General features: G+C 42.6%; 1 protein-coding gene across 3 annotated transcripts; it reads left to right on the forward strand.

Moving 5' to 3' along the window:
- Positions 1-13,090: 13,090 nt before the first annotated feature.
- Positions 13,091-101,996, forward strand: P2RX1 (purinergic receptor P2X 1). Of its 3 annotated transcripts, none has more exons than XM_063457431.1 (14): positions 13,091-13,512; positions 42,067-42,214; positions 47,765-47,836; positions 49,774-49,840; positions 64,284-64,316; positions 73,028-73,124; positions 74,303-74,383; positions 76,704-76,845; positions 79,635-79,762; positions 81,660-81,750; positions 86,404-86,469; positions 94,413-94,508; positions 96,009-96,132; positions 100,215-101,996. In XM_063457431.1, the coding sequence occupies exons 1-14, from the start codon at positions 13,376-13,378 to the stop codon at positions 100,223-100,225; spliced, it is 1,293 nt and encodes a 430-aa protein (XP_063313501.1). In that variant the 5' UTR covers positions 13,091-13,375; the 3' UTR covers positions 100,226-101,996. The 3 variants fall into 3 exon arrangements, with proteins under 3 accessions (XP_063313501.1, XP_063313502.1, XP_063313503.1); XM_063457432.1 differs by having other exon boundaries at positions 96,012-96,132; XM_063457433.1 differs by lacking the exon at positions 64,284-64,316.
- Positions 101,997-144,179: the final 42,183 nt, after the last annotated feature.

The following is a 144,179-nucleotide window of genomic DNA, read 5'->3' on the forward strand; positions in this document are numbered from 1 at the left end:
ATCCACATGACCACCAACATAGCCGACTATGCCGACAACGTCTCCGACATATCAGAAGACTTTACAAGCGGGGCGGACAGGCACGACTCACTCATCCTAATGACACCGCTCCGGGCTCAACCTCCGGCAGACACAGCACCGGTAACCACAGCAGTCATGAAAGAACTGCTGGTGGGCCTACAGATCACCATCCAAACTGACATGCAGGGCCGGACTGGGAAGAAAATTCGGCCCAGGCATTTTTTTATTACAGCGGCCCACTAAAAGGGGGCGGGGCCAGATAGGGTGTGTTTTGTCATCACCAATGACAAGCACGCCCCATCACAAAGTGAGTATGTTGGTTCAATGCTCTTCCAGGGTAGACCATGCGCAGAGCTCTGCTGAAAAAAAGACCCTGTATTTATACTGCACAGCGCAAGCAAATTCAATAACATGCTTGCACTGTGTTTGCTTGAAATTTGTCTCTGGTGTCTCCATAGTTGGGATACCAGGAGACAAAAATGCTAGGAAAGCATATTGTGCAGTGTGTGTGTGGGTGCTGTGTGAGGGTGCAGTGTGTGTGTGTGTGTGGGGTGTAGTGTGAGTGATGGGTGCTGTGTTTGCGTGAGGGTGCTGTGTGTGTGTGTGTGTGAGGAGTGTAGTGTGTGTGTGTGTGTGTGTGAGTGGGTGCTGTGTTTGCGTGAGGGTGCTATTTGCATGTGAGGAAGCTGTGTGTCGGGGTGCAGTGTGTGTGTGAGGGTGCTGTGAGTGTCAGGGTGCAGTGTGTGTGAGTGAGGGTGCTGTGAATGTCATGGGTGCAGTGTATGTGTGTGCTAGTGAGGGTGCTGTGAGTGTCAGGGGTGCAGTGTGTGTGTGTGCTGTGAGTGTCAGGGGTGCAGTGTGTGTGTGCTGTGAGTGTCAGGGGTGCAGTGTGTGTGGGGGTGCTGTAAGTGTTAGGGGTGCAGTGTGTGTGAGTGTGTGTGCTATGAGTGTCAGGGGTGCAGTGTGTGTGTGTGCTGTGAGTGTCAGGGGTGCAGTGTGTGTGTGCTGTGAGTGTCAGGGGTGCAGTGTGGTCTTAGTGGTGAGTAAACTCTAGCCTGTGAGGCTAGAGTTCACTCCCGCGAGACCTGGAGCGTTGCCATGGCAACGCTCCGAATCTCGCGAGAGGAACCCGGCGGAGCTGTAAGTAGGAGCTCCGCCCGTTCCTCTCCTGGCTCTCTCCCTCTTTCCCCAGCCGGCAGCCGGAATATACTCTATGTGGGCCGGTGAGGGAGATCTTTGATCTCCCCACCGGCCCGCCATGGAATGCAGCAGGGCCGGCGCTCAGATAGTGCCGGCCCTGCAAAGACCAGCAGGGGAGATCCTATGATCTCCCTGTCGGCCTCGGCCCATGGCCACCGCGGCCCACCGGGCATTTGCCCGGTGTGCTCGATGGCCATTCCGGGCCTGCTGACATGGCCCAGATACGCGGAGACCTGCAAGGCCTGACAGGCCGTCTGAGCGTGCTGGAAACCAATTCCCGCCGAAACACACAGGACTCGACGCAATTGCAAAAAGCAGTATGCGACACCTGCAACAACAGAACCACACGATGGATTTAAAACTTGAAGAACTGGAAAACCAGAGACGGAGCATGAATATCAAAATCAGGGGCATCGGCGAGGAGATCCCGGAGACGGAGATACCGCACTATGTCCGGCGAATGCTGTCCGCTCTCCTGCCCCCTAAACAGGCCAAACATGCGGCATTGGGTGAGATGTTCCATCTTCCAAGACCAACTAAGGGCCTAGGCGACACACCAAGGGATCTACTGGTACGTTTCTTAAACCACGGAGACAGAACAGCGGTCCTCCAAGCTATCAGAAAACAATCACCATATCAGTTTGAAGACAAGCATCTCTCAATATATGCAGATCTATCAGGACCGACTCTGGCATGTCGCCGCACGATGAAACCATTCACAGCACTACACCATCTGCACGAGATAACATACCAGTGGAGAAGACCCCGAGCAATATAGATCCAGCACAACGGCGCAAACTACAAGGTCCAAGACATGCAGAGTGCCACAGATCTCCTACCAACTCTGGGGCTACAAAGAGACTCCCTACCCAGCACGGAACAGCCAGCTTCGAAAGGCCCAGCGAGACAACCACAGAGAGCCTCCACGTAGACCGATACCTGAGGACCTAAAGACGGGTCCTGTACTTTCAAAAAGTCTTCAGACCAAATGAACATGCCACACTGGGCAACCGGGACACTTAACCCTATATAGTTTTAGCGTACACACGTTAAGGCCCTCTCCATAGCCACGGTACTCCCCTCCTCCTCCCCCCAGGAAAAAGGGGCATATCTACCCGCTAAACAGGAGCGCAACACCTACATGCCCGCTCGGCAGTGAACGTGCTCCCCGCATAACCTCCCAAGACCTTCCTACTACACTCATCTGCACACACAGCCTAGATGCCCTTACCAGCGCTAGACCCCATGATTAAATAACCGCACTTCCAAGCATCATAGGCTACGCTACCAGCGATGATCCCTACTACCCAAAATAATTCCCCTCAGTTCAGGGCCTAGTTCCACCTCACGCTAGACATTATCTGATAAGCACAGTTATATGAGAACTTTGTCAAGCACTGTTATACGTGAATGTTATATGTGAATTTTGTCATGCAACCAATACCGTTCTTTAATGTGTTGTTATCTATTGGGCTCCTGACCTGAGCCAAAAATAAAGAATTGTAAAAAAAAGAAATCCTGCAGGGAGAGGCAGTAGACACCAGAAACATTAGGCTGTAGTTGTTCTGGTAACTATAGTGTCCCTTTACTGTCACTGATTAGCAAAACCAGAGAGAATATAACCCTATATATCAATTGTTTTCCTAGTGAGTCCGATCCAGCAGAAGTATTGTTTATACAAAGCAAAAAGAGTCTACCCAAAAAAAGAAATTCATGTATGCAATAATTCCAAAAAGAGTCTATTTTACTGGCAGCCCTCAAACTGTATACAAGTATCCACAATCAAATCCAGCCTTTGAACTGGAATAGATCGTCTGGAGGGGTCCATGAAGCTTTTCATATCACGGGCTGAGTGAGAAATCTCCAAGTTTTTTTTTCTTTTTCCAACTTTTTAGCTGCAAAGATGTGCCTTTGGTCTCAAAGAGATCGGTTATTTGTAGCATATTAACTATTTTATTTCATTCCTTCTTTTATTTTTTCTTCACAATGCACATCTTTTGTGAATATTTCGAATCTAGTACAATAGACTCTTTTTGGTATCATTGATCATATTCTCAAGATTTGCACTTCAACCCGGTGGCACATCCACTTTATTCTCCTTCCTCTGCAAATACTCATACAGAAGAGGAGAAAACACCATGTTCCAAACACATTTAATAACAATACAGAAATATAAAAAAAAATACAATATCCAATTCACATTGGCATTGTAGTAAGCGCCTTGTGTATCCTTGGGTGATATGCTTCCCCTTTAACTTCCTTGTATACAGGCAGGAGAGTCGAGATAAAGACAGCCAGGCTGGAACTGCGGTCTACCACAGTATTTACTCCTGCCAATAAAACATACAAACAAATATATATTAAAACATAAAAAACTAGAAACAGTAAAGCCGGCAAATCTCAAACACAGCAGAAACTCCAAGACTATTTTTTGTCAATTTAACTTAAGGGATTTAGAGGGCAGTGGCTGAATGCCCTATTGCAAGAATAAATTTGGGCTCCCCCTATCGCAAGGCCAAAATGTAGATCCCCATCTGTAGTACAATTCCCCAGCTAAACTTTAAAGAACCCCAATAAACACTCCTTTACTTTATGTGGATAAATGATTTATTTCTTAGCCAACCTCTCTGGCATCTAATTATACCAATAAAATAATCCATGTGATAAAAGTGATAAATTATGTATGTAATGTATATATTATAGATATATAGTATCTCATCTCATCTCTGTTCCAGCACCATGATGGCTTTTGCTTTGTGCTTTCTGTAAGACCTACACAGCAATAGCCACGCTATAGCTATTGAATGTTTCTCCTAGAGAAGCATTAAATCCAATGGCTCTGTGTGAGAAATACTGCTGTCCACTTTGAGTAAGCACTCAAAAGGAATAACAGCTTCTTAGCTGTCTGATCACATTGTTAATTTTGTCTGACTGATAAAACTAAAGGTGCAATGTAGGCATTTTTAGGTCATTTACAAAATAAGGGAAAGGGGTAACTCAACCCCTAAAGCAAGATGCAGTACTTTAGGGGTTTGGATTTTCATTTAAAGAAACATACCAAGCACCATTATCAGTACAGCTCTTTGTAGTGGTTATAATGCCAGGAATGCCCTGTCGCACACTGCCCCCCCCCCCCCTACACACATTGCCCCACACACACATACACTGCCCCCACACACCATACACATTCACACACTGCCCCGCCATACACACATTGCCACACACACACTGCCCCCATACACACACATTGCCACACACACCACACACATACATTGCCCACCCATACACACACTGCCCCACATACACACACTGCCCCCCCACACCCATACCATGGTAGGTATTAAAACAATTTTAGTACAGTTGAGTTACGTCATGCTAGGCCACAAATTCTGTAGTTCCTGTTGTTGGTCTGCTCTTTTTGCACAATCTGGGCTATTCAGGACCACACTCATTGGCTAACAGTGTCAGAGGAGTGCTGTCAGCAAACAAGAGTTCTAGATCAGCCATACTGGATCTCCCAAGCTTTATTCTATAGTGACACTGGATGTGGTGTGCACACCAGTTGGACCCAGGTAAGATGTCAAACTGTACTAAAATGGTTTGACTAGTACAGTGGGACAGCAACAGTGAACACCTTAGATCAGTGATGGCGAACCCCCACACAGCACAACTACCCCCCCCCCCACAGCACCGCTACCCCCTCTCAAACACAGCACCCCTCACACACAAACACATACACTGCACCCCTCAAAGTGTATTCAGCTGACTGTGTGTATGTATTCAGCTGACTGTGTGTATTCAGCGGACTGTGTGTATTGTGTGTGTGTTTGTATTTAACGGACTGTGTGTGTATTTAGCAGTCTGTGTGTCTGTATGTATTAAGCAGTAGGTGTGTGAATGTGTTCAGCTGTGTGTATGCATTGCATTTGTTGGAGATACTAATAAATATATGCTTAATTTTATCTATTAATATCATTATTTAACATTTGTATAATTGAACTCTCTGTTGTGTCTTTTAAAACAAAAGATGTTAACTAGTTCGGACAACTGTACAAATTGTTTTTTCTGAACTTAAATCTCAGTATTCAGGTTTAATTGCCGTGTTGGCACTTTGAGGAAAAAAAAGTTGACATGTATTGCAGTTTGGGCACTCGGGCTCAAAAAGGTTTGCCATCACTGCCTTAGATCATAGCCACTACACAGTGCTGTAGTTGTTATGGTGCTTGGAATGCTTTTTTTAATGTCGAATTTTCCATTAAGTATAGTTGACTACTTAAATATCATTCTATCAGGTTTGTTCTGTGCTTTGTTGGTTTACTCATATTTTTAGGATTGTAATAATGTTACTAAGATAGTGTATATATAAGTATATGAGTTAATAATTGAAGATTATATTAGCTTTAGTGTACTAATAATCTTAATTTTAGTAATGACTGGAGGCGAATATTTGCATATCTTTCTTTACTGAAAACTCCAGCACCATAGAAACAGTAACAACCAATCAGAGAAAAGATATGCTGCCCATAAAAGGGCCTGTCTATGACATCATTTCCTCTTTCTTTGAGGCGAAAAAAGGTAACAGTCAATACATAAAATATCAATACAGATTAACAATTCAACAATATATAACGATAAAGAACTTAGGTAAATCCATGATATGACTCAGTGGAAAACGATTCTTCGTCCCATGAAATGGATATTCACGCTGAAAGAAAAAGAAAAAAGGTGAAAGGTTTCTGGCGTGGAAACGTGTCCGCATATCACAACCATTGTATAACTGAACAATAATATATATTAAGAGTAGAAATTTAAACCTAGGGCATCAAAGTATTATACTTAAACTAGGTTATCAAAAACGGAACGTGAGCAACATGACCACAAAATCAAATGAAAAAATGATGATATAAATAATCCATACATAACAAGAACAATGCAAAAAAACATATGCTAACATATACAGTAATAACCTGCATGCTTACCTGAGCACTAGGACTTAAACCTGAAGAAAAACAAAGTATCTGGGGGGGAAGAAAAAACCCTAGGGCGGGAAATATTCGCCTCCTGTCATTACTAAAATTAAGATTATTAGTACACTAAAGCTAATATAATCTTCAATTTTACCACATGACAGGAGGCTTCATATTTGCATTTTTAAAGCTTAGGCCTAACCAGTGTGAAGGAAGCATGCGAAACCTGGCGGAAATAGAATGTCCGAAAAGTACTTTCCCTAGACCAGTCCGCGCAACGCATAATGTCGGTTAGGGAGGCGCCTGCCAAGAACGCTTGGGATGCCGCCGCCCCCCTAACTGAGTGTGCCCCAAAGCTAGATTCGATTCCCACCAGTTGTAGTAACCAGCGAACCCATCTGGCCAGGGTGGTCGTAGACACTGGTCCGTGAGGCTTCACGTAGGAAATCAACAGTTGACCCGTCGGAAAATGCCGGAGAGAGGCTGTGCATTCTACGTATCTCCTGAGTGTCTTGACAACACACAGTTTGGGGTCCGATTCAAAGTATGGATAGGATACAGAGGGCGTATCTGATTTAGTCCGTCTCGCAATGGAAAAGGTGACTCCCTCTGGAGTGAGAGAGAAACCGTCCACGTCAAAGGCCCTAATGTCAGACACCCGTCGGAAAGAGACCAGGCACAACAAAAGGGCCAATTTTGCTGAGAGTTGTTTCAGAGATAGAAACGGGTTGTCCGGCCAACCTCTCAGAAAGTCCAGTACTCTACTTACCTGCCAAAGGTTGGAATATTTGGGCGCTGGGGGTCTCGTCATTCTAACGCCTCGCAGTAGGCGACACACCAGCGGGTCTTGACCCACCGGTCTGCCTTGTACTGGGATGTGTGCCGCTGAAATGGCCGATCTGATCACGTTAAGGGATCTGAATGATCGAGAAGAGATGGGCAAGATAGTTAAGTATCAGCGGGATAGGGGCAGTAAAGGGATCGGAATCCCTTTCCACGCACCAATCACTCCAGGCTGACCAAGCGGAAATGTAACATCTCCTGGTGCCCGGGGCCCACGAATCCCAAAGGAGGTCTTTAGTAGACTGCGATAGGCCGTGGACTGACCAGGATCCCCTGAAATCGCCCAAGCCACCAGTTCCAACTGGTCTTCCAGGACGAGGGGGTGAGGTTCCCCTCGAGGTCCCGACAGAAGGAGTGGGAAGGTCGGGAGTCGCACGGGAGTGTCGTGGGACATCTCCAGGAGGTCCGGAAACCACGGCTGACTCTGCCAGAGGGGCGTTATGAGTAGAGCCGAAGTCCTGTGGGTGCGTAAGTACCGTAGCACTCGTGGGATCATCGAGAATGGAGGGAAAGCGTAGGCTCCGTGTGAGGGCCAGTCCTGCAGGAAAGCGTCCGCCGCTTCGCTCATCGGATCCGGAAGCCAGCTGTAGTATCTCCGCAGTTGGTGGTTGGTCCTCGATGCGAACAGATCTATTGATAGCGGACCCATCCGTTGTCGCAGTGACTGAAATATCTCTCTGTTGAGCGTCCAGTCGCTGGTGTCTCTCCAGTGCCGGGAGAACCAGTCCGCCGTCAGGTTGGCGACCCCTGGGAGGTATTCCGCCTGTAACGTGATGTTCCTCTGCATGCAGAAGCTGTAGATGTCCTTCGTAGCTTCGGTCAGATCTTTGGACCTTGCTCCGCCCAGGCGGTTGATGTATTGCACCGCCGAAATGTTGTCCATGCGGAGCAGTATACAGCAGTTCGATTTGTCCTTGGCCAGGCTGCGTAAGGCGAAGGAGCCCGCGATCAACTCCAGGCAGTTGATATGCAGACCGGTCTCCTGCCCTTGCCAAGGTCCCCCTGTGGAGGCCTCTGAGCAGTTGGCGCCCCATCCCCATAAACTGGCGTCCGATTCCACAACGAAGTCCGGGGAGGGGCCGAAGATCGCCTTGCCGTTCCAGGCTTGTATGTGTAGCAACCACCATCGCAGTTCTGATCTCACCTCCCGAGTGAGTGGGATCCAGTGGTCGTAGGAATGTCCGGTGCGTAAGTATCCCGCTTTCAGCCGTTGCATGGCCCTGTAGTGTAGGGGGCCCGGGAATATCGCTTGAATGGATGAGGACAGGAGTCCTACAATCCGGGCGAGCATCCTGAGCGGCATTGAGTCCATCTTCAAGACTCGCCTGATTTCCTTCCTTATTGAGGCAATCTTTTTCGAGGGGAGGCGTAATACGCATTCCCTCGAATCGATGTCGAACCCCAGGAACTGCACTGACTGGGATGGAGTGAGAGACGATTTTTGCATGTTCACCACGAATCCCAGGGACTCTAGTAAGTGAACTGCAAAGTTCGTCTGCGATCGTAGCCTGGACGCGGACTCGCAAAAAATCAGTAAATCGTCCAAGTATACGAGACAGCGTATGCCCCTTGTCCGGATGTGAGCCATCACCGGTCTCAACAGCTTCGTGAAACACCACGGAGCCGAGCTGAGGCCGAATGGCAGGCAAGTAAATTGGCATACCCGTCCCCTCCATCTGAAGCGGAGAAACTGACGGTAATCTTGTCTACGGGGACCGTGAGATACGCGTCTTTGAGGTCCAGGCGCGTAAACCAATCGTTCTCGGCGAGAAGGTCTTGCAGAAGATGGATGCCTTCCATCTTGAAGTGTCTGTAGGCCACGAAGGCGTTTAGTTGTCGGAGGTTGATAACCGGCCGATACTCGCCTGTTTTCTTCTTCACCAAGAAGATATTGCTTATAAAGCCTCCCCTGTCTGGCGCGTACTGAACCGCGCCCTTCTCGAAGAGCGAGTGGATCTCCTCGTCCACCAGTCGGTTTTGTTCTGCCGACATGTGTATCGGGAGGGGGAGAGCGGTTTGGACAGGTTGTGCAGTGAAGTCTATCACGAAACCGCGTACCGTCTGGAGGACCCAGGCGTCTCTGGTGACCCGTGTCCAGTTCTGGAAAAAAGAAGACAGGTTGCCTGCAATAAACTTTGGGGCAAATGTACGTATGGAGGGACTCACCATTATTGAAGCGGCCGCGTCCGCGGCTCCTGAAACCTCTGGACCTTCCTGCGCCTCGAAATGTAGAGGGCTTTTGTGAGGAGGACGGGAAGAAGGTTGGCGTCTGTGGGAACGCCCTGGAACCTGAGGTCCAAAATCGGCTGGCGGCACGGTTCCGCTGTCGGCCAGCCCTTCCAAAAACACCTCTAGCTGGAGGAGTGTGGAACACTTGTCTGAGTGAGGTCTGGGCCTTGTTCAAAGTCGTGAATAAGTTCACATGTCGTTTTAGCTCAGAAATGAAGGCATCGCCAAATAACAGACCTTTGGCCTTAGGCCCGAATTCCTTGGCTCCCAGTTCCAGGAGCTTGCTGTCTATTCTGATCAGAGCCGATCTGCGTCTCTCGACACAAAGCGCTGCGTTGGCGTTGCCCAGCAGACAGATTGCGCGTTGGGCCCATTCGCGCATGATATGGGGGTCCAGTAGCGATCCTTGGTTGAGGGCCATGTCAGCGTGATACAACATCTTGGCTATGGGTCCCAGCAGGTCCAGCACTTTGTCCTGTGCTGCCTTGATGCCCTTTTCAACCCCTTTGCGCGGGTCTCTGCCCGAGCGTGACATAAAGGCTACCATAGTATCATCAAATTCTGGTGTTAGCGCCACCTTGTCGGGGATCAGGGGCCTGGGGCATTCGGCCCGGAGGCGTGTCCGCACCTCCTTCTCCAATGGCTTGCGCAGCCAGTAATGAATAAATTTTGCCAGATGTTCTGGCAGTGTCCACTCGGAGGAGCGAGGGTGTCGGATGGTGCGTGGGTCAAACAGCGGCAAGCCCTGCTCGTCCATAAAGACGCCATCCCCGGACGGACCGGCGGTGTGGCTGTCATCGGCCTCTCTGTCCAAGAAGGTCTCCTTGACATAAGTCGAAGAAGTGGGTGGCAGGTCCTGCCAGTCCTCGTCGTCCGAGGGTGAACCCTCCCGTTGCCATTCATCCACCACATTTAGGTCACGTGGGTCGTAGGCGTCGTCCTCGTCCGAGGACAGGGGTGCGCAGGGTGCGGGTTGTTGGTCCGCGCCCTTGACCCGTTTGGCGGGCACCTTGCCCTTCGCCTTGGCGGAGGAGGGGCTCAAAGGTTTCTTGAGTCGCCTGGTCTTGGACGTCTCAGAGCCCGACGCTTCCATGCGTCCCGGAGGGCTAGTATCACCATGGCTGTGGGGGAGGGCTCGCAAGAGGGCCTTTTCCACGGAAGCCGCCACGGCGGCATTGATCATGGCTTGAAAGTCTGAGCTTTGCGTATCTTCCATGACCAAAAGTAGCGTCAAACCTGTGGGGCGAGAACAAGGTTCAGTGGGGAGAACTGTGGTGGTTTTTCGTATGCAAACATAGACAATATAGTCGTGTATAGAAGGCTTTTATGCACGTATTTTATCCAAAGGGCTAAGTGTCAGACTTAGGTACGCCCTAGTGCATATTCTCGGGGTTCACCCCGGGTGGCGTGCCGTGGTAACCAGAGGACACCCACATCAACCAAAAAAAGGGGGGGGCTGTATCGCCCTGCATGCGTGACTGGGGGGTCACCCCAGGTGGTGTGCCATGAAAAAATACCCAGAGGACACCCACATAAATTTCACCCTTGGGTGCAGTAATATAACAGGACCCTATGAGGGGTACCCAATGATATACCCTGGAGGGTTGATAGTGCCAGTAAATTCCCCTGAGGGGTGATAACATATATATGTGTATATGTATGTATGTCCCTTTAATAGTAGTCACATTGAGGGGACGGTAGCCTTATGAGCCTTCAAATTTTTTGCATGCCAACCCCTGCCTTACAGTGAGGCAGATGTACCTATAGGAAAACAAAAAGTGTTGTGGAGAATTTTGCACCCTCAGTGAGAAAGAGTGCATTAACATATAAAAAGCAAAAGGAACTATCCCTGCATGTGGTGCAGGAGTTGGGAGCGAAAAGAGACCGGGGAGACACACTGATGGTGGTCCCCGGTGTCGATACGGCGGTCGGTGAGTACCGAACCGCAGAGAGAGGCCGCCGCGGATCTCGCGATAACCGCGAGATCCAAGATGGCCGCCGGCCGCGTGGGGAAGGGGTTCCCGCTCGCGGCCGCGATCTGTAAGGAAAAAACGCGGCGAAAAAAACTCAGATAAGCCCTGGCTACCCTCCACCCGTCACCCCACAATAACCCCGCGCTAGATAGAGGCAGGTCCGTGCGGCGAACGTGGCACAGACAGCCGCGCCCCCCGCGGATCGCCGGAAAATAAAAGTGAGAAAACGAATAAAACGAGCACAGAGCAGAGAGAGGGGAGCAGGTACAGGCAGTCAGGGCAAATATAAACACATGTATACAAAATATACAGTACACAAATAAAAACAGGTATACAGTAAAAATCTTTGCACAAGGCAAAATACTCTGACCTGTTAATGGCTGGAGCAGCAAAGAAAGAGGAAATGATGTCATAGACAGGCCCTTTTATGGGCAGCATATCTTTTCTCTGATTGGTTGTTACTGTTTCTATGCTGCTGGAGTTTTCAGTAAAGAAAGATATGCAAATATGAAGCCTCCTGTCATGTGGTAAAATTTAGTGTAGTTGGGAGAGGCCTGTTTATGTATTGGTGGAAAAAAATGTAAATATCTAGGATGCTGTATGTAGATTTTTTTAGGGTTAATTTGCTGGATTTTTTTTATCTGCAGCAAGTAACCCTTCCATACCTACAAATCTCCTGTCTTTCACAGTGTGGCAGGTAGTAGTGATGGTAACAGTATGTATTGTTGTAGAATAGCAATCTGTGCAGAAATTTATGGATGGTTTTAAAAAAAATTTATTTAGCAGATACCTACGCCTCCTATGCTTAAAGGACCACTCTAGGCACCCAGACCACTTCAGCTTAATGAAGTGGTCTGGGTGCCAGGTCCAGCTAGGGTTAACTAATTGTTTTATAAACATAGCAGTTTCAGAGAAACTGCTATGTTTATCAATTAGTTAAGCCTTCCCCTATTTCCTCTAGTGGCTGTCTCACTGACAGCCGCTAGAGGCGCTTGCGTGATTCTCACTGTGAAAATCACAGTGAGAGCACGCAAGCGTCCATAGGAAAGCATTATGAATGCTTTCCTATGTGACCGGCTGAATGCGCGCGCAGCTCTTGCCGCGCGTGCGCATTCAGCCGACGGGGAGGAACGGAGGCGGAGAGGAGGAGGAGAGCTCCCCGCCCAGCGCTGGAAAAAGGTAAGTTTTTACCCCTTTCCCCTTTCCAGAGCCGGGCGGGAGTGGGTCCCTGAGGGTGGGGGCACCCTCAGGGCACTCTAGTGCCAGGAAAACGAGTATGCTTTCCTGGCACTAGAGTGGTCCTTTAATGTAATTTACATTATGATTTCAAATAGCAACAGAAAGTTCAGACTTTTTCGTGTGTCTTTTTTTAATGTTTGAATGGGTTAAGGCTAGAAAACAAACAGTAAAGATAGCATTTTGCTTTGAATAACAATGACATTCAGATTTTACTTAATGGTAGTATTAATTATTCACAGTTCACTCTTAGGGACATATTAAGTATATGCATCTCAAATACCAAATGCAGATTCTCCATACTGGGCTGATTCTAATGCACAGACAGATAACTCTAGCTGTTAAACTGCTTGACACTTTGTTTTCCACACAACTTTCAGTATTCTTATTTTGGGTTAACATAAAACAACCTTCATCAGTGCATCTGTTAATGATGGCAATTACTTGAAAAGTTTTCTACCTTCAGGCTATAAAAAGCAATGCAAAAACGGAATGCCATGCCCACCAGCCCCTTCTAATGCCTTCATCATCTTCATCCTACATTCCACTGAATTTCCTGCTAAATGTTCCCTATACTGTGACCCTGGGTGGGTGCAGGTCTACACACGCCCTGATCTGGAACCACCCCCAAAGCAAGCAGGACATGGGGACTCTGGAAAGGAGAGCTGGTCCTTGCACAGTGCCTTCATTTGGGACCTGGAACCCCCTTCTAAAACATTATTTTACAGAGAGCACCAGCTCAGTTCATGAACTGAACTCAGACACCCAGATTCAGAGTAAGATCATGTTTATAGTACTGTGCCTCTAGAGCAAACAAGGATTTAGCCATAAATCAAAGAGCTCCACCCTGCACAAGCATACAACTACTATCTGCTCTCAGTGACCTGGTCTGGACAAGGGGAGAAGATGGGGCACAAGATCAGGAAAAATGTATCCAACTTCTTCTTCGAGTATGACACCCCAAGGATGGTGCTGGTCCGGGACAAGAAAGTTGGGTTAACGTTTCGGCTCATCCAGTTTGGAGTGCTGTGCTACATTGTAGGGTAAGCGTTCGCTGCATTGTTAAATCGTACTAATAATTATGAGTCTGGGCAGGATGTAAGTTGTCGGAGTTTATTTTACAGGCAGTGTCTGCTAAGTGCTTGAACTGAATGTACAATACTGATAACTGCACAGCAAGGCTTCCTAAACTCACTCATTCTTAGACAGTTCAGCAAACAAAATATAAAGGTTGGATTTTTCTTTATAGAGATTAATAATGTCATAGCACTCTCACACATGCATGTTTGTCTCTTGTTAAAAATAAAATATAGGTATTTATATATATATGATAAGATATGCATGAGACATATTGAAATATATAACAATTATGCTTCATATTGAATGCACTGAGCAATCTCCAGAATTCTGGATTTAGTTTTGGTGATTCCATATTTTTAGATATCACTTTTGCTGTGTCTCTTATTGACATTTTAAGGAAAAGGCTGATGTAAAACACAAAGGGGCTATTCACTAAACATGATCTCCTGGCATCTTGCAAACCAGCTTGAAAACTTAGACCAAAAGGCTAAACATGTAAAATAATCTTCTTTTTTATGTACTTAATGTGGAAGTCAGATTTGATTTCACTATAACTGGCTGTTCTGTGAATAGTGTGCACCATTTAACCACTCTATTACAAGCTCTTATTGTTATAAAAAATATTATTATACAATCCATTTGCTTCATGACATTCTTAGCGAACAGATGAGCTAGGATAAGATTGAGTAGAATTTGCTGTTTAGAGGTGCATTCAAAAATTCACATCGTTCTAATATTTCAATTATTCGTTCATTGTTTACATGGATATCAAGATCACAATTGACAGGGTATAATATATATGCACTGAAACAGAAATACAATACAATGTCACAAATAGTAGATGTGAAAAAAAAGTTAAAACATTCCATACTCATATACCTTATAGGTATTAGTAAGGAATATGATGTTTTATTTATTTATCAATGCAGCTTCATCAAATGTCAACGGAATGCAAAAGTAATGTATGTACATACATGGGACTTATTCCCACATACCTATGGTACATTAATATCATTTATGTGTACCATACAAGTGTATAACACCATCTAAATAATCCCTGTAATTCACGAATTGCTTTCAGAGGTACCCCTACCTGACTGTTAGACAACGGTAAAAAAGTTTGCAATTTAATCTTGCTTACTGTGTGACAGGATGGAAGATAGGCCTGTCATCTTCACTTTTTCTGCAGATATGCCTTAGCAAAGAAATATGTTCCCCCATAGTTACAATTCTGGACTATTCCTATTTTTACTATTTATTTAGTATTTTTATTTTTACTATTTATTTACTATTTTTATTTTTTACTATTTATTTATTATCCATCTACATACAAACTCCATGTGACACACACACACATACACACACACACACACAATTTCCAGCACTGTCAAGTACACAGATACATACACATACAGCCACAGACACATAGTTACATAGTTACATAGCTGAAAAGAGACTTGCGTCCATCAAGTTCAGCCTTCCTCGCATATGCTTTTGCTGTTGATCCAAAAGAAGGCAAAAAACCCAGTCTGCAGCGCTTCCAATTTTGCAACAAACTAGGAAAAAATTCCTTCTTGACCCCAAAATAGCAGTCAGATATCTCCTTGGATCAAGCAGCTATTATCCCACTAATTAGAAATTATATCCCTGTATGTTATATTTTTGCAAGTATTTATCCAATTGCAGTTTAAACATCTGTATAGACTGTGACAAAATCACCTCTTCAGGCAATGAATTCCATATCCTTATCCTTATTGCTCTTACTGTAAAAAAAACCTTTTCTTTGCCTTAGATGAAATCTCCTTTCTTCAAGCCTAAATGTGTGACCTCGTGTCCTATGTATAGCCCTGTTTATGAATAGATTTCCAGATAATGGTTTGTACTGGCCCCGAATATATTTGTATAATGTTATCATATCCCCTCTCAGGTGCCGTTTTTCCAAACTGAAGAGATTTAAATTTTTTAACCTTTCTTCATAACTAAAATGCTCCATTCCTTTTATCAATTTTGTAGCTCGTCTCTGCACTTTTTCTAGTGCCATGATATCTTTCTTTAGAACAGGTGCCCAAAATTGCACAGCATATTCAAGGTGTGGTCTTACCAGCGATTTATAAAGAGGCAAAATTATATTTTCATCTCGAGAATTTATGCCCGTATTTATACATGACAAAACCTTACTGGCCTTAGCAACGGCAGATTGACATTGCATATTGCTACCTAATTTGTTGTCTATAACAATTCCCAAATCCTTCTCGTGTGTGGTTATCCCTAGTTCACTACTATTTAGGGTGTAAATTGCTTGTGCATTCTTAACCCCGAAGTGCATAACTTTGCATTTTTCTACGTTAAATTTCATCGGCCATTTTAGTGCCCAGTCCCCCAATCTATTCAAATCCCTCTGCAGCAAGGCAATATCCTGCTCACATTTTATTACTTTACAAAGTTTTGTGTCATCTGCAAACACTGATACATGGCTTTCAATGCCCATTTCAAGATAATTTATAAATATGTTAAAAAGAAGCGGTCCCAAAACAAAACCCTGAGGGACAACACTTACCACTTTTGTCCAGCTTGAAAATTTACCATTTATGACAACTCGCTGTACTCTATCCTTAAGCCAATGTTCTAGCCAAGAACAAGAGTATTCATCTATTCTAGAGCAATTTCTTGAAGTTTGAAGACTAACCTATTGTGAGGAACCGTATCAAATGCCTTGGTAAAATCCAAGTAGATCCCATCCACTGCAACACCCTGATCTATATTTCTACTTACTTCTTCGTAGAATGCAATTAGGTTAGTTTGACATGACCTATGTTTCATAAAACCATGCTGATTATTGCTAATAACACAGTTCTTCCCAATTAATTCCTGAATATTATCCCTTAATAGCCGTTCAAATAATTTCCCAGTCACAGAAGTTAAGCTCACAGGTCTATAATTTCCAGGCAAGGATTTTGAACCCTTTTTAAATATAGGAACAACATCTGCCTTCCTCCAATCCTCCGGTACAATATCTGAAACAAAAGAATCTTGAAAAATTAAATACAGAGGTTCACTTATTTCCCCACTTAGATCCTTAAGTACTTGTGGGTGGATACCGTCAGGCCCCGGAGCTTTATTAACATTAATTTTCTTTAATAGCTGTAGCACCTTGTCTCGAGTTATCCAATCACAAGTTATCTGCCAGTTTGTTGCAGCAATCATATGCATATCTCTTACCATAGGATCCTCATTAATATGTACTGAAGAAAAATAGTTGTTTCAAATTTCTGCCTTTTCCTGGTCTTCATTAACTAACAGACCCATCTCTGTTTTCAGTGTACCTACACTTTCCTTTTTTTTTTTTTTTTTTTTAGAATTAATGTACTTGAAACATTTTGGGGGGTTTGTTTTGCATTCTTTGGCTATCAATTTATCATTTTCTAGTTTAGCCACTTTAATTGCCTTTTTGCAAGTATTATTGGCTTCTTTATATCTTTTATAGGATGCCTCTGATTTGTCCGATTTAAATGCTTTAAAAGCCATTTTCTTATGTTTAATCTCTTGTTTTACTTCTCTACTAAGCCACATTAGTTTTATTTTGTTTCTTTTATATTTATTACCCAATGGTACATACTGTGAAATGTACCTTTATAATATTTGTTTGACTAGTTTCCATTTTTCCTCAGTGTTTTTATCCCTAAGGAGTTTATGCCAGTCGATATGTTGTAGAGCTGCCCTAATCTTATTAAAATTGGCTTTTTTAAAATTATACTTTTTAATATACCCCACATGCTTTGGCTTTGTTGAGTTTATTTAAAAAGTTACCATATTGTGATCACTATTTCGCAAATGCTCCCCTACTTGAATGTTGGTTAAAAGATTAACATTGTTTGTTATAACGAGATCCAGACAAGCATCCTTTCTAGTTGGTGCTTGCACCAGTTGTGACATAAAGGTGTCATTTAACACATTCAAAAACCGGATTCCCCTAGCTGAAGTACTAGTCCCTCTATCCCAATTAATGTCCGGGTACTTAAAATCTCCAATAATTAATGTGTTCCCCTGATTTTCTTCCTCATTAATATTTACATTTGGTGGTTTATAACATATCCCAACCAATAACGTATTTTCCTTTGTTTGCCCCAAGCAGATATCTACCCATAAAGCTTCCACATTTTCCTCGTCACACTCCACATGCCTAAGATTTGACTTGAACTCATGGCTGACATACAAACATACCCCACCACCCTTCTTGTTTATCCTATCCCTCCTAAATAACGCGTACCCATTTAAGTTAACTGCCCAGTCATGTGTCTCATCCCACCATGTTTCTGTTATGCCTATTATATCGTATTGTTTAGTGTATGCTATTGCCTCTAGTTCCCCCATTTTGTTATATAGGCTCCTTGCATTAGTAAGCATACATTTAATATTACCATGAGTCATTTGTACTTTTTGTGAATTATCAATATTACATACCTCCTCTGTTCTGAGCTTCCCCCTCCCCCCCCCTTTGTTCTGAGCTAAAGCGCATCTCATTTCTATCCTATCTCCATTTTCTAGATTGCTTTGACCCTCCCCCCTACTACTAGTTTAAAATCTCCTACAACCTTCTAGCCATCCTATCCCCCAGCACAGCAAAATCTCTTCCGTTACGGTGCAGTCCATCACGACTATACAGGTTGTACCCAAGCGCAAAATCGGCCCAGTGCTCTAAAAACCCAAAACCCTCTTTCCTGCACCAAGACTTCAGCCACGCATTGACCTCTCTAATCTCCCGCTGCCTTTCTGCTGTAGCGCGCGGCACAGGTAATATTTCTGAAAATATTATCTTGGAGGTCCTTTTCTTTAGCTTACTTCCTAGATCCCTGAACTCACTCTTTAGGACCTTCCATTTTCCTCTGACTTTGTCATTGGTACCAATATGGACCATGACAGCTGGGTCATCCCCAGCCCCTCCCAATAATCCCTCCACTCTGTCGGCAACATGCTGGACCCGAGCACCCGGGAGACAGCAAACTGTCCGGTTGAGTCGATCAGAGTGACAGATTACCCTATCTACTCTCTTAATAATAGTGTCCCCTACCACCACAACCTGTCTAGACTTCCCTACCCTCTCAACCCCACCCGTACTAGAGGGGCTGTTCCCACGGCTGTTAGAAGGAACAGCTTCCTGCAGTACAGCTACTCCTGAGCTGATGCACCCAACATCTTCACTCAAACGGGCAAATCTGTTAGGCTGCACTAGATCAGGACTAACTAAACCTTTCCTCTTCCCTCCCCCTCTGCTTTCTCGCCCCACTTTTACCCAGCTATGTGCCTGTTCTCCAACTGTCTCATCTCCTTCCACTCCACTACCTGCACCCACTAAACTCTGCTCAGTGAGCAGCAGACTCATCTCAAGATTATCAATCTCCCTCAGTGTTGCAATTTGCCTCTCCAGATCTCTAATCTGACCTTCCAGAAATGCCACTCGCTCACACCCACCACAGAGGTATGGACCCTGGACAGATTTATCCAGGCATGCATACATGCAGCAGGATGTACACTGAGTAAAATTTATAATCTTGCTAGCACTCATCCCCAGTTACCAAATAACACAAGTGAGCAAAAACAAATTTACCCTCTTGGTTTAAACTCCCTTGTAGATTTCTACTCCTGTTGTTTTAACTCCTACTTAAAAGAGACTACTTTAAATAGCCTACTTTCAAGCAAGATCTGTGAGTCAGTAGTGGGTTTATATTGGCAATACATATCCCACACAGGTGGAAATTAAGGGGCACTCCCCCTAATTTCTAATATTGAGTGTAGGTAGAGGTGTGTATGGGACACATTAAACGACATAAGCTTAGGTACATGAGAGCAGAGTTATAGCAGGAGTCCAACAGGTTAAACAAGGCCTGTAGTGTCATCTGCATAGCTGTATTATCCATGTTGTCCCATGAAAAGCATTAAAAAAAAGTCTTGAAAAATTAAATTAAATAAAACCTTGTATACTGTGAGTCCTATAATCAGGCATGTAGTTGTCGAAAGGAGGGTGGCATGGTCAGAGAGTTCAGCGTCAGCCTATGCCCTGGCTTGGGTAGGAATAGTGGCTGTCCATGGGTTGTTCCATGCTGGAGCTGAGCGTGGCTGTCTGTAGGAGATGTAGCTCAGTCTCGGAGGCGCTGTGGTCTTGATCCAGGGTAGGGAGCGGTGTCATGTGCTGTGATCCAGGCGCTTGGATGAGCCTGTGTATGAGTCTCTCGGTGGTGTTCAGGGTGGGCAGGTTACATGCCGTGCCTGTCGATCCTCAATGTGAGCTCGGGCAACATGGCCACTTTGATCCGGTAAGCATCGGGGTAGTGTGTCGTAGGGATCCCGCCTGTCAGGCTGCCTCATGCAGGCATGTCGCGTCCACCTTGCGTGTATAAGGGTCTCAGCCAGCGAGGGAGAAAAGATGGCGTTACACCGTCGGGCAGGATAGTGGGGCAGCGGCCGTCCACCCCACTCACCGCCTGAGTAGGCCTCATCCTGTAGGGACGACTGGTATCGTCTCGAGGGACTAAAACAAAGGGTTTGCAATCCTCTCCTCTGAGCCAGTGCTCCCTTGTGCTTCGGACCACGGTTGCAGGTCATTAACTAGGCGTAAAATCCGCTTTTGTAAGCTTAAAGTTTGGAGGTTTTCAGGAGCAAACTGAAACTGGTAAATTGAAAAATTGACCTAAATTGAAGGTCCGAGGACTGCATTTTTTGTTTGTTCACTACTCATTAAACCTTGGGATGATGCTTCTGAATTTACACAGTTTTACATGCAATTTGCATGCTTTCCTTACAATTTAGAGCTATGTAAACATGCTACTATTTCATGGGACTTCCAGTAATGGAAGTAAAATATTCAAACAACATATCAACTGCATGCCTGATTTATGAAATATATTAATATTTATAATGGTTATGGGAAAGGCCAGTAACCATGTGGTATGTATTACTGTCTACATTAGTAATTATTCATTTACTTTCTAATAGAAGCAGCTACTCACCGATTATAAAACAACAACAACAAAAAAACATAAAAAAACGCCAAACACTTTAAAATCAAAACTGATTTGAATATTAATGTTTAATAATTTATAATGAATGGAAATAAGTGCTTCAATTTGACTGACTTGAGTTGAAAAAAGGCTTGTGGTGTAACACTGTTGGTGTGCTTAGAAGATCGACCTGGTGAGAAAAAGAAAACAACCTCTCATGAATTAGTCATTTTAACATAAATTCACCCAAATGCATTGCATACATTAATTATCACGGAGATACATGATATATTTATTGTCAAATATTTAGATATACACTCACCTCAGCTCCAACCCAGTGCTGCCATGTCCTTGTCTATGATGTTGTTACACTTCTTTAACACCAAAAGTCTGATCTCATTTGCCCAACTTGGGGAAACGTCAACTTCCTCATGACGCTGACACAATGGCTTCTACTTTCTCTACCAGTCAGTTCTTCGGCACATGAGTCTGTGCTGAGGAATTAGAAGAAATGGGTTTTCCAGCCAATCTATACATTTGCTAGGAATTCGATTAGCACAATGTTCAGATCTAATATTATGATCTTTAAAATGAGCATAAATTGTGGGTTAGGGTTTCCACTGGGCTGTTATGTTAATGACGCAGCTAGTACTGAGGATGTCTCGCCAGTTCCAATATTCCAAAAATACTAGCAATGAAAAGGCTATTATTGTTCTCTGATTAGAATCTGGCAGAGTGGTGAAAGAAATAAAGCCAGAATATCCACCTCTATTATATCTAGCATGTACGCACATTGCTATAAACATAGTGGCACACCGTCAGGCACATTGTAAGCACAATGACACACACTACCACACACATGCACATTATAAACACAATGATACTCACACAATATGCAGAACACTTAGACAAAGTATACACACAATGCTATACACAGATACACACATATACACATACCTGTGAAGACACACTCATAGTATACATCCACTGCTATATACCCACTTCTCCAGCCAGTATGTACACAATGACACAAACTGGTATACACACCACACAATGCTACACACACACTCAGCCACAAAACTGAAAAGTGTTGTACAGATAATATTAAGAAGCGTGTAATTATACACTCGGCAGAATATTCTGTTAACCTAAACAGATATGTTGTGCAATGTAATTTAAAATATGTGCCCTTGCAACACACCCCCATATGGATCAACTCACAAATAAACAGTTGAGCTATGTGAGGCTTTGGATATAAAGGAAACACTGAAGTATCAATCTCAGTATAGATGACGGAATTACCAGATTTTGGATAGCAACAAGTTTAATTTCACACCAAAATAAAAAACAGCCAAAAAAAAAGGTCCTCTGGTGAAATTAATAATGCCGGCAATATAACAAGTCAAAAGTAAAATGTAATGTAGCAAAACTGCTCAATAATTCCTGGTAATTTCTTGCTACTATGTATGCAGTGCAGGCTTCTATGTGCATGGCAGCAAATCGACAGACCCACTCACACTGACAGAGAATGACATCATTCAGACACAGTATACAAACACTGCCACACAATGCTATAAACACACTGCTACACACAAACACTCAGAAACAGTGTACACAGAGCTACACAATGCTCAATGCTGCACGCACAGTCAGACATATTACATACATTTTCAGTGATTCAGGGTATTTTCCAGTTCTAAATGTTTTTACTCATATGTCACACTCTGTGCTTTTACATTACATCTGCTGATATCATGTTCACCTCTTTCATATTATGTGCACCCACACGTATTATATATCATTTTATTCAGGGGAAACAGGGATTTCATTTAACATCAAATATTTAGGTATGAAACATAATTTAATATGAATAAAATATTTAAAAATGGGAGAAAATAAGAATTAAATTTTTTTTTTTAGTTCTACGTGACATTCTAACTGTGAATGTCATAATACTGTTTGCTTTTACTGAAATAAAATTCACTTTAATACGACCAATGAAACCAAAACAATCTACAAATACTCTAATACATCTATCAATGGCCAAATTCCATTACCTGGGAATTATCAAAGTCTCTCCTGTTATTCAAGGGCCAGATTAAGAGCCCAGTGGGCCTGGTGCTGACAATTATGATGGGCCTAATTACAAAATCTTATCGACCAAAAGCACTAAAACATTCCTACCTCCCAAGCGTCATGTATCTGATGGAGGGAAACTCATAGGGTGCAGCTATGAGAAAACATACCCTATGCTCATCTCACGCTTTCAACAATCAAGTAAATCCATACCCCCTAACAGCAGTGTCCAGTGAAGCAGGAAGTCTATGGATGGGGTAAAAGGGTGGGCCACTGACTCAAATCACATAACCAGAACTGCCGAAAGGGGCGTGCATGCCCAAAACGGGTTAATATTTGTTTGTGTGTGAAAAATGCAAAAAACTAATTTGAACGCCGATTTTGGCCAGTGTTTGTGACTAAGTGGCTGGACATACCCCATTTGCAATACCTTGGGTTGTCTACTATTGCAAATGGTATGCCATCTTGGGGGTAATTCTCATTCCTGGGCTACCATACGGCCTTAAAGGCAACGTAACCAATCTGGCGAATTTCAATGTGAAAAAACTGAAACGCAAGCCTTATATTTGACTCTGTAACTTTTGAAAACACCATAAAACCTGTACATGAGGGGTACTGTTATACTCAGGAGACTTCTCTGAACACAAATATTAGTGTTTCAAAACAGTTAAATGTATCACAACAATTATATTGTCCATTTGTGTGAAAAATGCAAACAAATGTCACTTTCACTGACGATATCATCGTTGTAATGCAATTTACTGTTTTGAAACACTAATATTTGTGTTCAGTGAAGTCTTCTGAGTAAAACCTCAGTTCTGTTTTTCACCCTCCAATCATATTTCAGTAGTGTGTATTTAATGAAATGACCCACACCATCAAACTGTCTTGAAAAAAGTCCGGCAAGGACTGAAATGTCGACACTTCTTTGTATTACTTGATGCTTGAATAAACAGCACGATTAGAAATATTATTGAGTCCTGTGAGTGCACTTCAACAACAACTTATATATACTTATGGTCGGAGTTTGCACCGAGGCATTAACAAGACCGGGAGCAGTGAGTGCGGGACACGTGGAAAGTTATATATTTATATGTATATAATTTTTTTAAATTATTTTTATTTATATATAGGTGTGTGTGTGTGTCTATATATATATATGTGTGTGTGTGTGTATATATATATATATATATATATATATATATAGTGATATATATATATATATATTATTTTGTTCTAGTTGTATTTTGATATCAATATATACATAGTAATTTTAAAATACAGTTAGAACAAAATTACACATATATATATATATGTTTTTATTAATTCATTTTTTTAAACTTATTTACATATTTATTTATATTATATATAAATATATAATGATGATTATATATTGTGATGAAGTGCCCTTCGCCACTTGGTCCTGGAGAGGCCTGCTTGCCAGCCTCCTCCCCTGTGACTATGACTCTTTGATGTATTTGGCTTTAAAGCCCCTATTCTACCTTCAGACAGACTATTTATGTAGGTTGCTTTATTTCTCTTATGTTTTATTCACCCTGTACCCATTATAGGTGCAAGGTGTGAGTAATGTAATTGTTTAAAGTGTGTGTGTGTCCTGTGAAATGTATTGCCTGCTCTCCTGTACTGCTGAGGATTGCTACCAACTAGATGGATTTGGCTATGGAGCCTGTGTAGTGCCCTCTGTTGGTAGCAACAGTAATATGCACTACCTGAATAGCAAGACTGGTAATTTGCATATTCAGGTAGATTTGCATATCGCTAATTCTGCATGCAGGAGAGATATTTTGTGTTAATTATGGTCTTCCCCACCCATTTATAAATATGTAATGTTATAATAAGTCACTGTATGTTGCCTGCTATGATTTGACTGTTTGTAATTTTATTGAATTTTCACAGCAATGTTAATGTAATGACCATATGGGCTAGTCCCAAGTAAATTAACGTTTTAGACAGTTCTTCTTGACCCTCAACATGTAGTCTTGTCTCATGATTGGAGGGGACAGCTATATTCACATTGGGGATTGCTATGCGCTGCATACTCCCTTGAGCTTTAATCTCTTAGCTCTTTTGAGAGCTTGCTCCTGTTATGCTCTCATTGGAGGAGAGGTTCATACAGGGTGGAAGGATAACGGCGACACGCCAGTTAAGCTACAGCAGTTGTGGAGTCTGCGGTGGTTCTGGTGTCTGCTGCAGTGCTTGGAGTCATCAGGAAGCACTAGGAGTCTTCCTACCTTTCCAGTGGTGCTGCTGGGCAGCTGCTCCCCTGAGTGCTCCCTCTTCAGCTCCCTTGCGCACCACTCTGATGCCGGCCGGAATATGACGTTGTATTCCTGCTCCAGCATCAGTATGCAGCTTGCGAGGGAGCTGGGCAGGGAGCACTCAGGGAAGATTGCTCCCTCATGCGCCAGCCAGCCCGGTGACCTGCTGCCCAACAGCCCCACTGGAAAGGTAGGGTGGCTGGAGGAATTTATTTTTTTTAAAAATGTGTGTGTGTTTTTGTGTCAGTGAGTGTGTTTTGTAAGTGAGTGTGTGTGTGTCTGTCACTGAGTGTGTGTCTGTCAGTAAATGTGTGTGTCTGTCAATAAATGTGTTTGTCTGTCAGTAAACGTGTGTCTGTTAGCTAGTGTGTATGCATCTGTTCGTGAGAGTGTGTGTGTGTGTGTCTTCAGCACTTACCTTTCTCCAGCGCCGGACTCCCTTGGTGCTGGGGATTCCTCCACCCCGATCTGCCTCTCAGCTCCAAATGCGCATGCGCGCGCATTCAAACCGCCCATAGGAAAGCATTACTCAATGTTTTCCTATGGACGTTCAGCGTCTAATCACTGTGATTTTCACAGTGAGAATCGCGGAAGCTCCTCTAGTGGCTATCAATGAGACAGCCACTAGAGGCTGGATTAACCCTCAGTGAAACATAGCAGTCATTCAGCTGATGTGATCTGGGTGTCTGTAGTGGTCCTTTAAGTGTATGTGTATCTGCATGCACTGGCGTACATACCGTGGGGTTTTAAACTGTTTTTAAACGTTTGTTGTTGTTTTTTTAGGCAGCAGGGGGAGTACCTGTCCTTCCAGGCACTCCCCCTGCTGGCATTGCTATGGACGGCTATGTCGTCCATGTGATGGTGAGATCCTCGCAAGGGCCATGCGATCACATGGCCCAGGGGGGCCGGAATGGAAGCAGGGGGACTCCCTGGGATGCCAGGTGAGTCTCCCCACCGCGATTGCTGGCGTGGGATCAATGTAATCAATGTTATTCATTTCACCTGTCAGTGGTTTTAATGTTGTCGCTGATCAGTGTAATTACTGTCATTTTACCACCTATGCAAGTTGTGGCATGTATCTATATGGCTACGTGACTGATCACCAAGATTGTTATGTCATTTTAAATTATTTTAGTCAACTTCCTTAAAGCCACACTATAGGCACCAAAACAAATTTAGCTTAATAGGCTGGTGAGAAATCCCAGCAGGGTTAACTCAGCCTTTCATCCTTCTGAGGTAGATAAAATGAGTACCATTAAATAGTATAATAGTAACAACCCCTGGATGTTGGGCTAAGGTACCATCCCCAGGACGTACTTGAAAACCAAAGTAATCTGAATGTACATTTCCTGGTTAAATACTTTGTTATTATTATCAATGAAGTCGTTTTGGTGTATAGCAGTTGCATCACTTATATATAGCCCTAGTTGCACCTCCCTGTATATGCCATGCACATCCTTCTTAAACATTTCCCTAAAATGAACCTAGATGTTTCTAGGTTATTTTATTGCACTGTTTAATCTATAATTTCTTGTATCCTGCTCTTAATAACCTTCCAGCTGGCAAGAGCTTCCTGTGTGTGAATAAAGTTCAAATTCCATAGCAAGAGATACACTTCTAAAGCAAGTTTACATTTGACTGAAAATGTAAATCAATTTCATGCAGCTACGCCTGCATAAACAAAAACAAAAGTAATTAGTAGCAGACACTTAAAGGAACACTATAGGGTCAGGAACACAAACATGTATTCCTGACCCTATAGTGTTAAAACCACCATCTATCCCCCCTGGGCCCCTCATACCCCCTCATGCCTCCCTAAATATAGCAACATCTTACTTGTATTCAAGCCTGAAGCTGTAGCTCTGCATGCTGTTTGCCTCAGAATAGTAAGCTGTCTGCCGACATCATCAGAAGTGGTGGCCTGTTCCAATCACAGTGCTTCTGCATAGGATTGGCTGAGACTGACAAGGAGGCAGATCAGGGGCAGTGCCAGCACAATTCAAACACAGCCCTGGCGAATCAACATTTCCTTATAGAGATGAATTGAATCAATGAATCTCTATGAGGAAAGTTCAGTGTCTGCATGCAAAGGGAGAAGACACTGAATGTTTGGATGCATTTTAGGCAGCCATGACCCAGGAAGGATCTCTAACAGCCATCTGAGGAGTGGCCAGTGAAGTTATCACTAGGCTGTAATGTAAACACTGCATTTTCTCTGAAAAGACAGTCTTTACAGCAAAAGGCCTGAAGGTAATGATTCTACTCACCAGAACAAATTCAATAAGCTGTAGTTGTTCTGGTGACTATAGTGTCCCTTTAAGCAGTGAGACTGCATGGGACATGATATATACACCAAAACTGTTTCATTAAGCTAAAGTTGTGCCAATGCCTATAGCATCCCTTTAGTTTTCTCTGCGTAAACACTCCATCTTATAACTATTTAAAATATTTACCCACCAGGTTTATTTTACCAATACTTCATTTTTAAAAAATCACTCTGTTGCTACGCATAGAGCTTTACCACACTTATCGAAGAGTATATACCAGTCTCCTTGTTTCAATCACTTTTTATATTCGTACTACTAAACTTCAAGTGTTGTCTATCAAAGTTCCTTCTTTTTTTTTTTTTTTTTTTGTGGAATAAAACATTCTGAGGGAAAAAAAACATAACCACTAATTAAAATCCATGATGTGGGGAGAACTATTTTCTGAGGTTGTGATAGATGGCACATGATGCCGTTGTCATCCTGATAATTAATTATTAAATGAAATTATTAAAAATGTGACTGAAATTACTGCGATAAAAAAAAATCTCCAGTTGAAGATATGAAGGCTTCATGTGCATCCAACAGTGCCACAGCATTAAACGTTTGTATACTAAAAAGAAATGCACACAAAGGAATAATCTGGTGGCTATTTAGCTACGACAATGTATAAATGAACTGCTTCTCCCTAGAAAGTAAGATGTTATTTTTTGATGGAAGGTGAACTTTTCAAAAAACAGGAAAATTGGCATGGTTTTTTGAATTACCGTATATACTCGAGTATAAGACGAGTTTTTCAGCAATTTTTTTGTGCTGAAAAACCCCAACTCGTCTTATACTCGAGTCAATTGTCTGTATTATGGCGAGACTTGCAGAGGGAGCGGACCTGAGGAGACCGGAGGAGAGAGAAGGGAGCTGACAGGAGCTGCTGTGAAGGTAAGTAACAGCTCTCTGGCAGCCCCCCTCCTACAGCCCATCCACTGGACCACCAGGGAGTGAGAGCCCCCCTCCCTGGCCAGCTAACAAGCAGGGAGGGGGACGAAAAAATAAAAAAATCAAAAAATTATAATAAAATAAAAAAATATCAGAAAAAATAATAATATTAAAAGAATAATAATTAAATAATAATAAAAAATGCCCACCCCCCACCAATGCTCGCACTCATACACACACACTGCACTCATACACACACACTGCACTCATACACACACACTGCATTCATACACACACACTGCATCGGCTTATACTCGAGTATATACGGTAATTACAATGATTTTTTGAACAAGGCAATGCAAAGTAAAAATAAAGTAGGTAAATCATACCAGACACTTAGCAGAATCTCAATGCAAAATGTCATAGTGGGATTAGCAATCTTAAATAGCAATAAATAATTGTAAAAACCACTAACACCAAATATACACAGAAACTGAATTTACATTAACAACGTTAGGCAGAAGGAAATGACAGCTATGTTTCCTCTAGTCTAGTACATCTATGGAAGTTGAATTAGCACCTACACGACTGACTAACAGACAGAACGTTACAGAAAAGTGACATTTAGGCCAAAAATATGTAAGTTGAAAAAAGTGTTTATCTCAGCTATATTTTCAGTGGATTTTTGTTTTCCTGCAGTGTATTATTTCATTGAGCACGATAGTGGAGTAGCACAAATAAAAAAATTGATACGGCATTTCCAGTCCTTAGGGTGATCAAATGTAGAACAATCTATATGTTATCCTTTGTGGTTCATTTCTTAAAGGAACACTTCAATGGACTTTAATTGTATTTATTTTTAACAGTTTAGTAGATATACCCCCAATGAAAGCATGCCTGCATTCAATTGCACTTTAAAAAAAAATTGGGGTAAAAAACAAAACAGCTTGCAAACATAAGGCGACGGGTTGGGCCGAGTAAACAGCTGAGAGAGAGTTGCCTGTCAAGGCGGGAGGGCATGGGGTTGCACTTAGATGCCTAGGGGCATTTTTCCCCCACTTAGGCTTTTGAGGTGTTGCCTTCTTTGATTCCCTCGACCATTCTTATGGATCTTCAGATGTGAACAAGTATAGTGATGCTCCCCTTGGCATGGCGGGAGGGAAGGGGGCAGTTGATAATCTCATATCAGTCAGGGGTGCCTGGGAACTTCCAAGCTGTTAGTACATAAGACATGTCAAGACTTCTGTGTGGCACAGAGCAAAATGCACCCTAGGTGTCAGGCACTGAATTTCACCTTACTGACTTCAGGAGAGCTGCACAGTTCCAATGGAACTCCCTTCTCCACTCAGTTAGACACTCATCCAGTCTCCATTCTTTCAATAGAAATTAAAAATAAAATAAAAAAAATAAACACTTCTTCAAAGAAGCACACAGTTAAATATCATCCCTTCCCTCTCCCTTCTCACACCTAACCCGCTTCACTTCCTCTACTCCCACTGCGTCATCTAACATTTAATATCTCATTTTATTGTAAGCTCTCCTAGCAACCAACTTTAACTATGTATGAAAAGCTTTTTACCTTTACCGTTTCTATAATTATATGCCACTCCCCATAGATTGTAAGCTCATTTGGGCAGAGCCCTCACATGTTCGATTCCAGAATGGCCTATCTTTCTTGTTTCAGCTAATTTATTAGTATGAAATATTATATGGTGCCGCTGAATATGCCTTAAAAATAACATCTTTTCAATGAACAGCTTTCAATGTAAAAGCAGGGCCAATCTACCCATTTATAGCCACTGATTATGCAGAATCATAGAGTGCATAATGTTAATGAGGAACTATGGCTTCCCAGGAATTTTAATATTATGTGTACTTATCTCTATATTTAACAAATATGTATTTGTGAGGTTGAGATGTGAAAAACAAAATGTATCTCTGTAAGGTCCTAGTGCCCTCCACACAAAGAGGGAACCAAACCTGGGATGCCGGACAGGCAATGGATAAGGATTGTCCTGCCAAAAGCCTGGCTGTATAACTGGATTGGGAAGTAATTTGCTAAATGTTAAAGGGAAACTCCAGGCACCCAGACCACTTCTGCCCATTGGAGTGGTCTGGGTGCCAACTCCCACTACTCTTAACCCTGCAAGTGTAATCATTGCAGTTTTTTATAAACTGCAATACTTACCTTGCAGGGTTAACTCCACCTTTTAGTGGCTGTCTACTAGACAGTTACTAGAGGGCACTACCGTGTCCATAGCACAGGAAACCTGTGCTAGAGCGTCGTTGGACGTCCTCATGCTGTCTTAGGACCTCCAGCATCGCTCAATTCCCCATAGGAAAGCATTGAAAAGCATTTTCAATGCTTTCCTATGGAGAGCTCTAATGCGCATGCGCGGCATTGATCAGTCTCGCCCACCGGCTTATGTAATCACTGGGAGGAGCGGTGGCGAGCAGAAACCACCGCCGAGGGACATCGGCGGGGTCTCAGGTAAGTGACCTGAAGGGGTTTTCACCCCTTTTAGCTACCGGGGGATAGGTGGTGGGAGGGAGGGAGAGAGGAACTGCATTGCCAGGAAAATCGATTGTTTTCCTGGCACTGGAGTTTCCCTTTAATGGTAAACCATAGACCCAGAAATAAAAAAATATTTTCTTTGAGACTATAAATTTCCCTCCATAGCTCTGACCTCTGTCCACACCTCTTTGATGTTTACAAACTAAATTCACTCTCAAGAACCCTAATGCACTTTAGCTTGCTGAAAAGCTTGATGCACGAAGAATGGCCTCTTTTGTTACACTCCCCTTTTAAGCAGACAACATATAGACATACACGCACACATATATAAATATATATGTATGTGTGTTTTTATTTGGGCAACGGAGTGTCCTTTTAAGCAAACATTATTTTACTCATCTAATTTCCAAAGCTGAGGGCACATTGGGGATGAGATGAACATATGCAGCAAATGCCACACCGTCCAATCAAATGTTCTCTATGAGAAACAATGATTGTAGAGCAGAGTCTGGAAGATAGTCACTACTACAAAACGGCAATGTTTTACATTGCACGATTAAAAGGACAGGTGAGATGACATTGAGATTAAGTGGTGTGGGTGCCTATGGTGTTCCTTGACATATGAATTTAAATGAAAATGAACCATGGTGATAATAATAATAATAATCTAATGAAATAAGGCTAAAAAAATATTAGAGATGATTTTTGTATTCAATTGTGTAAATTCCCATGTAGTGATAGTTCCCCTTTAAAATAGATTGACTAATTAACTAGAATATAGAGCATGAATAAAGGTCCTATGAGAGCACAAATTAATGTCAGAAATTAATGTGTGAAATAAAGTCTGTGCGTTTCAGACAGTTAAAGGAACACTCCAAGCATCTGGTGGTTACGGTACTAGGAGTGCCCTGGCCCTGTCACAGAGTACATAGTCTCCATTTGAGAATAGTTTGATAAATTACCTGGGTACCACGAGTGGTGATTATGAGGAGTGCCCTGGGATTGTCCCATGGTAACGTGTCGAACTGTCCAGTTCTGCATCTGTGGCAATTGGTCTTCTCCAGGAGGAGAAGATTCTACAGAGCAAAGCGAGCCAATGCAGGACTGCACTCACTTACTGACAGCTCTCAGCCACTGATTGTGGTTCTGCTATGCTCTAAGTCAGAGGCGTAACCAGAATCCACTAGGCCATGGTGTGAAAATTGCCCCTGGGCCCCCCTCCCTTCAGTGTCTCATTCCCATGCCCAGGCCACCCCATGTGCTCATTCCCTCTGCCCCACAGCCCTTCCATGTGTCCAATTCCCTCTCCCCCCTCAGCTCCTCCATGTGTCCCATAGGCTCCTCCTTCTCCAGCCCTTTCATGTGTCCTATTCCCTCTCCCCTTCTCCCCTCCCTGTGTTCCATACCCTCCTTCTCTTCCCCCCTCCCCTCCACGTGTCCCATTCTGCCTTCTCTCCCCCTCCCTTTCATGTATCCCATACAATCTCCCTCCTCCCTTCCCTTCCATGTGTCCCATACCCCCCTCTTCCCCTCCCCTCCATGTATCCCATTGTTCCCCTTCTCCCGCCTCCCATCCAGGAGTCCCATTTCTCCCTCCCCTCACTGTGTCCCATATCCCCAATCTCCCCCCTCCCCTCCCTGTGTCCCATTTCCCCATCTCCCCCTCCCCCCTCCCCTACCTGTGTCCCATACCCTCCATCTCTCTCCCCTTCTTGTGTCCCATACCCTCCATCTCTCTCCTCCATGTGTCCCATTGTTCCCTCTCTCCCCCTCCCCTCCCTGTGTCCCATTGTTCTTCCCCCCCTTCCCTGTGTACCATTTCTCCCTCTCTCCTCCCTCCCCTCCAGGTGTCTCATACCCTCCATTTCTCCCCCCTCCCCTCCTTGTATCCGATACCCTCTTTCTCTCCCCCCTCCCTGTATCCCCTCCCCTCTCTCTCCCCCCTCCCCTCCTGTATCTTACTGGCCACGATTCCCGGTCTGACAGGAAGTGCTCTAACAGTGAGCATTTCCTGTCAGACCGCTCGGCCACCCTGCACACTGGCAGGAGGGGAGAAGCACAGTGCAGCTCTCCCTTCCTGACAGACTTCCGGGAAACGCGGACCCGGGCAGCTGTGCACCAGCCCATAAGGTATCCAGGTGGCCCACGGTCACAGGGGTCGCAGCTGCGACCCCTGCAACCGTGGTAGGTACACCAGTGCTCTAAGTAGTGATACCCAGCTTCTACTGTTAGAGAAGACTGGATGCAGGAAATGTGGCACCATCGCCAAGTAGGACCCAGGTAAGTTGTCAAGCTGTGTTAAAATAGTTTCACATATTACCATATGACGGTGCCACGGCACTACTGGCACCATAACCCTACAGCAAGCTATAGCAGTGATGATGCTTGGTTTGTTCTTTTAAGGCGGATAGCATAGATAGAGGATAGCATGGGAACTACAGTTCAAAATCATCTGTTGTTCTTAGACAACTGCTACTTATTGTCTATGCACATTCTGACCCACACACATACACTCACAGACACACACAAATATACATTTTATTTTAGTATCGTGTACTTACACTCCGTGGAGACTTGTGTGTAAGCTCTGTATTAACTTCTTAAAAGCCATCTGGAACACGTATTTTACACAAGTGCTGTCAAACTATTTCTTACTGGTTTGTAACAAAATCAGAGCTGCTATGGGGAAACATTACCATGTTAAGTGCTGTATTTAGGTAGTGCTCAAGGTGACAGTCACTGACTATAACTCACTAGTCTGCAATGTCATATAAGTTGAGATACCCCACATCGCCAATACTTTCACACTTACAATTGCACTGGTTCTTTCATCCAATAAAGGATGGGGATTATTTCTATCGCCTCCAAGCTAACAATCCCTGTGGATTTAGAACAAAAATGTCAGATAGTTTGCAGAGCGTTCCTGTAAATATACTGATACATCTTTACTCAGCGCTCACTGTGTGATACATTTTTTTACATAAATAAATTTTTTCTTGTGTTATTACATACCAATGCTGTTCTTAACACTGGGTCATACATCAACATAACTACACGAACATGGAATATTCCAGCGCAATTTGTTTCATACAAAATCTAGACCACATTTTCTTTAATTCATTAAAGTTAAAGGGACTCATAAATTATATAAATCTAAAGATTACGTTAAGTGAATTAGTAATACGCATTAACAAATTTAAATAATCTTGTTTTTATTTCCTAGTGCCCACTTGGCCCAAAGGAGAAGCTAAAATAAGCTAAAATGTATAATTAAGAGCCTTACACTGGCTATTTCCCCAGCGTCATGCTTTATTACCCCTTATGTTAGGGAAATAGCTGGCTATGTTTAATTATTCTCAGGAGCCAGCTATGAGCTGGCAACTATAAGACCTTTAAAATGGCTTATGAGAATAACTGAATTCAACAGCAGAGTGGTTGTTTACATGGCCAATTAAATTGAGATGTTAGTTTTTCTTTTTTAGTAGTAGTCTTTATCAAGCATATGACTAATATAATCTTATACTATATAATCTTATACTATATAATCTTCTACTTTACTCTTTATATTTTGTTAAGACTGCTAAACTATTTTTTATTGTATTTTTTTGCTTGGATTTAAAGATCGTATTTCAGTAAATCCCAATCTACTTGTTACTGTAATCTGTCATTTCTGATCTAACATACAACAAATTTGCAGCATGACTCATACATGTACTTATATACTGCTGCATATTTCAATACTTTTACTCTGCACATTGAAAGCAAACACATTTTTAGTGATATGGTGCACATGCCAAGAGCATTTAGTCACCTACCATAACACATACAGCATGAATCTCCCACTCATATTACATGCAGTATTCCCTTTCACCTCAATCGTAACATCACATATGCAGTAATATTACATACAGCACTGAGTAACTTTGATATATTGCTATTCTTGATAAAAAAATAAAAATTAAAAAAAATAAAACAGATGCAAATAATAAATACAAATAATTTCTGCTGGCACATAAAGACAACTCATGATGTGGTTTTAACGATGCACTTTTCATTACCCCTGCAGTAGAACACGTTTCACAAGCAGCAGAACAAAACTTCCAGTTAAGTGGTTACTAAATATAAAACGGTTTAAAGATGTCATTGTGTGACTCAGGGAACCAGATGTGATGAAGTTCCTTTCTGTTTCCTGGATCTTTGAGGGTTTTCTGTTAGGCTGAAGCTGTCTTAGTGTTACTGGGAAAGTGATTAAGTGTTTCTTTTTTATGTACACTAAGAAGTAAAGTGGAAATTATCAATTGTAGGCTCTAATAGCCAAACTGAAATAAATAAACAGTTGGATTTTTTTTTTCTTTTGTATCTAAAATGTGAAATTAAGACAAATTCCCCACACTACCTGCTACAGTGAACACATTTTTCCTCCAGATAACAGCAATGTAATTTCTGAACTATTAGATTTGTACAGTGGAGTTACATGCTTCCCAACAGTTCTATATCCTGTGGGATCATCCCGACATTGGGCTGCTGTCCCGCATCTGGAAACACTATAGAAATGTCCCCAGGAAACATAGCGCAAGCACATCAATAGACACCCCCCTCGGTCAGAGAGACCAAGACCATGCAGTAAGCACTTCAGCAGCACTGTGCGCATGCATTGTCCTGAGTGGGAATGGTCATGCAGGCTGTCGGTCAGCCTGGCATCCGTTCACATCATGCCATTTCTTTTGGCTTCCATGTCACTGATACGCCCCGTTAGGGCCACTCACTTCATGCTCCAGATTCCTATCTATCAGCTGTTACCTCCCATACCCCATCTGCCTCTGCTTCTTTATGGGCTTTAATGAAAACTTTTTGGCTGGTATCACTTTTTTTTCCAGGTGAAACCACTGCCATTTGTGATGGGAATGTATCTCTGAGTATTTTTTTTAAAAAAAAACTTTTTATTTATGTATAGGTAATGCATTAAAATAGCTAGTACTTCCTCCTATAGCTTCTATTTAAATTGGTATAAAAGATTCCACCAAACAGGTAGGAGGTGCAGATACTATAACCTTCAGAAGTCTGAAAAAAATGGATAGATTTTAGAGAAGTAAGTACCAGATGAAGGTATTCTTGTAGACTCGTGTAATTAATGTGTATTATTTGCTGTCTATGACCAATGACAAACTATAGTCTCATTCAAGTCTTTTTTCATCTAAATCTCTGGGGCAGAATAAAAATAAGGAATAGCTATTTTTCCATAGACATCAATGCAGGAATCTCTGTTTAGTAAGCAGAGTAAATTCTAGCCCCTAGGAATGAGGATCAAGGAAGGTGAAGCCAACAGGGAAGATCTTTGATGGAAATGATGATTAATAAACAGTAAAGTATTTATGATCGGAGCTGCATCAAGAAATTCTGTATTCACTGGAATGCAGGTAATAAACCCCAATAATCTAAATTGGCAGTACTATGCTCCAATGTTATACATGAATGTATTTTTATATAGCATTCCTTTCAAGCAATAAAAATCAGATCATAAAACTAGCTTGTGACATTACACCAAATGTACAAAGATAGCGTTTTGGTTTTTGCATACTTACCAGCTGTCGATATGATCAGGAGGTGAGAGAATAATTAACACAAGATAAACAAGCAGAACAAATTTATATTATCGTTAAAGTGATGTTTACAGAGGGCTGTCATAGTACAGTCATTATACAAACTCCTGTTTGTCAGTGGAATGGATTGTCTACAGACTGATTTTATTTATACAGAATTACTCTTTGGGAGTTTTCAGTCTCATATTATAATACTTACTATAACAGATAAAAAAGAAAAAAAAGACAAAACTGATGTTGATCAAGAGAAAATGTAAGCATACTGGTTCTGCACTGTGCAAATATTTAGCTCACACTAGTGTATATGTATAGGGATAGCTCTGTTTGACCACCTTGCTGTTAATCCTGTTGCACAGGCATACAGGGATCATATGTTTACTTTATCAATGGGCTCAAGTGATGTCATAAGTACACCATCAAGACTTAGTTCTGTACCAATGTGTCCTTCTAATGTGCCAGTCTCCAATCAACACATGGCGGCTAGATCAAGTGTTTCAGTGTTTTTATGTTCAACAAACTTACCCTTTCCTATAACACAACATGTGAAACCTGCCACAAGTTTAAAGGGACATTGTAGTCACCCAGATCAGTTCATATCAATGCAGTGCTCTGGATGCAGTGCCCCCATCCTTTTTTATCCTGCAATCTAAAATGTTGCAGTTTTTAGAAAATACAATGTTTACATTGCATGATTAGGTCCACCTGTAGTGGCTGCCAGTATGACAGCCATTAGAATTGCTTCCACTACACTGACGGAGTAAAATTCAGTCACGTGACGTAGAAATCACCATAGGAATGCATTGATTCAATGCTTCATTTTGGGAAACTTGAATGTGCGTACTCTATGAACAGCATTGGATTGAATCATCGCGGAGGAGGTGAGTAACGCAGAAAGTAAAACCTTTATTTTATTACCACTAATGACAGGGGCACTACATCATAGGAATACAGTTTGTTTGAGATCAAAATACAAAAACATTACCATTAAAGGGACACTATAGTCACCTGAACAACTTTAGCTTAATGAAGCAGTTTCGGTGTATAGAACATGCCCCTGCAGCCTCACTGCTCAATCCTCTGCCATTTAGGAGTTAAATCCCTTTGTTTATGAACCATAGTCACACCTCCATGCATGTGACTTGCACAGCCTTCCATAAACACTTCCTGTAAAGAGAGCCCTATTTAGGCTTTCTTTATTGCAAGTTCTGTTTAATTAAGATTTTCTTATCCCTTGCTATATTAATAGCTTGCTAGACCCTGCAAGAGCCTCCTGTATGTGATTAAAGTTCCATTTAGAGATTGATATACAATTATTTAAGGTAAATTACATCTGTTTGAAAGTGAAACCAGTTTTGTTTTCATGCCGGCTCTGTCAATCATAGCCAGGGGGGGTGTGGCTAGGGCTGCATAAACAGAAACAAAGTGATTTAACTCCTAAATGACAGTGAATTGAGCAGTGAAATTGCATGGGAATGGTCTATAAACTAAATCTGCTTTATTTAGCTAAAGTAATTTAGGTGACTATAGTGTTCCTTTAATAACCTCTATGTAGTAAAGAGCCAGTTGGAAAAAAAATGTGTCTAATCTACTAAATGTCTCAATTTGTTTGTACTACATTATTATGTAGTGCATAAGCACAGACTTGTCATGTCACACTATTTAGTTGTATGATGCACAAGTTTAAAACAGCTTCCTCATCACCCATGTGGGATCACTGTGGCCAAGTGGATGGTGAGTGCACGATTAAAAGTGATTGTGCCGCAGTCCGCACTTTTAATGAATTACAGAGCATTTCTGGATAGGCGAACTCTCCAAAAACTCATAGCAGAGCCACTCATGTCTTGCATTCCTGGGTTATCTTTTCAGTGTTACACTTTTCTTCTAATCTAAAGGTTACATTCATTACATGTTCACAGAAAACACTGACATGTGTATGATTGCTCATGAATTTGTGCAGCTCTGTGCTGGTTAGATAACTCCCACAGTCCTCTGGTGCATGTGAATTTTGCACATCTTACGTACGTGCACCCTTTAAAGCCACAAAATAATGTACAGCATTCAACCAATGTGCCTATAAAACCTTTTTTACAGGGTTGGACCAATAATTATTGTTTCAATAGGATGTAGAGGGATTTAACCGCCATAACCACTCTAGACCAGGCTAGAGGCTGCTGTTAAGATGTTGTGTTAGCAACAGCCAGTAATGAGTAGCGACAGGGTTGTAAACCGGTTGGAAATCAGTTTATAAGTGGTGGTTTATGGCTCTTATAGAAACGTGAGGCGGTCAGTAACTTCCTTGCAGTATATAAACAGCTGCTACTCTCTAACAGTAGTGACAGGCACAATAATGAGTAGCGTCTAGTACAGAAAAAGTAGCGAATAGGTTGCACATAATCCCTTATTTTCTCAAATAATGTCAATAATTGGAGGTGATGGTAAACACCTATCTACTAAATTGCAAACTTGTCAGTCCTTTGGTGTTTTCATTGTTCATTGCATTAGTGTATAGCAAGCATGTCAAACTCAAAGCCTAGCACGGGCCAAATAAACAAGGTTTAAGTTTAAGTGGGCGACAAAAAAAAAACAACTTTGGTTTTCTTAGAAACGTAGGTTTATTTAGAAAAGTACGGTATAAATAAGTTGCCTTACTGACACTGGACGTACTCACGCTATATATATACAGCTCAATAAAACGTCTTTGCAAGCCGCTCTGGGTAATTGCTGCCTCTTGCGGTTAGCTACACTGAGCTAAGCTACCAGGAAGTAACATTACCTGGTCACTAAGTGACAGCCATGAGTGCTATAACAAGATTAATATATAAAGTGCCAATTTCTATAAAATAGATTATTACATTATTCATTGCTTTTTGTAAAATGACAAAAGAGGACATACTCTACACATATAAAGCAAGCTGAAGTTCTTTGGGGGTCTGGAGCGTTCCTAACAGGAACTCTCCAATCACATAACCACTACAGCTAGCATAAGTACCTGAACCCCTGCCAGAGTAAGTATTCTAAGCAGTCCTATCCCCTGCTGGCAGAAGCTCCTGCATATATCTAGACAGATGCTCAAACTAAGCCGAGTATAGCTTAAAGGTGCACTATAGTCAGCTTAATGTAGTTGTTCTGATGTATATAGCCTGTCCCTGCAGTTTAGTTTTTTATTTTTATGTAAACATTGCCTAGTGACACCTCTATTGGCAGTTACTCAGATGGCCACTAGAGGTGCTTCTTGGGTCAGTCCACGCTCTGATAGAGGATCTGAACGTTCCCCATAAAGATGCAGTGACCAGACCCGCACTGAATGGGGAGATGGTACGTTTAATATCTTTTATCAGGGGCAAAGGGGGGGCCAGCAACATTAAATGTTTTTTTTTTAATCAATTCTTTATTTTATTGTGCAAAAAAGAAAATCACAAATTGGCTTGCACTGCTACAACAGCATGTGTGAGCCCATAACTGGCATACATTTGAGACCATGCACATAGCAGGTGAGGAACATTGCAGATTTTTTATTTTTTTTTAATATAAACATAGCTATGCAGCTGAGCACACATGGACATCAAATTAAGCGGTGGCATTGGTTACCTGAGGTGTTTTAGTGCTTTGGGCAGGACACCACTGTAGTTTAAGTAGAAAATAAAACAGGTCTAGTTTTGGATGTCATGTTAAAAACCGCCTATAGTAAGACAGTGGGTCCTAGGCTTCGTCTTCTACTGTTAAAACAATGCTAAACAGTGACGGTAATGCACTTAAAGGGACACTATAGTCACCTGAACAACTTTAGCTTAATGAAGCAGTTTTGGTGTATAGCACATGCCCCTGCAGCCTCACTGCGCAATCCTCTGCCATTTAGGAGTTAAATCCCTTTGTTTATGAACCCCAGTCACACCTCCCTGCATGTGACTTGCACAGCCTTTCATAAACACTTCCTGTAAAGAGAGCCCTATTTAGGCTTTCTTTATTGCAAGTTCTGTTTAATTAAGATTGTCTTATCCCCTGCTATGTTAATAGCTTTCTAGACCCTGCAAGAGCCCCCTGTATGTGATTAAAGTTCAATTTAGAGATTGAGATACAATTATTTAAGGTAAATTACATCTGTTTGAAATTGAAACCAGTTTTTTTTTTTCATGCAGGCTCTGTCAATCATAGCCAGGGGAGGTGTGGCTAGGGCTGCATAAACAGAAACAAAGTGATTTAACTCCTAAATGACAGTGAATTGAGCAGTGAAATTGCAGGGGAATGATCTATACACTAAAACTGCTTTATTTAGCTAAAGTAATTTAGGTGACTATAGTGTTCCTTTAATAAACACAAAATAGTAAAATAAAACAATAGAACAGTGATGCTGAGGAACGAGAGAAAGACATCAGAGAAACCTGGCAAGCAACAATCAGTCCTGCACAGTGGTTGGATATGTAGTCTTCTATGCGGACAGACCGTCTCTGGCTCGGTCGTCTTGTTGGCGCTCAGGTCGGCATCGCGTTCAGGGTCGTTCTCGGAGTAAAGTCCGCAATGTTTGCAGGGTTTATGTGGAGCAGAGTCCCGCTTGCCCCATTCTGGGGGGCTGTAAGGCTGAGTGAATGCAGGTGTGTTTCCAGTTCTTGTAAGCTCCGTGCCTTGTAGGTATTTCCTTCATATGTGAAGGAATGCTTTCTTATGGGGGGGTTTAATGGCACGCGGCATTTGCCTCACGCGGGGTGGGGGATGGGCGGTGTGAGAGAGAGGGAGGCAAGGTGAGCCATAGTGCCAGGAATACAACTTGAAAAACAACAACTTGAAAAACCCCAACTCGACTTATACTCGAGTCAATGTCTGTATTATAACAATTTACATTGCCATATAATACAGACAAGGGGCTGTGTAGGAGGGGGGCTGTCAGAGAGCGTTTACTTACCTCTCCTGCAGCTCCTGTCAGCTCCCTTCTCCTCCGCGCCGGTCCGGTCAGCTCCCCTGTCGGCTCACAGTGTAAGTCTCGTGAGAGCCGCGGGGTCATAGTGCGGCTCTCGTGAGACTTACACGGGGACTTGCAGAGGGAGCTGACCGGACCAGCGCGGAGGAGAAGGGAGCTGACAGGAGCTGCAGGAGAGGTAAGCGCTCTCTGCCAGTCCCCCTCCACTGAACTGCCAATGCCACTGGACCACCAGGGAGTGAGAGCCCCCCTCCCTGCCATGTATCAAGCAGGGAGGGGGGACGAAAAAAAAAAAAATTAATATAAAAAAATAATAATAATAATAATAAAAACATTTATATAACAAAAAAAATAATATTACAATTATAATAATTAAAAAATAATAAAAATGCCCACCCCCCACCAAGGCTCTGCATCACTCACACACTGCACTCATACACACACTGCATCACACACACTCTGCACTCATAAACACACACTGCATCACACACACACTGCATCACACACACACTGCATCACTCACACACTGCATCACACACACACTGCATCACACACACTGCATCACACACACTGCATCACACACACACTGCACTCATACACACACACTGCATCACACACACTGCATCACACACACTGCGTCACACACACTGCGTCACACACACACTGCATGGGGGGGGGAATAGTCCCTAGTTTATCTTATTTTTTTATTTAGGGAAACTATTTATTATTTATGAAAACTACAGCAGTAAGGGATAAAAATAGAAAGATATTTATACCCAAGGAACTATACTGTAGCACATTAGATAAACTGGATTTTTTGTCACAGAGCCACTTTAAATATAGTGTGGGTCTGGGCGACTTTCATAACATTTCCTTGTGGTTACTACAATGTATGCTATAATTCTGGTGTTAACTTGTACCGCTATTTGTTGCTTAAATTTAGATGGGTGTTCTTGTATGAAAAAGGCTACCAGAACGTGGATGGCATCATTAGCTCTGTCTCCATAAAAATGAAAGGATTAGCAATCACCAACCTTGAACATGTGGGCACAGAAATTTGGGATGCTGCTGACTATGTATTCCCACCCCAGGTAAGTTGTGTATTTCTATGTCATTTACTAATGATTTTATGTTCTTAATTGCACTCTTTAAATGAACATTCAAAATACCTAAAGCACTTCATTTTGCAGAGTGTGTCTTTTTTATTCATATTACAAAAAGTGCAGAATAGAATGTGGCACTTTTTCAATTTAGCTTAATTAAAACTGCATGGCTGTCAATCTGTTAATTCACGGTTTGTTAGCTCAGTGGAGCTAAACTCAAGAGGCAGCAATTTCCCACAGCACCTGCCTTGCAAAAACTTCTCATTGAGCTGCATTGGGAAGTCTGTGATTGGACAGCCACAGAAAGTCTGGGCGGGGTTAGAAGGTGAGGGATTGCAAATGCTGCAGATAAGAGATCGGAAGCTTTTTCCAAGCTGGTTTTAAGTATATTTACTAAATTGTGATTTTTATTTACTTTATTTTGTTTTTAAGAAGTGGAGTGTTCCTTTAAGCAATGACAATTAAGGGATTTTGTACTAGTAGTTGGCAAGGGCGAATCAAGTGTTTTATAAGTATTTCAAGTAATTGATATTCTATTTAATCCCCAATTACTATAATCCTTATGCCATCAATTATATCACATGCTATATTTCACTCTTATTTGGTATATTTAACTCCAATTTTCTATTGTAATACCCCTAGACATGTCATTCTATTAATTAATGCTTCATGCTTTTAATTGTCCACAGCTCAGTTCATGCCATTATTTAATTTAACAATAACCTTAATTCATCCACATTCAACATGTAGACTTTCTGTGGTCTGTTCACCATTACTAATATAAGGGGCCAGTAGTCATGCCCAGTCACAGGAAGCCTCATAAGCCCACCCAACTCAAAAGGACACCTAGATGCGGCAATTTGGAAACATAGAAACATAGAATGTGATGGCAGATAAGAAACATTCGGCCCATTTAGTCTGCCCAATTTTCTATATACTTTTATTAGTCCCTTGCCTTATCTTATAGTTAAGATAGCCTTATGCCTATCCCACGCATGCTTAAACTCTTTTACTGTGGGAGGCGGAGCCAGCTTCTGAACGAGTCGGTCGCAACTCACCGCAGCTCCGAGCGCCGGCAGGACAAACGGCCGTTTCTGCGGCAAAATTACCGCCGAAGTCCGGAGATCACGACCCCATACAAGCCCCTGACCATGGGGAAGCAAACTAAAAAAAACAGACCGGATCCGGGCTCCGGATCCAAAGATATAGGCGCTTACATGCGCCCGACCCAGCGACATGAGCTCGCCAAGATGGCGCCGGCTGAGGCCTATACCTCGCAGTCGTCGGATGACGACAGCATACCAGACCCCCTGCCTGCACTTCCTAAGGTACAGTGTAAGCCCCTGCAGCCAACAGATTTAGGCGACCTGGCTCCATCCACAAAAGCTATGATGCAGGAAATCAGGGTAATGTTTGATGTCGATATGGCACTTGTTAGGGGAGACATTACCACGCTTGCAGGCAGGGTGACCTCAGCAGAGGAGGCTGTGAGAAGCACCAAGGTGGCACAAACTGCTACAGAAGCAACTTTAGGATCCCTACAGAAACAGTGCAATATACTGACAGCACAATTAGCAGGCATGGAAGACAAAGCTAAGGCACGGAATGTGCGTGTACGTGGGGTACCTGAAACTACCAACGCAGGAGAATTACCTCATTACTGCAGACGACTCATAGCCACGCTGCTACTCCCAAAACAGGCAAAACAAGTCGGTATAGACTCCTGTTTCCGTCTCCCTAAGGCCGCAAAAGCACCGCAGGATGCCCCACGGGATGTGCTGCTTAAACTAACTCGAGACTCTGATCGAGGGGCCCTTATGGGTGCAACAAGAGATACCCCCGTGATCTCCTTTGAAGGAGCACATTTAATGCTATACAGATACTTATCAAGACACACTATCACGTGGCGCAGAACATTCCACCACATCACGCAGCACCTCCGAGAGAACTCCATCCCATACAAATGGGGTCCCCACAGGCTGATGGTAGACCATGCTGGCAAGACGCACCTCCTGACAAGGATCTCAGAAGCTCCACTTTTCTTCCAAACCCTGGGCCTTCCAGTGCCGGTGAGCATTACTGCCACCCGTCCACCGTGGAACGTCGCAGACATCACACCCTTTGTGCCCAGAGGAACGCTGCCGAGAGCTGCAGAACAACCAACCTGAGCCGTGCAGATATCCACTTCTAAGACATGTCGAACTGTACTTTGCAATATGCACTATAACGCCTGGTTGAAGGCTTGATGGGCCCATAGCATATACCGGCTACTGTGCACGACTGCGGGACTTTCTATTGTAATAATCTTATGTTACAGCGTTTATGTTCATGTTACAGCGTTTATATTCCTTTTAAGTTAATTTTATATTGCCTCCGAATAGGAGATACGATCGCATCCTGGCTCCGTAAGCGGACAGCCTACGACTTGATTTAAGCGACATCCACCCCCCCCTAACACTGGCCATGTTGGGTCCCAGCTTACTTGGCAACAGCCCTCCTTGCGAGGGAAGCGAACCACCTGACAATCAGGGACCGGACATAAGAAATGCGAAAGGCCATGGGTATCCTCAGGCCGCAATATCTTTACATTCCCGACCCCCGACTCACTTACCCTAGGTTACGCATATTACTCTATAATTGGCAGGGTACATCAAGCATCCCGCCCAAGCCCCCCTTGACATTGCCACAGAACTTGCTCCGCGCAGGCTAGGGGGATTAACCTAATCTGACTCATAAAATTAAAATTGGGTAGACGTAGCACCTGTGCAATTTGGAATACCATAACAATCCTCACATATGTAACTTGTTATATACTATACTTCTAAGCACATGTTGTACCTTGAGTTCTTTGCCTGCTACCCTCAAAAATAAAGAATTAAAAAAACAAACAAACAAAAAAAAACTCCTTTACTGTGTTAACCTCTACCAATTCAGCTGGAAGGCTATTCCATGCATCCACTACCTGCACTTCCTGATATTATTTGTAAACCTTTGCCCCTCTAATTTAAGAATATTGTAAAGCGCTACGGAATCTGTTGGCGCTATATAAATGGCAATAATAATAATAATAATAATGTCCTCCTAGTCTCCTCCTTTACTGTGTTGATTCCCTTTATGTATTTAAATGTGTCTATCATATCCCCCCCACCCAGTCTCGTCTTTCTTGGAGGCAAATATTTCTCAAGGGTAGGCTTACATCAGGGCAGTGGCGGATCCGGGGGAGGGGGGGGGGGGTGTAACGGGGCAGCATACAGACTGCGCAGGCTGAGAACACCCAGGATGCAGGCAGCTGAGAGAGAAGGAGGAGAGCTCTGCAGCTTCATACTCCAGCTTCAGACTCCCATCTGGGGAGGGGGGAAGGGGGGGGAGAAAGGGAGGTACTTAACATTATAAAAGCTGCAATTTGTGTGTGTAGCTTTGAGTGTCAGTGTGTATCTTTCAGTGTCAGTGTGTATCTGTGAGTGTCTGTGTGTATCTGTGAGTGTGTATGTGTAAATCTGTGTATGTCAGTGTGTGTATCTTTCAGTGTCAGTGTGTATCTGTGAGTGTTAGTGTGTATGTGTAAATCTGTGTATGTCAGTGTGTGTATCTGTGAGTGTCAGTGTGTATCTGTGAGTGTCAGTGTATATCTGTGAGTGCCAGTGTGTATCTGTGAGTGCCAGTGTGTATGTTTAGGTATGTGTACATCTGTGTGTATCTGTGAGTGTCTGTGTGTATCTGTGAGTGTCTGTGTGTATCTTTCAGTGTCAGTGTGTATCTGTGAGTGTCTGTGTGTATCTGTGAGTGTTAGTGTGTATGTGTAAATCTGTGTATGCCAGTGTGTGTATCTGTGAGTGTCAGTGTGTATCTGTGAGTGTCAGTGTGTATCTGTGAGTGTCAGTGTGTATCTGTGAGTGTCAGTGTGTATCTGTGAGTGCCAGTGTGTATGTTTAGTTATGTGTACATCTGTGTGTATCTGTGAGTGTCAGTGTACATCTGTGAGTGTCAGTGTACATCTGTGAGTGTCAGTGTACATCTGTGAGTGTCAGTGTACATCTGTGAGTGTTAGTGTGTGTATCTGTGAGAGTATGTGTGTATGTTTAGGTATGTGTACATATGTGTGTGCCAGTGTGTATCTGTGAGTGTCAGTGTGTATCTGTGAGTGTCTGTGTGTATGTTTAGGTATGTGTACATCTGTGTATGCCAATGTGTGTATCTATGTGCCAGCGTGTTTATGTGCAGGTATGTGTGTGTATTTGTGTGCCAGTGCGTGTAGGTATGTGTATCTGTGTGTGTGTGTGTGTAGGTTTGTGTGTGTGTATCTGTGTGTGCGCCTGTGTAGGTATAGGTTTGTATCTGTGGGTGTGTGTGTGTTATTGTGTTTCCATATAACTGTGTGTGGCCGCATATGTGTACAGCCTCCTAACCCCTAAACAAGAGTCCTCTATTTCTCCGCTGCAGCCCTTTTCACCCCCCTCTAGCCCACTTCAGTGCCCCTCCCGAGATTTGGTTCTGGATCCGCCCCTGCATCAGGGGCATTTGCACTTTAGTTTAGAAGTGTAATCGGATCATTTATACATCATTTTTGCTGACACTGCTTGCAATTCCCAACTTCTGTACAACCAGATTGCTTTAGTGTCTGTATGGCTGCATATGTAATAAATTTCAAAAGCCCTGTGCTCTGGCCACATGGAAGATGGAACTTGCCTGCACAAAAGCTCCATATGGGTCGTTACTCACTTTGCATCATTTGTTTAACTGTCAGGAGAGACTACAAAGGAGATTGGTATGGAGTGTTTTCACTCCAGGTTGAAGCCTTTTTCCTGCTGTACCAATATAGCTATGACAACTAACAAATAGCATTTATGTGTAAATTTGCTGCAACAGCTGCAAAATATTGAGTCGGACTTTTGTAAATCGACATCTTTGTCTGTTGTTGGGTGATCATTTTTCTCTAGTACAGGCATAGGCAACCTCCGGCAAATCTGGAGTGCCGAAGGTTGCCTATCCCTGCTCTAGTATGTCATTCCGTTCCTTCTACCGATACAATTTCTCACCTATTCTCTCCAAGACTTTTTTTTTTATTTTTAGCTACTCTCTCCCCTACTCTGTTTTAAATTTGAATATTTACACTTGCTGATAATGCTATTGGAGCACCACTTTTTCCCCAGTATAACATTGTATTCAGCGGATACACTGTATGTATTTCACATTTTGTTGTCTGTTTCCTTGTATTTATTTTAATAAAGAGAACGTATTAATTGATGAGGAAGCTCTGAAAATTACCCGGGGTGTTTTATAAATATAAATTAATCTTTTGACGGCTTGTTAATAACAATAGTGGAAATATATTTGTTTGTAAACTTAATGTGTTTTTAAGCCAAATGATGTGTCTTAACTATTCTGGCTGCGTTATTAAGATTATTCTTGAAATGGAATCTAGATACTATCATAGTCACTAGCATACGGAAACCATTTTAATCTAAATACAATCTATGTTAAAGTTATTTAAACATTCTGCTTTTTCCTAACGTTATAATTTTTTTACTCATTTTACAGGGGGACAGCTCTTTTGTAGTAATGACTAACTTTATAATTACTCGAGAACAACAAATGGGATACTGTAATGAGGTAAATATCTGCAGGTTTCAGATACTTGCTTGCTATTGTAAGAGATGTGGGTGTTCTAATGCAAGCAAAATATATTGTGAATGATAAAATGGGAGATAGATTATCATATTCCAAAATGTAGGCCAAGTCAATGTACAGTATAGGTCAATCATTTTTTTGTGGGGGTACAATTATGCAAGATGTATCAATTTGTGTCATTATTAGAAGCATTGTGCCTATTTTATATTATGATTACCTACTGAAGGAATAATAGACTTTCTTGAAACCTAATTCTGCCAGAGTTGAAGAAATGTTGTGATAAAAATGCAAAATTAGTATTTTATAAAAATGGAATCTTTACGAAATGCTCATACAGACTGAAATTCTAACCCATGCAAAAGATATACTACAACAAAGTAGGGACTACTTTGTCTCACTAGTTTTCCTACACTATACAAAGCTTAAAACAAGGTGGAGCTACTGCCGTCAAGCCTTGTCATTTCCCCCAGCCATCACAATTGACCGCTGTAGGGAAATTGAGCTCCTTTCATGGAGTATCCTGCGGTCTCACGGGAGCTTCCATAGATCTTAATGCTGATGTCAGCTCCTGGCAGCTGAAGCACAAGCAGATAAAACGGAGGAGTTGGAGAAGGATGGAGGTGCATGTGAGGGACAAGTTTGAGGTTGTAAATCTTACCTTTCCATGCCACCAGACCTGAAGCAGCAATGTCATGATTGGGGGTCTTTGCAAATTATGCACACCCCAGATGGTGACAGAGCTGCTTAAACCCATTTTCATTTCAAATACATATATATATATATATATATATATATATATAATCAACTGACACTCTCACCCAATGCGCTAGGCCCTGCATTGCAGAGATTAGCTCAGGAGAGGTGACAGAAAGCCTGCTTTTGGGAGATGGTAGAGGAGGTGGGAACAGCACCTGACAGACTCCAGCTAAGGCGTCTAACCATTTAAAAATGGCTTGATTCCTTTTGATGAGTGAGTGCCAGGGCACTTCTAACATCATAACCACTACAGTGAGCTGTAATGTTTATGGTGCCTGAAGTCTTCCTTTAAGCCCTATATATCTTCTTTTTAATCCAGGATTGGTTTTTATTCTGCAGAGAAATAAATATCTCGTCCACAGCTCTTTTTTGTCCCACTACATATCTGCAGAGAATCTGTAAGTGTCAGCACACCTCCCTCCTCTCGCACTCTACAGTAGCTTTTGTAGGTCAAAATGTATGACTGCAGTCTAGCAACCAATAAAATGGAAGGATGAAAGTTAGGTTTTGAACGCACTACTACAGTGATAATAAGTTAAAATAGCAGCATGCTTGGCTCCTTATAGTACAGGTACTTGCTGTAACTGCACTTAATGGATGTGGGCATTATTTTTGCATGTTGGTGACATTTAAAGAAAGCTGAAGAATTTTAAATAAATTATGTCTCTTTGTATAACAGGTGATATAGGTAGCTTTATTACATAGCATGGAGGTCCAGTTTAGCCTATATATAGCGGTATAATATTATTAGCAATATATAAATACACTGCCCCATAAGCAGTTTTTGTGAAGTAAAGCTAGAGGTGTTGACTATGTCTCATTTTAACAGTTTAGACGCCCATTTTACGTGGAAAAATTCTTAAAAAGTTCAAAGAGCACAATGTATTTCACATGCGGTATTGTGAGGCTGTGTTTGCTCTCATTTATCACCAATATATCAGTACCAAGGAACTTTATAATCGAAGCTGGTGATCTATTTTCCTGTCCTCCCTAGACATTTCGCATTATAGTGGGCAGAATCATACAATAAACTAATCGATTTGCATACAATGTAGTTTTACACACACATAATATTCTCACTGTTGGCTTTTTAATTGTTCCTTTAAGCACAAATAAGCTCAATTTATTCATAGTGATACCTGTCACTCCTCTCACTATTGCAGCGACCCGAAGTTGCAACTTGCAAAAGCGATGATGACTGCAAAATTCAAAGCTCTCGGCAGAGTCAAGGTATGCATTGTGAACTTAAATTAAACAGTACCTTGTAATAGTTAAATGTTAAAAACTGAGTGTTTTATTTGTTTTTTTAATACATATTTAAATATTTTTTTTAAAGTAACTCCTACTCTTTAACTTCATAATGATTATGCACATTTCGTGAAAAAAAACATTGTAATATCATATATATCAAAAAATAAAAAATAAATAAATATGTATCAGACAAGCATAATAAAACAGAAAGCTTCCTGAACAGAATATGAAGTCTTTTATTTGCTGTAAACCAGCCCTCGCTTATAACCCTGTTCAGTGTTTCCAAATGTACTAAATGTGCGAGTTTGTTCCAAGAATGTATATTTTATAACTTTGTAATAAATCTAAAATTGTATGTAAGACCTTACGTTACCATTAGTGTATTTATATTGTGATTTGTTAGTTGATATTTTGGGATGCTAATTATAGTTTAAGTTAAGTCTCTGTGATGGAACCCTACCGTGTTTCTCCGAAAATAAGACCGGGTCTTATATTAATTTTAGTCACACAAAACACACTAGGGCTTATTTTCAGGGTAGGGCTTATTTATTTACGGTTCCGGTATGTACATTGAACCACCCCTTTAATTAATCCACCCCCCCTTTAATTAATCCACCCCCCCTTTAATTAATCCACCCCCCCTTTAATTAATCCACCCCCCCTTTAATAAATCCACCCCCTCTAATTAATGCACCCCCCCTTTAATTAATCCACCCCCCTCTTTAATAAATCCACCCCCTCTAATTAATCCACCCCCTTTAATTAATCCACCCCCTTTAATTAATCCACACACCCTCTAATTAATCCACCACCCCTTTAATTAATCCACCCCCCTTTAATTAATCTACCCCCCTTTAATTAATTCACCCTCCCTCTAATTAATCCACCCCCTCTAATTAATCCACCACCCCTTTAATTAATCCACCACCCCTTTAATTAATCCACCACCCCTTTAATTAATCCACCCCTCTTTAATTAATTCACCCTCCCTCTAATTAATCCACCCCCTCTAATTAATCCACCCCCCTTTAATTAATCCACCAGCCCTTTAATTAATCCACCCTCTCTTTAATTAATTCACCCCCCCTTTAATTAATTCACCCCCCCTTTAATTAATTCACCCCCCCCTTTAATTAATTAAGTCCCAGGCATAAAATACCGGTATCTACTCACAGTTCAAAGAGTCCGACCACTGGGTGCATCACCGCCCGGAATGGATCCTTCCGCTGAAGATCCGTGAAGGCAGACTGACGGCGCTGCGCACGTCGTCATCACGCTGCGCACGTCGTCATCACGCTGCGCGATGCCGCGGCCCGCAACGCTCCTCCCCCTCCTCATAGAAGAAGGAAGTCCCGCCAAAGGTAAAATGCCTAGGTCTTATTTTCGGGGTAGGGCTTATATTGCAGCCCACCCCGAAAATTCGGCTAGGGCTTATTTTCGGGGTAGGTCCTATTTTCGGGGAAACACGGTAGTAACTGTGACTTAGAACATATGTATGCACAAATTCTATTATATATGATTACAAGGTTTATTTGTTACAGGGGGTTACTATCCCCTAAGAAAACATTTAAGAATAATCTATATTTCTCATGGGTTCTTGTTTGGAACCCAAATAACGGTTTAATTAGTTTATGAAATACTCTTTGTTTAGTTATCATGCTCCCTAGAATGTCAGGCTCACTTTATCATCTCAACTAGTATTTTTCATACTAACTGCACATTGTCCACCCTTCTCTCGACCAGTTTCTAACCCAACCCAAAATCATGTTCACTCTTTCTCTCCATCAGACTCCATGCATGTCCTCATTTTTTTTTAATCCATCTGTTACCTTTCTACAGATGTATATCCACTTCTCTTCATATTTACAAACACACTTAGTTTCTCTACAAATTCCACTGTTTCTTACCACTTCTTCTTACCATTTTCTCTTGGGTATCTTTCTTCTTCCTCTCTCAAAATCTTGACGGTTTACCCACGGGGATGTGTAAATCAATATAATTGAGATAAATTGAAAATTCCCACATGTGTGGTAGCTTTTAATAAACATAAATGAGTGCACATTGCTTACCAGATATTAGTAAGAATATTATGCACATATCTCACCAAGAGAAGAGGGTAAAAGATATGCCAAAGCAGGAAGACAACATGGGTAGCAAAAAATGTCCACATCTATGAAATGAATAGAAGAAAATACTTAAGAAGAGAAGGAATGCCTGCCTCAATGTAAGAGAAAACGATTTAAAAAAAACTTTCAACAGATAGCACACCTTGACAGTACCATGCTGTCAGAAATTACTTTGAAGGTGGGTAGGAATATTCATGGATCATCTAGTTTACACCAGTTCTTTTAATTCTTGATATCAGTACAATGATATTTGTAAGACAGCAACAGATCTGATCAGATAAAGATGACTTGCCCTTGGCACACACAGCCATATATAAAGTGGATAAATATTAATTCAGAAACAGCTAGATACACAGCAGTGTCTGAATTAAGATTGTCTACCGTGAAAAACAAATAGCTCACTATGTTTACAAAGTGCAAAGAAGAAAAGAAAAAAAACTCCAACCAGGAAAAATCTGATTCAAACTTCTAAGGACAACATACACAACATAAAGAACAATATTTGATTTTGAACCACAGAGTACATATAAATGAATAATGAGATCTCTAAATATGTTTCCTGTATGTTGAAAATACTGAAATCAGAAGTAAACATACTACCAGCTCGATTTACAGTGCATAGGAAATTTCACAGATTGGTCATGCAGTGTGTAATAGTGACTGCGTGCCTTTTGAACACAAATGTATATTTGTGGCTATGTGTTAACTATTATTATTTATATTTTTTATATAGCGCCAACAAATTACGCAGCGCTTTACAGTGCGTGGACTAATAAACATAATTTTAACAAGACAGGTTGGACACTCAATGAGCTTACATGCTAGAGGGAGTGGGGTATAGTGACTCAAAAGGTAAGGTAATATGTATGTCCTTGACGGACCTGGGGGAGGAAAAACATGGATGCATTGCTGCCAGTAAGTGTAAGTGTACCATAAATCAAGTTTATGTAAGTGCATAGTGTTCCAATAATCAACTATAATGTACAGCAACAATAAATCTTTAGTGACAAATAAAACTATAGAAAATACAAATATGGTGCCCAAAATATCTTAATAATAAAACACATTAATGAAGCAGTTTTGGTGTATAGATCACGTCTCTGAAGTTTTCCTGCTCAATTCTCTGCCATGTACGAGTTAAATTACTTTTGCTACTGTTTATGCAGCCCTAGCCGCACATCCCCTGGCTGTGACTCACACAGCCTGCATGAAAAAAAAACTGGTTTCACTTTCAATCAGATGTAACTTACTTTAAAAGTCTTTATCTCCTGTTCTGTAAATTGCACTTTAATTATATACACGAGACTCCTGCAGGGTCTAGCAAGCTATTAAAAGAGCAGGAGATATGAAATTCTTTATTAGACAGAATTTGTAATAAAGGAAATATAAACATTAGATGACTCTTTAAAGGAAGTGTTTAGGAAGGCTGTGCAAGTCACATGCAGTGAGGTGTGCCTGTGTGTATAAACAAAGGGATTTAACTCCTAAATGGCAGAGGATTGAGCAGTGAGACTGCAGGGACATGATCTATACACTAAAACTGCTTCATTAAACTAACGTTGTTTTTGTAAATATAGTGTCACTTTAATAATAATAATAATAATAAAAAAACAATACAGTGATACAGGCTCTAAATAATTGGTAACAGTTAACAGAGGCGGCTCTCTAATTAGGCGGTTTAGGCGGCCGCCTAAGGCCTCGCGCTGGCGGGGGCCTCGCGGCCGCCTAAACCGCCTGTGAGCAGAGTGTGTCAGGTCCTCGGTCAGTGACCGAGGACCTGACACCAGGAGGGGGCCCGGCGGCTTGCCCGGTATGCCGCCGGGTGCAAGGCCCCTCCTGGCTGCCCGGCCACCATCGCAGACACTGGTCTGCAGCTCTGCAGTGTGCAGAGCTGCAGACCATGTGACTCGCGAGAATTGGCCAATCAGAGCGTTGCCGCGGGTTACCACGGCAACGCTCTGAAATCTCGCGAGATTACATGGTCTGCAGCTATGCGGAGCTTTATATAGCAGTGGCTGCAGGAAGCAGTGGCCGCCGGACCACCAGGGAACCCACTGGACCACCAGGGAAAGGTAGGCTCTCCCTCCCCATCACCCCCCACCACACTCAGCCTCACCCACAGCATCACCCCCACCACCCTCAGCCTCACCACCCTCAGCCTCACCCCCCACCACCCTCAGCCTCACCCCCCACCACCCTCAGCCTCACCCCCCACCACCATCACCCCCCACCACCCTCAGCTTTACCCCCCACCACCCTCAGCTTTACCCCCCACCACCCTCAGTTTCACCCCCCACCACCCTCAGCCTCAACACCCCCCCACCACCCTCATCATCATCACCACCCCCCCACCACCCTCATCATCACCACCACCCCCCACCACCCTCAGCATCACTCCCCCCACCACCCTCAGCATCACCCCCCTCACCACCCTCAGCCTCACCCCCACCACCCTCAGCATAACCCTCCGTCACCACCCTCAGCCTCACCCCACTCACCATCACATCACCCCCTCTCACTCTCACATTACCCCCTCTCACTCTCACATTACCCCCTCTCACTCTCACATTACCCCCCTCACTCTCACATTACCCCCCTCACTCTCACATTAGCCCCCTTACTCTCACATTAGCCCCCCACTCTCACATTAGCCCCCCCACTCTCACATTAGCCCCCCCACTCTCACATTACCCCCCCACTCTCACATTACCCACCCACTCTCACATTATGCCCCCTCACTCTCACATTATGCCCCCTCACTCTCACATTACCCCCCACACTCTCACATTACCCCCTCTCACTCTCACATTACCCCCTCTCACTCTCACATTACCCCCTCTCACTCTCACATTACCCCCCCTCACTCTCACATTACCCCCCCTCCCTCTCACATTACCCCCCCTCCCTCTCACATTACCCCCCTCACTCTTACATTACCCCCTCACTTTTACATTACCCCCTTCACTCTCACATTACCATCACCCCCCGCTCCCTCTCACCATCACACCCCCCGCTCCCTCTCACCATCACCCCCCCCGCTCCCTCTCACCATCACCCCCCTTTCACCATCACCCGCCTCTCACATCACCCCCCTTTCACCATCACCCGCCTCTCACCATCACCCCCCCCATACACACAACACACTTCAAGCAGCTACCCCATACACAGGGTCTCAGACAAAAACGCAAACATGCTCACAGAGACATACATTCACACACACAAGGATACTCTCTGTCAGACACACTCTCAGGCACATACACAGGTAGACAGTGCATCAATGTGTATATGTGACAATTTTTTGTTAGTGGGGCCTCATGTTTGCGTTTCGCCTAAGGCCTCATAAAGTCTAGAGCCGCCTCTGACAGTTAAATACAGTATTTGAAATTAAAATATTAAACTGCAATCACAATATTTATAAAGTACAAATTAAATATTGAAGTGCAATTACAGTTATAACAAAGTGCAAGAATTACCTTGTGGTAACTAATAAAGTGCTAATTATACGCAATTAATATAAAGTGCAGCAACCACTTAGAAGTATAGCATACATAAGTTATTCATCTGAAACAAACAACAATGGTGTGAAAGTAATAATAATTATTATTAATATAATTAATTTTAATAAATAAAGTTAAGAAAGTTGATCTTATTCACTACATTTCTTAAACTTTTGTAATTTACAATTAAAAAGCATATCAGAAATATATAATACAGTGCATCTGACATGGTCCTAGGAACCCAAAAAAATCTGGAGGGGATAGCATTTTTACTCGCCGGGTATATTCTTATTCCGTAAACTAGGAGTTGTTTATCCCATTGTACAGCGCTACGGAATTTGCAGTCGCTATATAAATGATTAAATAATAACATTAAAGGGTCGCTACAGGGAAGGGGTTTTGCTTACCCAGATATAGCGCCGGGATCTTCCTGATGCCGCGCCCCCTATTTCGTCAAAATGATGAAATAGGAGGGTGCGAGCAGGGAGCAATAAAACGCTTCTATTCAGAAGCGTCATTGCTCTCTGGTGCGCATGCGCAGCTTTGCCGCACATGCACAGATACTTCATAGGGCGGCATTCATGTCTCGACTAGAAAGCACCTCTAGTGGCCATCTGAGTGTCCACTAGAGGTATTCCTCAGCAGTAATGTAAATACTCCCTTTTTTACGAAATGGCAGTGCTTACATTAACCCCTTAAGGACCGAGGACGGTTCAGGACCGTCATAGGCATTTTTGCATTGCCGACCGAGGACGGTCCTGAACCGTCCTAACGGTCCAATGTACTTACCCGATCGCCGTCGTTCCCCCGGCGGCGCTCCCGTGGGGAGACTGCCTGCAACCCAGACAGTCTCCCCATGGCGGATTAGGACCCCTGTGGCCATGTGATCGCCCAACAGGGCGACCACATGGTCACAATAGGTGTCCTAGTCTCTGCCTGCAGGGGGACTGTCTGTGCTGACAGGCAGTCTCCCTGCTTAGTGTAAAATCATAAAAAAAATAAAGTTTAAAGTTAAAAAATAAAAATAATAATTATATATGTGTATATATATATATGATATATAGACGTATATTATATATATATAATATACGTCTAAATATCATATATATAATGTCATACTAAGTGTATTTTTATATTAATATGTACATATATTAATATAAAAATACACTTATAATTAAATTACACACGTGTATATATATAATATATATAAAAACTATATATATTGTATATATATTATTATAAACTACAAATAATAAGTCATTTAAATTAAACTAAAAAAATTAAAAATAATAAAAATTTTAAAAAAAATTATATATCTATACGAAATTTTATTCTAACTGTATTTTGATATTAATATATATATATTTATATCAAAATACACTTAGAATGAAATTGTATATATATCTATGTATATATAAATAAATAAAAAGAATACGAACTATTCATATGTCCATATACAAAATTACATAAATAATTATATAAATATACACGTAGACTTCAAATATATAAATATGCATATATATTTAAATTCTACGTGCGTATTTATGTAATATTTTTACATAATTAAGTTATTTTATTGATTGCAATTTAAGGGACCTGCCTGCCAACCCAGGCCGAAAGTCCAGAGAATTTAATTTGCTTTCACTGTATTTTACCCTGTAACGTTCTACGACACCCTAAAACCTGTACATGGGGGGTACTGTTTTACTCGGGAGACTTCGCTGAACACAAATATTAGTGATTCAAAACAGTAAAACATATCACAGCGATGATATTGTCAGTGAAAGTGACTTTTTTTGCATTTTTCACACACAAACAGCACTTTTACTGATGATATAATTGTTGTGATACATTTTCCAGTTTTGAAACACTAATATTTGTGTTCAGCAAAGTCTCCTGGGTATAACAGTACCCCCCATGTACAGGTTTTATAACGTTTTTGAAAGTTACAGGGTCAAATATATGGGTCATATTTTTACATTGAAAATGGCCAGGTTGGTTACGTTGCCTTTGAGAGCGTATGGTAGCCCAGGAATGAGAATTACCCCCATGATGGCCTACCATTTGCAAAAGTAGACAACCCAAGGTATTGCAAATGGGGTATGTCCAGTCTTTTTTAGTAACCACTTAGTCACAAACACTGGGCAAAATTAGCGTTCAATTTAGTTTTTTACTTTTTTCACACACAAACAAATATGAACGCTAACTTTGGCCAGTGTTTGCGACTAAGTGGCTACTAAAAAAGTCTGGACATACCCCATATTGAATACCCTGGGTTGTCTACTTTAAAAAAAATATGTACATGTGGGGTGTTATTTAGCGATTTATGACAGATAATAGTGTTACAATGTCACTATTGATACATTTTAAAAATATAGGTTTTGAAACCGCAATATCCTACTTGTACCTATAGCCCTATAACATGCAAAAAAATAGCAAAAAGCATGTAAACACTGGGTATTTTTAAACTCAGGACAAAATTTTGAATCTATTTAGCAGTTTTTTTCATTCGCTTTTGTAGATGAGTAAAAGATTTTTTTACATAAAAGTCAAAAAACATGTATTTTTTTCAATTTTTCATCATATTTTTTCATTTTTTAAAAATTAAATTACATGAGATTATATAAAGGTATGTAAAGAAAGCCCCTTTTGTCCTGAAAAAAACAATATATAATTTGTATGGGAACAGTAAATGAGATAGCGGAAAATTACAGCTAAACACAACCACCACAAAAATGTCAAAAAGATGCCCGGTCGCAAATGTACAACATCGCAAAAAAAGTCCGGTCCTTAAGGGGTTAAAAAGCCTGCAAAGACATGCTATAGACACTAGAACTACTACGTTTAGCTGTTGTGGTTCTGGTGACTATAGTGTCCCTTGAATATAGAGAGGAAAGAAGAATCATCACAAATGTAAGAAACAAAATGTCTGTATCATAATTCTAAAAATTATTTTTAAAAAATATGCACATTCCTAGCTTAATTTTGAGCACAACATATGACACAAACATTTTGTACTTTGCAGATTACTTTTTATAATTTTTTATACATATACAGATTGTTTAATACTGCCCCTGACATAGGGTGACCACATTTCCTAACTGCCATTCAGTGACACTGTCAGAAATGCATTCCATACATTTTACTACCCGTCTCTACCCCTTCCATTTATATTAGAACCCCACCTACCCCTTCCATGAATATTAGAACCACCCCTCCCCCTCCCATGAATATTAGAACCACCCCTACCCCTTCCATGCTCAAAAGAACCCCACCTACCCCTTCCACGCATATTAAACCCCCTACCCCTTCCATGCATATTAGTAACCCCTAACCCCTTCCATGCATATTAGAACCCACCCTACCCCTTCCATTCATATTAGTACTCCCCTAACCCCTTCCAATAATTTTTCTACCTCCCCCATCCTCCCATCCATATTAGTAGCCCCCCTAAACCCTTCCAATTATTTTTCTACCTTTGTTCCCCCTTTTACCTGACATAGCAGGGGGATCTCTGGACGTCCGGCAGGCGCAGTGTCAGACTGAGCGCCGGGTAGTCACGTGACACCCGGCCAGGGCCGGTGCAAGGATTTTTGCCGACCTAGGCAAAAGTCAAGTTTGCCGCCCCCCCATGTGACATCACAATGCCCCACCCATATGATCTGCCATGTTAACTAACGCCAGTGCTGGAGTGCCGCCGTGTTTACATTAAAAGTCCTGCAGGGACAGGCTATAGACACCAGAACCACTACATTAAGCTGCAGTGGTTCTGGGGACTATAGTGTCCCTTTAATGTGAGGTAAATTATAGATTAGTGCCACGAATAATATACTAGATTGCCTACTTACAACCAGATGAGGATGATGATGGGCTCTAGCTGCAGTCTGGCTCCACTGGTCTGGTGTAGAAAAGGCTCTCTGAAGGATGTTTGTAACTGTGGTCACAAAAATCAATGTTCTGGCAGAATGGGAAGCAGCTCCATTTTTGAGGGGCCCTTTACACAGTTCAAGGTCTGGGTCCCAGGGTCCACCTTCATGTTCCACCAATTGTTCACAGGGGGTGGAGTGTGTAGGGGATGTCCTGATATGTGTGTAAGGAATGCATTGTGTGAATCTGTGTTTGTATGTGTAAGGGCTGCAAGGTGTGTTTCTGTGTATGTACGGGATGCAGTGTGTGCGTGTGTAAGGGGTGCATTGAGTGTGTGTAAGGGGTGCATTAAGTGTGTGTAAGGAATGCATTGTGTGTTTCTGTGTGTGTAAGGGATGCATTGTGTGTAAGGGTTGCATTGCTTGTGTGTGTGTCTAATTCATTGTGTGTGTAATGCATTGTGTGTTTTTCTGTGTGCAAGGGGTGTATCCCTGTCAATTTATTCCTCCCCCCATCCTTGTCAATTTCTTTCTCCCACCCCCTGTAAATGTCTTCCTCCCCCCGTCAATTTCTTCCTCCCCCCATCCCTGTCAATTTCTCCCCCCCATCCCTGTCAATTTCTTCCTCCCCCCATCCCTGTCAATTTCTTCCTCCCCCCCCCATCCCTGTCAATTTCGTCCTCCTCCCTGTCAATTTCTTCCTTTCCCCCCTCCCCCTGTCAATTTCTTCCTTTCCCCCCTCCCCCTGTCAATTTCTTCCTTTCCCCCCTCCCCCTGTCAATTTCTTCCTTTCCCCCTTCCCCCTGCCAATTTCTTCCTTTCCCCCCTCCCCCTGTCAATTTCTTCCTTTCCCCCCTCCCCCTGTCAATTTCTTCCCTTCCCCCTGTCAATTTCTTCCCTTCCCCCTGTCAATTTCTTCCCTTCCCCCTGTCAATTTCTTCCCTTCCCCCTGTCAATTTCTTCCTTTCCCCCTTCCCCCTGCCAATTTCTTCCTTTCCCCCCTCCCCCTGTCAATTTCTTCCTTTCCCCCCTCCCCCTGTCAATTTCTTCCCTTCCCCCTGTCAATTTCTTCCCTTCCCCCTGTCAATTTCTTCCATTCCCCCTGTCAATTTCTTCCCTTCCCCCTGTCAATTTCTTCCCCTCCCCCTGTCAATTTCTTCCTTTCCCCCTTCCCCCTGCCAATTTCTTCCTTTCCCCCCTCCCCCTGTCAATTTCTTCCTTTCCCCCTTCCCCCTGTCAATTTCTTCCCTTCCCCCTGTCAATTTCTTCCCTTCCCCCTGTCAATTTCTTCCCTTCCCCCTGTCAATTTCTTCCCTTCCCCCTGTCAATTTCTTTCTCCCCCTCCCCCCCCTGTCAATTTCTTCCCCCCCCCCGTCAATTTCTTCCTCCCCCCTCCCCTACCTCTGTTGTAGCGTGGCCGAGCCCTGTATGATCCGCGGGTACAGGGAGCTTTTGTTTCCTGTACCCAGCCGGACTAAAAGGAAGTGCACACTCAGTGTTCACTTCCTGTTAGTCCGGCCGGGTACAGGAGACAGATGCTCCCTGTACCCGCGGACCATACAGGGTTCGGCCATGCTTCAGTGAGGGAGTGACAGGAGGGAGCGCTGAGCACTTCCTTCCTGTCAGCCCCTCTCCTCATGCTGCGCCCGGGCTGTGCGCCCTCATGGACACACCAGCCCGGGCAAAGCTACAGCCGCCTGAGGCTCTCTACAGAGCGCTCGGGCGGCTGCAGCATGAGGGGGTCCGGCGCTCCAGTCTGCAATGCGTACGGTTTCCTGATGGAGCCGCACGCAGCCTGAGGGCACCCGCGGCCGGCGGAGCTGGGGGTGATTTCTTTATAACCTGTCCCCCCCCGCATGATTTGCTGGGGGGGATGCGTCTCCCCCATCCCCCCTGGTTCCTACGCCCATGCCATCTGATAATTAACATACAAACAAAAGATAATTCCATTATTAAGGAATGTGCTATTCTCACTTTTAATGATCTGGAAGGATCAGAACCTTGTGAGCGGTGAATCTGAGGCCTCAACTAAAAGCCAGTGGCATGACAGAACAACAAACCCATTTGCATTTGAGAAAGCCCTGAGAGGTTGGGTGAAACGCGTCTGCTGCACGCCAGCTGAGCAGAAATGTGAAAGCAAGAAAATAAAAAACGCAGAGAACACGCAGGAGAGTTCCAGATTCGGCAGTTCATCTGTTGTGTTCCTGCTATTTGTGGCTTTTAAATTTATTTTTATTTTTTTGACAATTGAAACTGGCAGCAGTGCTGGTCTGCACAGGTCACTGGCTTGTAAGTAAGATCTAATATCCACTGCTCATGATGACCTGATCCCTATAAAGCATTTAAGAGTGAGAGTGGCACTTGCATTCTTTAACATTGTAATTATTTATTCTATGTTTTTGTCATATTTATCAGATGGTGTACACTATATATTTCTGCTTTTGTTTTGTTTTTTAAAGATACATTACAAAAGTGTGGTGAATAAGATCAATGTGCACCATTGTTTGTTGCTTATTTTTAAGATATATCTAGACTTATTATACAACAACTGTGTGCATATTCATTCCTATAGAAAAAAACAAACATAAAAATACATAGTGCACACCATAGAATATAATATTAATGAAAATTAAGTTCCCAAAAGAGAGTGGTATTAGGGATCAAACCCTTGTGTGTGGTTGATCAAGGCTCTCTGGGAGCACACTCATGGAATTAATTCACTAATCAGGCAGGATAATATCTTCATTAGGTGCTTTTAAAACCCACAGGGGCAAACAGTAGAGACATACAGAGATTTCTATACTGAGTAACCAGTCCTCTAGAATCCCAGATTTTCATATTCATATATCCAAACATTCTCACAGTGCTCCCCAAAAGCTTCCTTGTTCCGACCCTACCACATGACATAATGCTTTTTTTGCCCTACCCTGGTACAGTGTATTTTTTTCAATAATCACTAGTAGAATATGTTGTTTCACACAAGGACATTACCTGGCAAGAGAATTGATGAGGATGCACTGTGATTGGTTGGCTTTGCAGCCCTTGAAGCAAAGTAAAAGCTCTTCAAGCCATTGTGGGCATATTAAAGCCCTTGGAGACTGAAAAGCTCTCTATCCTAAAGAGATTTTTTTTTTCTCCTGTAGGATTTTATTTAAAAATGGGGGTGCGGTGGCTAGAGGATGGGGAGATGGATCATTTAAAGGAACACTGCAAACACCATAACCACAACAGCCCAAAACTGCAGTGAGTCTGTGCTTTAGATCTTCTCCTCTAGGACAATCAGAGCTAACCAGGGCCTGCACTGCACTCATCGACTGAGAACGTCAACAGAGAACTCTCAGCCAATAAGAGTGGCCCTAATCCAGCCAGGCTTTATGCTGTAGTGAAATCTGGCTTCCCCTGCATTAAGAGACTGAATATGGCATGGGTACCTAGAGGACGCAGTAAGTTGTCAAATAGTACTAAAACAGTTTGACTACTTACTGTGCATGGATGTTCCTTTAATTATTTAAGGTCAGAAGACCGAACATCCCCTCATCCTTTTTAGGTCAAGTGACCAGGTGACTGGCCATGTACTGGTCCTTCTTTATTTTTAGCCTTGGGTTTTTGGGACTCCATAGCCTCATAATTAAATTTTACCTCACTCCAACACCTGAGGATGGCAGTAGGGGTCAATCACTGAACTCCTACCCAGTTTGTCATTACAATACACCCCAAAGCAGAGGATGTATAGGGGAACATTCACCAGGCCTGCTGGTCAATCATGGGATCCATTGGAGGAAGCTTCAGGAAACACATATCCCTAAAACATGAATATTACTATGCTATCTCACTAGCTATTATCCTTTATCATGACTTAATTCACTCTTCATTTGTTGTTTTTAAATTCATATGTCATAATTCATCTCTCTTTTCATAAATGTTATCCCATGTACTAGTTGTAATCTCTAGTTTGATTCGATTAGTTATGTCTTACTTGTATGTTTTGTCTACCTATTGTGCAGTCCTAATGAATATATTCACCCTCTGTAAACAATTATATTTTGTAACATGTTTCATCACATATAGAGCATATATTTGCCACTTTTAGGCCCTCAGTTGCAATAATGCACCTCCTTTGCCATGATACAGCCAGGTGTTCTAGCCCATTTTCTGTGCATCAATGAAGAAGTAAAAGAGATGTGTTTTATAATCTCTCCAATAATAGCCTGTTAGGGGTCACTGTTTTACCATCCCACTTGGACTCATGGTCAGATCACAGTACCTGCCTAGTTCCCATGCAGCCAGGGAAAAGTCTAAAAGTGTTTTTGTTTGCAGGGGCATTGAAGTGTTTATGGTGCCCGGAGCCCCCTAGTTACCGTCAACGATTTATCATTGAAGTGGAATACCAGCATCTTTTCTGGAACTGCTCGGAAAATGCATGTTATGTTAGGCTGAGAGCTTCAGCTAAAGTTCTTGGCCTATGATTGGCAGCCCATAGCAAGTAATGTTTCACAATCACTTTCAGCCAGTCACTGCAGTTTGAGCAAATTATTCCACAATTTCTGAGCAGTACCATGAAGGAAACTGAATTCGCACAATTGGACCTGGGGGACTCAGCTTCAGTGTTTAAACCATTTCATAATCGTTGAAGGCATTTCAAAAACTTGACGGCAAGAAGACTCTGGGAGACTCCGGCATCATAACCTAGAGTATCTCATTATCAGCCTATAACGCAATCAGATCAGTTTATTATTGTTTGCATAGAACAATGCATACATGGCATTTTCATACGCTGATTATTGATCATTACACATCACTACATTATGTGTGACATGGCAGTGTTGTAAACATTTAATTAAGGGACATGATATTAATGCAGACACCTTACTATGTGATTGTGATCAACCTTTTTGTTGTTGTTTCTTCTTTTACACCATATCATCATAACAAGGCGAAAGCAATGACCCTCCATTAAGTGATTCAGGTAACAAGAGACCCATTAGACATAATTTGGTGGTGGGTTTCATCTGTTCCCTTATTCTAATTATTTAAGTGGATCTTTTGTCTGTCTGTCTGTAAATCTCTCTATCTATATAACATATATCGATCTAGTTCTTTAGTTATTAAAGATTATGCATACATTTAATCAAGTGTTGTCATATGTATAAAGGAATAGCAAATGTTTAGATAGGTCAAAGAATACACATTAAAAAACTGAATATTACATTTTCACAACTGGAACATTATAGGTGACTATATGACTTAGTAATCTGCTGAGTAGAACTGCAAACTGAAAATGCTGAAAGCTCACAGTATTGTAAATGGGACTGTGCATATCGCCTATTACCTATGTCAACAGCCAAGTATGAATGCATGAAGCCAAGCCTCTGATAACTCTCCAAGAGACAGTGAGGAAAGAGAGAGACAGTGTCTTCTGCATGCTGTATAAGAAGTTTGGACAGAAAAGGATTTAGGTATAAATTCCTCTTTTGATGTCAGAGAGAGAAAGCGAGAGGGGTGTGCCTTACAGGTGCTGCCATGTTTGCAGATTGCGTCCCTTTAAAACAACTGTTTTATAGAAATGTGAACAGCCAGCCTCCTCCATTACATTACATTTAAAATTCACTTTATTAAATAAACCTTTATATGTCTGTTTTGACAGACATTAAATTGTCCCATACACAGCTCCATTAAACAGTGTCTGTTTCCAATAGTGCTCATCAACACCACTTTCATCCTGCACTCCACTCTGCCTTTAGGGAAACCATCTTGAGCCATAGTTCTTGTCATACATCCCTATTTGTTGGAAATTACAGGCCCTGCAACAGCTGAGGTGGGTTATATCACGTTGTTTCCCATAATGACTTCAGCCGGCAAACCATTAATATGACCCACTGCTATTTCCTCGCTAGCGTTGCCCCAATCACAGCGTATGTATGTGGCACAGCTTGCCCTGATACCTGTACAGCCACAGAGCACCCTGTCCGTGTCAAGGCTGGACCCATCAGGTATACATTAGCATCAAAGAAGCTGGTTGATGTCAATGAGTAAAATAATTATTTGATTCCCTATCAATCAGCAAGATTTTTGGCTCACAGGTGTCTTTTATACAGGTAATGAGCTGAGATTAGGAGCACTCCCTTTAAGAAAGTGCTCCTATCTCAGCTCGTTACATGTATAAATTACACCTGGGAGCCAGAAATCTTGCTGATTGATAGGGAATCAAATAATTTTTTTACTCATTGATATACAAATCAATTTATAACTTTTTTGACTTGCGTTTTCCTGAGGTTTTTTATTTTGTTATTCTGTCCCTAACTGTTAAAATACACCAACTATTAAAATTATAGACTGATCCTTTCTTTGTCAGTGGGCAAACGTTCAAAATCAGCAGGGGATCAAATACTTTTCCCCCTCACTGTAGCTGTGTTTTAGGTCCTTCCATGCAGTGGCTACTTTCACTTACTATCCCTCTGGTATTTCATGGCCTGCAGTTGTGCATTTTGCGTGATGGACAATTACTCCTAATGTGACCCTGCTGCTGATAGGAGTAACAGCATATTCTTGCTCTCCTACCTGACAGGGTAGCAGGCCATGAGGGTTGGTTGAGGGGATTTCTCAACACACAAAACAATGCTGGACTGCCAGTATTGTAAGACTGAGGGATTGTTTTAGGTACAGGAATAGGCTGGCCACCTCTCCTGGTATCAGTGTTTTTGTCTGCCAATATGACAGCATCTCCTACTGTAAGAGGATTATGGTCCATAACCCAGCATCTGATCTCTGGAGGGGTAAACCGATAGAACTGCTGAAGTAGAAGCAATTGCAATCCATGTTCCACAAAGGACATTTGACATCCTTGTCATTTAGAAATAGCCAGATGTAATTGGAATGCCCATTCCACATGTGAGTTCTTTTCCTTTTTCTGCAAGTCTTTAAACTTTTGCCCATAACTGATGTCATAGCGGGCTAATAAATGATCGTATAATATTGCAATCCATATAGCTCATGTGCATCTGCAGCTCATCCAGACACTTTGCTGGCTAAATTGGTCCTAGTAGGTTGGGTCCACACAGTGTGGAGAGCAATGCTTTTTGCAATACCTCAGATTCTCCTCAATGCTGCCCTCTGCCTCATTGAACACCTTAAATGCCTTAAATGGTTGTCTGCTGGGTTCACCTCAGGTGGAGTGATTCATCTCCCAGACTTGGTGCATTTCTGTTGGCCCAAGTTGGAGCCACCATTCATCTTGCCTCTCCATGACAGTTATTGCCTTTTTGATTTCTCTCTCAAAAGAATTGGGCTAGTGCAGAGTTAACCTCTGCTGCACTCTCCTTTAGAACACCTGCTCCTGGACATCATGGCTCTGGTCCTCCTCCATCAGTTCCGTTTTCAATTGCTGGCCACTCATACCTGTGCTTCCAGCAGATATTTTAGGTGCTCCATTTCAGACTCTCATAGTAGTTTTCCATCCATCACAGAGATGCAACCTAGGAGCTTGGTTCTCTTAGCCCTGGTCCCAGAAACGAGGAAGGACCCTGCTATTTCTCTATTTCTGTATTACACGGTCATGTTATAGTGCTACCGCCACCCACTGTATGTGTATTCTGTTCACGGAGCAGATGATCTTGAATGGAACAGATAATCTTGAACATTAATGGCCACCGGAGTGATATTTATACATATCTCCTGTTATTTATACACTGAACAAAATTATAAACGCAACACCTTTGTTTTTGCCCCCATTTTTCATGAGCTGAACTCAAAGATCTGAGACTTTTTCTATGTACACAAAAGGCCTATTTCTCTCAAATATTGTTCACAAATCTGTCTAAATCTGTGTTAGTGAGCACTTCTTTTTAGTGAGATAATCCATCCACCTCACAGCATATCCAGATGCTGATTAGACAGCATGATTATTGCAAAGGTGTGCCTTAGGCTGGCCACAATAAAAGGCCACTCTAAAATGTGCAGTTTTATCACACAGCACAATGCCACAGATGTTGCAAGTTTTGAGGGAGCGTGCAATTTGCATGCTAACTGCAGGAATGTCCACCAGAGCTGTTGCCAGTGAATTGCATGTAATTTATCTACCATAAGCCGTCTCCAAAGGCGTTTCAGAGAATTTGGCAGTACATCCAACCAGCCTCACAACCGCAGACCACATGTAACCACACCAGCCCAGGACCTCCACATCCAGCATCTTCACCTCCAAGATCGTCTGAGACCAGCCACCCGGACAGCTGCTGCAACAATTGGTTTGCATAACCAAAGAATTTCTCCACAAACTGTCATAAACCGTCTCAGGGAAGCTCACCTGCAGGCTCGTCGTCCTCATCGGGGTCTCGACCTGACTGCTGTTCGTCATTGTAACCGACTCGAGTGGGCAAATGTTCACATTCGATGGCATCTGGCACTTTGGAGAGGTGTTCTCTTCACGGATGAATTCCTGTTTTCACTGTACAGACCAGATGGCAGACAGCGTGTATGGCGTCGTGTGGGTGAGCGGTTTGCTGATGTCAACATTGTGGATCGAGTGTCCCATGGTAGCCGTGGGGTTATGGTATGGACAAGCATATGTTATGGACAACGAACACAGGTGCATTTTATTGATGGGATTTTGAATGCACAAAGATACCGTGATGAGATCCTGAGGCCCATTGTTGTGTCATTCATCCACGACCATCACCTCATGTTGCAGCATGATAATGCATGGCCCCATGTTGCAAGGATCTGTACACAATTCCTGGAAGCTGAAAAATCCCAGTTCTTGCATAGCCAGCATACTCACCGGACATGCCACTTACTGAGCATGTTTGGGATGCTCTGGATCGGCGTATACAACAGCATGTTCCAGGTCCTGTCAACATCCAGCAACTTCGCACAGCCATTGAAGAGGAGTGGACCAACATTCCACAGGCAACAATCAACAACCTAATCAACTCTATGCGAAGGAGATGTGTTGCACTGCGAGAGGGAAATGGTGGTCACACCAGAAACTGACTGGTTTTCGGACCGCACCAGACCCTCCTAAAACAGTAAACTGCACATTTTAGAGTGGCCTTTTATTGTGGCCAGCCTAAGGCACACCTGTGCAATAATCATGCTGTTTAATATGATGCTCGCCTTCAAAATTTCTCGAGGGCTGCACCATTCCTGTGGAACTCGCTTCCCTCCTCAGTTAGATGCTCACCCAGTCTCCACTCCTTCAAAAAATCGTTAGAAACACACTTATTCATAAAAGCGTATCAATTAAACTGTTAATAGCTCCCAACTGATTCCTCTTCTGCAACTGTCACTAGTCTAATACTATCCTTATCTTTTGTGTCATTTTACCTCACTCCCTCTAGCATGTAGCTCATTGAGCAGGGCCCTCAACCCCTCTGTTCCTGTGTGTCCAACTTGTCTGGTTACAACTACATGTCTGTTCGTCCACCCATTGTAAAGCGCTGCGGAATTTGACGGCGCTCTATAAATATAATAATAATAATCAGCATCTTGATATGCCACACCTGCGAGTTGGATGGATTATCTTGGCAAAGGTGAAGTGCTCACTAACACAGATTTGTGAACAATATTTTAGAGAAATATGCCTTTTGTGTACATATAAAAAGTCTTATATCTTTGAGTTCAGCTCTTGAAAAATGGGGGCAAAAACAAAAGTGTTGTGTTTATAATTTTGTTCAGTATATGTTCATAAGGTTTTGTAAAAATGTACAGGTAACATTTGTTGTTATTGTCTATGTATTTTGGCTAATGAATACTATAGCCATGCTGCCGCCCAAGAATAGTGGGAGTTTAACCCCTTAAGGACCAAACTTCTGGAATAAAAGGGAATCATGACTTGTCACACGTCATGTGTCCTTAATGGGGTTAAGAGCAGGGCTTAATTCTTTCCTTTTTTTCAATTCTTTATTTTTGTTATGCATTAATACATCATGGAAATCAAACATTTGCAAGCTATTGGTCATTGCATAAAGTGACATCTAGCATATATCATAATGAGGAAACTGCACAAATTGTTGTTAAGGTAAAGAAAGTCATGAAGAACACAGTGCATTTTTAGATACAATGGTAATATTATGGTAATCTTACATGCCTACAAGGGTGTTCTACACAAGATTCTTCTAGCTAAGAGTATTTATTGTCTAGACATGAGGAGTAAGTAAAGAAGATCAGGCTAGGCTTGCATGACTACATAGAAACAGTAATTCAGCCGAAAAATAATTGAAGCCCTTCTAGACATTAAATTAAAGAGATAGGCTAGATATAGTTGAAGTTAAGCATGCTGAACTAACTTATAAAACAGGATTTATACCACTGGAACTTAGGATAATTCGTAGTGCTGCACTATACCTAAGTGAGATAATAGTACACAAAATATAAACATAGAAAAACAGAAAGCTTTTCAAAGATGACACGATCAAAAATGGCATCCACCTTCCACACAGAATTTCATGTGTCAGACTGCGGGCCCACGGTCACTTCAACAAACTCCCCAAGGTAGTAGGCCTAAAGAGCATGCATGAAAGGCCAAAAGGGCAGCCAGGGTACAACAGGGAGCAGGGCATTCCTCCAGCCCCAGGCCCTTGTGAATGCCGACATCCTCTGTCCACAGAGGGGCAATTGGGAGATGTGGGTGGCATCTGCCACCAGCGGTGTATGATCTTCCTTCTGCGTGGTCGATGCCAAGATGTCAAGCCTCTGGTGGCTTTCGGCCTAGGTAGGCAGTCAGTAGAGGGGTGGGGCACTTGGGTGAGTGCGTCACCCAAAGGTGGCCCTTCCGTCGCAATCTGTGAGCCTCTGGCCCCTTCGTCCACTGTATGGTCAGGGTGGCTGTGGTACGATCCTGCAGCTTTTCCCAGAAAAACTGGAAGATAACATCCAGCCTGGATTTGATGGAGTCCTGGTAAGGCCCATGAGACCGGTCTATCGCTTGCGAGGCATGTAAAAGGGCCTCCGCCATCTTGTGTGGTCGGGCTGCAGCAAGACTTCAGCTGGGAACTGTAGGTAAGTGCAGCAGGGATATCGTGAGGCAATCCAGTGAGGACTGGGATAACCCCCACCGGTCCAGGGGGGTAAGTTGAAGGATAGAAGCCTAGCACACAGATACATAGACACATACACAGAGACACACACACATACATTAACACACACACATGCAAAATATTTTAGTCACTCTCCTGTTACCTGCCTTTTAGGTGCCGGAGGGTCACTTCCCTGGGGTCCAGTGGCTCAGGTTGATGGGAGTCAGAGTTCCCACTCTGACTCCCTTTGCTTCCTGGTGGTTGCTGGGAGGAGTGACTGCGCCAGTCACTTCCTCCCAGCGTCTGACATCATCAGAGGGGGCCCGGTCGCGCTATTACTGGGCCCACTCTGATGATGATCTTAATTTTCATCGGGTGGCCCTAGCAGCATGGGCCACCCGACGGGCCCGTTCACCTGCGGCCCCGGCAATTATACTGCCGGGGCCGCAAAGGATGGCGGTTACCCGGCCACAGGGGTCCGCAGGGCGGCTGGTTCCCCTGGAATGATGGGCCCGGTCACAGCTGTGACCGCGGTATGTACGCCGCTGCACCTGTCATGGTTGAATATATTTGTTACCTGTTGTGTATTACATTTATATATGTGTGTGTGTATGTAAATAAATATATATATATATATATATATATATATATATATATTTGTATATTGTATTTTTTTTGTAATTGTACCCTATTGTAACAAAGCAATGTTTTGTAGACCCAGGTCATACTTGAAAACAAGAGAAATCTCAATGTATCCTTCCTGGTAATATTTTATAAATAAATAAATATATATATCAGGTCCTCACTTAACACGTTTTGCCGTAGCTTTCTCACTTTTGCTTAAGAAAGTACTTTTTAAAATTTAGAATATCCAGTTCTTTCATTTTTATTTTTTTATTTTTTTTAAAAGTCGCCTAACGATCTGGAATTTATTCTAGTGGCTGTCTGGTAGAAGGCCAATGGAGGTTGACTTAACACTGCAAGGTAATTATTGTAGTTTATCAAAAACTGCAATAATTACCATTGCAGGGTTAAGGGACATGTTACACTGCACCCAAACCACTTTAATGAGCTGAGGTGGTCTGGGTGTCTATAGTGTTCCTTTAAGTGAATGAACAACATTGTGTCAGTGCAGCTACAACTAATTGTGAAACAAATGTGCGGGAAGAAGTATATACTGCCATATCAGGTACCAGTTTCAATGTATTTATTCTTAAGAAGAGACCTGAAATTTGTATATAGAAACTGATGTAAACATTTCAGTTTATAAAAACTGGTAAAAGATCTTATTTTCTATATAGCCCTATTGATTCCTGGAACACAAGTTGCTTAATTTAAAAGAATTTCGGTGTTTCAGCATTTTCATCTCTTTTCGTATGATGTTAATAATCTTTCACAATGTGTTGGTACCATACTGATGATGATTTTCTGTTTATCCATTTTATGTTTAGAAAAAAATATTTCATTTTCTTTAAACAATGTTGCCCACCAGGGCTCTACATGTCAGCAGCTATATTACTAGCCTTTAAAGTGCTCACTACGTGATGTCTTTGTAGAGTGAAAGCAAAGTTTCTATACTTTCTCAAGAACATCAAACTTCTTTTTTTTCATATCTCAACGTACTGAAGAGTATTTAAGTTTGTGTTCACCCCAGTATCGGAAAAAAAAAAGATTTCCCATCAAATACTGTCATAATGACTGTGTTGTGGGCAGAAGAATGGAAAGTAGGAAGAGTAGGTACTAGGGTTCATGCTGCTCATTCATTTTGGAAAAAAAGTGGTTGCAGTGGTGTCTGGGCAAGAAGAAATTTTGAGCACTCTATTGGATCATGCTGAATTTTCAACAGAAAGGTCAATGATGTTAAATTGCATGTACAATATAATTTTTATTTCATTGCCTGATTTTTTTTATGGTATGGGAAATTTTGGTTTATTGATATTAAAATTGTAGGCCAAATAGTTTAAATATGGAAAAGTGTCATATCTGAGATTTCCAGAAAAAAATGTTGCTCTGATTTCATCCATGTGTCTTCTTTAATTGTTATCTATATTGTAAATCTAAAGGGCATTTGCAAGGCATCTGTAAACCTTTGTACGTGTTTAAAATTCTAGTATTCCTCTTTTATTTATGTATCTTTTTCCGCTTATATATTGAGTCAAAAAACATCCTATATTTCTTTTCATTCAATTATTTTTCTTTATAAATAATTCTTGTCTAATTTACAAACTGGGCAATTATGCCTAGTTATTTTTTTATTTTATTTTATTATAGTTTTTGGGGGGCGTTGATTGCTTTAGATGTGTCTAGATATCTCATGTAACCTGTTATAACAGATTTGTTTCCTTTTCTTTTGGACTTTAACAGTGGGCAAGGAATCCAGATGTATGTGTTACAAGCTATATCTTGTCTGTGATAGGAACTAATCAAACTAATCATTAGAATTATTAATCCCCATTCTGAGTGAAACATCTTTTAACTACCGGTATATAAATTCACCTGTAGATAATATTTTCAATCTAATATTAGGTATTTATCTTCTCAACAACAATCAAGTTTCCATTGTCCTAATAAACCATTCTAAGTACTGCTAACATTATATTTTGAATAGTAATGATAGTGTATGCATATCCTTCTTTGATATGTTTGTGAAATGCTGTACCTTTTATAGGTGTTATGACTGGAAACTGCACGGCGTTCAATGCTACCATCAAGACGTGCCAAGTATATGCCTGGTGTCCCGTGGAGGATGATACCTATGTCCCTAAGTATGGTTCATTTTATATCTCTTTATCTTTCCATATTTGAAAAACCAAAACTGACATCAATGATTAAAAGAGAATAGAATCCAAACTTAAAATTAAAAACATAAAACTTGATATTATTTTTAGCATTTCATGGAACGAATGTGGAAGTTACTGGATTTATGAAATAACAATCAAATAACTGAAAAAATGAGGCTTATTCACTTAACACTGAATTGACGTGAATTGAAAATCAAATTAAAAGTAAAATGTAAGCCAAATTAACCGAATTGTAAAAATTATTCAACTCCATTACTGTCACTGCTTTGATGCAATAAGCAAAAATAAACTTCTGCTTAGTTAATAAAACCCAGATTATCTACAGTATAAATGAGAACGACCTTTTCTCCCATCTTGACAAATGTAAGAGATACATTAATGGGCTGGGATAATTATGGGAAACAAAAAGGGTTGAGGGGTGAGGGAAGTAAGATACACTAAAGAGGTGTATACACACAAAGGGATAAAAGGAGTAAAGAGTTTAAAAAGAGTTTGTCTTCGCCTGTGTAGCCAAAAATCCTTGAATGGCCCTGACAATGCTGCACCATCGGATGCCTGCCCCTTAATACAGACACCAAAGGTGCATGCACTTCCAATAAGGGGCGAGCATTAATCCCCATGATAGAGGCTTGATTGAGTTTTACCATAATAGGTTGTTGAGTTTTACTATAAAGCCAGTGGAAAAGGGAGTATAGATTGAGACACCATATCATAACCTAAAGAATAAAAAGGGCAAATCTCAAAACTAAGGTAGAAGTCACATCAGCTCTAGGTTTAATAGCATTATTACAATATGTGATAAGTGCTGCATAATCCAGATCACTATTATGAATGTATATACAGTATGTCATTTATGCATTTGTGGTGGCATATAACTAAGCAAAATTATCTGTTTGTGCTCCCTGGCTAGGATACAAAATCTATTGCTGAGCCTTAATAGCTGAGCTTAAAACTGGATTTTTCAAGTTTTCTTTTTCAAACCAATCTGTGCAATTCCCTGTTGATTCCTGAATAACTCCGTATGTGTTTACTGAATAACTCTGTATGTGTTACTAACAGAGTGTTGGCCGTGACACCAGTTCCCTACTTAGTAAAACCAAGTGCTCACATACCTTACAAATGTAATTGTGTTTTTTTTCCAGGCCTCCATTACTTGTAGAAGCCGAAAACTTTACTCTTTTTATTAAAAACAGCATCAGTTTCCCTAATCATCATGTCAGCAGGTTTGTATGATGTCACTGCAAACATTTAATATGAAATAAACACTGTTTATCTATAAGCCATTGTTTTTCCCCTGTATTCAACAATCTCACATTCCACAATGCTGCAAGGGCAGCACAAAACCAGGATACACCACTGGACATACTGAGACACATACACAGGCACATACACAGACAAACATACTGACTGACATACTGACTCACACAGATACATATATTGACACACCTACTGACACACACAGATACATATACTGACACACACACAGACACGTACACTGGTAGACATACTGACACACACTGACAGATATACAGGCACATATACAAACATACTGACACAAACACATACACTGATCGACATACTGACGCACATACATAGGCACATATACTGACAGACATGCTGACACACACACACTGACAGACACACTGACACCCACATACATTCACAAACACTAACAGACATACTGACACACTAAAAAAAGAACATTTTTAAACCCACCCTCCAGCTTCCTACCTTTTGCTGGCTTCCCTGGGGTCCAAGTGTGGTGGTGACTGAGGCTGATGGGAGTGAGGAGCCTCTATCCTCACTGCAGCCTCGTCTCCCCCTCCCTCGCGATGACTCCTGCCAGCTTCCCTGCAGCTCCTCTCTTTATAAAAGGAAGTGACTTGCGGCTTTCACTTCCTCCCAGCCAGCTGCCAGAAAGCAAGGGGCTCGGTCGTGGTGTTAATGGGCGACAGCGCCCGACCGGGCCCCTGCTGATACTAAGTTCAGTGCATTAGTATTTGTATACATAGCTGAATGTATGCACTAATCAACCACAGAACTCTATTCATCAATTGGACTATTATTGTTCATTGGATTTTAATACTTTATATTCATATTTTACCGTGCTAATTTTTCCTCATATGTTATGCACTGCCTTCATCTAGTATATATTAAACCCTTCTACACTCCTGATTTTTAACTAGAATTGTTTTAGTCCTTTTTTATCCTTTTTTTTATTTTGGGTTTTAAGTGGGAGCCCTCACATTTCAGTAGTATGTTGTTTTATTATTCCATTATTTTCTTGTATTTTTGAGGGGTTTTAATATATTATCTATTAGACGTTCTCATACTTCTTTTGCTCATGTCTGTAATATCACTGCCTACCTTAAAGGACCACTCTAGTGCCAGGATAGCATACTCGTTTTCCTGGCACTAGAGTGCCCTGAGGGTGCCCCCACCCTCAGGGACCCACTCCTGCCCGGCTCTGGAAAGGGGAAAGGGGTAAAAACTTACCTTTTTCCAGCGCTGTGCGGGGAACTCTCCTCCTCCTCTCCGCCTCCGTTCCTCCCCGTCGGCTGAATGCGCACGCGCGGCAAGAGCTGCGCGCGCATTCAGCCGGTCACATTGGAAAGCATTCATAATGCTTTCCTATGGACGCTTGCGTGCTCTCACTGTGAATTTCACAGTGAGAATCACGCAAGCGCCTCTAGCGGCTGTCAGTGAGACAGCTACTAGAGAATTAGGGGGAAGGCTTAACTAATTGATAAACATAGCAGTTTCTCTGAAACTGCTATGTTTATAAAACAATTAGTTAACCCTAGCTGGACCTGGCACCCAGACCACTTCATTAAGCTGAAGTGGTCTGGGTGCCTAGAGTGGTCCTTTAACATTGATATGATATCAATCACATCTAAGTATTGCATATTTATCTTGTCTAATAATCCAACTACAATCTTCAATCATTTAAGAAGTGCCTTAAAACTAATTTCTTTAGGAAAGCTTATGGCCTCCCAGACTAACCTCTACCTCACATACCTGTCTCTTGCTCTCTCTTATAGGGCAGCACTCTACTCTCTCCTCCAGCTCTGCTTCACACCCACCTTATTTGATTGCTATTTCCTGTCCCAATATGTTTTATACCCCACCTCCTATAGACTGTAAGCTCGATTGAGCAGGGCCCTCTTCAACCCTTCGTTTCTGTAAGTTTTCTTGTAATTGTCCTATTTATAGTAAAATCCCCCCCTCTAATAATATTGTAAAGCGCTACGGAATCTGTTGGCGCTATATAAATCGCAATAATAATAACTAGCTCATGTGATTTGAGCGAATACCTTTTTTACGTGTATCTGAAAAAAGGAAAATCATGTATGATAATAATTAGGCAAATATATCCTCCATTCTAACTTTGTACAGGAAGTTTTTTTTTTCTATGCATTATTGTAATCTCTCATAATTTCATATGTGATAATATGTAATAATATTCTGCTGTCTGTCTCTGACTGTTTTTTTCTGTGTAATATTGTAATTTCTCATAATTTGGGTTACTTTTTTTTTCTTCAGGCAGAATTTAGTAGAATCTGTAACCAGCTCATATCTTCAGACATGTATATATGACAAAGACAAAGATCCATTATGTCCTGTGTTTCGATTGGGATACGTAGTTGCACAGACAGGACAGAAATTCAGTGATATAGCATACAAGGTATTGTGTTTACCTAAACAATTCCTTCAAGATTTGACATGTGTTATAAAAATAATGAAGAATACATTCAAATTTATGTGAGGTTCTCTTAAGCATTTCTTTAAAAAAAAAAAAAAAAATCAAACAAAACATTAAAAAAAAATTATGTGTGTTTTTATATGAGAAGCATGTGTTTTGTGCATACACTGATCTACCACAACATTAATACCACCTCCAGAAGAATAATACAAAATACATACATTAGGTGGAGTACTAAAAGTATAACTGGTACATAGGTCTGTAGAACAAGACCATAAAAAAGGCAAACGTGCAGAAACGTCTACAGATATATGCTGTGCATAATAATAATAATAATAATAATATCGGGGACACATTCACAATATATGCACCTGGCTCGTGTGTTAAGTGCAGCAGGACAATTGCAGGAGGTCCTATGCCTTCTTCTGGTTGATATTGTGTAGCTGTATGAACAAAAAGAATCCCATTTAACAAACAGTACTGTAGTATACAAACAAGATAAGTGTAAGCATGGTAAAATAAAAAAAGCTGGGCATAAGGGCGGGGCCTAACATCTAAAATGGCCGGACGTGTTTTCCTGTAGCACCCTAGATTCAGGCTGAAAACAAGCAATTATAAGCAAAAATTTCTGCTTACAATCATCTTGATCTACCAGGAGCCATCTGTACAGCACAGCACACTCTCCTGAGCCTGAAGCTGAGAGATTTCTTGCATACCACACACGTCCAAGTCTGAGACCTACTGAGACAGTGGCGCGGACGAGTGGGAGAAGCGACCGATCTCCCTGCGCGGCTCTCGACATTAGACGGTAACAGCCTTGTACCCTTCTCCCCTTGGACCGGTGGGGGTTATCCCGGACCCCTCTGGGTCAGGGGACTCTATACTTGCCACTCTATCCGAGGTGTCCTGTACAGCTCTCAGACGATCCAACATGGCGCACGCCACTCTTTTAGACACACATGGTGTGAGTTCAACTCAGAGGGATCTCCACAGCTTTGCAGGGAACTGCCTGTTGCTGCTTGATGAGCTCTTTCAACACTTCTGGCTTACCTTACAGCACCGTAGCACAGCTGCTCAATCTCAGCAGGCAATGAGACACTGGAGCCATGTACAGCCGGAGGGGCCTCCTCAGGGCAAAAGGCATGTGAACCAACCCAAGCAACCCGTTGCTAGCCTACCTGGGCCGAGAGCCAGACGAGGCTCACCTGCCTTACATCGCTCACTCAGGTGAAAGATTACCGGCGAGAAGCGGAGACTACCATCTAGATCCTCCGTCCCCCTACAGAAGAAGTTAGACTTGGATTTTAACAGTTTCCTGGTCTGTGAACTAAAGATGTTGACCCTCGTGCAGGCCCTCCGGTGTACAATCTTCCCTGGCTGTGAAGCTGCTTTGCCAGTAATGGGAGTCAGCTTATTTGAAACAGGGGACTGCCGCTTCAGCTATTTTCCTGCTTGACAGTGGCGGGCAATAACCTACTATTAGCACTATGTTGATTCTCATGAAAGTGGTATGGTACTATTTAGCTGTGTCCTACTCCAGAGGATCTTATGACTTTTTTAAGTATGCTTTCTGACCCACTCTCCGATGCACTGTACTATTAGCCTGCATGACAGCACTCCTGATATGATTTCCCTGATAAGTGCAACTGCATCTAACCATGTTTCTTAAATAGCATATTAATAGCATATTAGGCATGATATATTTAATCCCTACAAAATGTGCAGTTAAAAACATGTTCTACTACAGCCATGTAATTTATCTTGTTATGTGTAACTCCGTTGATATGCCATAAAGAGCTTGTAAACTAATCTCTGCACGAAAAAATAAAGAATTAATTTTTTTTAAAAATGTTTTAAAGATAAATGTAAGCATAGATACATTAATGTGATTCCAAATGGTCAGTAAGCACATTAAACTGTTGCTTGAGTATTCTAGAATTTTATACCTTTTGGGTTGTAATCATTGTTTACTGGTAAACATAACGATGAAATAAAACAAGTATTTTAAAGTAAGAGAATGATAAAACGAAAAATATAAAATCCAAGTAATCCAATGGCTAATGCCAAAAAAGACCTTATCCAAGGGCTTCTTCAGTTGATATATATCCATAGGAGTCTCTATTTTAAAATGCTTGCTTTTAATATCTTCTGGTCCTTCAATCTTCAGGCAACCAAGTTGTCCTTCCTTGCTCCACTTTTGGTAGATTCTAACCACTGCTTACTGGGAACACCCCACAAGACTTGCCGTTTTGAAGATGCTCTGACCCAGTCGTTAAGCCATCACTATTTGGCCCTTGTCAAAGTCACTCAGATCTTTTCTCTTGCCTATTTTTCCTGCATCCAATGCATGAAATTCAAGAACTGACTGTTCACTTGCTGTCTAATATATCCCACCCCTTGACAGGTGCCATTCTAATGATATATAATCAATGTTATTTACTTCACCTGTCAGTGGTTTTAATATTGTGGCTGGTCAGTGTATATTTGAAACACTTAATTGTGGAATAAGTTGCTATTGCACATCTCCTGTCTTAATATATGCATAATGCACCTAAAATGTAATATTGATTCAGGGCACAAAATGTCCTCTAGCCATTGGTGGATATCGCATGGATTTTCCAGGCTTGCCAGTAACTGTTAAGGCCTGGTTAGTAGCATAGGACTTGATATTTGAAGCCCTGATGATAAAAATTATTGTAGTATGTAAATGATCTTTATAATTTTTGCTTTGTTCTTAATGTTTTAATGAAGTAACCTATTTTCCCCCTCAGGGTGGAACAGTTGTCATTGTCATAGACTGGCATTGTGACCTAGACTGGCCTGCGAGGTTCTGCAAGCCTTCATATCATTTTCACGGACGTCATGATGAAAACCCTGCTTCACGGGGCTTTAATTTCAGGTATAGCAGCTGAAGAATGTATTTTGGTTTATTTCCTTATTTAAAAGAACACTGCAGTGATAGGAATAGTAATATTACTTAAGCAATATTATGCCAGCTATTTTTAAAGTAATTGTGTCTTATACTGCTGATGAAAAAAAATAAACACATTTATTTTTACTAGAATGTTCTACAAAAAACTCCATGTTTGAGTTATCATTAATAAGAAATCTGTCTGATTTACAAATTTCACTTGCGTATCTGTCTGATTCACCCCTACCAGAGAGCTTTCCTGGAATTGTTCAAAATTTGCCACATTTGTTTTACTAGTCATGACCGCTGTATTACTTGATGTATTAAAGGGACACTCTTGGTACCACAACCACTACAGTGTGTTTTATTGGTTATGGTGTCAGGAGTGTCCTAGAACCATCCACCAGTATGGTGTCAAATTGTTTAGGAACTGAAACATAGAAACATAGAAACATATAATGTGACGGCAGATAAGTACCATTCGGCCCATCTAGTCTGCCCAATTTTCTAAATACCTTATCTTATAGTTAGGATAGCCTTATGCCTATCCCACGCATGCTTAAATTCCTTTACTGTGTTAACCTCTACCACTTCAGCTGGAAGGCTATTCCATGCACCCACTACCCTCTCAGTAAAGTAATACTTCCTGATATTATTTTTAAACCTTTGCCCCTCTAATTTAAGACTATGTCCTCTTGTTGTGGTAGTTTTTCTTCTTTTAAATATGGTCTCCTTTACTGTGTTGATTCCCTTTATGTATTTAAATGTTTCTATCATATCCCCCCTGTCTCGTCTTTCCTCTAAGCTATACATGTTAAGATCCTTTAACCTTTCCTGGTAAGTTTTATCCTGCAATCCATGAACCAGTTTAGTAGCCCTTCTCTGAACTCTCTCTAAAGTATCAATATCCTTCTGAAGATACGGTCTCCAGTACTGCGGATAATACTCCAAGTGAGGTCTCACCAGTGTTCTGTACAATGGCATGAGCACTTCCCTCTTTCTACTGCTAATACCTCTCCCTATACAACCAAGCATTCTGCTAGCATTTCCAGCTGCTCTATTACATTGTCTGCCTACCTTTAAGTCATCTGAAATAAATCCCTTTCCTCAGATGTTGAGGTTAGGACTCTATCAAATATTCTGTACTCTGCCCTTGGGTTTTTACGGCCAAGATGGATTATCTTGCACTTATCCACATTAAATGTCAGTTGCCACAACTCTGACCATTTTTCTAGTTTACCTAAATAATTTCCCATTGGCTTATCCCTCCTGGAACATCAACCCTGTTACATATCTTAGTATCATCAGCAAAAAGACATACCTTACCATCAAGACCTTCTGCAATATCACTAATAAAAATATTAAAGAGAATGGGTCCAAGTACAGATCCCTGAGGTACCCCACTGGTGACAAGCCCAAGCTTCGAATATACTACATTGACTACAACCCTCTGTTCTACATACCTACCTTCTTTTGTTTTTAATCTAACTAATGCTTGTTTTACTTTCCTTTTCTCTGTTTGACACTTACACTTGCTTAGTGTGCTGTAGTGGATATGGTACCTAAAGAGTCCAGGTAGTGTTTCAACAGAGACTTTACTAATTTAATGGGTTAATGGGTAGTTATAGCTGAAGTTTTTATCAATAACATAATCTTGAACACAAGGTTTTATGAAAGTTTAATATGACATCATCATTTTTTTTAACCATACCCCAGATTTGATGCAGAATAACCACCTAGTTTTTTTTGTTTAATCTTTCATTTCATTCAGCCACTTATATGTAAAATTGCACAGCATTTGATTATATTAGAATTACATCATGTAGTCTCTGGTTCTCTGGAACATGTTGTAAATTATTTATCATATATATTTTATTGATGAAAGGCATGCAAGATATTTCAAGGAAGATGGAAAAAACAAAAGAACATTATTTAAAGTATTTGGCATTCGGTTTGACGTCTTGGTTAATGGAGAGGTAATTTTTATACTATAAAATAATCTCAGAAACCACATTTAAATGCTTTTACACCACATGGTTTCTACTTCAGTCGTCAGGTTCAAGTCAAGTGCTGAGTTATCTTCAGTCCCCCTGCTTTGTGCGGAGATACCATTTAGGACTTCATCCCTCTTTCACTATTTCTGAATATGTCAGAAGAGGAGGAAGCCTGGGGACACCACATAATACTTTATACTTAACACCTCATGATTTTTATTCAAAAATTAAACCAATAAATTAAAGATATTTTTTTATAAATGTACATATTTATACACAGACTTGCTAGCTTGTCAATGGTGAGCAAAGAGGGGTGAATGCAGGGTTGTCTTAACAGCATTATAGGCCCCGGGCAAAACAGTGCACTGGGACCCTACCAACACAACCGCTCACAGTAATGAAAATGTAAATTATCATTGAAATAAAAGCTTATATTTATTGGTACCTACAACAAAATCAATGTTTAAACATCAAAAACATGCTGTACAGCATAGATTAATCCACATAAACGTTTGGACAACATAACATGAGCCTTGAAGTTATTACAATCAATACATGTACGTTGTTTTCATCAAGGTCAAGAAATGTATGTGCAACAACAAGGTCGCATGTACAGATAACAGCTGATACTGAGGTGATTAGTCCATATAAACATTTTAATTAAGGTGGTTGGTAAGCCCATGGGGCCCTTATGCTCAGACAACTGCCCAGCGTGCCTATTCGTTAAGACAGCCCTGGGTCCATGTGGTGCATTCTCTGCAACTCCTGAGTATTCTGCTTACAGTCACTCACCCAACTAACTTTTTAACAGCATGTATGGCTGTAAAGTGAACCCACCCTGTCTCTCTCATCAGCCCCCATTTTGTTACATTAAAGGGACACTACAGTCATCTTAACAACTGCAGCTTATTGTATTTGTTCTGGTGAGTATAATCATTCTCTTCAGACTTTTTTGCAGTAAACACTGTCTTTTCAGAGAAAATGCAGTGTTTACAGCGTAGATATAGCTCCACTGGTCACTCCTCAGATGGCTGCTAGAAGTGCTTCCTGGGTCATTGCTGCACAGTGTGACTGACATTCAGTATCTCGTCCCTCTGCACGGAGACACTGAACTTTCCTCATAGAGATGCATTGATTCAATACATCTCTATGAGGAGATGCTGATTAGTCAGGGCTTATGGGCATCCGCAGGAATTTTTCCAGGGGGGGGCATAATTATAATGACATCCATGTTTGGCTGCTTTTTGACAGGTTCATGAAGGGGAGGGGCATAGTCATTATCACATAAAGCCAGGGTGAACAGCGTTTTCACAACTATGGTGTCAGGAATATATGTATGTATTCCTGACACTATAGTGTTCCTCTAATCAAATTAAAGGAAAATTCTGTTCACCATAACATTTTCATCTAAATGAAAATGCTATGATGCCAGGAGGCCCCTGGGTGCTCTCTTTTCTTTAAGGGGTTAAACCTCTCTCAAGTGGTTTAACCTCAAAGATTTCCTTAATCTCCAGGTCGCTCAGTGGTATTCGGCTTCTGAAACAGAGTTTCAGGAAGTGCAGATTGACGTCAGGCATGGGTGCCACTGATTGGCTAGAGTCAGCTGACACTCTAAGTCAATCGCTAGTTCCCGGTTCATAAAAATGTTTACCTTTTTGTGAATGGGGAGCTACTGATTGGCTTAGAGTGCCAGCTGACCGCTCTAGCCAATCAGCGACACCCGTACCCAACGGCACTCTGTGTTTTCTGACACTCAGTAAAGAAAAGACACATTAACACTGAGATTTTTTTTTACCTGGGAAGATGAGAAGGTCCAAAGTTTCCCTGCCAGGCCCAGGTTCCAAAGCCTTTTGATGTGGTGTCTAGAATAAAGTGGAGGGATAAATTCACATATCCTTCTTGCTCAAATCTCCTTTTCTTCTTCTTCATTTGACACAGTATTCTTATTCTTCAGACACTGTCTTCTCTCCTCCTTGCTTCTTTTGCTCCTTTACCTTTCTGCTACTTTCTGCTTCTTTTGCGCCCTTCTGCTCTTTTCTCTTTCTGATCCCTTTGTGCTCCTTGGAGACCCATTCTGCTCCTTCTCCTACTTTACCTTTGTGCTCCTTCTGCCCCTTCCAGCTCATTGCTGCCCCTTTCTGCTCCTTGCAGTCCCTTCATGCTAATTTCTGTTCCTTCTCCTACTTTACCTTCCTTCACCTTGCTGCCCTTTCTGCTCCTTGCTATTTCTTTCTGCTCCTTCTCCTACTTTATCTTTGTGTTCCTTATGATTTCTTTCTGCCCCTTTACCTTCCTGTTCATCTGTACCTTTCTGCTCCTTTTCCTACTTTACCTTTGTACTCCTTCTGCCCCTTCCAGCTCATTTCTACTCCTTGCAGGTCCTTTTCTGCTCCTTCTTCTACTTTACCTTTGTGCTCCTTCTGATTCTTTCTTCTCCTTTACCTGTGTGCTTCTTCTGTCTCTTCCTGCCCCTTTCTTCTCCTTGCAGACCCCTCCTGCTGCTTGCACACCCTTCTGGCTGCTTGCAGACCATTCCTGATTCTTGCTGCCCCCTCCTGTTCGTTTCTATTCCTTTCTGCTCATTCTCCTACTTTACCTTTGTGCGCCTTCTGCCCCTTCTAGCTCCTTTCTACTCATTGCTGGCCCTTTCTTCTCCTTCTTCTACTTTACCTTTGTGCTCCTTCTGATTCTTTCTGCTCCTTTACCTTTGTGCTCCTTCTGTCCCTTCCTGACCCTTTCTTCTCCTTGCAGACCATTTCTGCTGCTTGCAGACCCTTCCGGCTCCTTGCAGACCCTTCCTGCTTCTTGCTGCCCCTTCCTGATCCTTGCTGCCTCTCCCTGTTCATTTCTATTTCTTTCTGCTCCTTCTCCTTCTTTAACTTTGCGCTCCTTTGGCCCCTTCCAGCACCTTCCTGCCCCTTTCTACTACATGCAGCCCTTTCCACCTCCTGGCTGACCCTTTCTGCTTCTTCTTCTACTTTACCTTTGTGCTCCTTCTGATTCTTTCTTCTCCTTTACCTTTGTGCTCCTTTTGTCCCTTCCTGCCCCTTGCAGACCCATCCTTCCTTTGCAGACCATTACTGCTCCTTGCAGACCCTTCCTGCTCCTTGCTGACCCTTCCTGCTCATTTCTGCTCCTTCTCCTACTTTACCTTTGTGCTCATTTTGCCCCTTCCAGTGCCTTGCTGCCCCTTTCTGCTCTTTGCTGCCCTTTCCAGCTCCTTGCTGCCCCTTTCTGCTCCTTCTCCTACTTTACTTTTGTGCTCCTTCTGATTCTTTCTGCTCCTTTACCTACCTTTGTGCTCCTTCTGTACCTTCCTGACTCCTTTTGCTCCTAGAAGCCCCTTCCATCTCCTTGCAGACCCTTCCTGCTCCTTGCTGCCCCTTCCTGCTCCTTACAACCCCGTCCTGCTCCTTACAGCCTCTTCCTGTTTCTTGCTAAATCTCTCTGCTCCTTGCAGACTCTTCCTGCTCCTTGCAGAACCTTTCTTCTTCTTTCAGACCCTTCTTTCTAATATCTGTTCCTTTCTGCTCCTTCTCCTACTTTACGTTTGTGCTCCTTCTGCCCCTTCCAGCTCATTGCTGACACTTTCTGCTCCTTAATGTCCCTTCCTGCTCATTTCTGTTCCTTCTCTTTTCTGCTCCTTCTCCAACTTTACCTTCCTGCTCATTGCTGACCCTTCCTGCTTCACTTCCCTGATTATGGGCTGCCCCCCCATCCCTCCACACTTACCTGATCTGTAGGCTGCCCCCCCCCCCCATCCCTCACTTACCTGATCTGTAGGCTGTCTCTGCAGTCTGGGAGTTGCTGCCTGCATGTGCTGCTCCCCTGCGTTTTCAGTCAGGAGAGAGAAGAAGGGATAAAATGTAGCTTTCTATCCCTGCCTCTCTCCACACACAGCGCCACCTACTTGCCGGTATTGCAGCGTATTAGCACTCTTTAAAGAAAAATACCGGCACAAACTGAAAAATCCAGGGGGGATGCCCATATCAGGGCTGTGTCTCTTTCCCATAGGATTGGCTGAGACTGGATCTCCCTCCTTGACAGTCTCAGCCAATCCTATGGGAAAGCATTGTGATTTGTGCAGGGAATCACTTCTGATGATGTCAGCCAAGCAAGCAGATCAGGGGCAGAGCCAGCAGCAGCAAATGTGAATACAAGTAAGATTTTTCTATATTTAGGGAGGCAATAGGGTGAGGAGGGCTGGATGGTGGTTTTAACACTACAGAGTCAGCAAAATGTGTTTGTGTTCCTGACCCCATAGTTTTCCTTTAGCTTGTCAAGAACCCTGTCAAATACTCCCAACCTGTTACTTACCGTCACCTTGTCAAGTTCACCCAGCCGCACACCCTGTAACATACTCCATATAGCCATAAACAGCAACACACCTAATCACATTAATCCAACTGAATTATGTATTGCATTAAGTTTGAAGAAAAGTTTGGATTCACTTTTTACTCTCAGTTTAGTAAATAACTCTCACTTCTGTCCCTGATTTAAATAAAAAAATATGTGTTATTTTTTCTTAGCACACTAATGTAGAATAGGATAAAAAGTGAATTTTAAAAAAAAAATTGGGCATTCAATGATTAGAAGATTTATTACATATACATTCTTGTTTATTATTTTTTATAGGGAGGCAAGTTCGACATCATTCCAACAATGACAACAATTGGCTCAGGAATTGGTATTTTCGGAGTAGTAAGTAGAGATAATATTAATCTTGCTATTATTAGTGTAGTTAGAACATACTGATGATTTATGTAAACAAACTAACTTTTAGTAATAGTACAAAAAAAATTAACTGTTATTGCCAACTTGTAACTACAGCATCCGTATACAATGCCTCAAAGATGCCCAGTAAATCAGACACTGTGTGCTCTTCCTCCCAACTGTATCCCCTGTTGTTGCGCTCATAAGGACTACTGGGCATCCCTCTGGCACTGTGCTCTTTGGAAGTTGACCCTATTAGTCCAAGCAGAGCTGGCAGGAGTTAGAAATAAACTTTGTTGGAGGAAGTATTTCTTTTTCACCTTTCAGCTTACCTTGAAATTTTGTTCCTGATAAAGCAAATCACTCCATACACTGATGTTAAAAATGGGCTGCCGTCATGCTTAATGCAATTTTCACATTGTGGAGATTAGCTCCTTTTGCTGAAACTTGTAGGGAAACAGGCATCTGGGCTCAAGAGTTGGATTCTCCAGGTGTTAAGCGTTGGAGTTTGGTAGTGACCAAATTGGTAAAAGGAGTCATCAAATTTTCCTTTTGACTCAAAGCTTTCTCAAACTAGCAGCACTCTTACTAACACATACCTTTGTAAAGCAGCTGTATTGCGAGAGCCTAGGCAGTACACCCTATTACTATTTACATCTCTGTCTTGGCCATTTAAAAATATAGCCATGGTTATATTGCTTACCTAACGGAGAGGGGTATAAATATTTTGTTAGACTTTTATGATTCTTCTCTTTTATGGGTTCTGTAATTTATAGCACATCCTCCAGCAAACTCTGCAGCTCTCTACTACGCTGGATGTAACTGCACAGTATAGTCTTCATATGCTAAATGACAGTAGCAAGATTTTTATTATTATTATTAGTATTTATATAGCGCCAAATTATTCTGCAGCGCTTTACAATATTATAAAAGGGGGGAACATTTACAATACATGAGACGATTACACAGTGACACAGGAGCAATAGGTAGATGAGGGCCCTGCTCAAACGAGCTTACAGTCTAGATGAGGTGGGGTACTAATACACAACAGGGCAGCAAAGGGTGACAGCCACTAAACAAGGTGAAAAAGTAGCATAACTGGAGGAGAGAGTGGAGCATGGCTCTTTAGGAGAGCAAGAGACAGACTTGGGTAAGTATAGATAAATTACTCTGGGAGTCCATAAGCATTTCTAAACAGATGTGTTTTGAGGGACTTCTTAAACAAATGAAGACTAGGGGAGAGTAGGCAGGCTGTTCCAAAAGAAGGGAGCCGCCTGCGAGAAGTCCTGCAAGTGCGAGTTAGCAGTAAGGGTGTACGAGCAGCGGACAGGAGAAGGTCACCGGCAGAGCAGAGAGACCAAGAAGGGGCATATCTATGAATCAGGGAAGAAATGTGAGAGGGCTAGAGTTGGTTAGAGCTTTATAGGTAAGGGTTAGTATTTTGAATTGACACCTATATGATACAGGAAGCCAGTGTAAGGATCGACAGAGGGGCGAGTTATGGGAGGAACGACAGGTGAGAAAGATCAGCCTGGCGGCAGCATTCATTACCGATTGTAGCAGGGCAGTTCGGCTTTTGGGGAGACCAACTATGAGAGAATTACAGTAATCCATGCGAGAGATTACCAGAGCATGAACAAGCTCTTTGGCATCATCTTGCTTGAGAAAGGGGCGGATGCGGGCGATATTTTTAAGGTGGAATCGACAGATTTAAGCAACTGTCCACCATGGGAGAAGGAAGACATGATCAACAGTGTCAAAGGCAGCAGAGAGGTCAAGAAGAATTAGTATGGAGTAGTGGCCTTTGGATTTAGCTGCGATTAGGTCATTTGTAACTTTAATAAGAGCAGTCTCAGTAGAGTGGAGGGGGCGAAAGCCAGATTAAAGAGTATCGAGGAGGGAGTTGGAATTTAGGAAGTGCGTCATATTAGTAAAGATAAGTCTTTCTAGAAGTTTTGTGGGAAAAGAAAGCAGGGATATGGGACAATAGTTGGAAGGGGAAGACGGGTCTAGGGATGATTGTTTTTAGGATGGGTACGACAGTAGTATGCTTTAGGGGAGCAGGGACAACACCGGATAAAAGAGAGCAGTTTAGGATGTGTGTTAAGTATTGTACAAGACAAGGGGAGAGAGATCTGATAAGGTGGGAAGGTACTGGATCAAGCAGACAAGTGGTGGGACGAGATTAGAGGAGAAGCAAAGCCACCTCATTTTCTGTAGCTGGGGAGAAGGCCTGTAAGGTAGGGAAGGTACGGTCGATGTGTGGTTGCGAAAGGGAGTAGGAATTATTTCCTTAACTGTTCAATCTTGCTATCTGCTGAAAGGTCAGTTTGAAGGGTGGCTTGAGGTGGGCGAAGGAGAGAGTTGAAGTTATTAAAGAGATGCCTGGGATTGCATGAGCATGAACTAACTAGAGGAAAAGTAGGATTGTTTACCAAGGGTGAGGGCTGTGCTATATGAACACAAAATAAATTTATAATTGAGGAAGTCTGACAAGGTGCGGGCCTTCCTCCAGCAGCGTCCAGCTGAACGGGAGCATCTCTGCAGGTAGTAGGCAGGGGCGTATTAGCCGCGAGGCAAACAAGGCATTTGCCTTGGGCGGCATTTTCCAGGGGGCGGCAAAAAAAGCCGCCCCCAAATGCCCAAGGCAAATGTCTTGTTAGCCTTGCGGCTAACAGACATGCCGGCGGGCTGCTGGGCGATCGGGCGGCACTGCCTGGCGGGCGGCCGGCGAGGGAGCACTTCCCCTGAGCTGTCTGCTCAGCTCCCTCGCCAGCCGCAGAGTGAGGCTGGGAGGCGGAGCCGGAATATGACGTCATATTCCGGCTCCCAGCCTCACTCTGTGGCTGGCGAGGGAGCTGAGCAGACAGCTCAGGGGAAGTGCTCCCTCGCCGGCCGCCCGCCAGGCAGTGCCGCCCGATCGCCCAGCAGCCACTGGACCACCAGGGAGGAAGAGACACCCCCCTCCCCAGCATTCCCAAAGGTAAGGAGGCTGGGGGGGGGGGTGTTAAATAAAAAAAAATTGTGTTAAAAATAAACTTAAAATAAATGTGTTACAAATAAATTTGAAAAAACGTGTTAAAAAAAATAAATAAAAAAATGTGTTAATGTGGGTGGGTGAGTGTGTGTCTGTGTCTGTTAGTGTGTGTCTGTGTCTGTTAGTGTGTGTCAGTGTGTGTGTCTGTTAGTGTGTGTGTCTGTGTCTGTTAGTGTGTGTGTGTCTGTTAGTGTGTGTGTGTGTGTGTGTCTGTTAGTGTGTGTGTGTCTATGTCTGTTAGTGTGTGTGTGTCTATGTCTGTTAGTGTGTGTGTGTCTATGTCTGTTAGTGTGTGTGTGTGTGTGTGTCTGTTAGTGTGTGTGTGTGTCTGTTAGTGTGTGTGTGTGTGTGTCTGTTAGTGTGTGTGTGTGTCTGTTAGTGTGTGTTTATGTCAGTGAGTGTGTGTCTGCTAGTTTGTGTCTGCTGGTGAGTGTGTTTGTCTGTTAGTGTGTGTGTGTTTCTGTTAGCGAGTGTGTGTGTGTGTGTGTATTTAGAATGCGGGGCGGGGGGAAAGGTTGGGTGGGGGTGGCGCGGGGGGAGGGGGGGCGCCTGAGTTTTGTCCTGCCTAGGGCAGCACAAAACCAGGATACACCACTGGTAGTAGGTCGATTTAGTGTGCCAAGGTTTGAGGCGCGTCTTCCTTGAGGTGCATCTTTGGAGCGCGGCTGCAGCGTCCAGGGCAGAGGTGAGGGTAGCATTATATGAGGAGATAGTCAGAGAGGGACAAGAGAAAGTGGGGATGAATGAGAGTTTTGAATGGAGATCAGCTGAGAGTTGCTGGAGGTCAAGAGAATTCAGGTCCCTTCTGAGTTGAGGGTGGTTAGGGTGAGGCTTTTGGGTGAGAGGTCTTTCAATAACAAATGATAAGAGGTTGTGATCAGAGAGAGGATATGAAGTGTTGTGGAGCTTCGAGATAAAAAATAAGATCGAGGGTATTGCCAGCAACATGTGTAGGAATATTAACCCACTGTGTTAAGCCAAGGGAGGAGGTAATAGAAAGGAGTTTGGAAGCTACTAAGGTCAGGGTTGGGTTAATGGGAATGTTGAAATCTCTGAGAATTAGGGAAGGGATATTACTTGAAAGGAAGTAGAGACTAGGGGAACCAGGGGGGTGATAGATGACAGCTATGTTAGCGGACATGGGTTTGAACAGACGGCTTGAGTGAATTTCAAAGCTGGGGAAATATAGGGAAGGGGAGGTGGGCAGAGTTTTAAAGGAGCAGTGGGGTGAAAGTAGAAATCATACACCGCCATCTTTACTCTCAGCCTGTGTTGGGTTGTGGGTAAAGTGAAGACCACCAAAGGATAGTGAGGCAGAAGTAGCAGTATCAGAGGGAGAGAGCCATGTTTCCGCAAATAGGTTTAGGGAGTGTGAGATAAATAGGTCATGAATGGCAGTTGATTTAATGGTGCTGCACACAGAGCATTTCAGAGGGCAGCTTTAAAGGAGGAATTATAGTGAGAGTTACATGGAATGGATATGAGATTGTTGTGGTTTCTGGTGTTGGCGCCAGGTGGCTTAGTAGAGGTGGGATCAGGGTTTGGAGAGACATCACCAGCTGCCAGGAGCAGTAAGATGGAAAGGAAGAGAAGGTGGGAGTAAGATTTTAATGTTTGGGGATGAGAGCTTGTAGTTAGGGGATGTAGGAGGGGTTTGTGGAGAAAGGCTGGATAAATATGAGTAAAGTGCATGTGTTGAATACAGAGATGAGGGAAGTAGAGAGGGAGCAATGAAGATGGTGTCAGCAGGAACAGGTAAGTAAAAGGATAGAGAGATTTTAATAATGAGGGAAGTGAGGGAGAAAGTGAAAAATAGAAGGGAGAACATTATTAGGAGGATAGGTACTGTGTTTATTAGATATGGAGAATTGAGCTGTAAAAATCATAGGCAAGGTTAGGAGGGTTAATAGTTAAAATGTATTCATTGTGTGAATTAAGCTATTTTAGGTGTGGAGGGCTTGGTGGACATGATTGGTTTGCACTAAACAAAATGGCGCCGGCATCCCCGGGCGCGGCGAGCATTGCCAGCTCCACGCAAGGCTTGCATAGGGGGGAGACCCTCTCACAAATCTCGGTTGACTTAGCTGCGATATCCGCTAATATGCTTTCCCGCACTGACAAAGTGGAGATGCTGGCCGAAATCAGAACGGCAATCCGGAAGGAGGTCATGGAGGTGCGGAAAGATCTCACGGCCCTGGAGTGCAGGGTGGAAGAACTAGAGACCGACAGGGCCCAAACGCTGCAGCACCAACAAGCCACCGATACAGCCACCACTAGAGGAAGAACTAGAGACCGACAGGGCCCAAACGCTGCAGCACCAACAAGCCACCGATACAGCCACCACTAGACAAGGCAATGTCCTGCTTGACTTCCGCAGGCAAGTTGAGGACTTGGATAACCGCGGGAAGAGGAATAACATTCGCATCAGAGGCCTACCTGAAGGGGAAGCACTACCGGAACTCCTGACAGGCCGATTCACTCACATCCTCGGCGACAGGGTTCCAACAGACTACGGCATAGAGCGGGCGCACAGAGAGTTAAGACCACCCCCAACAGAGAGGGGCCACCATGAGACGTCATCTGCTGTTTGCTGTCATTTGTCCTGAAGGACACACTCATGAGAGAGGCCCGCTCCCAGCTTCTTGCACGCCACCGGCCTCACAGCGGTTGCCGTGCCCAATTGGATCCTGGAGAGGCCGCCGCCACTCACAAGGACCGGGGACAGGACCAGGGTACAGTAGAGGCGGCCTGAACGGTCCAGAGGAATAGACACCCACTGCTTGCACAGGAACATCCTGCCCGCCTTAGAGAGAAAACCAGGACTGTGAGCATTACTGCTGAGCCATAAAGGGACCGTACCCCTGCTGAATGCCACTGCTCCTGGGACCAGTATGCGCTAAAGCTGACTGACACCTGGAGGGGTATGTACGTTGAACTTAAGATCAGGTTCTTGCCCCTGGGGGGGTTTGGTAGAACTCAGACCTGCTGGACTTGGGGCACTTCTCCCATTGGGTGGTAGTGAGACCAAATTGGGGGTGGGGGATGTCGCTCAGGCCAGCACATCCCGAGACTGTTCCCCTTCCGGCTACTACTCGGCCTCCGGGGGGCCCGACAGGCAGCAGGCCCCCTATCACTTATCCCCCTTTGGGCGGGTGTGGGAGAGGTATGTCCTGCAGGAGTTGCCACGTACTGGGACTGCCCACCTTCCTGCTCTTGTTGCTGCTCTCACCCCAGATGCTAGGATTCTACGAAGCCTGACCCCCAACTGGCAGAGTCGTAACTCAGGCCTCCATAATTTCTTCCACACCTAATGGAGAACACTCTGGGGGTGGGGGGAAACATGGCTGAGAGGGGGAGATGGAGACCATGTAAAATGCAGCAATTTCTGTTACATGTATGTTCATTTGTTGTTCACAAAGACCCACCCCACCCCCAAGAGCAGACAGTCGGAAACACAGGCGATGGCAGGGAGATGGACGACGCACACATGTGACTGGACTTGGACGGAGGACGGACGGGCAGGGGGAACCTGGAGATATCCTAGAGTCGCAAGGATTAAAAGGTATGGCAGATTGACAGCAGGACCCTGGTTGACACACGGGGAGCCATGCCATGGAGGTGGCCACGGCATAGCGAACGAACCCCACCATAACTAGATACAATGGCATGATTACTCCGTACAGTACCTGACTGTGGGCTGGGCGCTTCCGGAGCAGAACACCACCATCGACGCACACACTGAACTCCCGACTTTCCTTGACCCCCAGCGTGACGGACTCACACTGTATATAAACTCGGGGTTCATACAGGTGATTTAGGTCCCAAGGAACCAACACCACTGAACGACCAGACCTGAGACGAGTCAAAGTTACCTGCAGATACTCCCCACTACCCCCCCTGACCTTCCGTCTAGCCCTCCCTGCTTCCCACCCCCACCCCACTCCTTACCTTTCCCCTCCCTCTGCCCTCCCGGCTGATACCCCACCATTGAGATTTTGGTCTAACAACGTGAGAGGAGTGAACATACCCGAGAAGTGCACCCAAATACTCTGAAACCTATGGATGGAGCGCTCTTCAGTGGTGTTTCTACACCCTGAAGAATGGGCGCTTCCCTACAGGTTACTATGCCAATCACCCAGAGGTAGGCAGGGGTAGCAATTATTTTCTCGAGCACAATCCCTTTCACATGCACAGGACAACAGATGGACCCCCAGGGTAGGTACCTTTTCCTCAAAGGGACCATAGCAAGCCACATGTACACGTTTGCATGCATATATAGCCCCAACCGAAATCAACACGTCTTGCTATCGAAGACACTCACACTACTGAACAGATTTCGGGAGGGACTCTTGATTGTAGCTGGAGACTTAAACATGCCCCTAGACCCCAGGCTTGACTCATCCCGGGGTGATGTTCGATACCATGCCATTGTATCCGCTCCACGGGGCAAGCCCTGGCGAGGGGTGTCTGGTTGATTGCTGGAGGGACAGCGAATACTTTGAGTATACCCTACCCTACTTTTCCTCTTTAGTTTACAAAATAATACTAAACTAAAGATCGTCAAAAAGATGCGCTTAGGCGTTTCGCCACTCAGTGGTTTTACTAGCGGCAATTGCCGGGACCATTGGGTGGTGAGGCGCGTCTGGCGTTAAGTATATCTTCGCATTGCAATTTGCTCAGTATGTAAAAGTCCGTGATTTTACTCTGTTACCCTTAATGATTACTTAGCAAATGTCCTCGAACTATAGTTTGAGAAACCTTTATTTTGGAAACTTGTTCTACGCTACAATGTACTGTTTACTAAGATGATACCCCTGACTTATTGTTTGAAAAACTCAAAATAAAGATTGTAAAAAAAAATAATAAATTGTTCTTTTTTTTTTCATATACTTAGGCTACCGTGGTATGTGATTTGATGTTGTTACATGTTCTCCCAAAAAGAAACTATTATAAAGAAAAGAAATTCAAACATGCAAAAAATTATCAAAAGGTAAGAAGGACCATTCTGTTTCAGTAGAAATGGCATGTGATGAAATATCAGTTATTTTAAAAACAGATCCTCCTTAGTTACAATCTTAGTGACTAATTTAACCGGCTAATTTAAACAAAACTTAGAATGTTCTTGTGTTATTTTCCAGTTTTATGTTAGGTGCACCCACACATGTATACGTTTTTTGTTAGATTTTTTTTTTATTTTTTATAATTCTTTATTTTTAGTTGTGCATTGCAAAATCCCAAACCATCAAAGCCCATATAGATATATCCTGTAGCATGTAACATTATACAACAGAGTACTTAGGACAGGCATTGCGTATATGCACTTTTCACAGTTATGTTGTAAACAAACAATATAAACATTGGCGTCAGGCATCACAACTCCGATCATCTGTAATACAATATTTACAGCAGGACTGATTCGTAATCTCCGCACATAAGTACAATTTCTGCAGTGCCCATATGCCTCTGTCATTTACCAAGGTGCTTTCTATATATTTGTCGTGTACGGCAGTAATGCAGGTTGATAAGGCCAAGACACACTCCCTATAACTTATAATAAGAATAATAATATAACTTTTCGTGGCCTGTCAAATATGAATATGTATTATTAAATAGTGTGTCCAGACCGGAACATAGATACTTAGTTAGCTATAGGAATTCTGCCGGGGTAAGCGGACACATGTGTACCTCCCAAGTCATATTTCCTAATGGTTACGTCTAAAGATCCCTGTATCCGTATTTCTCCTGCTTCTTGTCCTGTAGATGCCAGGGCTGTGATTTAGTCAAAACATACAGGGGTAAAGAGAAGAAGAAAGAAAGGAGTTTTTTTTTTGTTTTTTTTTTGAAGGACAGACAGGAGTTTTAATTATTAATATGTGCTTAAATTACACAAAACACATTGAAAAACTTAAAGAAAGTTATTTTTTTATATAGTTTTGTATATGTAATATATTTGCAGTGTGTGAAGCTAAGTATATTTGTCCTGATTTTGAAAGTACCTCATATTTCTGGGTTCATCATATGACTTTTATATCCAGTCAGTACATCTATAACAGGTATTATAGTGAATATTTTTTTTTTTATCAGAGATTGGAGCAATTTTGCATTCTTTAAATAAAAATTTAAGTTACTGTTGATTTACAAATCGTATTGACTATCAGATCACACGCAGCCTGTCACAGCTAATTCTCTTTGTGTCTGATCTCACTATTTGAAGTGAGTATACTCACAAAATTAAAATCCACAGTAATCTCAACGGGAATTATAAATATTAACAGACCATGACATGAGAGAACACCCAGGTCCCTTAATAGCAGAATATTTATTTATTTCTCATGTATATGCAATCCTTTCAAGAGAGAAGGTTAGCTTAGTACCCTGTTTGTGAATAAACCGTGGTACATCATTGGCAGAAAAGAACAATTTAATTTGCCTGAAGAAAATATTCAGCAAACTATATTTGATTTTTAGTTATTCTCTCTTTTGGTTTCAGAAGACAATTAATATAGATGAAACATTGCCTCAGAATAACAGCAGTCCAGAAGACAATACTCAAGATATACAAAATAATAGTGGTTCTTTGAAAATATATGACACATGCTGGTCAACAGATAAAGGTATGAACATTCAGAAAACATTAATTACATGTGCAATGCTCTAATTACACAGAGAGCAGAGATATAATTCCAGAGAAATAATTATTTGAATGAGTACACAATAATTGTGTGCAACACAGACAAGAAATATTGAAGTATGCCTGTATACATGATGGGTTAAAATGAAAGGGCATTAAAGTTTATCTAAACCTATTGGCAGCAGAACTGCTTGCATAGGCTTTCATTAAATGTAAAAAAAACAAGTTACAGTCCCACGCCTCACTTTTTAATAAATTCCCAGCATACACGACTAATGCCAATGGCATAATCTTTTATGGTACATTTTTGATACATTTTTGGTACAACATCTCTAATATTGCCTCTAAAAAAGGTAGGTATAAAAGGCGCGTATTGAAAAGCAATGACAATAGTGTATTAATCTGTTTCAGCTGCTACCACTACCTTCTGTGAACCTCAAAACACATTAAAATAAAAAACAATAAAATTGTAGTGTAGCGCTTAAATTATATTGGCACAAAATTTTATGTATTTAATGCCCTTTAATCACTGCTGGTTTCTTTGAAATTGTGGTGTTTTGACAGTGTGCATAAATGATATTTGTAGAATACACTAAGTACTTTAAAAGTGGGAAAATAATTTTATGTACATTTTGTATGTATTCATTAAGGATTTTGTAAAAGCACACATTTATATTTCTTGTTGCACGAGCACTTGAAGAGTATATTTAGAGGCCTTAAAGTTGGTCTTATGGTTTCACGGTTGATTTGACACCTAGTAAGGAATATTTTGCACATATTTTCATATGTTTTACTGAATTTTAAGCGCTACACTACAATTTTTTATTTTTTATTAATATTGTGTTAATTGGAATTTAGTATTTTTAGTATCTGTGTTTAATTTTTTTTAAAGGGATCTATAGAAATAATACAATATATAAGTAACCTGTATTTCATTGAACTGTAGAACATGTGGAAGTCCTGAGTGATCCATTACAACTAGTCGGGGAAGTGAATTTTCAACTTGCACTACTCTGGCAAATAGACAACATTCCCAAGTAGTTACTGCAACATTCCTGCAATGCTCGGATAGACTCAAGACAAATATTTCTATTCTATGCCTTTCTCATTTATTGATTAACTAAAAGAGCAGCAGGTATATGTTCACTTTTTGGTCCTGCTAGGTGGAATAAGTTAAACATCGCAAACACAAAGAATGCAGAAGACTTGGTACACAGGTTGTGGGATCCACAGAAATGTATTCCCACAAGGTTATAATTGTGACATTTTATATTTTACAGTATAGAGCCTTTCTCAAGCAACAAATCTCATCAACAATGTTTCAATTGGTATACATGTAGATTAAAACAGAATTGACATCCCAAAACAAAGAAAAAACAAGGAACATTCACACAAAACAGTTACCATATATACAAATATATTATGTATTGTTATTTAAACAGCAAAGTAATTATAGTAATATGTAACATGTAGAGAACAGTCTTAAAAAAAGTATGTGAAAAAAAAATCTAATTTGGATATATAGTATGGATATTAGTAGATTAGTGGTGGCACTCATGCAGGGGTCATAATGTTGACCGGTGGATCAGTGCCAAAAATGCCCTATAATTACTCTCCCAGAAGGGAATAACCCTCAAATGTAACGTAGAAAAAAAAGAAAGATGGGACTGGAGAAAGTCTCTAAGGTAGAGAGTAATACAAGGTGAAAGATGGGGAGTCCCTACCTTTTAATAATCCTAAAGGGAAACAAAAGGGGATAGGACAGGTAATCAGGGCATATGAGTATGCCAGCAGATAAAGAACAAATAATCTCTCAGGTGCCCCCTTCAATTGGGAAGGCTACCTGGCAATGTCCTAACTGAAGGTAAAAAACTCCCCTTAACCAAAACCCTTGTAAAGGGATCTAAAGTAGTAGGAAAGGCTTGCAGTCAGTGGACAGAGGTGCAGAGAAGGGAGAAGCCTCTACAGGGGGACACAAAAAGGTCCCAAAATTAAACCTTAACAGGAATACTGTGTGGAGAGAACTGTCCCTAAGTACCTCGGCACTGTAAGGAAGCCGCTAGTGCCTACTGTGACCACAATCCCTGCCTGTCCTAATAGCTTAAGAATACATTGAATTAAATTAAATAAAATCCATTAGTGCTACCAAAAACGTGCTAGTAAATAAATAAAATAAAGAAGTCTAAAATAAAGAAGTAGTATGGATATTATATATAAATAATTAAAGGTGCGCACATCATGCTGCAATAGTTCAACTATATGAATATATATATATATACATATATATATAAAACAGACCAGACTCTGGCACTCAACCCAAAAAAAGTATATATGATGTATAAAGATATTACCAGGGTGCCTCCAGGCCAGTAGATATGAAGGTAAAAAACAGGAGCACTCACTTGGATTTTTCAAATGTGTATTAACCGTCTAAACACAAATCAACATCAACGTTTCGACCCTTCAGGGTCTCCAAGTGAGTGCTCCTGTTTTTTACCTTCATACATTTATATCATATTTATTAAAAATAGAAATTAATAAGCACAACAGAGAAATTGCAGTGATACTTTGACTATTCTAATGATACTCTTGACTTTTTAATGACTTTAAATAATTATTTATTATTTTAGGATGATATTTAATTCAAATTCGGGGGAATGGTGATGTGCTATTATGATGCACCCACATATGCCATCATATTATTGATTGATTTTTAATGATGTGTTGTTCCAGAAACATATCACCCGTTGGTGGCGCTATATCTGATATATTGGTATTGTGTAGAGGCACACTGTAATCTGCTGTTAACGTTTTTATATTGTTGCTCTGACAAATTCACTATGACTGCTGACTTAGATAAAATTCAGTACCTTAGTATGTTGATCTCCCGACAAAATGACAAAGGTCACCGATATAATCAGCAAACCTAATGACCCAAAATACCCTCTTCCAGTTGCCTAGTTTTCATCCACCTGAAGGATCTACCAAAAGTCTGTTTACTGTTTAAAAACCGTTGGTTTAATTATTGAATCACACGAGAAAGGCTCTACACTGCCCAAATGTTATTTCATCTTGTGGGAAGAAATTTTCTGTCCTTATCTTTACGATCCCATTAAGGGAAAAAAGAGACATCTTGAGCATTTACAAATATAAAAACTGTAGAACTATAAAATATTTAAATATACAAAGTAAACCAAGTCACTGAAATAAACTATAAATAATTAGTATAATTTAGTCACTTGAAAATATTATGCTGAAGGAAAACAAAGAATACAGCAGTATACAATTAAACGTATCTCTTATTTTTAGATTATTTATTAAATGATAGATATATCTGAAAATTGTATTTTCTTTCTTTCTTTCCTGGAGATTTTCCAATTCCTAGTTGTATGGTTTTAGGAATCGGGTGGTCCAAGTACAAAAGTGTGCAGTTACAGAAGACATGATACTTGCTGGAGCTGACCACAAACAATTCTGGGATTGATACAAAATATGCAGTATCTCCTTTGGATGAAGCAAAGTTTGCCAAAGTTAATTGAAGAGTCCTGATCTGGGTGCAGTTTCCGAAGGTACCTTAACCCTGCAAAGGTATTTATTGCAGTTTTTATTAAACTGCAATAATTATCTGTGAGGGTTAACTCCACCTCTAATGGCTGTCTACCAGACAGCCACTAGAGGGACTTTTAGGTCGTTATTTGACTTTTGGTCGCCTAATTGATGCTGGACATCCATTGTCACCCAAAATCCCTTCGTATGGGGGAAGTCCCACTGCCCCGCTTGCGCATTAGGTCTCCCCCACTGGCCAAAATCGGTGGGGGATGAGCAGAGGCAGAGCCTAAACCAGTGCCAAGGGATATCAATGCTGCAATCAGTTAAGTAAATGGGGGGGGGGGGGAGGGGGAGTTGCAAAGGAGGGGGATCTATAGGGAACTATAGTGCCAGGAAAACAAACAAAGTGTGCCCTTTAAATCAGTAGGATATTTTGTTTGTTGCATGAGTTTGTATTTGCAGTACATTGATCACAATTTTTTATGCAGCCAGTGATGTGTTTCTCTTTTTTTACAGAATCGCAGTGACAGAAGACTACTGCCAAATATCTTATTCTGATTATTCAGAACTTAACATATCCTTCAACCCAAGAAAGGAGAACACCATGTTCTACATATTGTTTGGTTTGGTTTCAAAGAAACCCATTGAAGAGCAGAATTATTTTATACAATGTGAAACAGGACAAGACAATCTGGAACTTGATTAAAGACAGACATTTGCAGGAACAAATCAATGCATACAAACATTTAAATAACAGGGATCATAACACAATTTAGTTGCATAAAATGAGATAATTGTCCTTATTTTTTTTATAAACAATGATACATGAATTGCACTTCTGTATGATATGCAATCACCAAGTTCTTAACATGACACTCGTATATAACTAATATAAACCTCCCACCTAGTTTGGCAGAACATGAACTAAGTGCCTTGTTGCCTTCATGATGACTGAAAACTGTTACACTGTAATAAGTGGTTTAGTTTCTCCATAGATACAAGCTATCCAAATGTTAAACACATGTACAGTAGAGGAACACAGCTGACCACCAAGCTAGGTTGAGTTCATATATGACACCTAATATATATTTTGTGGTATGAAATTATATTACAGTGCTGATGCAATCTGTTTGAATATTCAGAGCTTTTAATCCTGCTAGGGATAGTGAATAGTACTATAGTGCCATAGGAGGATTAGTTTGGGAAACATTCCTCGGATATAACAAGGCAAAACGTTGAGACATTTTGTACGTCTGCAACAACTTTTGAACGGTAAAAATAATACTATTGTCCTTAATATGGCTGGCATTTGCTTAGATTACCTTCTTGAGAGGTGTCAAAGTAGCAGCTATACAGCAAGTTCCGACCTTTCAGTGCCCTATATATACTCAATCCATCAGGTTACAGAAACACATGGGAACCTAAAGGAAAACTCAATGACCACTACACCAAGAGAGTGGTGGGGATAGGTCAAGACATATCCCTGCCATGTTCCGTCCTCTCTACCACTGAACAGCGTACTCCTTATGCTCTCCAGGAATTCAGTAAAAGCCCAGGTAGAAACATGCACATCCTGCGCAGCAAGGTTGTCAATGGGATCAATGGGTGGGCAGCAAAGTTCTTTTTCCCAACACTTTCTGAGAGAGTTACATTAGGGGCATCACCCCTTCTGCTAGCAGAGTAGGTGGTGCCCAGCAGAGTGACCATACAATGGAATATTATTTTATTATAGGCAGCTTCTATGAAAAACTCCTGCCTGATGTGAAGGTAAAGAAAAAAAAACACCAATATCCTCCTATCCCTACCATTAACTGTAGAGATCTTAGACTACAGAGCCCCTCAAACGGGACTTCAGCCCCCAAATCACATCTCCAGCAACCTACGCCATCATGTATTTCATTACCTCAGTAAGTGCCTATATTATCTGTGTTTGGCTCATCTAGACATGTGGCGCTGAATTTGATCACAGAAGGAATATTGAAGCAGTACAATCTTTTCCAACAATATAGATTTTCTATAACAGTTACTCGCTACCTCCCTCAAAGTAAGCAAACGGGGTTAGAAACATTTTACAAACAGGTTATAAATGTTTTAGCATGTGAAACTATGCATTATATGTCAAAATGACAACTGTACTGTCTCTGGCACTGGTATTAATAAAACAAACCAATCATATCTGAGATTACAATCTGAGGTGGGTACATTCTCATTCCACTTTACGCAATGTGTATGTAAAGGGGCATTGGAGGCACAATGTTATTTATTTGATTCACAGAATAAACAATGAAAAACTACAAATATTGTCATTTTTATCCTTATACATGGTCATTGACTTGTTTATTTTTGGAGAGATTTGTCTAAGGGATTGGTCCGCAATTATGTCGTTAATTTTCAATTTTTGTTATGTTGTGTAACCTTTTATGGCAAAAGAACAATTAGGGAAAATTTCTACAGGAAAGATTCTGCATATGAGATTTGAACCAGTAATACTGCAAACATTTGGGGAGCCCAACCTTGTCTAAGGTGCCCTCATACTGGTTTTGAGAATTAGATTACTTAGCATTTACATGCATTTCCAGATGGAGAGTGACCTCTTCTGGTGATCTATTGACTTGGAGGTTCTGATTTTGCTTGTTTTGGTTACTAGTCTGTGACAGTGCTTTCTTGTAGCCCAGTATTGTATGCTGAATAAAGCAAAGTATGTTGGGGTATAGAGAAGAGATTTAATTATATTCTCCTCCTGACTGACAAATTGTAGAAGTGCCAGCCTTTTAACAAATCAGTAGAAGATACTTTGCAAGTGTAAGAAGATATCTTGTGATTTTGGGGGGGATTGTGTCGCAATTTTATTGTAAGATTTAAATATCCTGTCCCAAGGGCGGATAATTTGAATATTCAACCCAATGCTTATATGAGTCATAGGCTGCGTTGTCTTGAACACATTTTTAACATCCCTTTTGGTCATCTCCTGCAGAGTTGCCAGATTACATACCTTTAGTGACACATCTGCCTGAATTCGGCCACAGTCTCAGGTCTCAGAGTCAAAAAGGGGACTTAGTTCCAAAAATAAGGCAGTCACATACATTTTCCCTGGCTCAATCCAACTTCAGTACAGCTGGATCTAGTCTTCCACAAAGAAAAAGCCCTTGGTTACATACAGACATAGGGGAATCAATCCGTAATACTAGGCCAGGTCATTTTGAATGCAGCATTATTTTATTTATAAATCAAAGTTGACATTTTTCTCAAGTTGACAAAACATGGAAGCACAGTTTGGGATGCGCAGGTCCCTAGTAACAGGAATACAATTAAAATGAGAAGAAACAAAATAATACTGGCAAACTTAATAAACATAATAGGTCACATCTGGTTACAATGTATTGCAGGTCGTCAACCTAGCTGCAAGATACCATAACTCAACCCATAAGGAATGCTAGGGAACGTAGGTATGCTATGAAGTCTGAGCCCTAGTAATGACTCGAGCGATATATCAGGTATCAGTGTATGCTAAATATGACACCCCCGCCCTCCCCAGACGGAACATGGGCCAGTTAAGAGGGGTTTCAAAGGTCAAATTAGAAATACAGTGTAAAAAATCATACCTAACATAAGACAACTCAGAGGAACAGACACCAGGCATGTATTGAGCGCAAGGCTAACAAGGCATTTGCCTTGGGCAGCACATTCCTGCGGCGGGCAAAAAACACACCCCCAATGCCAGGCAGATGCCTTGTTAGCCCAAGAGCTGGCCGGCTGACCACCTTAGGGCCCCCACAAGGCGTGTGGCTGCGCATAATCTAGCCGAGTGTCGAGGGAGCGCTGATCTGTGTGCTCTCTTTTCTCAGCTCCCTGCGGTGATGCAGGGAGCCGGAATATGACATAACTGTGGCCCTGGCATCACTAAGCGCCGCGCGAGGGAACAAAGTAATGAGATTATAGCTCCCTCATTGCCTCCACTGTGCCCCGCCTTCCTGACTACCTACCTTCTTACATTCCTGGACCCTCGGTGACATAAGCTCGAATGCACCCCAGGGAAAGAATCCACTCCAGCTCTCCCAAAGGTAGGCAGATCGGAAAATTCACCAATGCTCTGCATATTCATTCATTAAACAAGGAAGGGTGATTCGTGGGTGGGTAATAAAAAATAGAAGGTTGTCAGCATATGCTGCCATCTTTTTCTCCCCACCACTACATTCATAGCCCAAGATGTCACGATTGCAGCAGATTGCTATCAAACAGGGTTCAAGTGAATTAGCAAATTGCAAAGACGAGAGGGTGCATACAGCATTATATTAACCAGGTCGCACTTGTATTATTCTGAATCCTGTTTTCCAGGATCCAGTGCCCTCTCATGGTTTCTGATACGGATTTCTTTTTACTGACCTGGCTACATTTTTTGACCCTGTTGTATTCTATTTCTGATTCCTGTGTCTAGACCTGGCTACCTATTTTCTTATATGGTTTAGCAGACCTTACTTTTTCCTGTTTTTGTATTATTCAAGTGTTGCCTAACAGGTCAACTTAGCTTATTATTGGTACTATTATTTTGTACTTCTATTGGTCTGAATATTTTTTATGAATTCTAATACTTCCTATTCCTTTGTTAGCATTAAACCCAGCCTCCCTAATGTCCGGTAATACACCTGTCTGTCACTTCTTGTCTTTGACTTTGGTAGATTGTTGCCTTGTATCTTGCTAACATGTCATGCCAACAGTGTAGCATAATTCGAGCTACTAACGTTAAACAGAAATTAACAGACTGCTCCCATTAATTAACTAAATGCACTCAGCTACTTCCGTTGCAAGACAATCATATACTCAGAGGGTAATTAGGCCAATGAGCAATAAATAAGGTTTACGGGCAGACATGGCGTCAGTCCATTCACCAAAAGTGAAAATGGCGTGATATCCATCTTTCTGATTGTATTGAACTTTTCAGTATCTTATTCTTTTTAGCCCCTTAAGGATACATGACATGTGTGACATGTCATGATTCCCTTTTATTCCAGAAATTTGGTCCTTAAAGGGTTTAACAATTCTTTTTTTTTTTTTCAGGATTAAAACAGTCCAATAGCTTCTCTACTGAGATATTCATGCATACAAAAAGTAAATTATTACAGTATATATTTTAATAACAACAATGCATCAAATATTCCAAATTTGTACCTACATACATTACTATCCTCATTCATACTACATCCGACATTTATTCTGATGCGGGAGGGGGAGAAGAGGGGGGGGGGAGGGGGCAGTATCTTCAATTTTCTTTTAGTCATTTTAGTCATTTATTTTATAAAGTATTCAATGTTATTTAGCTTTCTGCTTTGGTGGTGTTATTAGGATTTCCTAACTCTTATTAGCATAGGAAGATGTTTGCCATTTGTCCCATGTTTTCATATGTAAGCTCAGTTGTGTTGTTCATTAAATAATAACCTTTCTCCATTGAGCATTGGTAGTTTATATGGTTTGTTATTTCATTCCAGTTTTGATGCCCTTGTCTTTTTCAATTTCTCGATATGCATATTTTTACTGCTAGCATGATACGAATCATTAAATAAGATAGGGGTTTCTCCCATTGAGGAAAGTCTAGATGAAGAGAAGGAGCTGTGGAGTCAGAGGGAACTCTTTCCCAGAGATTTCCAAGAGTCTTGTAAGGTTACTTTTTTGAGTATCTAGCCCAGAGCATTCCCACCAATGAGATCCTTGATTATTGCATCTCCAACATTGATCAGAATGATCACTATATATTTTATTTAATTTTGTTGGAACCATGTACCACCTGTATAAAACTTTATAATAGAGCTCAATCAGGTTTACACAGTGTGTACTTGGTTTAACCCACTTTATACTCTGTTTCCAGGTTTGGCTCTCAAACGATTTTTTATAGTCTAGTTCTCATTTCATTATTTGAGTATCTTTAATAAATACTATGGTTTCATAAATACTAAGAAATTTGAGTGAACGGGATATTCTCTTCAGAGGATTATGATTCCCTAGGAACGTACAAGGCGGGGAGCATGAACAGCATCCGCAGAAATCCAACTGCGCTCCTCAGGCCCATAACCCTTCCAATGTACCAAGTGCTGAAGCCGACCCCTAAGGAAACGAGAGTCAATAACAGCAGACACTTCGAACTCCTCATGACCCTCCACAGAGACAGGAGGGGGAGGGGGAGTATGCCGGGTATAGCGGTTGCGTACGTAAGGCTTCAACAACGAGGTGTGAAATACATTAGGTATACGCAGATTCTTAGGCAGACCCAAGGCATAAGAAACGGGATTAACCTTATGTATAATGCGATAAGGACCAATGAAGCGGGGAGCCAATTTCATAGAAGGCACCCGGAGGCGAATATTCCGTGTGGAAAGCAAAACCCAGTCCCCCACAACATAGGAAGGAGCCGCTCTGCGATGCTTGTCAGCCTGAGCCTTCTGGCGAGCAGCAGAGTCCACCAAAGAACGCTGAACCTGCTCCCAAGTATTACGCAAACCAGCCAAATGCTCATCCAGAACTGGCATGCCCTGTGAGGAGAACGCAGCCGGAAGAACCACGGGATGCTGGCCATAGACAACGTAAAAAGGGCTTTTGCCGGAAGAATCATGAGTGGCGTTATTCCGAGCAAACTCAGCCCAAGGAAGCAGGTCAGACCAATTGTCCTGATGGTGAGACACAAAACAACGGAGGTACTGCTCCAGAGACTGGTTGGCACGTTCAGCAGCTCCATTAGACTGGGGATGGTAAGCGGAAGAAAATGAGAGAGAAATACCCTTCTCCGAACAAAAGGCTTTCCAGAACCTGGAAATAAATTGGCTACCCCTATCGGATACAATAGATAAGGGAATACCATGTAATCGAAACACTTCTCTAGTGAAGATAAGAGCCAGTTCCTTGGAAGTGGGCAACTTGCGAAGAGACACAAAGTGAGCCATTTTGGAAAACCGACCTACTATCATTAGGATGACTGTGTTACCGTTCGAAGGGGGTAATTCAACAATAAAATCCATTGATAGATTAGACCAAGGTCTCTCGGGAACGGGTAACGGATGCAACAGCCCACAAGGAACTCTACGAGAGGATTTCATACATGCACAAGTAGTACAAGCACTTATATAGTCAGTAACATCCTTACGTAAGGTATCCCACCAGAAATACCGAGAAACGGCTGACACCGTTTTGGAAATACCAGGATGTCCAGCAGTCTTAGTATCATGATACAGTGACAGAATATCCCGTCTCTCGGGAACGTCAACGAACAATTTATCATTAGGCCTCTCGCTAGGTGCCATGCTTTGTTTCGCTTGTATGGCCTGCAAGAGGGACGAGGAAATAGACAATATAGTAGTTGCTATTATCCTGTCTGGGGGAATGACAGGAGTGACATCAATCTCCTGTTTGTCAATAGTCTCGAACTGTCTGGACAGAGCGTCCGCTTTAGTGTTCCGATCACCTGGCCTATAGGTGATTATATAATTAAAATGAGACAAGAACAGTGACCACCTAGCCTGCCTGGAAGACAATCTTTTAGCTTCGCTAAGGTAGGATAGGTTCTTATGATCCGTAAATATGAGGATAGGATCCTTAGTGCCCTCTAACAAATGTCTCCATTCTTTGAGTGCTAAAATGAAAGCAAGGAGTTCGCGATTACCCACATCATAATTCCTTTCTGCTTTGGACATTTGTTTAGAAAAGAAGCCACAAGGATGCAATGGCTTGTCAGGAGACTCTCTTTGGGATAAGACAGCACCTACCCCTATATCGGAAGCATCAACCTCAAGTATATATGGCAATGAGGGGACAGGATGCTGTAAAATAGGTGCAGAGGCGAACGTAGTCTTAAGAAAGTCAAAAGCCTGAAGTGCCTCGGTAGACCAGGCACGTGTATTGCCATCCTTTTTAGTCATACGAGTAATAGGTGCTACGATAGACGAAAAACCTTTGATAAAACGTCTATAATAATTAGAGAAACCCAGAAAACGCTGGATGGCTTTCAGACCTTGCGGCAGAGGCCATTCTATGACCGCAGCGAGCTTCTGGGGATCCATCCGAAAACCCTTAGCGGAAATCAAATACCCTAAAAACTGGACCTCGGATTGGTCGAATAGACATTTTTCTAGTTTGCAATAAAGACCATTAGCAAGAAGGGTCTTCAGAACTGTCGTAACATGGCTGTGATGAGTGTGTAAGTCTGTAGAATATATTAAAATGTCATCCAAGTACACAATAACAAATGAGTGAATAAAGTCCCTTAAGACATCATTAATACATTCTTGGAATACTGCTGGGGCATTGCAAAGCCCAAATGGCATGACGGTATACTCATAATGAACTGACCTAGTGTTAAAGGCTGTCTTCCATTCGTGGTCCTTTTTTATACGTATCAAATTGTATGCTCCTCTAAGATCTAATTTGGTGAATACCGTAGCATGTTTGAGCCTGTCAAACAATTCTGTTATTAATGGTATAGGGTAAGCATTTTTGATGGTGATTTTATTAAGACCTCTATAATCAATGCAAGGTCTTAAATCACCTTCTTTCTTTGATACAAAGAAGAATCCCGCTCCAGCCGGAGAAGAGGATCTCCTAATAAATCCCTTGTCTAATGATTCTTTAATGTACTCCTCCATGACACGGTTTTCTTGAACCGATAGAGGGTACACCATGCCCTTGGGAGGTATAGTGCCAGGCACCAAGTCAATAGCACAATCGTAGGGTCTGTGAGGCGGTAATTTGTCAGCCTCTCTTTTATCAAAGACAGTCTTTAAAGATAAATACTGAGAGGGTATAGCCGTAGACAAAGGAGGAATGGTAGGAACATTAATAGAATTCACAGGCGTGACTTCAATAGTACATGACTCATGGCAGGCTTCACTCCATGATTTTATCTGCCCTGTCTCCCAGTCAAAAATGGGATTGTGGGCACGTAACCATGGATACCCTAACACCAACTGTGTAGAGGGAGAGGTGATGACCTGGAACCGAATGGTTTCATAGTGTAGAACCCCTGTGTACATGTGTAGCGGTGCAGTCTCGTGAGTAACAACTGGAGATATCAATGGTCTACCATCTATGGCCTCAACGGCCAAGGGTATCTCCTTCTCTCTGATGGGAATGTTGTTTTTCTTTACAAAACCAGAGTCTATAAAATTCTCAGCTGCTCCAGAGTCAACCAGAGCGTATATATTTTCAACTATACAACTCTCTCCCATATGTAAAGAAACAGGGAGAAGCAGTCGGTTAGGAGGCAATGTAGGAGACTTAGAAATCACACCCAAGGCCAGTCCCCTATAAGGTCTTAGGCGCGAGAGTTTTCCGGGAGCAAAGGACACTCCTTTACCATATGGTCTCTCTTACCACAATATAGGCAGAGTCCCTCCCTTCTCCTATGTAATTTTTCATTATCAGAGAGTTTGGCAACCCCTAATTGCATGGGTTCCTCTTCAGATACTTTTACACTCTCCAGTGTATTAACTCTGGGGTGAATAGGTGTAACAAAACGTCTATTCCTGTTCTTGGTATAGAAAAGCAGACCTAGTGGGTCAGAGAGAGTAGGGCGCCCCCTAGTGAATATCCATACATATGTACAAGAAGTAAAATATAACTTTTAATAGTTAATGCATAAAATGCTTGAGGTAAGGACCCAGATACAAAACAAAAAAGAAAGAAAATGAAAACACAATACACAAAATAATGAAAACAAAATAAAGAAAAATTGGAAAAATTAGATCGGGAGGATATCAATAAATGTGAGAGCGTGCTGGATGGGGATAGTATAACCTAAGGTGATAACCTACAAGTTACTATACGAATGAACGCCCCCCAAACTGCTGTATATCTCACAGGTACACTGTAAACTCTTAGTTGACTCGTGCTATGGACCCTCCGTATACTCCCCACTAACAGTATCCAACACGGAATCTGATGGGGTAGAGAGAATGGCAAACTATAATGTGCCCATAAAGGAGGGAAAAGAGGCAACGAGAAAATAACATGAGAAGTAAGTGTATCATATAAATGAGAACTGTTCTGGATGATACTAGTGTATCTAAAAACGATACAGTTATAGGAGCAATGCCTCTGGGGTTGAGGGAGCGAACTCAGCGAGGAGAGAGCAGCCACTGATAACCAGACAGTGCTACAAAATACTAGCTAACAGCTGTGCAGTGGTGTCTTTGAAAAAAAATCCTTCCTCTACACCCACCAAACGTGCCCCCATCATCACCCCTCTTAAATAAAAATGATACAATTGTAGGAACCGGCTGTGGGGACAAAACTCGGTGTTCAAAGAGCGCTCAGTAACTGGGATGCAGAGCTACAGTGAACCAGGTCTATACTAGCCAACCTGCTGGACCTTAGGATTCAACGCTCACTCAATACAACAATTCTGTCCCCTTGTGCAACTCTTGCTTAATACACCAAGTCTGTCCCCTTGAAGCCACCCCTCTGAGTTAAAAAGAAAAGAACACTCTGTATCTCTATAGAGGAACTATATCGAATTGCTCAGCTTGCTGACTAATTCTCCATGCGAACAGACTCATGTCATATCCTCCCTAACTGCCTGCCTGACACGTGTTTCGGCGCCAACACAAGCGCCTTCTTCTGAGGCTAAACAAGAAATGAGTAACGGGAGCCCCTTATATACCCATGAAAGCTAAATCCAAGCTATGGGCGTGATTCACATTGTTGCGCCCAGATTCGCCGGGAACGGACCAATGACGCCCCTTGATAGCGTGTCAGTAGCTGATTGGGTGATGTTGCTGGCAATCAACGGAACCATTAACCCCTTCAGTGCCCGTGACCAGTATGACATCCATGGATGTGAAGAATCCTTTTATATATACAGAGGAGGCTGCTCATGTTGAACAGTGCCTGTATAACAAGTGACCAAATATTAAATTTAATCAATATGAGAGTGCTAACCCGAAAAAATACGGGTTTCGGGGGCCTAAGATGAGCCTCCAGTCAACCAGGTCCTCTAGTGAGGGGAGACTACTTCAGATACATGGAATGAAAATCGTGGGATCCAATCCCGGGAGGGTAAGTCCGAAAACACTAAGGGGGTCTGGTGCACAATGGGTTATTTACATGAATATAGGGTTCCCGTTAGTAAAACATAAATAATATAAATAAACATGAAAAAGAACATGAAAAAGAACATGAAACAATGATGAAAGAAGTGACAGTAGAAAAATAAAGTGTAAGTGTAATAAATAAAATGTGAAAATAAATAATAAATAAGAATGAAAATAGAAATGAATAAAAAAATATAAAGTAAATAAAAATAATAATAATAAAAATAAATAAATAGAATAAAAATAAATGAAAGTGGATGAAGTGTAAAGTAAAACAAAATAAATAAATAAACGTGTTGCAATAAAAAATGAAAAAATAATAATAAACAAATAAATGAATAGATGAAATAAAACGAAAGTATATACAGTCCCTAAAGAAATTATGTACATGTGTGATATAATCATTTGTGTTAATAGAATCCTGATGTGTTTATTTCTCAATAAAGGGAGTGAATGTGAATCCCTCGTTTAAACCGTTTAAACCATTGGGGGCCAGGGTTTTAAACCTGTAGATCCAATAACACTCTCTTTTTAGTAGAGTGTTATCCAAGTCACCACCTCTATGACCTAAAGTCACTCGCTCAATTCCAGCAAACCTAACACCCTTAGGGTCTCCGGAGTGTTGGTTCCTGATGTGTCTCGCCACAGGTGTATCCCTCAGGTTTCTCACGGAGTGTACATGCTCCATGATTTGGAGGATAAATGGCTAGGCACTAGTGTCTCTTTTAGATTTCTACCTCTACGTGCTGTTAGAGATACGTAGGGGGTGACTATCCCCTTAAAGTGGGGGTCCTGTGATATGAGTGGCCAGAACCTGCCTAGTATCTTCTTGGCCTGGTTCCAACCTGAATCAAAACTTGCGATGCAGCGAATAGGCGTTTGTGTGGCAAGTGTCAGTTTGTCGCTGAGGAGTTCCGATCTATCACTATGTAGAGCCCTCTGATACGCTTGCTTTAGACAGCGGTTGGGATAGCCCCTCTCTTTGAATCTGTGTTTAAGGAGTTTGGCTTGGATGGTAAATTCCTCCACGTTGGAACAGTTTCTCCTGAGTCGGAGGTACTGTCCCACGGGGATGCCTCTCTTCAGTGTGGTGGGGTGATGGCTCTCCCACCTCAACATAGTGTTAGTTGAGGTGGGTTTCCTGAATAAAGTCGTCTCAATGGTTTGTTTTGATGTGGTCGTGAACGTGCAGTCAAGGAAGTTCAAGGACGACCCCCCTATCTCCATTGTAAACTTCAAGTTAAGGTCATTGGAGTTCAAGGTCTCTACGAAGGTCAAAAAAAGATCCCTCGTGCCAGTCCATACCACTAGTACGTCATCTATATAGCGTTTCCACATAAAGATGAATTTAGTGTATTCAATGTTTGAGTTGCTGAAGACCACGTACTCCTCCCACCAGCCCAGGTGCAGGTTGGCATACGATGGGGCACAAGACGTCCCCATAGCTGTGCCCTGCACCTGGTGGTAGTACTGTCCATTAAACAAGAAAAAGTTGTGGGTCAAGACAAACTGTAGTAAGTCTATTACAAAGGAGGTGTGGCCCTGATGTCTAGGACCACGTGTTTCCAAGTAATGCTTGGTGTGTTTTAACCCTAAGGAGTGGGGAATAGATGAATAGAGTGCCTCTACGTCCAGGCTGCATAAAATAGCATTCTCAGGGAGGTTGATGGAAGCTAGACATTTTAGAGTATCCTTGGTGTCCCTGAGATAGGAGGGTAATTTTTCAACAAAGGGACGAAGAATCTTGTCTATGTAGACACTGGCTTTGCATGTAAGGTTGTTAGACCCCGACACTATAGGTCTAGCAGATAGAACGTCATACTGTTTATGCACTTTTGGTAGACAGTAAAAGGTGGACACAGTGGGGCACTTTACGTATATATACGAATATTCATCTTTTCCCAGGATTCCATCATCAAAGGCCTTATCCAGGAGCTTTTTAAGTATTAGTAGAAATTTGGTCGAGGGATCTGAGGGTAGGTGTTTATAGGTGGTACTGTCCTTAAGTATATTTAGGGCCATTTGTACATATTGTGTTTTATTCTGTACCACGATATTCCCCCACTTGTCTGCCGGCTTGATGACTATGTCATCATTTGCCTGTAGTTCACAGAGGGCTTGCCATTCCCTCCTTGAAAGGTTGCTGTGTGGTCGAATTTGAAGATTATCCAACCTTAGGTCTTGTATCATTTGGCAGGTCGACTCTACGAACATATCAATGTTCTTGTAATCCCTGATATTCGGGGTAAATTTACTCTTAGTTCGTAGGTCGGTGTAAGGTAGCAACTCAGGGCCATCATTCTCATCTAGTAAGGTTACTAGGTCTTGGAGGCATTGATATTCCCTCATATTAAAACCCAGGTCTCTGGCTTTTTTCTCTTTCTCAATGAGGAAGAATTTATGGAGGGCCAGTCTCCGTCCAAAAAGGTGGATATCCTTTATCCATTCAAACTTGTTGAATAGAGGGACTGGGACAAAGAATAACCCCTTTACGAGAACCTGGACCTGGGTTTCAGTAAGTGCCTCATCTGAGAAGTTGATGACTTTATTACTGGCGTTTAATAACGTTTGCGTGACCTCCCCCTGTACCGCGTTTGCCTGTACTGTGCTTGGGGTTCCCCCTCTCGGGGGTTTTGGCCTAAAAAAGCCACCCCTTTTTTCAGTATGCCTCTTGTTTGAGTGACACTTGAGGGTGTAGAACTAGTGTTTGAGCTTTCAGTGTCTGTATCAGAGGTCTCGTACTCTGATGTTGAGTACTGGTCTGAGTCTGTACGTACGTTTTTTCTGTTAAATTTTCTATAGACTCTACCATTTTTATAATCTAGATTATCCCTTATGAACTTTTTATGCTTCCGATTTTTAATAGTATCTTTGTACTTGTTCAGATTATGCTGGAGTTTCAGTTCTTGTGAGTCAAAGGTTGGATCATCTTTATGTTTTTGTACAGCCTCAACTGCTTCTTTAACATTATTATTTATAAGTTCCAACCTTTGGCTCTCAAATCTACAGATAATGTTCATAAAGGTGCGGGAGCATAGATTAGTTGCATCCTCCCATTCCTTTAGGAGGGCAGTATCCTCCATTTGCATATTGGGCATGACTTGGATTCTAAGACCTCTGGGAATCATAGACTTATTAAGGTAGTTGTGGATAGAGGAAATTTCCCAGCCCAGTCTAATTTGCTGTTTACAGGCATTGGAAACAAGTCTGAATTTAGATTCGATACTGGTATCCTGGGAAAGAAAAACACTCTCTTTATCTGTAAAGACATTTTCGGCGTCAAGGCACCATTGGTTTGGATCTTTAAGTTGGTTTAAGAAGTTAGCCATTATTTGTGAGAACCACACACACCAGGATATGGATTATACTGTAGGACACGGGTAGGTATTGAAACTTTGTAAGCAATAAAAAGAAAAAAGTAAGTTGAATACCCAAACTGGGAAGCAACTTTTGGTGTGTCCTGGGGCGACCAGATTAGGGGATAACCCTTACAAAATTGTATAAGTAGAAAAGCAGACCTAGTGGGTTCTTGGTATAGAGCCTGTCACGAATCCTATTATCTATATCGATGAGGTAGTCAATAAGGTCCTCTAAGGCAACAGGAAGCTCCTTAGCTGCTACCTCATCCAATATAGAGTCTGATAAGCCTTCCATGAAGGCAGTAGTTAACCCATTGTTGGTCCAATCTACCTGTGAGGCAAGGGTACGAAACTGAATAGCGTAATCAGCCACAGACCTAGAACCCTGTTTAACCCTCATTAATGCTCTTGCGGCATTCTTAGACCTTTTCATAGTGTCAAAAGTTCTGCGAAAAGCTGTAAGGAAACTGTGAAAGTCATGCACCATAGGTCCATTAGCCTCCCAAATAGGGTTTGCCCATTCAAGTGCTTTGTCGGTAAGTTGGTGCATAAAGAACCCAACTTTAGACCTCTCTGTGGGAAATGAACGTGGATACATCTCAAAATGAAACTCTATTTGGTTAATGAACCCTCTGCATGTCTTAGAATCCCCTCCATACCTAGAAGGAGGCGTTAAATGGGCCGTAGCATTAGGCACAGTCGATACTTCAGGAAGCAGGGGTGTAGGAGGGTTAGGTGCAGTTGCTGGAATGGTTCTAGCTAAGAGCGTCTGGAGAGCCTGAGCTATCTGATCCATACGGTGATCCTGCTCTACAAATCTAGCCTCATGGGACGCCATCTGTTGAGCTAAATCTGCAGGGTCCATGGCCCTATCGTAATGTAACGAGTATATACCCCTACACGCAGGATCCAGCCAAACAGAAGACAGCACAGAGGAGAGATACGACTACCGGACCTTAGAGTGGCCGGACTCGACGTAATAGGAGAAGTACAGAGTCAGGAACGATCCGAGGTCAAGGGCACAAAGAGACAGCGTAAACGAGAACTAGCCGGGGTCTGGTACACAGGAATCAGCAAGCCGGCAAACAGTACAGACAAGGATAAAGCGAAAACGAAGTCAGAATACAAAGCCAAGTTCAAATACGGAGAAACACAACTGAACACAACAAGCACTAAAGGGAACTGTAGCAGAAACCACGATAGGGCAAGGAACTAAGGGAAAAGGGTGAGTATAAGTAGCCTTCAAACTAATGTGATTGGCTCCTGTCACTTCCACACCCCCAACAGGTAAGTGTATGGGGTGATTGGCATGACAGGAGCCAATGGGAGCCTTTTTGCAATTTAGGCTCCCACTGTCTCTTTAAGAGCGCGCCCGAGACTCGCGGCGCGCTCTTAGCTGCAGGCGGGACACGTGACCGCATCTCGCGGTCACTGCCCGTCTTCCTGTTAGGCGAGTCGGATGAGCCGCGCGCGGCTCGTGCAGCCGCAGGACCGCGCGCGGCTTGAAGAGAGGACCGCGGCCGGCCCCCGGATAAGGTAAGTAACGCTACAGTGTCTTTTCGTGTATGTAACCATCAAATATTTCAATGTATCTATTAGGCAGTTTGTGAGTGTCAGGCATGTGGAATTTATATATTCTGACACCCGGCACATGCAAATGAAGATTTTTTTTTATTCTTTTAGGGCTGCCTTGGGGAGAGTTGGTGACAGGCAGGGAGTATATCATTGGCACGCGTGCCAGGATACCGTAATTGTGCCTGGTTGCAGGTCACAGGGAGATGTTAGGAACTGCAGCATCCAACCGCTCCACACAATGCTCAGGACTCATAGCCACCAGGATTCAGCATGAAGTCATATCCCAGCAGCCAACACTGCCAGGATATGCTGTAAAGGGCAGAGTGATTGTGGGACAGGCTGGTATTCTGTGATGTGTGAGTGTCAGAGAATGTGAAGGTTGTGTGTGTGTGTGTGTGTGTGTGCCAGTGCTGGTCATTGTTTTTTGTATGGGTCATTGTGTGCGTGTGTCAGTGTGCAGTGTGCTTTTGTATGGGTCAGTGTGTCAGTGTTTGTGTGCATCAATGTATCATAACCACATAATCAAAACCAAAGTGTGTGTATTAGGTGGTTTGGGATGTATAAGGCACTTTCTGTGTGTGTGTGTGTGTGTGTATGCAAGAATTAGGCAGTGTGTGTGTTTATATGTAAAAAGCAGTTTGTGTGTGTGTGTGTGTGTGTGTATGAATAAGGCATAGGGATGTACAGTTTGTATGAGGCAGTCTTCTCACAAAAAAAAGATTAAGCAGGCATGGGGGGCGGGGCCGGACTGCCGAGCTGAGCGGTCGCAGGACAGCTCGGCTCCTGCCAAATTTGTCCTGCTAAGCCTTAAAAACGAGCCTCTGGAGGGGACAAACGACCACCAACTGCAACCCTCACTACCCACGGGCTGCCGGAGCTGAGGTGAGGCTTGCTCCAGGGTGTTAGTCCCTCAGATGTGGGGTCCCTGCGGCATCAGGCGAGACCTTACATGGCGGTGAGTGGAGTGGACGGCCGCCACTCCACTATCCTGCCCATCGGAGCCCGCAAACCCGAGAAAACCGGCGGATCCGGTCCTGATCCCCCCCCCTCTGGACCGGGGGGGTGATCCCGGTCCCCACCAAGCGGCATCACAGCCACGTGAAGAAACAGTGCCGCACCGACTGACAGGCTTAGGGCCTAGATCAAAGATGGCGGGGGCCATGTGCGCGGGAGCCGAGCCGCGGTGCCCGACAGCAGACTATAGACACCATCGGGCTTGATCTTAAAAGCGACTAATACCAGCAACTCACCCCCACACAGCAGCCACTAAGCCTGGAGACATGCTGGGCACTTGGCGCCAGTATCCCATAACGCGGCACCACCCCCATGGCATGGGATGCCGACGGGACTGCTCGCCCTTCATCTGAGCTGGGTGCCCACTGGGAGGATTCCTCCACAGCCTGCCATACCCCCAGGGAGAGGATTGAGACCCATCGGAACCCTGGGCCCACGATCCTGCTGATGGGATCAATGGCGAACAGGCACAAGCACCCATCAAGGCCTCAGGCCGAAGATAGGCGGTCCCTGGAAGCAGTGACACCACAACCCCAGACAGAAACAGCATCTAGGTGAACCGGTACAGGACTTTGAACCAGCAGGGACTCAAACTGATTCCAGCGTGAGCATGACAGGGGTACCTTACTAAGTGGACTGGGGGCTTTACAGGACACTAACAAACACGGGTCTCAGGTCCCCTATGGAGGCAGCGGAACGGGTGCGCGTCGACTCAGGCCCAAAACGCAGCCCGGAATCAGGGTTTCCGCAGGAACATAATCGGACACATGTATAAGACCCCAGGAGCCACACAGACACGGTGCCACATGTCCCCGGGTATGGTACCGTGCAAGTGTCCAAGGACTGGTACTGCCTTGCCTTATAACCTGTCAGGTTGTAGACAATCTTCATTGATGACTCTGTACTTTTCTTTTTCTTTTTCTGTCTCGCTACGTTGCCTACATAAACAGGGTAGCAACACGGGGGTAAAACCCACAGACAGTCAGACCGCAACTATAACCACAGCAGGTAATCATATATACACAACACCTAGATCGCACCCTACAGTCTGCACTAGAGAGTCTCACAGGCTGGACACACCTGCGAGCATGGCCCCCCGTCTAACACGCATATACTAAATCTAGAAGTACCCTAGCCTAGCCACACACGAAAGCTTACCGCCTTCTCTAATAAATCTACCCATAGGAACACACTAGTAACGCTAAGCGAAGCTCAAAAGTTAACCTTAAACGTGCCGCACAATCTAGATCAAAACTCCAGCAGGTTTACTGCTAGCAGTGCCTGCCTAGCCTCTCTGATCGATACTAACTCATAACTATCCTAGATTAGAGGCGTATTAAACATGACCACTAGCATGACTATTAACACGTTTAACTTGTTAAGGCTTATTAAACATGAACACAAGCACGATTATTATTACGTTAAACTTGTTCGGGCATATTAAACTTGAACACAAGCATGATTATTATTACATTTAACTTGTTAAGGCATATTGAACAGGAACACAAGTATGATTATTATTACATTAAACTTGTTATTAATCTTCTGTAACGCTTAATTTAAAAAATAAAAAAAACGAGGCTGTTATGCGAAGGAGATGTTGTACCACTATGCTCCCAACCTGTATGAGAACGTACATCCCTTTTTCTTCATTCTGTACCCCCCATAATTCATGCCTCAATAAAAGAAAGATTGACAAAAAAAAAAAAAAAGATTAAGCAGGCATATACTTGAGGGAGGGTCCATTCCCTAAAGAGTGATTTGATAAGTCTTGCCAAGCTTGAAAACTTTTTTAACTAAGGTGAAATTAAGATTATTTCCAACTTTTGTGATGTCACAGATGCTAATGATGTCATGGACAAAGCAAAGGCAGCACAGCTTAGCTGTTCAGCAGTTTTTTCTAGATGGCACATGCAGAAAGAAACACACTTATTTGATTAAGAAATAGACTGTTTTAACTACAAATTCCTGAACAGAGCATTAACAAACTTGGTAAAGGCATTATAATACACAGCATGATAACACAAAAAAGAAAAAAAATAGCAAATTAGGACTACAGTTCCTACACGTCAGTTTTGGCCTATATTTTTAAACTAAATAGATTGTTCTACTCATCTTAAATATGCACAAATCCTGTGCCTGATGACAGGGGCGCATGGTGATGTGACGCATGTATGCACGCTCGCGTGTCCTACTGGTGACCTAGTAGGTGGGGGATGAACCCTGTGATCCTGGTTATTCGTTGCAGAGACTTATCAGACGCATGGATAATGCCAGATAAAAAGCAAAGCATAAGGAAAATTAAGTAGGATACAATATAGAAATTGGGATACAGCTGAGTATAGAAGCCAAGTGTTTAAGGCGCCTTAAGGTTGCCTTCTCTCTGTGGGAGGTCAGGATCCTCTGTATGTTGTTCGTGCTCCAGATAGCAATCAGGAACCAGGTCAGTAGGTATAAAGAATGTATTAGATCCAAATGTATTAAAAATATATAAAATATAAAAGCAAATAATAGGTCACTGGTCCTACGCATTTCGTTTCAAAGAAACTTCCTCAGGGACCAAAGTAAAAACAGTTACAGAATAAAACACTCTCAGTAACAATCAAATTGTGATTCGCACAACTGATATGTTCGCACGGAAAGCATTGAATCTGGCATGTGGATACGTGGATAACAGCAACATTAATTTAATATATTGAAGTAATCATCGGCTCCAGACCCTTGAGACTCTTTACAGGGGGCCGCTGTACTGCCCAAACTCATACATGAATTTCATTACCTGGGTTAAAACATCTGTTATACACGATAGTAATGTAATAAACTGCTCAAAAAAAAAATTAAGGGAACACAAAAATAACACATCCTAGATCTGAATGAATTAAATATTCTTCTGAAATACTTTGTTCTTTACATAGTTTAATGTGCTGACAACAAAATCACACAAAAAGAGAAAAATTGAAATCAAATTTTTCAACCCATGGAGGTCTGGATTTGGAGTCGCACTCCAAAATTAAAGTGGAAAAACACACTACAAGCTGATCCAACTTTGATGTAATGTCCTTGAAACAAGTCAAAATGAGGCTCAGTAGTGTGTGTGGCCTCCAAGTGCCTGTATGACCTCCCTACAACGCCTGTGCATGCTCCTGATGAGGTGGCGGATGGTCTCCTGAGGGATCTCCTCCCAGACCTGGACTAAACCATCTGCCATCTCCTGGACAGTCTGTGGTGCAACGTGACGTTGGTGGATGGAGCGAGACATGATGTCCCAGATGTGCTCAATTGGATTCAGTTCTGGGGAACAGGCGGGCCAGTCCATAGCATCAATGCCTTCATCTTGCAGGAACTGCTGACACACTCCAGCCACGAGGTCTAGCATTGTCTTGCATTAGGAGGAACCCAGGGCCAACCGCACCAGCATATGGTCTCACAAGGGGTCTGAGGATCTCATCTCGGTACCTAATGGCAGCCAGGCTACCTCTGGCAGGCACATGGAGGGCTGTGCGGCCCCCCAAAGAAATGCCACCCCACACCATTACTGACCCACTGCCAAACCGGTCATGCTGGAGGATGTTGAAGGCAGCAGAACGTTCTCCACGTAGTCTCCAGACTCTGTCACGTCTGTCACATGTGCTCAGTGTGAACCTGCTTTCATCTGTGAAGAGCACAGGGCGCCAGTGGCGAATTTGCCAATCTTGGTGTTCTCTGGCAAATGCCAAACGTCCTGCACGGTGTTGGGCTGTAAGCACAACCCCCACCTGTGGACGTCGGGCCCTCATACCACCCTAATGGAGTCTGTTTCTGACCGTTTGAGCAGACACATGCACATTTGTGGCCTGCTGGAGGTCATTTTGCAGGGCTCTGGCAGTGCTCCTTCTGTTTCTCCTTGCACAAAGGCGGAGGTAGCGGTCCTGCTGCTGGGTTGTTGCCCTCCTACCGCCTCCTCCACGTCTCCTGATGTACTGGCCTGTCTCCTGGTAGCGCCTCCATGCTCTGGACACTATGCTGACAGACACTGCAAACCTTCTTGCCACAGCTCGCATTGATGTGCCATCCTGGATGAGCTGCACTACCTGAACCACTTGTGTGGGTTGTACACTCCGTCTCATGCTACCACTAGAGTGAAAGCACAGCCAGCATTCAATAATGACCAAAACATCAGCCAGGAAGCATAGGAACTGAGAAGTGATCTGTGGTCACCACCTGCAGAATCACTCCTTTATTGGGGGTGTCTTGCTAATTGCCTGTAATTTCCACCTGTTGTCTATCCCATTTGCACAACAGCATGTGAAATTGATTGTCACTCAGTGTTGCTTCCTAAGTGGACAGTTTGATTTCACAGAAGTGTGATTAGCTTGGAATTAGATTGTGTTGTTTAAGTGTTCCCTTTATTTTTTTTTAGCAGTTTTTTTAAATGAATGTTGCTATTTATTTGATTTACCAGTAGAGGTCACTAAATCCCTATTGAAACAGTGAACAGTTACTTCTTAATAATCAATGATACCCAGCTGAAGAAATATCTGGGCATAAGGGCAGTCATGGTATTTAAAGGGTACTCCAAACAAAAAAAAGTATTTTCACAAAACACTGTTTTTGGTTAGAGTAACCCTTGCTGTGCTGGCCTGCCCCTATTTTAAAAAATTAAAATAAAATAAATTAGAGCTAAAACTTATCTCCATTCCAAATCCGAGTCAAAGTTCCTGCAGTAGTCCAACCCTCCTACACTGACATAACTCACCCTCACTGAAGGAGGAGGACAGATGTCAGAGTGGACAGGCAGATTGGAGGACATGGGTGGCAGGAATAGGCAATGAGTTCTTAAAAAGATCAATTCTTCAATAATTTGCAAATGTTCATCCTGCCGAATTCACCTGGTTTATCTTTGGCTGCCATGAGGTCGTTGATAAATCTCTGATTCCTGTGCTTTAAATAGGTTCGGATTCAGATAATACTGATTTCCCAAAAATTTCCAAATATTTTTACAGATTCAGTCAGACCGATGAAACCTGAATGCTTTTGGCTTCAGTAAATCTGCTAATTGTCAATGCAGTCAGAATTCAGTAATTTGAAGTGGAGGGACAGCTTGTTATAGCGCTTGTTTGTGGTGGGAAGCTGTCTCTGAAAACGTATCTTTTCAGTTCTCATTGATTTGATTTTCATCTTCATATGCCCACCCAGACTTCAAGAACCTTTCCTCTAACAATCGGCTTGTTAAATGGAGTTGTTAACCGTTAAAATTATGGTCAGTACATCCCCCCACCACTACCAATAGCTGCGGTGCCCCTCATAATTCCTGACTTTAATTATAGAATCTGGAACAGACACAGGGCACACTCCCTGTCCCAACTTCTACACAACTCCAACCTCAAACTGTTCACAGACCTACAAACAGAGTTCAATCTGCCTACTACAGCTCACTTCTCCTATATACAACTTTAATCCCGGATAAAACAGACGCAAACGGAGACGGATTACAAAACACCGAAACCACAGCTGTCGGCCATGGAGAAGATCTGCCTGCAGCTCAAGCCGCCAAAGAAATTCATCTCCTTCACCTATACCTCCGAACACTCTACACCGAACATCGAATCTCTTCCATTCACGAAAGCATGGGAAAAAGATCTTGCACATCAATTAACAGACTCTCAATGGAGGGAAATATTTAAGGCCCAAAAACCCATGACACTATGCGCATCCCATGTCGAACTATCGTGCAAGATTCTATACCGGTGGTACCTGGCCCTGCACGCCTCAAACAAAGTTTCCCCAACATATCAGACATCTGCTGAAGATGACACACAGATAAAGGAACAATGCTGCATACCTGGTGGCGCTGCCCGCTACTCAATACATACTGGCAGATTGCCTCAATAAGGAAGGAAATCAGGCGAGTCTTGAAGATGGACTCAATACCGCTCAGGATGCTCGCCCGGATTGTAGGACTCCTGTCCTCATCCATTCAGGCGATATTCCCGGGCCCGCTACACTACAGGGCCATGCAACGGCTGAAAGCGGGATACCTGCGCACCGGACATTCCTACGACCACTGGATCCCACTCAATCGGGAGGTGAGATCAGAACTACGATGGTGGTTGCTACACATACAAGCCTGGAACGGCAAGGCGATCTTCGGCTCCTCCCCGGACTTCATCGTGGAATCGGACGACAGTTTATGGGGATGGGGCGCCCACTGCTCAGAGGCCTCCACGGGGGGCCCCTGGCAAGGAGAGGAAACCGGTCTTCACATCAACTGCCTGGAGTTGATTGCGGGTTCCTTCGCCATACGCAGCCTGGCCAAAGACAAGTCGAACTGCTGTATCCTGCTCCGCATGGACAACATTTCGGCGGTACAATACATCAACCGCCTGGGCGGAGCGAGGTCCAAAGATCTGACCGAAGCTACGAAGGACATTTACAGCTTCTGCATGCAGAAGAACATCACGTTACAGGCGGAATACCTCCCAGGGGTTTCCAACCTGACGGCGGACTGGTTCTCCCGGCACTGGAGAGACACCAGCGATTGGACGCTCAACAGAGAGATATTTCAGACACTGCGACAACGGATGGGTCCGCTATTATTAGATCTGTTCGCCTCAAGGACCAACCACCAACTACGGAGATACTACAGCTGGCTTCCGGATCCGATGAGCGAAGCGGCGGACGCTTTCCTGCAGGACTGGCCCTCACACGGAGCCTACGCTTTCCCTCCATTCTCGATGATCCCACGAGTGCTACGGTACTTGCGCACCCACAGGACTTCGATCCTACTCATAACGCCACTCTGGCAGAGCCAACCGTGGTTCCCGGACCTCCTGGAGCTGTCCCACGGCACTCCCGTGCTGCTCCCGACTTTCCCACTCCTTCTGTCGGGACCTCGAGGGGAACCTCACCCCCTCGTCCTGGAAGGCCAATTGGAACTAGTGGTTTGGACGATTTCAGGGGTTCCTGGTCAGTCCACGGCCTATCGCAGTCTACTAAAGAACTCCTTTGGGATTCGTGGGCCCCGGGCACCAGGAGATGTTACGTTTCCGCATGGTCAGCCTGGAGTGATTGGTGCGTGGAAAGGGATTCCGATCCCTTTACTGCCCCTATCCCGCTGATACTCAACTATCTTGCCCATCTCTTCTCGACTGGTAGATCATTCAGATCCCTTAACGTGATCAGATCGGCCATTTCAGCGGCACACATCCCAGTACAAGGCAGACCGGTGGGTCAAGACCCACTGGTATGTCGCCTGCTGCGAGGCGCTAGAATGACGAGACCCCCAGCACCCAAATATTCCAACCTCTGGCAGGTGAATAGGGTGCTGGACTTCCTGAGAGGTTGGCCGGATAACCCGTTTCTATCTCTGAAACAACTCTCAGCAAAATTGGCCCTTTTGTTATGCCTTGTCTCTTTCCGACGGGTGTCTGACATTAGAGCCTTTGACGTGGACGGTTTCTCTCTCACTCCAGAGGGAGTCACTTTTTCCATTACGAGACGGACTAAATCAGATACACCCTCTGTATCCTATCCATATTTTGAATCGGATCCCAAGCTATGTGTTGTCAAGACACTTAGGAGATACGTAGAAAGTACAGCCACTCTCCGGCATTTTCCGACGGGTCAACTGTTGATTTCCTACGTGAAACCTCACGGCCCAGTGTCTACTACCACCCTGGCCAGATGGGTTCGCTGGTTATTACAACTGGTGGGAATCGAATCTAGCTTTGGAGCACATTCAGTTAGGGGGGCGGCGGCATCCCAAGCGTTCTTGGCAGGCGCCTCCCTAACCGACATTATGCGTTGCGCGGACTGGTCTAGGGAAAGTACTTTTCGGACATTCTATTTCCGCCAGGTTTCGCATGCTTCCTTCACACTGGTTAGGCCTAAGCTTTAAAAATGCAAATATGAAGCCTCCTGTCATGTGGTAAAATTGAAGATTATATTAGCTTTAGTGTACTAATAATCTTAATTTTAGTAATGACAGGAGGCGAATATTTCCCGCCCTAGGGTTTTTTTCTTTCCCCCCCAGATTACTTTGTTTTCTTCAGGTTTAAGTCCTAGTGTTCAGGTAAGCATGCAGGTTATTACCGTATATGTTAGCATATGTTTTGTTTGCATTGTTCATTGCTATGCATGGATTATATATATTATCAGTTTTTCCTTTGATTTAATGGTTATGCTTCTCACGTTCCGTTTGATGACCTAGGTTTAAGTATAATACTTTGATGTCTTAGGTTTAAGTTTTCACATCTTAATTTACATTATGGCTCAGTTATACATTTGGTTATGATATGCGGACACGTTGCCACGTCAGAAACCTTTCACCTTTTTCTTTTTCTTTCAGCGTGAATATCCAATTTATGGGACGAAGAATCGTCTTCCACTCCGTCACTTCATGGATCTACCAAAGTTCTTTATCGTTATATATTGTTGAATTGTTATCCGTATTGATATTTTATGTATTGACTGTTACCTTTTTTCGCCTCAAAGAAAGAGGAAATGATGTCATAGACAGACCCTTTTATGGGGAGCATATCTTTTCTCTGATTGGTTGTTACTGTTTCTATGCTGCTGGAGTTTTCAGTAAAGAAAGATATGCAAATATTCGCCTCCTGTCATTACTAAAATTAAGATTATTAGTACACTAAAGCTAATATAATCTTCAATTGTCAGATGTAAATCAGCCTTGAGTGAAATCTTTTTCTTCTGATTCTTCACACTCCCATCAGTCAATCAGGGTATTTGCTCAAAAGAGAAAGTATATGGAAAAAAATAAAGTGCAATTCCAGAGTAAAGTATAAAAAGAATTTTATAACTTACAAATAAGTTAAAAGCAATGAGTATATCACCACTGGGCGTCCTACGCGTTTCGTCCTAAGATGGGACTTCCTCAGGGACTTGGTGCATCAATCACAACAGAAAATGTATATGAAAAACATTCACCCCGCCCGTTCTTATATATCCCCTCCCGGAGTTCATTATTCAATTATTCCCGGCCGGTGTTTCTTCTCTGTTCGGGCCGCACTTCCTGCTTGGACGCGATGACGTCATCACGTACGCACGTCCCTTGCGTTCCAGACGTGCGTTCCAAATACCCGGAAATGGATGACAGTCATGAATCTTCAGTTCTCCCGGAGACATATGGGCAAATTAAAGCATATAAGGGGGAAGGAAGTTAAAAGAGGACTCTGGATAGCACATTTGTGGATAAAAATATCCATTATATTTCTACTAGAAACTACAGAAAAAAATCATATATATTGAAAATATATACATAAATTATATATATATAAACTATGTTGTAAGTTGTCATTATCAAAATAAAATGAAAAAATAAAAATACACTAAAACAAGTATATACATCTAAATTATTACATTTAAATAAAAAATCTAGAATGAAAGTCCATATATTTACATCTTTCTTACATACTGATTTCCCATTTTGGGAGTGTGTATGAGGCAGACAAATGAAAAGACATACAGCCCAATATTAACACATAACTCTTCTTTATAATATATTGGTACTTAAGTGCATAAGGTGGAACCCATTTCTACATGTATATTTATTCGCACTCCTCCCCTTCATCTCACTTTCTATGGTACTTCAACATTTTTCCACCTCTACAGGTTTTCCTTTTGGAATTTTTTAAAGTTTTTAAAAGGGCCCCATGTTTAATACTAATGTGGATAATTGGCCATATTATTTATACGGCTCAAAATTTGATACTAATACCACTAGAGAACTAAATTGTATATATGTAGTCTTTCGAGATAAATCCATTAGTAGCACCTTTATACGAATATTGGAAATTACATAGGAATGAAATGAGGAAAAGGAAGTGCGACATCCATATAGACCTTTTACACAACCAAAATTAATCTTCAAAAAAACTCCACAGGTCAATATCCAGATTCAGACCCCAAGGTTGGAGTGTCTTTAGTTTATTTATCCAGAATGTTTCTCTCTGTGAGAGTTTTTTAGTTAAATCTCCTCCCCTCCAATAAGGATCCACGTGTTCAATGCCCACGAAAGAAAAATTTTGCCAATCAAATTGGTTTCAGGAATTACAATGCAGAGGTTCGCCTACGTGATCTGGCCCATACCATAGGTCTATTGTCCGCCTCTATCCTGGCCATTTACCAGGGACCTTTATACTACCGAGCCATGCAATGGCTCAAAACACGCTACCTACACCGCTCCACTTCTTACGATCAGTACATCTACCTAACAGACGAAGTTCGGATAGAACTTCCCTGGTGGCTTCACAACATGGAAGCCTGGAATGGCAAAGCCATTTTCGGATCGCAACCAGACTTCATTCTGGAATCCGATGCCAGTCTCTTGGGATGGGGCGCCACGTGCGCCGAAAGGTACACCGGAGGACTATGGTCCCCCTCCGAACGAGCACTGCACATCAATTGCCTAGAATTGATTGCAGGATCTTTCGCGATTTGCAGTTTCGCAAAAGATTGTTTCAATTGTTCACTAGTAGTGACAATAGTCATTGTTACTCCGTTATGGAGAGCCCAGACTTGGTTTCCAACCCTGCTAGAAATGTCTGTGAATTGTCCAATTCTACTGCCTCGATCCCCCGACATCCTCAGGAACCCAGCAGGGCACTATCACCCTCTCGCCCTCCAAGGGCGGCTCCAGCTTGTGGCTTGGACCGTTTCAGGGGATCCTGGAATGTCTCGGGACTTTTGGAGACAGCTCAGGCGCTCCTATGGGATTCCTGGGCCCCAGGCACTAGACGAGCTTACCTCGCTGCATGGCGAACATGGGTCAGCTGGTGTTTGGAAAGGGATACCGATCCCTTTTCAGCTCCTCTGACGATAATTCTAAATTTCCTGTCTACCTTATTTGATCAGGGCAAGTCCTATAGATCGATTAATGTTTTTAGATCAGCTATTTCTGCGGGCCACAACCCTATTGACAATGCATCAATAGGAAAACACCCTTCAGTTTGTAGACTGTTACGTGGGATCAGACTAGCCAGACCCCCTCTTCCTAAATACTCCAATTTCTGGGATGTCGCTCAGGTTTTTTCCCTCTTAGAATCTTGGCCCTCTAATGAGAACTTGACGTTACGTCAACTCTCTGCCAAACTAGCCTTACTCCTATGTCTAGTATCCTTCCGTAGGGTCTCCGACATTCGAGCATTCGACTTCCACGCTATAGTTTTCTCGCCGGAAGGCGTTACATTTCGCATCACTAAGCAAATAGACAATCACTCTGTGTGGCGCTCTGCTTAAGGCACTATATAGCTGCCACAACCACTCTGCGTTCCCCTACAGGACCCCTTCTCGTGTCCTATGTCAAACCACACAAACCAGTGTCCGCTCCCACAGTCGCACGGTGGATCAGATGGATACTAGCCCAAGCAAACATTGACTCCTCCTTTGGTGCGCATTCAGTCAGAGGAGCAGCTGCATCCTCAGCCTTTCGTGCGGGTAGCTCCCTCTCAGACATTTTGTCGTCGGCAGATTGGTCCAGGGAGTCTACCTTTCGTACATTCTATTTCAAACCTATGCCACATGCTGCATCTTCTATTATATAGGAGCGTTAAAACAGCAAATATGAAGCCTCCTGTCTTGCCATAAAATTAGGGATTATTCTAGCCCTAGTGACTGAATAATCTAAATTTTATTAACGACAGGAGGCGAATATTTTCCCACCCTTGTCTTCAGCATCATTTCTACCCACGAACGGCGAACGCGAACTTCCTCAAATGTTCGCGAACCGGCGAACCGCGCGAACCGCCATTGACTTCAATGGGCAGGCGAATTTTAAAACCAACAGGGACTCTTTCTGGCCACAAAAGTGATGGAAAAGTTGTTTCAAGGGGACTAACACCTGGACTGTGGCATGCCGGAGGGGGATCCATGGCAAAACTCCCATAGAAAAGTACACAGTTGATGCAGAGTCTGCTTTTAATCCATAAAGGGCAGAAATCACCTAACATTCCTAAATCACAATGGATATGGATTGACACCTGACATATGACATATTGACACCTTGACATATGGATTGACACCTTGACATATGGATTGACACCTGTCCTCAGAGACCCTGATGCACACGGACACAGAGCAGAATAGAGACTGTTCCCCCTACATAGGGTCCCTTGGCAGATATGGCGTGGTCGTGGGAGGAGGAGGAGGATGACTTTCACCTCTTCCCCTGTTAGATTCCCGTTGTGCTGTGACATCTCCCTTATACGCTGTGTAAAGCATACTTTTTAATTTATTTTGCAAATGCTGCATCCTTTCCGACTTGAAATTCTGTAACATTTCCGCCACTGTCTGCTTATACCAGGGGTCTAGTAGCGTGGACACCCAGAACAGGTCGTTCTCCTTCAGCCTTTTTATACGAGGGTCCCTCAACAGGCACGACAGCATGAAAGACCCCATTTGCACAAGGTTGGATGCCGAGCTACTCATTTCCCGTTCCTCCTCCTCACACAGAGCAGAATAGAGACTGTTCCCCCTACATAGGGTCACTTGGCAGATATGGATTGACACCTATCCTAAGGGTCCCTGATACACACTGACACAGAGCAGAATAGGGACTGTTCCTCCTACATAGGGTCACTTGGCAGATATGGATTGACACCTGTCCTCAAAACCCCTGATACACACTGACACAGAGCAGAATAGGGACTGTTCCCCTACATAGGGTCACTTGGCAGATATGGATTGACACCTGTCCTCAAAACCCCTGATACACACTGACACAGAGCAGAATAGAGACCGGGGGTCTAGTAGCGTGGACACCCAGCACAGGTCGTTCTCCTTCAGCCTTTTTATACGAGGGTCCCTCAACAGGCACGACAGCATGAAAGACCCCATTTGCACAAGGTTGGATGCCGAGCTACTCATTTCCCGTTCCTCTTTCTCACACAGAGCAGAATAGGGACTGTTCCCCCTACATAGGGTCACTTGGCAGATATGGATTGACACCTGTCCTCAAAGCCCCTGATACACACTGACAAAGAGCATAATAGAGACTGTTCCCCCTACATAGGGTCACTTGGCAGATATGGATTGACACCTATCCTAAGGGTCCCTGATACACACTGACACAGAGCAGAATAGGGACTGTTCCTCCTACATAGGGTCACTTGGCAGATATGGATTGACACCTGTCCTCAAAACCCCTGATACACACTGACACAGAGCAGAATAGGGACTGTTCCCCTACATAGGGTCACTTGGCAGATATGGATTGACACCTATCCTCAAAACCCCTGATACACACTGACACAGAGCAGAATAGAGACCGGGGGTCTAGTAGCGTGGACACCCAGCACAGGTCGTTCTCCTTCAGCCTTTTTATACGAGGGTCCCTCAACAGGCACGACAGCATGAAAGACCCCATTTGCACAAGGTTGGATGCCGAGCTACTCATTTCCCGTTCCTCTTTCTCACACAGAGCAGACTAGGGACTGTTCCCCCTACATAGGGTCACTTGGCAGATATGGATTGACACCTGTCCTCAAAGCCCCTGATACACACTGACAAAGAGCATAATAGAGACTGTTCCCCCTACATAGGGTCACTTGGCAGATGTGGATTGACACCTGTCCTCAAAACCCCTGATACACACTGACACAGAGCAGAATAGAGACTGTTCCCCGTCCACAGAGACCATGATACACACTGACACAGAGCAGAATAGAGACTGTTACCCCTACATAGGGTCACTTGGCAGGTATGGATTGACACCTGTCCTCAAAGCCCATGATACACACTGACACAGAGCAGAAGATAGACTGTTCCCCCTATATAGGGTCACTTGGCAGATATGGATTGACACCTGTCCTCAAAACCCCTGATACACACTGACACAGAGCAGAATAAAGACTGTTCCCCGTCCTCAGAGACCATGATACACACTGACACAGAGCAGAATAGGGACTGTTCCTCCTACATAGGGTCACTTGGCAGATATGGATTGACACCTGTCCTCAAAGCCCCTGATACACACTGACACAGAGCAGAATAGAGACTGTTCCCCGTCCACAGAGACCATGATACACACTGACACAGAGCAGAATAGAGACTGTTACCCCTACATAGGGTCACTCGGCAGGTATGGATTGACACCTGTCCTCAAAGCCCATGATACACACTGACACAGAGCAGAAGATAGACTGTTCCCCCTATATAGGGTCACTTGGCAGATATAGATTGACACCTGTCCTCAAAACCCCTGATACACACTGACACAGAGCAGAATAGAGACTGTTCCCCGTCCTCAGAGACCATGATACACACTGACACAGAGCAGAATAGAGACTGTTCCTCCTACATAGGGTCACTTGGCAGATATGGATTGACACCTGTCCTCAAAGCCCCTGATACACACTGACACAGAGCAGAATAGAGACTGTTCCCCGTCCTCAGAGACCATGATACACACTGACACAGAGCAGAATAGGGACTGTTCCTCCTACATAGGGTCACTTGGCAGATATGGATTGACACCTGTCCTCAAAACCCCTGATACACACTGACACAGAGCAGAATAGGGACTGTTCCCCTAAATAGGGTCACTTGGCAGATATGGATTAACACCTGTCCTCGGGGACCCTGATACACACTGGGGGGAGCTACTGTCCTCCCCAACCCCTGCGCGGTGGGTGGGTGCCATAAATCACAATGGGGGGACCTACTGTCCTCCCCCCCTCGGCCCCCACCCCTGCACGGTGGGTGGGGGCCATAAATCACAATGGGGGGGCCGACTTTCATCCCCCCCGGCCCCCATCCCTGCGCGGTGGGTGGGGGGCATAAATCACAATGGGACGGACCTACTGATAGGAGTGGAGTATTGTTCATATCAGTTTAATACCTTCCGCGTCTCCTATCAGTGGACGGGTATATGGCAGCCATTTTAGGAACCGCACACCTGGGACCTGAGCAAGGTCACCTCGTTCAAGCTGCTCTGGTTCCTTGATGAGCCAGCTGCCCGTGAGTTAACATGTCCTGTGGAGAAGCACTCTGTCCTGTAAAAGCCTCACCACAAAATATTTAAATAAATAACAGCACTCGGAGTGGTGAGTTTAGTAAATGTTCATATCAGTTTAATACCTTCTGCGTCTCCTATCAGTGGACATGTATATGGCAGCCATTTTAGGAACCGCACACCTGGGACCCGAGCAAGGTCACCTCTTTCAACAGGCGACATGATTTGGCCCTGTAAAACTATCCTGGATATTCTCTACAATTTCTATGGATATGGCAGTGATTTCTGTAACAGGGAGATGGAAGAAGATGCTTGGTCGGTCCTCTTACTTGAAATTTGGGGCACTGCGCGGGCAAGCTAATGTGCCACCAGATAGGAGTGGTGAGTTTAGTATTGTTCTGATCAGTTTAATACCTTCCGCGTCTCCTATCAGTGGACGTGTATATGGCAGCGATTTTTAATTGTGGAATCACCTCCCCTTTTTAGGCCAAGGTGGGAATATGCTTAGACCACTGGTATATTGGTGCCATCTTGGAGGATTTTTTTGGGGTTTGGTTTTTGAAGCCACAGTGCTGCACCAGTGGGCCTAAAAATTAGGCATGTACACATGCCTGAAAAATTTGGTATTGTTGCAGCCGCTGCTGTAGCAGCGGCCAGAAAAATTGATGTTTGTTTCACAGGCAGAAAGTGCCCTAAAACATGGCGGCTTGAACCCTAGTTGGTGGCGGATAAGTCACGCAAGTCAAACGTCATTCAGAGCTAAAATACAGCAGCGTGTGGACCATTTTTAGCCCAAGGCAGCTCATCTCATCAGGCCTTTTTTAATCGAATGTATCGCCCAGTGTCAGTCCCTTCGGGATCCATCCCTCATTCATCTTAATAAAGGTGAGGTAATCTAGACTTTTTTGACCTAGGCGACTTCTCTTCTCCGTGACAATACCTCCTGCTGCACTGAAGGTCCTTTCTGACAGGACACTTGAAGCAGGGCAGGCTAGAAGTTCTATAGCAAATTGGGAAAGCTCAGGCCACAGGTCAAGCCTGCACACCCAGTAGTCAAGGGGTTCATCGCTCCTCAGAGTGTCGATATCTGCAGTTAAGGCGAGGTAGTCTGCTACCTGTCGGTCGAGTCGCTCTCTGAGGGTGGATCCCGAAGGGCTGTGGCGATGCGTAGGACTTAAAAAGGTCCGCATGTCCTCCATCAACAACACGTCTTTAAAGCGTCCTGTCCTTGCCGGCGTGGGAGGAGGAGGATGACTTCCACCTCTCCCCCTGTTAGATTCCCGTTGTGCTGTGACATCACCCTTATACGCTGTGTAAAGCATACTTTTTAATTTATTTAGCAAATGCTGCATCCTTTCCGACTTGTTGTAATTCGGTAACATTTCCGCCACTTTCTGCTTATACCGGGGGTCTAGTAGCGTGGACACCCAGTACAGGTCGTTCTCCTTCAGCCTTTTTATACGAGGGTCCCTCAACAGACAGGACAGCATGAAAGACCCCATTTGCACAAGGTTGGATGCCGAGCTACTCATTTCCCGTTCCTCCTCCTCACTGATGTCATTGAAGGTATGTTCTTCCCCCCAGCCACGTACAACACCACGGGTACCAGATAGGTGACAACGAGCACCCTGGGATGCCTGTTGTGTTTGGTCTTGCTCCTCCTCCTCCTCAAAGCCACATTCCTCCTCTGACTCCTCTTCCTCACAATCCTCTTCCAGCGTTGCCGCAGGTCCAGCAAGCGATGCTGATAAGGCTGTTTCTGGTGGTGATGGTGACCACAACTCTTCCTCTTCACGCTCATCTATGGCCTGATCCAGCACTCTTCGCAGGGCACGCTCCAGGAAGAAAACAAATGGTATGATGTCGCTGATGGTGCCTTCGGTGCGACTGACTAGGTTTATCACCTCCTCAAAAGGACGCATGAGCCTACAGGCATTGCGCATGAGCGTCCAGTAACGTGGCAAAAAAAATCCCAGCTCCCCAGAGGCTGTCCTAGCACCCCGGTCATACAAATATTCATTAACAGCTTTTTCTTGTTGGAGCAGGCGGTTGAACATTAGGAGTGTTGAATTCCAACGTGTAGGGCTGTCGCAAATCAAGCGCCTCACTGGCATGTTGTTTCGCCGCTGGATATCGGCAAAGTGAGCCATGGCCATGTAGGAACGCCTGAAATGGCCACACACCTTCCTGGCCTGCTTCAGGACGTCCTGTAAGCCTGTGTACTTATGCACAAAGCGTTGTACGATCAGATTACACACATGTGCCATGCACGGCAAATGTGTCAACTTGCCCAACTTCAATGCCGCTATCAAATTTTTTCCGTTGTCACACACCACTTTGCCGATATCCAGTTGCTGTGGAGTCAGCCACTTTTCCACCTGTGCGTTCAGGGCGGACAGGAGTGCTTGTCCGGTGTGACTCTCTGCTTTCAAGCAAGTCAAACCCAAGACGGCGTGACACTGCCGTATCCGGGATGTGGAATAGTACCTGGGAGCTGGGGGGGTGCCGTTGATGTGGAGCAAGACGCAGCAGCACAAGAGGACTCAGCTGAGGAGGTTATGGAAGAGGATGGAGTAGGAGGAGTAGAGGAGGTTGTGGGGATATTTATGGGATAATAATAGTAAACAGATGAGAAATTGCCCACTATTTCAATTCTCAGATCCCTAATCGTTATCGTGTTAAATGAAATTTATATCACATAATTAATATTACTAATTGTTATAAAAATAGATAATTTTATTTCTTAACAATTTAAATAATAATGATGAGTAACATGCATGATAATAATCAATGGAATTTCAGTATCACATGAATATGCAATATAATATGGTAATAATCAATGAATATGCAGTATAAAATGGTATGCAATACAAAGTGGCAATTTACTTCCTGGTTAATACAGCATTGAATCTACAAGCTGTCAAGACAATTTACGACTTTCTTTACAGAGAGGGAGAGTTTCACTGGGAGACAGAGAATTCTTCAGCGTGTAGCGTAAGGCAATAAAGCCATAAAGACTTTCAACTGGCAGTTTAGAAATAACCCTTGCAATGCTGGCTAGACCTCCTAAGTAGTTAAGATCTACTCCTATGTAATTTTAATAAAATAACATTTAACCAGTCATCAACCATTTTCTTGATTTTATCCAATGAGAGAAATCTACTATGTTATATTAGCTGATATTTTATTAATTTGTCTAAACAGATATTTAATCTTATTTATAGCAAATCAACACAGCTGGATAATATCACGATATTCTAATATGTGATTAATCACATAAATACATTATTATTGTTTTCATCTGCAGAATAAAAAGCTTAATTATGTATTTCTTATTTAGCTAAGATTTCTAAATCGAAATCTGATCGTGAATTATTCAGTCATATATCATGCTATTAATTTTAATTAATTTTAATTAATTAATTAAATGCCAGTATATTTACCAGTTATGTAGATATTTTCTCATCAGATATTCCCAGGTAGCTAAGTGTCATGGGTCTCTTTCTCTGAGCCTGCTCTCTGCATCTCTCCGAATTTGAATCTGCATCCCAATCTGACTCAATCTCCTTCTCAAACTTTCCTTTGTCTTACTTTTTAAAGGGGAAATTCCTCTAAGTGATAGCCAATCACAAATGTGGGGTGTGGTTCCCTTCTAGGTAACCAATTTAATATTTGGACTCTAGATGGCAGCATTGTTCCACTACACATACCTATCCAGGAAAGAGTTAACTTTTCCTGGTGGCTATTTTTTTTTTTTTGTCAATCTTTCTTTTATTAAAGGCATATAGTATGGGATACAGAAGAGAAATTGGAGGAAACGTTTAAGTGATTTACAGTATAGGGTTGGTACATCAATATGCAAAGTTAGATTACATTTCCAGATATTCTATGCCTCATTTATTTCTTTATGTATTGTAGTTAAACATTAGTTTGAAAATACAAGCTAAGGATCAAAAGATCCGGGTTGATAACTCGCTAAGTCATGTTAGTCAGGCGTCTGGTGACACATAGGTGAGTAAAACACAGGTTTCACACTAGTTGCAAGCATAATTGTAGATAGTAGGGCTACGCTTTAACTGTAGCGTACAAGTAAAACATTAAAACATTAACAGGTAGCTTAGGCTCCGCATATTTGAACACAAATAATGAGAGAAAGACATGCTAGCTGTGGATACAGGCTACCACCGCAAGGTCAACCCAAATGCTGAGCCTGGAGAGACATGCTGAACTGAAGTGTCATGGCCATATATGCACATGGGGAAAGGGATTGTGACTAAGGCATAGCCTATTACAAGGCCGCAGTAGCTTAGTGAGTACTAGAGGGGACATCAACAGGGTTACACCTGGCTGCGCTAGGGTGATAGTTAGGCCTCAGGCAACATACAAATGAGCAGTACTTGAGACAGCGAAAACAAATAATGCAGGTAACATAAAAGAAGAACCAAACGTTGTAATAGGGGGTCGTGTGGGTCCATTCGAGGCATTTGAGGCTGGGTTACGGTGAGTATTGTGCCTGAAATTGAGTCCAAGTCCCTGTTGGGTCAGCCGATGCCGTTTCGGGGCTGAGTATGTGCCCCCTGCGATGGTCGGTACACCTGGTCCGGTCTCTCTAGCGTGTGGGAGCTTGGTGTCCCCGTGTCGTTTGGATATGCGTTGGTCTGTGAGACGATCCCCCGGTGTGTCCTTGTGCCGTGCAGGAGAAGATGCGGACCTGGCTGGACTTCGGCTCTTGGAGCTTGTGGGTAGCTTGTATGGGAGGCCAGTCTAGCAGGCTTGTGCTCTATGAGGTGAGGGTCAGTATTTGCGCCCGTGCTGCATGGCGCCGCTGTGCGGGTTGCAGATGTCGCTAGGCGGGAAGTGGGTCTGGCTAGAAGTGTGGTCCCCTGCTGGTGAGCGTTCGAGCGGGAACTAGCGCCCGGGAGGTGTAGTGGTTTGTTTTGCTGTTTGGGCGCTTGGTGTAACCACCGTCGGGTGGCCTCCCTGGGAGCCGCTGGCGGTTGTCTGCTTAGATGGCGGCGGGTCTTGGGGCGTATCCACGCCACTGCGTATTTCAGTACCTGCTTAAAGGTCTGTTCTTTATTGTGGAGTACTGACCAGAGGCGTACTTTCAACCGGTCAAAGAACTCCAGAGCGTTTACAGGCGGCTTGATGCGAGTTCTCCCCTTCGCGGGTCTCGTCCTAGCCGCCATCTTAGTTGGGTCCCTGCAGTGCTGCCTGTCTGCTGGTTCCGTCGCTTGGATGGGGGTAACCGTCCACAGCGAGGACCGGGATGACCCCCGCCGGTCCATGGGGGGGCGTAGCAGGGCTGTGAGAGTGTCTCGTGTGGAGGCGGGTCCCCTAGCTGGGCGGTCGGCCGCTTCCACCCTGCTGCAGGCTCCGCTCCGTTTTAGGCCGCAAGGCCGGTTCAGGCTCTACCGGCGCGGATCGGTGCCGGACTGGTATCTTTGTGTTCACTGCTAGGTACTGCAGCCCGATCCAAGCATCCTGAGTCGCCAGCACCCGTGGTTTGAACAGAATTGTCGGATTCGTGGCTGCTGGTGCCGGAGGACTCAGGACGCACGTCTGGCCATCTTGGCTGTCAGGCCCCGCCCCCTGGTGGCTATTTTTGACGTCATTTACGTTATCTTTATGGTGGCTATAACTTTATATTTTCTGTCAGATCACAGGGTCTTTCTCAGTTTTGTCCAGACTATGCGTCTGCAAATTCTGCTATAATTCCTAAAATTGATAGTTTGTGAACTAAGTTTCACCTTAAACTATAATGGGACGTTGTACAATATCGAAAGTAAAATTTAATTATTTAATCCTCTGTCACCTACGTCTGGGAATAGAATTTATTATATTCCATTAGTACCTAGACAGTCTCTTATCTATTTGGTTGTTTATATATACTACACATTCCATTCATCTCGGGCAAAGCGGTCAGTTTTAGAGAAAGGATAGAAATTTTGTGTCTCTTTGTTAACTTGAAGATACAAAATGGAGTCTGGTCTATTTAGATTGACTTCAGAATATACACTTTGTACTTCTATCATAGCACAAAATGTCTGCCGATATAAATACCCTGACATAACCCCCCTTTAGTGCATAACATAGCCAAATAATTAGCTGATGAGTAGGCACTATGGAAGTTACAAGACATATTGTGCAATCACCTCATTTCTAACATAGGCCTTTGCCTGGAATGAACATATTCGTATATTTTTGTACCTGTAAGTGTTTTGAACTTTATGCTTAGTACAATCAACCATAATAACATCATTATCATAACACACCCAATAACAAACTTAACATGGATGAACCAGTCAACACGATCAATAAGGTCAGTATCTAACTCAGAGTATTTAAATGTGTCCACAGAAATGTTGTCTTTCTTGATTGACATTTGGATAGTGTGGTTGGGCTTATGGTCCAGCAAGAACTTTAGATTAGGATCTAGAGGGATATCTAGATTCTGGAAGGGATCCACCATCTCAATAGCACTTTCGAGGACGTCAGTGTACACTGGGTATAGCGTAACGTCACCGATGGTGATACGAGAGTTGTGGGGTACCTTGATCAGTGATACAGGTGCTGGTAAGAATTACTTTATTAGTCACCTGGTCCCTGCGAAAAACACTCATGTTTTTAAGACACGTGCTTACCAACCATTTATCTTTTACTAAGATAGCATGTACTAACGCAGTACTGTCGGTTTTTGACATAGTCACTTGACATGTTTCAGAGCCATGTTTAAGGTACTCGATCCCACACAAAGCATTGGTAGAATCGTACACAAAAGGTTTTCCATCACATTGGAAATTATTGTCTTTGAATTTTTCACAGTCATTCAAAATGGGTATTGAATACCAATCTGGTATCCACGGTTGAAAAGCCAAAACATCTGGGGTTTGGACTTTTACATGGATATTTTCCTTCCATGTACCAACGTTGTAAATTGTTTTCATTTGAAAAATGTTTTTGGGAGTTACATATGGTATGGCCAATAAAAAGCAAATCTCCATACGTTCCGGATCAATTAAGAGAGGTATAGCGCTCCCCATCTCACAGGCCAGATTTAATTGCATGGGCTCAATTGTTTCTCCATCCACATTGGCAAACATCGCATGAACAATATCCTTGGATACAAAATACAGAGGTATGCGTCCCCCTGCCAATTCGATCATTCCAGTTTGCACTTCGTCAAGAAAAGCAAGTGTGTGGAACAATATCGGGTCATGCAGAAATAGAAGTTCACGCTTAAATAAGTCATGACTTTGGTGCAACTCAGTGGATTTAGCAATTAACTCCGAATGCAAATTTGTTGTAACAACTGTGTCTTCCACAATAGTTAACACGTCTTGGAGAAGTGTTCTTTGCTGTTTTATCACCTGATGAATGTCGTTAATGTGTTGCTTTAGCGCATAGATTTCCATATCCAGCTTTTGGACAGTAATAGAGTTGGCTGCAGACATTCCAGTTGCGACAACTGCTCCGACAGTGGCACAAACTAATGCAGTAATTATAGCGGTGAGGAACCTTTTGGGTCGGTTGCTCATCGAAATAGAACTGGATACAAATGGTTTCCGGGCTTGCTCCAAGATGTTTCGCACACGGTCCTGTGCTCTTTAGAGGTGCATCTGGTACCAAGTCTGTAACTCAGGAAGCTGCATCGATGAAATGTTGTACGCCTTCTCGATGGAAATCTTGGGGTCCAAGCTGACGAACACACGTTGGGTAAGGATCCTCTTCTCTGTCAAGATGAATCCTGGTGTCTCTTGAATCAGGATGCCGGAGGATGGTCCCATCTCTGCGATCGGGTCGGTCCGTAGCTCTTGGCACAGGAGCAGTACGATCCAGAAACACGCCACATCCTTCTTGGATATCTTTCGACAGTCACGGATCAGGAACTCGTTTCAGACTTATCTACTAATGATTCAAGGTTTGTTAAGTATACAAACTTATAACAGTGTGACATCACTTGGCCTAGGACAACACATTATTACGATTCATCAACATATGTATTCTCTCTAATTCTATTTTTATAACTTCATCCCTCACTACATTTATTACTGACTCCTCAGCAATATGCCTATAGCAGTTACACTAGCTAGTAACCTGCTTAGAAAATGTAGTTATTGGATGGCAAGGAAATGGTTAATGACATGAACGTACATGAGATCATGGCACATCACAACATTTCACATCATACGATACCACGTGAATCAAGCATTCATCCAGGTTAGTCGTTCACCCTTCTGCGTCCGAATCCACACCTATAATCCTTAATTGAGATTTAGGATGACAAGCACGCAGCTGGTTAATGTGAACCCACTTTTCAATAAAATCATCATCCTTAGGAATTTTTATCTTGTACGCTACTGGGGAAATTTTGTCAATGATGACATATGGCCCTTTCCAAGAAGGTAAAAATTTATTTTCCTTGACTTGATTTCGCGCAAAGTTATACAGATAGACTTGATCTGTTATCTCATATTCCTTTTTCGTGGTTTTTAAATCGTAATAGGTTTTAACCCCTGTCGCTACTTTTTCTAGATTCTTTTGGGCAAAAGCAAACGCATGCTGTAAATGCTTGCGCAAATCTTCGATATACTGATGCGTAGTGGCAGCATTGATCAAATTATGATCCGAAGTACGATATAGTAAATGCTGTGGTAAAACCATCTTTCTTCCTGTCATCAATTCAAAAGGTGACAATTTGGTAGCAGTGCTAGGTGTAGCTCTAATCGCCATTAAAACTAGGGGCAATTTAATGTCCCACTATTTACCAGACTCCTTAACGTACTTTTTCAGAATATTAACGATAGACTGGTTATATCGCTCTACCCCCCCGCTAGACGCAGCGCGGTATGCAATATGTAGCTTTCGTTTAACACCTAGAATATTCCACATCTTAGCCATTACTTCGCTGGTAAAATGACTACCTCTGTCTGACTCAATTCTTTGAGGCAGACCGAACCTGGAAAAGACATGGTTAATCAACAAAGTGGCGCACACAGTACTCGTGTTCTCTTTACAAGGCAAACATTCTATCCACTTTGTGTACATACATGTAACGGTTAACATGTATTTGTTACCTCTTGAAGATCTTGTTACAGGACCTATAAAGTCAATTTGGATATCAGACCAGGGTAATGACACCCCCCCTCTTCTGAAGTGGTGCACGATGGGTTGGACCATGGGGTTGATATTGCGGACAACTCAAGCATCCCTGACAGTAAGTCTTAACATCTCTTAACATGTGTGGCCAATATGCATAATCACGCAATATCTCATATGTGATCTTATCACCACGATGCCCAGATGTAGGTGCATCATGTGCGTGTTGGAGCATTAACCCTCGGTATACAGTTGGGACTACCCATTGTTGAATACCATGTTTAGAAGTTCTGACCAGCAACCCATCCATGATACTAAATTGGACTTTATATCTCATCAAGATTCGTAAATCTTCATTATCTTTGCAATCCTCATCTGTGATGGGATTGGCAGTAGGGTCTTCTATATGTTTATAGAATATGCCTATGACAGGATCATTCTTCTGACTGGTGATCAGGTCCTCACTAGGAGCTTCTTGACTCCATTGCACGACATTTAAGTCGGCATTATCTCTAGCCTGTCGTTATGGTCGGCATTATCTCTAGCCTGTCGTTAACCCATAAGATCATCAATGTTTAGGGTTTCACCAGTGATGGCTGCTTGTTTTGCCAGTGAATCGGCTAAGTCATTACCATCCTTGTCAATACCTTCAATCTTAGAATGGCCTTTGGTTTTCTTCCAGTATATGGTCAAACCATGTTCCTTAACCAACTCATCGATTTTACAAAACAATTTCCCATGTTTAACAGGTTTGTTATTGCTTTTCAGCATTTGGTTACGTTTCCAGCTAGGCAGATATTCAACGAAACTGTTGCGAACATAGTTGGAATCAGTTATGATGACAAATTCTGTGATACTATATTCTATTGCCATTTGAATGGTCTTATATACTGCACAGAGTTCAGCTATCTGACTGCTTTTGGGACCAATATTGTATCCTATAGATACATTGGGATAATCACCTATCCAGGCGATTCCGATACCTGCAATTAACTTCCGTTCAGCACCAGCGACGTGGTGATATGAACAACCATCAATGTATACCCACGGTAGTGGTCGACAGTATTCCTCGTCATAAACTTTATAAGGGGATAGCAATTGCTCCTCTAGGAAATCATCTCCGGTGTCATTATCATCCAGAGATGGAGCAGTACAGTCATGTAATTCTGCTAAACCTTGGGCAACTGGGCTTCTCTTATTATGTTTATAACGGACTTCTAACGGCCATCCCTGTAAGGATAGAGTCCATGCAGTAATCCGACTGTTAGAGAGATTACCGTCTCTAATTCTTTCACTCTGCAGATACTGTAGAGGTTGGTGAGCTGTTTCTACAATTATTTTCTCACCTTGGATATAGCTACGAAAATTTTGTAGTGCCCAGACAGTCGACAATAACGCCTTCTCACACGTGTTGAATTTAACTTCAACAGGTGACAAAGTCTTGCTAGCATATGCAATAACTTTGTTTAAACTATCCTGCTTCTGATATAGAACAGCACTTATGCTTAAATCGGTATATCCTGTCTCCAGATAGAAGGGTTTACCCCCCTCTGGGTATGCTAAACAGGGTGCCTGAGTGAGCTCCCTCCTCAGTTCACTTACCGCTAGGTCCTGAGGCTCCCCCCAGTTCCAGGTAGTCTCCTTTTTAAGCAGGTGTAAGAGTGGTTTCGTTATTTCTGCATAGTTATCTATAAACTTACGGGAGTAGTTAGTCATACCAAGGAACGATCTTAATTCCCTGATGTTTGAAGGTGTTTTAGCCTTCAGTACGGCTTCAACCTTCTTCCTCTGGGGATTTAATCCTTCAGAGGTTACTTCATGTCCGAGGAAATTGACATGGGTGCGACACCATTGCGCCTTTTGTAAAGACAGTTTAATCCCTGCCTCTCTTAACTGAGTGAGGACATGTCTAATCTCTATGATATGCTTATCAAAGGAAGTGCTTTTCAGCAAGACATCGTCGACATATGATAACGTTCCTCTCTCGAGTGCGTCAGGCATAGCTTTATGCATGAACACAGCGAATTCATGACCAGAGTTTATGTAACCGAAGGGCATACGGGTCCAGGTATACTGCTGCTTTCCAAATGTGAAGGCCAATTTATATTGGTCTTCATTATGGACTGGTACAGTCCAATATCCCTGCGCACAGTCAATGGCAGTGAATATTTTGGATCCCTGCATTTGTACCAAGCATTGGTCTATGTATGGCACTGGCCAACCAGACATATAGACACGTTTATTTAGCTGTCGTAAGTCAGCGCATAACCGCCATTGTCCATTAGGTTTCAGAATTCCCAAGATCGGATTATTATACGAACTGTGCACTGGACGTATAATGCCCCTTTCCTTTAAATTCTGAATGCTGTCTTGTAGACCATCGTATGACGCTAATGGGAGTCTATATTGTTTGATAAATACAGGTGGTAAATTTGGATCAGTTTGTATTCTGGCTACGTGGAGGTTAGTTAACCCACAGTCGTATGAATCTTTGGCAAAAATATCTTGGAATTCCAAAAGGATTTCCTTTAGCTGCTGCCGCTCAGCATCGTTGGAGCAACCGTCAGCTAAAGATATTTGCTCTTCTAGCCTTTCCTGAAATCCTGGAAAGATTTCAGGCTGGCCTATCTCATAAGCTTCTTCAAGCCTAGAAGTTAGGTCAGTTCGGTGTTGACTTACCTTTTCTCTTTGGTCGTGATACTCTTGTGATTCCTGCTCATTGAGCGGATGATCGAAGGTGATTGATGCTTCTTCGATTTTACACGAGCCGTCTTCGACATTGAAGGGATACACAGATAGGATAGTGAATAATCCTTCTGGGGAGGAATGGAATATTTGATCAACAATTTCGTCCTCAGTTAAGTATTCTTCAGGGATGAGGCCTATAATTTGGTTTTGGAAACCAAATGTATAGTACTCAGCATCCAATGCTAGACCTAATAACGTTCCTTTTGGTAAAGTAACACTATTGGGTGTAACATTGTTAACCATTATATAGGTGGAATTCTTACCAATACTTACCATTGGTGTATGTGTTACCACCATCCCTAATTTTTGTATCCTGTTGGATAAACAGATTAGGGCATCAGAGTTTTCTAATCTCTGACCCTCCTTGACCTGTAGGGGTAAAAGAAAATTACTTGTCCCTTGTGGAATGGTTATGTCATCAGGTATTTGGATACTTACCGCATAAGGTAGTATTTGTCCTGATTTCAGGGCGTTTTCCTCGTGTAGGTATCCACAAGGATTGCCTTTTAACCTTGTCCACAAGTTGGAATTAATCAGATCAAGGTGTATGGCAAAGCGATGTATGACATCATTGCCAATGTAAACCTGATAGCGAAGTTCGTCTATCACTAGGAATAAATGTTTAACTGTCTTATTTCCGATGGAAATAGATAGTAAACATTTTGCTATC

The sequence above is a fragment of the Pelobates fuscus genome, chromosome 1 (assembly GCF_036172605.1).
Source record: "Pelobates fuscus isolate aPelFus1 chromosome 1, aPelFus1.pri, whole genome shotgun sequence".
NCBI lineage: Eukaryota > Metazoa > Chordata > Amphibia > Anura > Pelobatidae > Pelobates > Pelobates fuscus.

Coding starts and splice junctions, on each gene's coding strand:
- P2RX1 (XM_063457431.1), top strand. CDS start 13,376: ATGGGGCACAAGATCAGGAAAAATGTATCCAACTTCTTCTTCGAGTAT. Junction 73,125..74,302: donor GATGATACCTATGTCCCTAA/GTATGGTTCATT, acceptor TTTTTTTTCCAG/GCCTCCATTACTTGTAGAAG. Junction 76,846..79,634: donor TCAGTGATATAGCATACAAG/GTATTGTGTTTA, acceptor TTTCCCCCTCAG/GGTGGAACAGTTGTCATTGT.